At 39.1% G+C, this 109,692-nt stretch overlaps 2 protein-coding genes across 4 annotated transcripts; one reads left to right on the top strand and one right to left on the bottom strand.

The window, feature by feature from the left end:
* Positions 1 to 22,235: 22,235 nt before the first annotated feature.
* Positions 22,236 to 29,243, bottom strand: LOC133997585 (immunoglobulin superfamily member 1-like). Of its 2 annotated transcripts, XM_062437243.1 has the most exons (11): positions 29,175 to 29,243; positions 28,602 to 28,756; positions 28,354 to 28,510; positions 27,340 to 27,720; positions 26,865 to 27,146; positions 26,733 to 26,756; positions 26,490 to 26,591; positions 25,435 to 25,465; positions 24,962 to 24,999; positions 24,763 to 24,797; positions 22,236 to 22,611 (listed from the first exon to the last, which is right to left on the bottom strand). In XM_062437243.1, the coding sequence occupies exons 1-11, from the start codon at positions 29,209 to 29,211 to the stop codon at positions 22,534 to 22,536; spliced, it is 1,320 nt and encodes a 439-aa protein (XP_062293227.1). In that variant the 5' UTR covers positions 29,212 to 29,243; the 3' UTR covers positions 22,236 to 22,533. The 2 variants fall into 2 exon arrangements, with proteins under 2 accessions (XP_062293227.1, XP_062293234.1); XM_062437250.1 differs by lacking the exons at positions 22,236 to 22,611; positions 24,763 to 24,797 and having other exon boundaries at positions 24,972 to 24,999; positions 25,435 to 25,513.
* A 33,473-nt stretch (positions 29,244 to 62,716) lies between these two features.
* rab11fip4b (RAB11 family interacting protein 4 (class II) b) lies at positions 62,717 to 91,317 on the top strand. Of its 2 annotated transcripts, XM_062432421.1 has the most exons (14): positions 62,717 to 63,200; positions 74,862 to 75,112; positions 75,565 to 75,750; positions 77,436 to 77,570; positions 81,092 to 81,127; positions 82,431 to 82,530; positions 83,061 to 83,164; positions 83,279 to 83,419; positions 83,726 to 83,807; positions 84,383 to 84,520; positions 84,725 to 84,883; positions 87,450 to 87,530; positions 87,998 to 88,141; positions 88,673 to 91,317. In XM_062432421.1, exons 1-14 carry the CDS (start codon positions 63,123 to 63,125, stop codon positions 88,787 to 88,789), a joined length of 1,752 nt encoding a protein of 583 aa, XP_062288405.1. In that variant the 5' UTR covers positions 62,717 to 63,122; the 3' UTR covers positions 88,790 to 91,317. The 2 variants fall into 2 exon arrangements, with proteins under 2 accessions (XP_062288405.1, XP_062288412.1); XM_062432428.1 differs by lacking the exon at positions 87,450 to 87,530.
* The last annotated feature ends 18,375 nt before the right edge of the window (positions 91,318 to 109,692 follow it).

Genomic DNA, 109,692 nt, shown 5'->3' with positions numbered 1-109,692 from the left:
GATGTAAGTGGACAAAAAGCGTGCAGCAAAATAATCACCACCTTATCCCTCTGGTTCTTTCATTCACTTGCATGGTGTAATAATTAACGTGTAGCTCACTAATTGGATTAGTACTATACATTCTTTAATCCACAACAATAGGGTAAGCCTCTAGCACACGTGTTTGTGCATGCACACATGCTCATTCATGTGTATGTATTTATGAATGTTTGCTAGTTAGCTCAGCCGTGTGCTGAACGGTGTTAGTGTGCACAAGGGGGAGACGCAGGCAGCAAGGCAATAGAGCTGCGAGCAAAGAGGTTCCTCTAGTGACCTGAAACAAGAAAAGTGTATTCTCAGAAATGGGTATCTGGGATTTGGAGGGCATCAAAGCATTTTTTTAAACAGGTACGTGCAACTGTATATTCTTGTATTCTGTGAAGTGCTCTGTGTTTGTTGAACTTATACAAATGTTTTAATACATATAGAAATTACGTATCTAGTCAGGTAAATCCATACTACAGGAGAAAACAAGTGTTACAGAAAGTGTTCTAAACAGTCTTGCCTGTAGAGACCAGATTTTTCTGATACAACTTTTTGCCACAGTGACTAAAGCATATCAAAGTAAGTGACTGTAAAATGTGCAAAGAAGTATGTCAGCATCTATTAGATAGCAACAGAGCTTATTCTAATTAGGGATGAAGTTGACTGCATTTATTTAAATTAATTTGCATTTTTGTCAAATGCCCTCAGATCTCAAACTACCTTAGGACACTGCCCACCCCAAAAAGGAGGGCAAGTTTATTTGTAAGGCCCGTCGCAGATATATTTTTAATGATGATCATGATTTTGCTGTTCTTTTGATTAAGTGAGCCCCTTTGTAGATAACGAGCAAAACATGAGCATGTTATGTAACAGAGTTTTAGCCCGCAATCTCTTGCAACCTTACTCACCCAACCAGAGAGTTGGAGAAACTTTGGTTAAATTCTGCCAGCTATCTCTGTGCATGTTAGAAAATTAAACAAGATGCCATGTCATATTAGATATATAATACCATTAGTTTATTGAGGCAAACTAATGGCATTAGGGCATGCCAGAGTTTACATTCAGAGTAGCCAGATTGCATTACTACTATACTACAATACTGCATTGTAATATAAATTGGAGTTTTGTTTCACTGTAGTGCTGCAGGATCATTGTACTAATTGATTTAAGCATGTTTGTTTTCAGCAGGATTTTTGACAGACTCAGCAGGTGTGAGTGAATAAAACTGTTTAAGCAGAGATTTGCAATAGATTTCTTACCAGAGTTTTAACCATTACAACAATCGCCCTCTCACTGGGACAAAATGCTTCTTTTCATGGCCCATTTCACAGTGAAAACTTCATGTTGAGAACTTGCTCAATGATTGCTACCATTGTGAACTACATACGATTGACTGAGTCTGTCAAGATGTGATCTGGTTTGATTTATTGCTCAGCGGGGCTGACAGGCCTTTAATCCTCTCCAGATGTTTTTTGTGTCTGGAATATATAAAGGTGCAGTTTTCACAAACTCAGCCAATGAGCTAACCTGCAGTTTCATTTGTACACAGTGATAACTTTTTGGAAAGTATTACATTCTCTCTCCCACTCATTACCCATGAGAAAACGGCCAGTATGACAGCAGCCACAGTACATTTCATAATGGGCACTGAATTGAGTCAATGAAAAGTTTGGGGGTGCACTCTAAAAAGCTGTTTGTGGAACGGCTAAATTACTACGACTATTTATCTATTCTGTGTCTGACTGTCCATAGTTCCATCCATCCAAATTCATCAGAAAATAGTCATCCCCAGTGCTGTGATCTATAGTCCTCTTAATGATCTGTCAAAGTGTTGGATTCCAGCCTAGTCAGAGTAGCTTGGCAAGAATCATGTTGAATGGGAATAGGAGTTTGTCAGGGTGCAGGCTGATCAAAAAGCCCAGAGACTATTGAGAGTATGTGTGCATCAGATAAATGGAGAGTGCAACAATGGAGAAGTGTGTGTATCAAACAAAAAAAGAGATATTGGTGGAGCTGGACTCCCTTTTAGTCGGTATACCCTGCGGACAATCCTATTGTTATTTCAGATTATGTGTGTGTGTGTGTGTGTTTGTGTGTGTGTTTGTGTGTGTGTGTGTGTGTGTGTGTGTAATACTGAGCCATTCCCCAGCCTGTAAGCTGATTAAAGAAAGGTGTGTTCAGCAGAAAACCTTATACCTTGCACAGTGGAATAGAGTGGTGATACAGTATGTGTGGGTGCTACTTTACAGCTAACAACCACAATGGTACTAGAGGGTCTGTCATACAATAAGAATAGCACTCAGTGTCTGCCTTTAAATGATAGGACACAGATGCAGTAGTAGTCATCACAGATGACAACAGCATCTTTACTGCTCCAATCCAGCTACCATATACATCTTTGCATACATACATACACAGGTGGGTAACAAATTAAAGTAAAAGCCAATATTAAGTGTGTCAGTAAGGTGCTGGGCCACCTCATGCCTCCAGAACAACTCCAATACCCCTTAGTATTTTCCATGTCTCCACTGGAGGGATGAACAGTATTCCTCCAAAAGATATTCCATAATTTGTTGTTTTGTTGATGGTAGGGGAGAGCAATATTTGCCACATTGCTGCAAAATAACCCTTGGGCTCTCAATCTTGTTTGAGATCTGGTGAAGGCCATATCATATGAGTCACATTTTTAAGAAACCATGAAGCGAGCCATTTTTACTCTCATGTGTTGTTCATGAGATTTTTTTCTTCAGTATTTGGGTGATTCTAACGTTTGCAAATTAAAGGAAATTAAAGTTGAAATTATAATTCTAAAAACAAAAACAAAAATATTCCTGTCATTGGCTAATGCTACTTTGTCTTTTTAAATGTATTTTTCTTTCTTCTTACCATGGAACCTCGACACAAGTTAAATGAGTATGAAAACACAAATGAAAACATGTCAACAAAGCCCACATTTCAAAACTATTCCCCAAGTAAATGTCACAGTAAATACAGTCTGATGATTCATTCCCTTGGCAATGCTGTAACACATCATTTCATCTATGCTGAAATAATGATGTTTGTTGTTGAACTCTGTTAATCACTCTGTTATTCCTTTCTGCCCTCTGTGTCCATCTACTTTCACTCAGACTGACTGACTGGCTGGATGCCGAACATCCTGACTGCTCTGAACAGTATTACATCAGCAGACTCGTCACCATGGAAACAAAGCCTGTGGCCTGGCAGGAACAGGGTCCTGCCAACTTGCTTGATGAGTGGGTCAATGAGTCCAGGGTGCAGGGTGAAGTGAGTGCAAGCCATAATTCCCCTGTGCAAGAAAAAAAGGCTCCCAGAGCTGAACCTGAAGAGGACATAGACATCCTGGAGCCTGGAGCCCAAGATGAAACTGGAGAAATGGTGACAGAATTAGTTCCCCAACTATCAGAAACAACAAAGACTCATCAGGAGTCAGAAAATCTCATGAATCTAATAGGTGAAGATGCTTTGCCACCGCCGCCTCCCCTCAGTGCCTTATCAACAGAGGAATGCCTTGAGAAAGAGGGCTATTTCAGCCTAGAGGGGAAGGTTACTGAGTGGATCGATGATGTTGAGATAATATCTAATCCAACAGAAGTCCATATGTCTGCTGATAGTCGGACTAGTCAAGAATGGCCACAGAAACCTCAGTTCACTGAGCCGGTTGATAAAGAAGTAGATTCAACATCTGAGGAGATGACAGAGGACGAAATGACAACAGAGGAGAATAATGCAGAGCTAAACTCATCACTAGATGCTTTTAAAAATAGTGAACCTGAAAATAATACATCAGGTGCTGCTACTAGTGAAACAAATTCAACTGTTCATCATTTACCCCCTGACAGGAATAAGTCAGAAAATATATATACAGTTGGTTCTCCTCCTTTTGCTGATGAAAGTGAAGAGGAGGAGGAAATGAGCATTTATGTTACATCTTGCCAGCAGCAATGGGGTACAATAGATATCAGAAACAAGCCTTTCCAAACCTCATATTTCGCCAATGTCTCAGTTTCCACTGAACAAGACCAAACCTCAGCCCTGACTGCAGTAATCTCAGCCAAACAGCAGGAGGAGCTATTGTCCCAAGGCCGATGTGAACCTGCCCCCAAGGGAACAAACCAGGAAGCTGCACAACAGGTGTTCGGCCAGAGCTCTGCACCTTTGTCGACCGTTGCCATGGAGTCATCCAATGAGGGCAGGGCAGCTTCTCAAGGCTCTGGTTGTGTTGTCATTGTGAAAGAAAGGCACAGTAGGGCGGGGGAAAGGACAGAGGGAGAAAGCGAAACAGGTGGAGAGGAAGGGCAGAAAGAGAGTGGACTTGAAAGGAACAAGGCAGTTGGGCAACAACATGGTGGAGGACTGTTAAGATATTCAAAATCAGCCCAAATACGAGAGCAGAAGACAGAAAAATACAACTTTGGTGTGTCTTATAAACACATCAGGCACACCAGGATGGAGAGCGACTCCTGTGATGATAGCCAGAGTGACAGTGGAGTATCAGCGGACTTCTCCCCTTGCAGCACTATGGAGGGCAGCACCATTATCTCTACAGGATCCCCTGCAACTGTACCCAAAGAAACCCCCATTGAGAGGGAGATCAGACGGGCAATAGAGCGTGAACAAAGTCTGAGAAGGTCAAGAGGGCTTCCAAATACACCCACTTCCCCAGAATATGTAGACGTTCCTCTAAGTAAAACTGTTCTCAGCCACTCACTACCTGCCAAGTCCGAGAGGTGTCAAGGCAAAGACAGGGAGTTTGCAGGCAAAAAGATGCAGCATGAGATCCATGAGGAGGCCCAGAGGGAGCAGGATCTGGTCAAGCTGGGGAAAGTTCCAGGTTTCTATGACAAAGGTACGGTTCGCCAACTAAAAGAGAAGAAACAGCTTTTTGAGGCCTTTCAGAAACCCAATAACTCAACCATGACTATCTCAGGCAGGAGTAAGCCCACATCCTGGTCCTCGGCCAGTGACATTTTAACCCTGGGGAACCAGGAAGACATCTCATCGCAGGCATCCTCAATAGGAGGCTCAGATGTGGAGAGAAGATGGAGTGTAGACCTTCTGAGTCCCACGAAGAACCCTAACTCTGCCAAAAGAGGAGGTTCCACTTCTTTGTCTCCCCAAGGACCAGGCTTCTATGAGGGGACGAGCTGCCAGGTAATCATCCTAGAGAATTACCTGAGTGTCCCAGCACAGAGGCTCTACCGCACTAAACCAGAGGCAGAGACCGTCACAGATGTCGACTCTGGAGCTCCTTGTGTCCCATCTGGTGGGAACTTAGAGAGAGAACAGGAAAAGGAGGAGGATGAGGAGATGGCACCTAAGGAGAATCCTTTTTTCAAGTTGCGCTCCTCCATGAATCTAGTTAAAGTGGAGCAAGATATCCGGGAGGCTCAAGAGAGGGAGAAAGAGCTACGGAAGCAGAGGAGCAGCCTGTATGGGAGCACAGGGGGTGCAAAAGAAGGGTCGGGAGGAGGAGGAGGAGGAGGTAGTGGAAGGCCATCCAGCATAGACGCAAAGAGTCCAAGGTTGTCTTCCTCTTCTTTGAATGGACTGGCTGTTCCTGACTTACCTGGCTCATCATCCAGGGGGGGGACTGGATCCCCATCAGGTTAGTGTAGCACTGGTGCTTGGCCATGCTAAAAGTGTGTTTGTGTGCAGGGTGTAATTGATTCTGCTTGTGCTTATAAGCTCACACAGACAACGTGTCTGTGTGTGTGGATGCTTGTGGGAGTGTTTGTAATTGTTATATCAGCAGTGAGATGATGAAAACCCCCTGAAACAGCACAGCAAGCATTTCATTTTTCTCGTGGTCAGGAAAACCTAAGAACAGCTATCGAGACCAGTGTTAGCTATTGGCAACAATAATTTTGCACCGGAGAGCGCAGGCTGGCCAATGAGTAAATACATATCTGTAACTCCACAATAAATGTAGCATCTGGTCTGTCATATTAACTGCAAAAACCAAGGTGAAGGAGAGTCCTGAGTCATATCTCAACACTTTTTATTGTGTCAGCAAGAAAACAACACAATAGAAGAATCAATTTTGGCATGAAGTCCTAATCCAGCATTCAAAAAGTGCATACAACTTGTTTTCAGTTTTTATGATGATAAAGTGTTGGCCTAGAGACTGTTGACAACAAAATTAAATGTGACATAGAGTGCTGTCTATACAGCATGCTGAGGGGATGAGTTATTAAAATCAATCTCTGTGTGATTCAATTATGTTTGAGTATAAATGTTTGTTTTGTTGGCGGGTTTGTGTTTTTGTGCGTCTCCAAATGGATAAAAGTGTCACCAGTCATCGTAGTCTTAACAACTAGGTGACAAACTGACTGGGGTGTGCCAGTACAGGACTTGAATGACTGTGAATGACTCATTTATTGGTTTATAGACAATCAGTTTTATAATCTTTTTCATTCTTTCTTTCATTTCCATTGCCTTCCTTCTGTTTCTACTTCATCATGTTAATTCCCAATCAAACACATTTCCTACCTTTGATTCCATTTTCATTCCTCTCTGCCTACTCTCATGTCTATCTGCTGACTTACTACATTTACTCTTCATTTGATTCAAGAGGATTTATTGCTCACAGTGTGAAGCAAAAACAAAATACCGTTCCCACATTTCGCTTACTGTGCTGATCCACTTTCATTCTTTCTCTCTCTTTGTATTCCAGTACGTCAATCCATTGGCAAATTCAGCGTGTGGCCCCCAGCCCAGACTGAGGAAGAAAAAATTAACCAGTCAGAGGTGAGTCAGTGTTGCCAGTCGCTCCCCTACAAAGAAGTTTCAACATGACAGTTTCCTGCACACTGCTACTTGCCACAAGTTCTTGAATGTTTAACCATGTGGAATAATACTAGACCTCACAATGACAATCTGTTAAGAATATTTGGTTCTATAAATTATCACATCAACCCTACCTATCTGGCACACTTGGTATAGGACATGGAAATGTAGGCAAATCACCTCCCTGAGTCTCCCTCGATAGTTAAGAAGATATCAGGTTTCACCACCATCAAGCCTCTACAAGTTTATATAAACTGTAGTGTTGGTGGGGGGGTCTCAATCAGTCTCACAGTGGCATGAATATGAACGCATGTTTAAAACTGCAGTGGATTGTAAAGCGTCCAATGAAGAAAGTCTCTTGGGAGGATGTTAGTATCTCTTTTGCTCCAAATATGGGCCACAAACATCTGATAACATACTGAACAAGGAGCTTATCTTCATAGATAAAGGAAGGAGGCAAACAGCCCTGAGAGAGAGAGAGAGATAAGAGAGAGAGAGAGAGAGAGAGAGAGAGAGAGAGAGAGAGAGAATGTGTGTGTTTGTGTTTGTGTCTGTGTCTGTGTGTTTGCAGTCAATAGCAGAGAAAGAGGAAAGTCGATTGACAATCCCACTGATTTCCGTTACCTGCCTTGCATCTCTTTGAAACTGTGGTATCACTGATTAAAGTTGAGTGCTACCATAGCTCTTTAATTCAGTTTGAAATTGATATCCAAAGTTATATTTGCACAGTTTAGTTTGATGTTAGCATTAGCAACGTTTTGCCCCCCCCCCCCCCCGTCTCAGCTGGTTAATTATCTGCTTTCTGCACACTACCTGGTTCCTGATTACGGTTCAGGAGTAAATGAAGGATTGTGGGAGAAATTGGCCTCAGTTGTTGACTTAGTCATACTGAACATAGCCCTGGATCACAGTCGCATTAACCTCTCTCTGACTTACAGAGCTAATGATGCACATCTAAAGAGAAGTCCTCCGGAGGAAATAAATGTGTCCTTCTCTTTTTATCTTTTAGCTTCTTTTTCCTGTGTTGGCTTATTGGTCCCGTCTCTTGCTCCCACACATCTGACATTTCTACTTATTTATTCTCTTTTTTCCCCCTCTCTCCCTACACCCCCTTTGACATGCCTCCCTCCTCTTTTACTATGCTACATTATCACTACTCACTCTTACTGTCTTTTTTCACGTTTATTTTACCCAGGTCCCCCAGAGTCCCCGGACCCCCAGACAGAAGACTCCTCTTGTGCAGCGCTGGGAGTCAGGCCTGGTCAATACACACAAGGAGGACGACTACTGAGAAGTCACTGACAGAGCAAACTAAGGAAAACTAAGGAAGAAAGGTTTACCAAGACTCTCATTTTTGAAGCGGAGGGGGGCTGAGAGACTGTGAAATAAAATGGCGTGCAGTGTAAGAGAAAAAGGAGGGAGCATTGATGAAGAAGAGGAATGTGAAGTGAGAAAGAGGTCAGGTATTGAGGCTAGAAAGGGGGTCAGGTGTATTGGGAGAAAAGGGAAAAGACTGGCAGTGGACTGAAAACCCTGAAGAGTGCTTCAGCAAGGAAGAGAGAAAAAGGAGGAGGAGGAGGGGGGCACCCATTAGTGGATAAGCACTTGGCTTGCTTCTGGTGCTACTGGGTAACACAGGAAAAAAAACTCTGGGCCTAAGAAATGCAAAAAGGCAAATATAATAATAATACATTGCACTGGAGAAGAGACAAACATACATTTAGTAAAAATGGGATTTTCAGACCCAAATGCTCTTCTTTACTATTGGATTTAAACAATTTTTTTTTTTAAATAATGAGTTATATTTGTTGATGAGAATAGTTTCAGTGATATTTTATATTCTATCTCATACTGAAAAAAGTAGTCAACACCAGTTTTATGTTTTTACTAGTTTATTACACCTGTAAAAGCTTATGCAATCTGATACAATAGCCATGCAATAAATCCTACCTTTGTTTGATCATACTATTCAGTTTTTTATTAACATTGTGTCAAAGAGTTGCGATTCAGTGGTTGTAGCTGGTGGTGGGGTTGTATTTGACTGCATCAAAAACTAGAACTTTTGTCACTTTATTTACCTACATTATAACAGAGACTGTAGTGAAACATTCAACACTCACTACAGCCCCCAAAATGACCAGCTTCACAAACAACTGGTAATTCAATGTATATAGGCCACTAAATTATAGGACCCGTCTCAATCCATGAATAGATATTTCTTTTGGTTTGTTCATCACTAATAAGAGGTGGATTATAGTGCAACAGAGTACCTTCTTGAAATCTGGATTTCAGAACTGAATGATGATTAATAATACACACTTAACGTTCAATAAAAGGCGTTCTGTTTTAAGACTAAGATATTTTAATTGATGTAGTAGATGTTGTATTTTGGAATGAAACTTGATATGCATATTATCCCAATTATCCAATTGAATCAGACATGACATATTATAAAATATTCAGTATACTCAAGACCATATTGTCCTTATACTCTTATCCCGTAGTGCTTTGTTGACATGGCTTTAATTCATACTTATTTGGGGTCCCACAGACCAAAAAACATACAAATAAATAAAAATGACTGTAATTTAAAAAATGGCAACAAAAAAATGTAATATTTTTTTCTTGATTTTAAAAATCTTTTTTTAAAGCTATTGCAATGAAGTTGTAGTCCTTTCCTTTGTCACAGCTTGAGCACGTGCATATCCAAATCTTATGAAAGCATTGTTATTAAACCAAATAAGGAAATGTTTCATGTTCTATACATTATATTGTATTCATCAACAAATGTATACTTATATTGGTTTGACAAAATGGGCAGTATGTTATCCTATACAGTTACTTATGTTTGGGATCAGTGAGGTCTCTCTTAGTCCTCATAATAGGGAGTTAAGATTTTTTAAACTCCAATAACAGAAATCCAAATAAAGCTTTTTGGGAGTTCGGATGTGATGTGATTTGTAAAAAGTGCTGTCAACACTAATCATAGATATTAAATGCCAATGGTTCTCAAAGTGGGGGCAGAAGACCCTCAGTGGTCATTGATGTCCTCAGCAAAAAGGGCATTATTTATTTTCACTATAATTTCATCCATAAGTAACACAATGACAGAATATATGAGAATTCTATTCATGGATTTCATACATTATCTGCCATAACACATCTAAAAGTAAAAGTATTATCAGGTGGGGAACACTGGGGCAAAATGTTGGTGGTCCGTGGTCTAATATGTGTCAGTTTAAGGGTCTTAAGGTCAAGGAAATTCTATTTAGCCATGGTTTACAGCTGGCAACCCAAACAAAATAAATGAATATTTTTCATTATCAGTATAAAATCATGTTTATAAGTGATTCTCTATAGGAGTCATGAAATATCAAGCTAAGAAAGAAATGTTTCTTTTTTGAGCTGTTCAAGAGGGTCCATGCTTCTCCAGGACCCTAAACACAGCACTCAGGTTAAGCTGCATGTTTATCTCCCTTATTGCCTGACCTGACCTGTTAGAACTGACACTATTTATGTTTTGGCCACGATAATGATCTGTTTATGTGGTGTCCTTATATGGGCCTCTAGTTAGTGGTCAAAGAGAAATATGTCACCATGGACACAGCTTTTAAAGAACTGAGCACCATAAATGAATGTGTGTGTGTGTGTGTGTGTGTGTGTGTGTGTGTGTGTGTGTGTGTGTGTGTGTGTGTGTGTGTGTGTGTGTGTGTGTGTGTGTGTGTGTGTGTGTGTGTGTGTGGTGTGTGTGTGTGTGGTGTGTGTGTGTGTGTGTGCGTGCGTGTGTGTGTGAAGGGTGTAGGGTGAAGGCTTGGTTTAAAGTTAGGTAAGTTCAGGGTGATATTAACTTTAGGTTAGGGTAAGTCTCCGGGAAATGAATGTAAGTCAATGTAATGTCCGCTGAAGAGAAGAAGAAACACGATTGTGTGTGTGTTACTGTGTGTGTGTGTGTGTGTGTGTGTGTGTGTGTGTGTGTGTGTGTGTGTGTGTGTGTGTGTGTGTGTGTGTGTGGTGTGTGTGTGTGTGGTGTGTGTGTGCGTGTGTGCGTGCGTGTGTGTGTGTGTGTGTGTGTGTATAGTTGAGATCAGCAGACCACGCTTTAGTGACCTCCCAAACTTCTGTGAATAATTTATCACCTCACTCTGACTGTACGCAGCCCAGTGACATTGCCAGTACAATATCATGGTGGAGCCCCTGCAACTTAAGTCCTCAAAATTTGCTTTATTCTTCAGTAGACAACTTCACACGCATTGCCACATTGCCAGGTTTGATGGCATAAAACCAAAGGCCTCAATATAAAGCAAGTTATGTGTCAGTTGTTACCATATTTGAAGTGAAATATAGTAAATTAACTACTGTACACTATAACCTACACTAAAGCTTGGCACTGATAATATTTGTAGCCTCTGTTTTGTTATTTAGGAATAATGTCAGAGTCAAAGATTATTTTATAATGCACACACCATCAGACATGACAGTATGGCCCAGCTAGACAAGCAAACTGTGATCCCAAGTTATCTCTCACCCTGATATATAATCTAGCTAATTTCCATGATGATTTCATTATCACTGTCTTCTGAAGTCCTGCTGGCACAAAGTCATTGAGGCAGCGTGAGACAGTAAGTGGATTACCTGCTGCTTTTGTAATGGCTCTTTGTCAAGAGAACGGAAGTATAAGAGGATGTCAAGGGGATGTGGGTGTGTGAGTGTGTGTGTGTGTACGCATGTGTCGTACGTGTGTGTGCGTGCAGAAGTGCATGCATGTGTTTTTGTGTTTTAACTTTACTGTAATATAAGTGTGTGTGTGTTTGTGTTTGTGTGTGTGTGTGTGTGTGTGTGTGTGTGTGTGTGTGTGTGTGTGTGTGTGTGTATTCACTCTTAAGTAAAGTATAATTTGAGGGTACTTGTGTGTACTTGAGTACTTCCTTTTTATGCAACTTCAGCTTTTCATGGCTATATATTGGTTGAGCTTTATCTTATAGGCCTTTAAGTTTAATGTATTTACTAAGACATTTCCTGTAAATGAATAATCAATTTGGTACTCATTAGAAGATGAAAATGAATTTCCTTGAAAAGAAAAAGTCAAGTTACAATTATTAGGGCCCGAGCGGCGACTGCAAGTCGCCTGGCGAAAGCAAGTCGCCTGGCGAAAGCCCTATTGAAATTGTAATGTTTATTATTATTATTATTAGGGGCCGAGCGGCGACTGCAAGTCGCCTGGCGAAAGCCCTATTGAAATTCGTTCATGCCCCAACGTGCAAGTGACCCGAAAGTGCAAGTGACCCCAAAGTAATCAAGTAATCAAGTAATCATGTGGTATGGAAGACCCCCAGGGAAAAATGCTATATTGAAATTGTAATGTTTATTAGGGCCCGAGCGGCGACTGCAAGTCGCCTGGCGAAAGCCCTATTGAAATTGTAATGTTTATTAGGGCCCGAGCGGCGACTGCAAGTCGCCTGGCGAAAGCCCTATTGAAATTGTAATGTTTATTATTATTATTATTATTATTATTATTATTATTATTATTATTATTATTATTATTCTTCCGACATTTCGTGCCCCAATTTCGCCCCTTTCCCAAATGCGAAAATGCTTATACTTTTGCACGGACGTCCGGCCTCATCCGAAATTCGATATTTTTGGGTGGTCGCACATGGTCGACGCAGAATGGCGGAATAGCGCCCCCTACAAAGTCCAAAAATGCCCATAGGGAATTTTGCTAACTTTGTCCTATAATCACAAAATTCGGTACACATATGTATTATACCCACATATGCAAAAAAGCCTCTTGACCTCATGACCTCAACCCAACAGGAAGTCGACCATTTTGGTTTTGATTTTTCCCGCCTAAAATTAACTCCTCCCACAGCGTTCGCCCGATCAAGTTCAAATTAGGTAATGGCGTCCCTGTGGGGGCGTGGCTACCATCAATTCCTCGCCATGAAAATACTTTTGGCTTTTTGATGGCTTTATTGAACACGTATCATCATGAAAATTGATACACAGGTCCAGGGTGGAGACCTCTTCCATTTGATAGGGTTGTCGCTCATGTCGCCCCCTAGTAGAAACAGGAAGTGCCATTTTTTGCATCAACATTGTCCGATTTCCACGAAACTTCACATGTGTGATGAGGGACTGACCCTGAACACACCTGCATGCATCCCATTACTGCCCCCTGGTGGATGAACCATCAACTGCTCATAACTCCCTCATGCTTTGTCCCATTTCCACGAAACTTCACATGTGTGATGAGGGACTGACCCTGAACACACCTGCACACATCCCATTACTGCCCCCTGGTGGATGAACCATCAAATGCTCATAACTCCCTCTTGCTTTGTCCGATTCACTCCAAACTTCACATGAGTGATGAGGAGCCGCCCCTGACCGCACCACACCACATGTGCTGACTGCCCCCTGGTGGATGAACCATTAACTGCTCATAACTCCCTCATGCTTTGTCCAATTCACTCCAAACTTCACATGAGTGATGAGGGGCCGCCCCTGAACGCACCACACCACATTTGGTGACTGCCCCCTGGTGGATGAACCATTAACTGCTCATAACTCCTTAATGCTTTGTCCAATTCACTCCAAACTTCACATGACTGATGAGTGGCCGCCCTGAACACACCAGACCACACCAGACCATATGTGTAACTACCTGTGACTGCCCCCTACTGGATGAATGAAACATTGCATTTTTGGCCTCCTTCCAGGTTTTTTCTCACTTTCTGCTTCACGCCACAGCCCCGCCATGCCTCAGGCCCCGCGGTGGCATGGGTGAGTGAGGGCCCGCCATCGCCGCTTGCGGCTTTAATTATTATTATTATTATTATTATTATTATTATTATTATTATTATTATTATTATTATTATTCTTCCGACATTTCGTGCCCCAATTTCGCCCCTTTCCCAAATGCGAAAATGCTTATACTTTTGCACGGACGTCCGGCCTCATCCGAAATTCGATATTTTTGGGTGGTCGCACATGGTCGACGCAGAATGGCGGAATAGCGCCCCCTACAAAGTCCAAAAATGCCCGTAGGGAATTTTGCTAACTTTGTCCTATGCTCACAAAATTCGGTACACATATGTATTATACCCACATATGCAAAAAAGCCTCTTGACCTCATGACCTCAACCCAACAGGAAGTCGGCCATTTTGGTTTTGATTTTTCCCGCCTAAAATTAACTCCTCCCACAGAGTTCGCCCGATCAAGTTCAAATTAGGTACGCAACATCTCCAGACCTAGCTGAGCTTAAGTTGTGCTCTGCGCATCCGTAGGTCAAAGGGCGTGTCTGCCAGGGCTCAACTAACTTTGGCGTGCTCGCCATGTACATACGAGTGGCTCTCACGCCCACATACTTCATCCAATCAGCTTCAAACTTGCTGGACATGATGATGGCTCCGCCCTGAACGTCCCGATATATATAAACTTCCCACGTAACTCATAGCGCCCCCGGTGGTAACAGGAAGTGAACTTAAATTCATGAAAAATACATAGTTGACCCCATCAACTTCATTCCACTTCTAAAACATGCGGAACCAGTTGGTGAAGCTACATTATGAACACTGTGAAGCTACGAGTAATGGCGTCCCTGTGGGGGCGTGGCTACCATCAATTCCTCGCCATGAAAATACGTTTGGCTTTTTGATGGCTTTATTGAACACGTATCATCATGAAAATTGATACACAGGTCCAGGGTGGAGACCTCTTCCATCTGATAGGGGTGTCGCTCATGTCGCCCCCTAGTGGAAACAGGAAGTGCCATTTTTTGCATCAACATTGTCCGATTTCCACGAAACTTCACATGTGTGATGAGGGACTGACCCTGAACACACCTGCATGCATCCCATTACTGCCCCCTGGTGGATGAACCATCAACCTCTCATAACTCCTTCATGCTTTGTCCAATTCACTCCAAACTTCACATGACTGATGAGTGGCCGCCCTGAACACACCAGACCACACCAGACCATATGTGTAACTACCTGTGACTGCCCCCTACTGGATGAACGAAACATTGCATTTTTGACCTCCTTCCAGGTTTTTTCTCACTTTCCGCTTGCGGCTTTAATTATTATTATTATTTTATTTATTTTTTTATTTTTTATTTTTTAATTAAAAACGTTTCATATATTTTGGATTGTATGCCTGATCTGTATACTCTGACTGACAGACTCTTGGTTTCATTTGGAATAATTGGAATTGATTAATTGGAAGTGTACCAATTGAACATTGTCTCTAATTTTACAGATAATTAGCAATGAATTACATTTAAACATTCCAGTAAATTACACCCCCTTAAAATAAAACAGTAGAGATTATAGGCTTTTTTGTCACAGTTTTTTACAACGTGATCAGTTTATAAAAGACAGAACATTGTTATAGATAAAACCCAACCCGAAACAAAAAGATTTGAAATTAGCCCTGCCTCATGAAACCAACACTTTAAAAGCAGAACTTTAACTCGTACATTAGTATTTTTTTTTATTGCGGTATTGCTACACATCAGATGTGAATACTTATAGCAGTGCACTCATGACACTTGTACAGAAGTAGCTGATGGTTGAAGTCCTTTTGTAGGAAGTCATGGAAACTAGACTCTTAAGCTGCGTTCAGACCAAAAGCGTCTGACGCGAATTGAGCAGCAAGTCTACATAGAAAATGAATGTAAATGGTGCGATCACACGCGATTTTATATCAGGCAGCGCGAATGAAGCGTCTGAAGCGAATGAATGAATGAGTGAATGAATCAAGCGTCTGAAGCGGCGCGAATAAAGTTGGAAAATTTGAACTTTTCAGGCGGCATCGCGCCGCGACATCCAATCAGCGGCGAGTTTCTCCCGACGTCACAAGCGCGAATGAAGCGAATGAAGCGATGATCCAAAAATGTATATTTATGATCAAGCGGCGCGACTCAAGCGATTTTTTCGCGTCAGACGCTTTTGGTCTGAACGCAGCTTTATAAGTACGTGCCAATGGGCCAATTTTGCACCTAGCTACACTGTAGTATATGTTTGATGCTATCCACACAGACCTCTATACATGTCTGTACTGACAGCAGACAAAATATATTTTCTTTTGATTTAGTGACATATGGGCCTTATACATAGTATAATGCTTAGTGTGGGTGGAGCTTCTGCGGCTTTTGTGTTAAAGAGAAGGCGGAATAAAATGATGGCAGAGCTGAGTCACAGAGAATCAACATAAACTCATGACAGCAAATTTCATGCCATCACCTGTTTATTGTATAGAGAGGAGATTATAAAAAGATATTGTACTGCAAACACTCATCTCCATCTTAATTGTGTTTATTAATTAGTTTTTCTGCCAATATATGAGTCCTGGAATTATATTTTGGAAAAGATGTGATGGAGACTTTGTATAGGGAGAGTTTTCTTTTTAATCTTCTCCAGCTTTCTTTAAGACTCATGGAAATTATTGTCAGTATATTTAAATAAGATATATTATACCTAAAAGGTAAAGAAAAAATTTGCTTAATACCAATTGGGACAATTGGATTCACTATCTGACAAAATAATTTCTTGACATAGAGCTTGATGCAGAAACCATCATTGATTGCTTGTGTTTGAAACAGGAAACAGTCAAACGTTCACTGATGAGGTTGAGGACTGAGGTTCTCCCCATACTGTTACTGTCAGAAAATCTAAATGAATTTCGCTTTAAATTAAACTAAAGTACACATTGTGTTTGGTTCAGAAAGTTCTTGCAAGCCATTGGTTAATTAGACCATTTTAAAAAGTCACTCTAAAAATAAATTTCCAGTGGTCAGAAACCAGGCTACTTTTGTTTTTCCATATACAGTATGCCAGTGCTGCAGTTAGTGCAGATTGAAAGAAAGGTTAGAAGTAGTTTTTTTCTTTTTTTAAATGTTCTCACATTTCATATGTTGATTATGTAGGCCCAGCTGAAAATGATTAAACTCAATAATTTACATTTGCTCTTGCCCTTGTAATATGAATTATTCCACAAGGCTGCCTGATTCATATTATTGAGAGTTCCTGTGAAGCCACTGACAAAGAGGGCTGAATTGTCAGCGGACAAAAAGCCTTGAGCTATAATGTCTGAAGTAGTCAGAAAAATGGACACAACATCAGGATTTTACCTAAATCCTCACTTTAGTCACGCCATGTCGTGCCACGATGACTTTAATTAACTTACTAAATACATAATGTGAATTGCATCATATTAAATTAAATTGTGAAACCAAACCAGCTGCCAAAACGTCCAGGGTGTAGATGAAATGCCAACACCTCCCACAGTTTTAGATTTCAGCACACCTTCATGCTCGGTCTCTCCTTTAGCTAATACATGGGCAACACAGCATGGGGTGGCATTAAAAGAGCAATTATGAATATCAAGATTGCAAATGCCATTTGATATCAACCTGACTCATAATTCAGTGTGTCACATATGCACAAAAATATACGCGCAGGGTGAGGCTGCCACATGCCAGTGGGGCGTGGGTGCACATCAAACTCACATTGCTCAGGCTTCTTATCGTTATTCTGCCTCTTATTCAAACACATCTGCCTAATGTCATTATCTACCGCTAAATACCTCTGTGTGTGCATGGGCTTGTGTGTGACTACACAGGAAGAGAAATGACTCAGACATGAATATGAACAAGACAAATCATGCACTGTTGCAACACTTAAATCTATATAAGTTCCTCTTCTCTCAAATACCATTTTCCCCCTGTGTGTATGAAGAGATATTCATAAATACTTAACTGTGTATGTGTGTGGCTGCTAATGCACTTCTGTGGAGGACTGTAAAATGTAATAAAACCTGAGTAATAATACAGAGTTGGTTTTCTGCTGCTTCGTGAAGTACAATGACAGCCACTCTCTGCTGAGTTATTGTACACCATAAAAACCACATAAACAGGTGGGAGGTGTACCTCCCTCCTGAATCCTTTTACTTTCTTACTTTCACTAAGCACTGAAGTCTGAGCACACTCATTTATTATATAGTAAAAAATGTAGAAAGGGGGCTCAAACATAATTTCCTTACAGGTAATGCTTGTCCCGTCATCACACTGTACAAAGTAAGCTACAGTACTTTTCAGTTGCTTTAGTATTACTGTGGATACACCAGGACTGCTTGGTTTCATGCACATCAGAGCGACATTGTTCCACTGAACACAAAACCTGTTTTCTCATTATGAAGGACTTCAGCACGATAAAGAAACTCTTTATGTTGTCCTGTCCTGTGGTTGTTTTGACATCAATATGATATATAAATGGTGCCCTCTGCAGAATACTTAGCAAAACTACAGCAAACTAATTTCAGTATGTGCTGTGCCTTTTCATTTTTCTATCATTGTCCTATGTGTGTGCCAGACATAGCACTAAAATTTGTGAGAAATGTTATTATGTCCTTGCTTGGTTATTGTCCTTGTATTTTGTTTGCATGTCTGTATTCAAGTGTGTATGCAGGTTGATATAGTTACATTATGTTTGTAATACATACAGCACCACTCAATAATTTGGACACATCTACTCATTGAAGGGTTTTTCTTTATTTTTTTACCATTTCTACATTGTAGAACAATACTGAATACACCAAAACTATGAAATAACACATATGTAATAATAAAGTAAAATATGTTTCATTTTTTTTAGATTCCTCAAAGTAGACAATATTTTCAGCGATGACAGTTTTGCACACAATTGGCAATATCTTAACCTTCATAGGGTAGTCAACTGGATGTTTTTCAATAAAAAGGTGTGCCTTGTCAAAAGCTGACTGGTGGAATTTCTTGTCTTTTTTGGTAGTGTAATCTAATGGTAGTGTTGGTGTACAGCGAATCACCGTATTCCTCTATTGCAGCAATCCATATAATAGCAATAACCATTCAACTAAATAAAGAGAAACACGAGTCAACAATTACTTTCACAATTTTCAGTCAATCCGGAAAATTTCAAGAACTCTGAGAGTTTCTTAAAGAGCAGTTGAAAAAAACATCAAACGCTATAATGAATCTGGCTCTCAGGAGGACTGATTAGCGCCACCTCAGATCACAGCTCACAGTTCAAGAAACATCTCAACATCAACGCTGTTCGTCGAAAACTGTGTGAATTAGACTTTAATGGTCAAATTGCTTCAAAGAAACCACTATTGAGGGAGACCAGTAAGGAGAGGATAATTACTTGGGCCAAGAAACACAAGGAATGGACATTAGTGGCAATCTATACTTTTGTCCAATGAGTCCAAATTTGAGAGTTTTAGTTCCAACCACAATGCCTTTGTGAGATGCAGAGAAGGTGAACGGATGATATCTGCATGTATGGTTCCCAATGTGAAGTATGGAGGAGGAGATGTAATGTTCAAGAGAAAGAGGAATAAAATGATGGTAGAGTTGATTCACAGAGAATCAACAACATTAACGCATAACAGAACATATTTATGCTGTCTGTGTTTTTTGTGTAAAGGACAGAATCGTTGTAAAGAGTCATTCTGTCAATTTATGAGTCCTTAAAGGAGAAATATGTAAAACTGACAAGCAAGAGTTTAAAATGGGTACTGCAGTCCAAATTCAAAATATTGTTGAGAGTTTACACACTCGATCCAATGTGTTTGCTTGCTTCCATGAATGCAGCACGCTGTGTTTGTGTGCCAATATTTCATATCTGACAACCTGGGGTGTTAAAAAGGGTGTCAACCTGATCTTATAGAAATAAGAGAAATGACCACGACCTCTTAACACCACATTACGTGGTTGTGGCTCACTGTAGTATTATAGTCAGAGAAGCCAGTATTTCAACTTTGCACCTTTCTTTAATCTCAGAAAACATAGTATGGTCATTTTAAGAGAGAGTACAGTAAATATATTACATTATGGTCCTTTAAATTGTATTTTGAAAAACGTGGGAAAGACTTTGCATGGGTAGAGGGCTTTGTTTTGTTTTTTAACCTTTTCCAAATCAGCTTGCTTTAAGCTGCTGGAAATAAGTGTCAGTGTATTTACCTTTGCTGGTGAAACTGTTGGTGATTTATTCAGAATTCAAGGCACATTTGAATCTGCATGGCTACCACAATATACTGTAGCAACACAACATCCCATCTGGCTTGTGTTTCATGTTTCATCATTTGTTCTTCAATAGGACAGTGACCCAAAACACACCTCCAGGCTGTATAAGGACTATTTGACCATGAAGGAGAGCGATGGAGTGCTACATCAGATGACATGGCCTCCACAATCACTTGACCTTAACCCTTTTTTCTTTGGCATTTTTGCCTTCATTGGACACTGGGCAGCAATGAGGCAGACACGAAACAAGGGGAGAGAGAGACATTGGTATGACATGCAACAAAGGTACCTGGCTGGAATGGAACCATGGACGTTTTGATTATGCCGCATATGGCAAGAGCAGGAACATCACAGCAACCATTTGGCTACCCAAGTGCTTTCACCTAAATACAATTGATATGGTTTGGGATGAGTTGGACTGCAGAGTGAAGGAAAAGCAGCTGACAAGTGCTCAGCATATGTGGGAACTCCTCCAAGACAGTTGGAAAACCATTCCAGGTGACGAGAAAGCCAGTAGCCTAGTGTGCAAACCTGTCATCAAAACATGAAATGTTTTTTTTTGCTTACTACATAATTCTAGCCTGATTCATACTTTACCACTGCTTTAAGGATATACGGCTGGTTATTTTCTAGACTATATATTTCTTACTGTTAACAAATCACCATGTGCAGAATGCATCCTACTTACAAGTATTGCCCTTGTATCAAAAGCCTGATATAATGTATTTCACTGTGCCCTTGACCTCTGTTATTTTCCAAAACTTTTTAATAGCACGTCAGTGAGCCACACTGTTGCACTGGAAGACATGTTCCTTCACCACGAAGATTATTGACATCACTGTAGTTTGCCCCAAAGACTAACAGTGCGGCTAATTGTTGCCAATTAATTGTTTCATTGTTGGCTTGGCAGAGATTAGTTTTTTGGACTGCAGAGTGAAGGAAAAGCAGCTGACAAGTGCTCAGCATATGTGGGAACTCCTCCAAGACTGTTGGAAAACCATTCCAGGTGACGACCTCATGAAGATGTCTGAGAGAAAGCCAGTAGCCTAGTGTGCAAACCTGTCATCAAAACATGAAATGTTTTTTTTTGCTTACTACATAATTCTAGCCTGGCTAACACCAGACCCGACCTCAATCTCAATGTCATGTGAGATTTCAGAGCGAAGTAGAATCTCGCTCAAATGAGAACATATATTATATATATATATCATATGTTATATAATGCAGAAATTAGTAAAAAATAAACAACCTTCCTGGGTAGGTGTGTCCAGTCAGTTGACTGATGCTGTCAAATTCATTTAACAGCGTTAATATTTTTAAACGCGCGATTAACGTGCGCAGTTTGTGTTTGACCCTTGTCCCGGCCTGTAGTTTGGAAATAAGGGTGCGATGAAGCAGTAACATTTTGGATAAAAAGCAGAAATGGATAAAGAAAAGAGTATTGTAAACGGCAAAGATGTTCTGTCCACAAGACCAAACTTATTTGCATTAACGTTGAGTATGTCGAGTCTCAAATACCACTGGCCAAGTAGTTGATACAGAGAGACCTCCTCCTGCTCATCAAAGGTGTGTATGTGTGTGTGTGTGTGTGTGTGTGTGTGTGTGTGTGTGTGTGTGTGTGTGTGTGTGTGTGTGTGTGTGTGTGTGTGTGTGTGTGTGTGTGTGTGTGTATCCACTCCCATGTTATTAAGATTATTAAAAACTTGAAAAGTACATTTAGAAAAAATTTAAAATGTGCGATTAATTGAATAATAATAAACATTATTGCATGTTAACTTATGACAATCTTGCGATTAATCGCCATTAAATATTTTAATCAACTAACAGCCCTTATATGTATGAATTGATCAAATGTGTTCATGGTAACCATCACATTTTATGTATGATTTTGTACTGTATGTGTCTGTATGTTTCTTTGTTACTTTTTTTCCTGGTAACGAATTGTAACCTGCTTTGTGATAGTGCTATTGTAGATAAATTATTATAATTAGCATTAAAAAATAAGTTCATACAGTTAAAAAGTGTGTAATAGACTGTGTTTACATACAACATAATCAGAAAATCTGACAGTAACACTATGAAATAATTTGTAATATTAGTTAAGCTTAAACAGACATTATGTCAGGCATTATGTGACTAAACAATCTCACCTCAAGGTCCAATTTAGCAGCTGTTACTAAATTCCAACATCTGGGCAAACTGCTGTTGCCGATGCTCCAGAGCAGCTCAAAGGATGCTGAGGTGAGATTATTTTGTCAGCTGCTGTTTCTAAGGTCAAAAATAAACCTTACAGCAAGGTTAGTTATTAACAAAACACACCTCCCACACAAAAACTTCATTAAAAAAACAATCTGTATTTAGATTTGGTGGCTCAACAACATATAAGATCAAACAAACAGTACATCCTGTCAAATTGTACAATTGCAATTCTGCACATGAAATAGGAAATGAGGAAATAGCTTTCCCTGTCATGCTGTGCGACTCCAACTGATGCTACATTGCTATGCTAGAATAAAGTGTAAACACACGTACACACCTGCATAGAGAGCGGGAGAGAGAGAGAGAGAGAGAGAGACAGAGAGAGAGAGAGAGAGACAGAGAGAGAGAGAGAGACACAGAGAGAGAGACAGATACATTTCTAAGTGAATGTGGAGGGAGGGTTCTGTACAGGAAATCTGAAGGCTGTCTCAGTCGTTGTGTCCCTGCAGGCCCATTCCTACACACAATCACACACAAACACAAGTACAAGCTGTTAAAGCTCTCAGCGTGATATAATTGCCTGTACCATGATTCATACTTTACCACTGCTTTAAGGATATACGGCTGGTTATTTTCTAGACTACATATTTCTTACTGTTAACAAATCACCATGTGCAGAATGCATCCTACTTACAAGTATTGCCCTTGTATCAAAAGCCTGATATAATGTATTTCACTGTGCCCTTGACCTCTGTTATTTTCCAAAACTTTTTAATAGCACGTCAGTGAGCCACACTGTTGCACTGGAAGACATGTTCCTTCACCACGAAGATTATTGACATCACTGTAGTTTGCCCCAAAGACTAACATTGCGGCTAATTGTTGCCAATTAATTGTTTCATTGTTGGCTTGGCAGAGATTAGTTTCTCTGTGTCAGGGTACCTAAATCACTACCCATACATTTTCTGACACTCCCAGAATACACAAGTTTATTCTTCTTTCCACACAACCTGCAGAATGATGGTTTGTAAATTAAAATATGCTTCTGGTCTTTATAGTGATGTAGAATTACTAATAGTTTGTTGGATACATTTCCAAGATAATTAACAATCACCATATTAAAAATTGAGAAACTAAATGAAAACATCACATCTCCTTGCTGTGCAGCTGAAGTGCAATGTGTACTATGCAAAAACAAATTAAATTGTAAATTATTAAATTACTGCTCTTTAAGCAGAAGACAAGGACACTCCAGATCACTGCTGAGACTGAGACACACATCTAATATTAAATACACATCTGTTCTGCAGGCTCTCAGGTCCTGTTGAGGCTGTTGCATGAGAGCTTGCTTTGTGTCAGCTGGTGATGGCAGCCTCTCTGGCTGTTCAGTAGCAGCGCACAGCCTGGAGAGAGCCTTTAGTATAATGAGAGCCCTTCATCAAGGTAATTAATGAAAGTGATTACAGCTAATGAGAGGCAGGCCCAAACCCTGCGCAACAGCACTAATGAGGATTATGTGTGGGCTTGAGGTTCACAGTGTGTTTGTGATAGGGGGTGTATGTTTGGTGATTGGCAGCTTCAAAGGTGTGTGTGTGTGTGTGCATGTGTGTGCGTGTGTGTGTGTGCATGTGTGTGTGCGTGTGTGTGTGCGTGTGTGCGTGTGTGTGTGTGTGTGTGTGTGTGTGTGTGTGTGTGTGTGTGTGTGTGTGTGTGTGTGTGTGTGTGTGTGTGTACATATATACACTGTATATATGTGTGTGTGTTTGTTTATAGCAAGGGGATAAGCTAAGTTTACAGATGTTTGTCATAGTGAGTCAGCTGAAGAAACTCAAGGGCCCGGAAATACCAGAAGTACCAAAACAAAGAGGGAAACTGATGTCAGCGAGTTGCACATGATTAGCCCAATTTCTGTGTCAAAATGATAACTCACATAAAGTTTGATTTGTTAAGATGAAGATGCCTAAAATATAAATCTGTGTGGGTGAGTCTATTCAGTTTTTCTTATTGCCAACAAATCCTTTGAAAAGAGCAAACTGATCTGACTACAAGTGTTGTCTGTGGAGCCAAAGTCTGATTTCTCTGTGCCATAGACTTCCATTGTTGTCCAAACACCATAAATAATACATCTACATCAAGGAGGAACCACACTGTCACACTGGATGACATTTTATTTCACAATGATGAACAATGCTGTTTTTTTTTCAATCCAACACACACTATCCTGCTGACATAAATACCCAACTAATGAATTATTAACTCCTGTTTGAGTAACGTTTGCTTACTTGTTGCCCTCCACTGCCCAGCTGTTATTTAGAAATTATTTAGGCTTTAAGAAAAAAGAAACAAAGATTTATGTCTTCAGTAGGAACCAATTGGCTTGCAGACAGTCTGGGGAAGTACTGAGAAAGGGACCAGTACATATTTGGCTTTGATATATTTTTTTTTTTGGAGGGGGGGCTATTTGTAGAAAATAGCGGCATGTTAACTCTATGTTTAATTATTATTGTTAAGCTTTGATGTCCTTGTTCTGGCTGTATGTCCTCGTGTTTCTTCCTGAACACTATTGTTTCTAGAGTACATTGAGAGCCAAACATACTTGGCCAATAAATCTGATTCTGATTGACAATTTCTGTGAGCAACTAGATGCAGGTGATGTTTTTGTAATTACCTGAGAGTTGAAGCTGCTACGCCTGAGTGTAAAGTCTGAAAAAACAACAAGCAAGCACATTTTTACAAGTATAAATCTTTACTCAAAATATGTAATTTAACATTGCCTGGAAGAAATTTGAGAAAACTGAGTGAAAAGAAGATTAAGTAGCTCTAAATCCAGAGGAGGATGAGCTGTGATTCTGAAAAGAAATACTCACCAACAACATGGTCTTCAGCCCAGTAATGTGCATCCTGCCTGAAACAGTTCAACATGACAATGTAATAGCAAATACCCATGCTTCAATGCATTTTACATACCAGAAGTCTGAAAGTTAACCTGATAATGCAAAATCTGACTTGAATTGATATTGTATATATTGTATGGATTAATAAACTGCTCGTACTTCTCTCTACAGGCAATTGGACATTGTATACCCTTCATGTGGTGCAAATTTGCAAACACAACCATATCTTAATGAAATTTTGTTTTAAATAGTTTATTATACAGGGAACTTAAAGAAGACTGATTTGCAGTTAAGACTGCCTCTAAACACTGCTCATGTATATCAGTTACAGTGCTGCCTCAGAAAGCACACTAAATCACATGTAGTACAAAATCATTCTAGATAGAAAAACACAGCTATTATCTACTGGTCTAAACTATGCCAAATGAGCAAGTAAAAGACTATACCTTTTCTTCTTTTCTTTGGCTGCTGCTTTCACTTAACAAAAAGTGAGAGGAGAAGTCATATATGGAAGCTTATCTGCACCTTTATTCAAATGGCAATGCATTATGCAAAATAGCAATTCAAAGTGCAATTTTGTCATGCAATTTACAAAAAATAGTGTACACTATGTAATTCAATATGTAAAGTGGCAATGCTATCCTCAGTACAGTTTTAATTTTCTCAACGAAAATTATGAATTAAAATTTAATTAATTAAATTATATATTGCCATGGTATTTTTTTTGTGCAAAATGGCAATTCAATGTGCAATTTAGTCATGCAATTTGACAATTCAGCATGCAAAGTGGCAATGCAATCCTCACATACCTGACCTGTGCAATGCAGTACCTTCAGAGTTACCTGCTGAAGACAGAACGTAGGTTGTGTGTGAGAGCTGGATTTTCTTTTTTTCAGCGCACTCAGAAGGGATCGTTTTTGGATAGTGAAGAGATATTCAGTGATTTTGTCACAAAGGTGTATTGGATTATGATTGCTAACTATACCTTTAAAACCTTGTGTTCATTCACCTCTCATAACATATCTTGTTAATGTGAGTATCTCTATGGCTGGTAAACATGAAAGTGACGTTGTTAAGGAAGACCTGCCTTGATGATAGAAATGACAGATTGCATTCTCAATTGAATTTTGGTACAGATAAAGCGTGTGGCAAAATGCAATCTAATCAGCGGAGGCGCTATTGTACCTCATTGTATTTTTTAACAAAAATAAATAAAAAGTGATGTGAGGAACTTCATTGCCACTTTGCGTATTGAATTGTCAATTGCTAAATACATTTTCAAATTGCATGACTAAATTGAACATTGAATTGCCATTTTGCAGAATGCATTGCCATTTTGCAGAATGCATTGCCATTTTGCAGAATAAATTGCCATTTTAGTTAAGGTGCAGATATGTTCCCATAGAAATAGAGGAAATGATAAGTTTCACAAATGAAGTCAATCACAAAAGCATTAATGTATCTATAAAAAGCAGAGTTTCTTGGTTCGTGTGTGAAATACCTTTCCTGCATGCCAACATAACCACAAGTGCCGCTGAGCTGAGGAATAAGACTGCAGCAGAGAAAGAGCCCAGTGCAAGAGGCCAATCCACACCTGACAAGGCTGCAGACATCACACTGGCATTATTATGAGACTGAGAGACATCAAATTATTTTCCATTCAGATCAAGTGTTATTAGCTGCAGCCTACACAGCTAAGATTAACAATAGATAAAAAAACACATATGACATAATGGCATACTACCTGTTGATGTTGGAGGGGGAACCCCTGAGAGATAAAAAAAGAAAAAGAAAAAAGAAGAACAGTCACATTTTGGCTAAACAGTCTGACAGTGTGACCAAACCATGTAGATAAAGTTCAGGCATATATTGTTACCTCCGGTTAAAGCCAGAGGGTAACTGCGTTCAGAGTAGCTCCATTCCCCTCTTAGGAGGACACTGTACTGGCATTGGTACGAAGCCACTGAAGTGTCCTGGACAGGCACTGGGAACACAGCCTTATGGTGGAACCATTTAGCATAGTGTCTCGCAACAGGGAGGTCATTATCTGCCTGGTAAAGTGAAAACTCAGCACCGGGGTAAGCAGGGGACCCTACACAGAGCAAATGCCAAACTTCTGTGTGCTGCTGGAGAACAAGGGTGGGCGCTGGCAGCATGTCTGGCAACAGATACAATCGGAGGAGATATTAGAGCGAAAACTGCTGACATGTATAACTAAATAAACACACATTTCTAGATTTAATGAGGTGTTATGACTTCATGACTTTATTAGTTGTTGGACAGAAAATTAATTTGCAACAATTTTGATCATTTTTGCCCTGACAGCAAAAAGTAATATGAGAGAACCTTACCTATGATGGTGACTTGGACTGTGTTACTGACAGTTGAATTGACCAGTCCCCTTTTTTTGGTGATCTGGTAGATGCAGGTATACTCGCCACCCTCTCCTCCTGTCACTGGCCCAACATTGAAGACTCCTGGCTGTGGTTTGGTATTTGACACCAGGCTGGCCTGAGGCTGGTGGATGATGGATGTTGTCCCTGTTCCCTTAGTGGTTTTCAGCAAAAAGAAGGACACTTGTTTGTTCTTAGAGCTGGACTGAGATTGGGGTATGGGAGCAGGGACAGAGCAGCTGAAGGACAGCGTGTCTCCACGTTTTACCACACCAGCAGAAGGCTCCACAGACAGGCTTGGAGGGGGGAAAGAGGGTATGGAGCGAGTAGGGGTTGCAGCTGGAGAAGCACAGAGAGAAATAATTATGTTTTTTATTTTTGTGGGCTTATTGCTTTTACAGATATCATTATATGTACAGTAAAGCCTATTGTTGTAAAACCTTGGTTTGCCAAGGGTTGCCAAGTTTGTAACTGTCTATAGTTCATGGCAGGACACTGTGTGTTTGATCATTGGGTAAATCGTTGTCTCTGCATGGGTGTGTGTGGTTTCTATATGAGTTGCATGATGTTACTACCTCTGCATACCCACAATGAACAATAACAGTTCACAGCAGGCACCTGCATGCAGCAGTGTATTTTGGGGGATTAAGAGGAACGGATGAGAGTGTTTATTATTTTATACCATATGTAGAACCACTACTGGGAGCAGATTGAACAGATAAACTATTTTGTTCCGCTTTAAATGAAACGTAAAGCTAGAGCCTAGACCACATTTTCATCATCTCTGATACTGTGGAGTGCTTTGTTCTTGTTTGATCTTTTTTCAGGACAGTAATAAAATATGTGTAATAGTTTGAAACACAAGTAGAGTTAAAGCTGAAATGAAAGTCAAATCAGATTGTTTATGAAATTTTAACTTTGTCAAACGCAAAATTCCCATTGAAAAATACAATTTTACAAAGACAAACTAACCTTTTAGGATCTCGATCCGCAAATAGGGACTGAACATACTGTAACGGTTCTGCTGGTCCTTGTACAGACAGCAGAAAAGTTCATGTGGGTCCCCTTCTTTTACCCTGATGTTGAAGAGAGCATGCTGAGCACCAGACAGCAGCTCCTGGGAGTCCACCTCAACAAATGAGAGAAATAAAGACAAAGATGGAATCAAAGTAGCACAGGGGCAGCTCAAGACACTCCAGAAAATATACACACACTCTCACCTTGTCCTTGTATTGGAACAGCATGAACTGAACCCCAGTGTAGCCCCCTGGAACCTCGCAAATCAGGACCACAGAGTCCCCTGTTCTCAAATGGATGTCAAGTTTAGGTGCTGGAAGGGACGGAGAGGAAGTGGAAGTGGAAGCTGAAAGTCTTGCTAGGAAGGAGAGAAGAAGGTTACAGTTAGCACATATTTGTTCACAAGTTTCCCAAATTCCCCTTTAAGGTGGAGCAACAGTGCAGATGTGTAGCAACAATGTATAAAAACACTGCTGTGATTGCTAAATGTGGTCACGCTCACATTGTACTGGGGATTGCAGCTGAAAGTTAAACTTGAAATAGAGATAAAGCCTGTAACCTTAAATTCTTCTACATTTACAGTAGACAATTATTATACAGTTTATAGCAATTTCAATAATATTTACTTTGTCTCTATACCAAGAAATGTTAAGTGAATGGACTGGAAATATATTTTGAGCAGTTGAACAGTTTTTTTTAGTTAAAATAAACAATGATTCGGATGATGAGAATATCGTGAATATTTAGAAGAACCTTCAGTATAATATGATGCTTACCCCAAAGTTGTAGAGAAGTAAACAGCAGAGTGTACATCCAAAGTGAGCGCTCATCACTAATAACCTGCATCTTTGACACAAGAAGAAGAAGGGACTGACAGGGAAGGAGAAGAACCTACAAGCATGGGCTGTTCTCTCTCTTTCTCTTCTCTCTCTCTCTCTCTCTCTCTCTCTCTCTCTCTCTCTCTCTCTCTCTCTCTCTCTCTCTCTCTCTCTCTCTCTCTCTCTCTCTCTCTCTCTCTCTCTCTCTTCCTCTGTCTGTTTTTGTAATGCTTGACATCCTGTAAACACATGCTTCCTTTTTTGAGTCCACTGATCGGATGTGTGTTATGATGAGAATAAATAGCAAGCCTGAGCTCCACTAACATTATTAACATTGTGTTAGCGTCTTACTGGAAAATTAGCAGAAGTCTTCAAACGTGTCCACAATCATCTTTATTGATTAAAAGTTGTGCTGCAATTCAGTATGCCAGTGAGTAGATGATGATGTTTCTGTCTCAAACAAATCTGAAGCCCTACAGACAGAGATGGTCAGTATTTTTTCAGAAGAATGTAATGGAGATATCGTCATGATTAATTATTGTTTCATTACATTTTGCTTCTTTAATCATATTCATTTTTCTTTCTTTCTTTCTTTCTTTCTTTCTTTCTTTCTTTCTTTCTTTCTTTCTTTATTTCTTTCTTTCTTTCTAAAGAAAAATGGCCTGAAAACAACGTTGTTGTTCAAAACACAAAAGCTCATTCTTTGTGACTTATTTTAGTCTAAGGTTAAATGTGTGGGAAAGGTTCATAGAAACCACATCTGCAGATGAGAAAGACGAAAAAAATTTCCCAACAGTGACCAAGAAGTAGGTAATCGTTAAAAAAATATTTATAAATTGCTGTAGAGTTGAGGAGAAGTGGTTAAGTTTGCGTAATAGAGGGAGAGCTCAGCTCAGCTCAGCTCAGCAGGCAGCCTCAATGTGAAGTAGAGAGCACAGCATAAAGTGAATTCATATCAAAGTGACGGTAAAGTATTTGAGAGTAGATGATATACTGTAGGTAAGTTCAAATCAAAGTACCCTGCTAACTTCTACTGGTGTATTCATCAAAAGAAAGATTTGTTCTAACAGTATTTCGCTGACAGTGAAGCCACTTAAAAAGCAGTAGTAATTCTATTCATGAAATTTTTTTTCATATATGTATATATATATATATACATATATATGTATGTATGTATGTAAAACCGTATTTAAGGGAGACTTTTCACTTTTTCATTCTAGTATCCCTTTTAAGAATTAATATGCTTGTTTAAAGTGTGATCTCCACCGAATATACAAATGTACAGGGAAGCAAACAGTGGCAACTTAGTGATATATTTTTGAGGAAAAAGTTGACTTGCATCCTCTGAATCATTTTCTAAATAAAACCCAAAGTTCCCCCATTTAACTATGTGTGTGTTTGTATGTGGGTTTTAGAGAAGAGATGAGTTTCTATCTATTATTAAGTAAAATGGCAGACTAAACACTGCCTCAACAATCTATAATACAACAAGTCACCACAGACATTAATTACTGCTGTTCAAATCAGAACAATCTTCAGGATTAAAACTTGAAAAACTACAATTGCTTACAAAACAACATAATAATTCCTACTTTCCGTGGATATTACAAAAGAGGGAGAAATGTGGTTATTTGCCAGCAGTCGCACATCTCCTCATAAATCAGTGCTTCATACATCTGGTCCTTGCATGTGGTTTTCTGCTCCACCAGCTCATTAACAGCATTTACTGTCCAGCCTGTGAGCCTAGATGCATTCCTGATTAGATGCTGAAATGAAAGGATCTGACTTATAAGCATCCAGATTGAAAAATAATGTCATTTATGCACAAATAGCAAAAGCATGCACAAAGAGGAGGAGGGTCTACAATAACTGTCAGCTCCATAAAATGCATGCATGTCCACTTTTCATTAACCAGGTAAATGTTAACTGGTATTCACATATGAAAATCAGTCACCTGCAGCAGCTGTTTTACTTTCTTAACATCTCAATTTAATCTTGGCTTGTTGACATCATTGTGAAACTGTGAAGATATTTTAAACATATTGTAAAGACATTTTAATCAATCTGGCACCTGTCACATGTCTTTAGAGCTTATCATCGGAACAACTAAAGAGGTGGCTGTGAGTGTGTGAAAGGACAAGATTGATTTCCTTGTCTCCAACCAATTCTATAGTTTAAAGAATGAGCTTCCTTGGCAAAAAGTGTGAGGCATATTGATCCCAAGAGAGAATTCGCATTGTAAACCACTGTCAAAAACAAAAATCTGAATCAGGTTTACTGCCAAGTAAGTTTCCACAAACAATAAATGTCCTTGATGAAAATGTAAGGATTATTTAAATAATATATTATTTAAGTAGTCCTAAATAATATGAAAAAGAAAAGAAAGAAAGAAAGATTTAACATAAAAAAATATGTCAAATATATTCTTAGTGAGAAGCACTGCTACAGGTTTAAAACTTCCTCAGAAGTACATGCTCTGCTGAGCTCTCTTGGTGAAACTGCTGATGTTCTGCAACCTGTGTTAGTTAAGACACACTGATGACATTTTCTATTACAAAGCTGTGAGTCATAACTAAACGTGCATTTGTATTGCATCTTAGCTAGCCTATGTTAACAGGACAGTGTAGATCCAATTCCTGACCTTTGTCAATATTGATTTCACTGATGAAAATGTCTGGAAATATTGGTATTGAATATCATGCAGTGGAAAGTAATAAAGAACATGGGCTCAAGTACTGTACTTGAGTACAATTTTGAGGTACTTGTACTATTTTTTTAGTGTTACCATTTTATGCTTCTTTATACTCCCACTCCACTTCATTTCAGAAGGAAATGTTGTACTTTCTACTCCACTACATTTATTTGGCAGCTTTAGTTACTTTTCAGATGAAGATTTGACACAATGGATAATATAAAAAGCTTTTAAAATACAACACATTGTTAAAGATGAAACCAGTGGTTTCCAACCTTTTGGATCTTGACAACTTACAAAAAGCAGTGTGTTGTCAGGGTCACATTTCAGATGTCTATTAGTTTAACAGCTCCACCAAATAGTGATTTTTTCCCTCCAATATTTCACCAAAAATCAAAGATTAGAGAAGAGGTCTAAAAACAGAAAACAGATTTGTGCATCATCATCTCACCTCACAACCCCTTAGATTTATCGGATGACTGACCACTGACTGGACTGAACTAAACTACAGCCACTACTGTCAAACTAGCTCCACCTCCAGTAGCTACAACAGTAACATGCTGTTTACACACTGATGCTTCAGTATTAATAATCTAATTATGTCATAAATAATAGAATATCAGTAAGAGGGATCAAACACTACTTTAACTGCAAAACATTTTGCTGCTAATTCTGATCTTTTACTTTTTAATCCAGGACTTCTACTCGTATAGTTTTACACTATTGTTTTAGTACTTTTACTTAACTAAAAGATCTGAATATTTCCTCCACTACTGTTACCATGACAATTAGCTATTGATTGTGTTGTCAGTTAACACTTCACTGATGTTGAAAAGTGACCACAAACGAGTGGTTGCCTACATGAAGGAAAAGTGGACTCCCACACAAGCACTACTTTTCTCCCCCTCGCTTTCTGGTTGGGATTTTTCATGTCCATCAGCATCACTCTTCTTCCTCCTCCTCCTCCACCTCCTGTCGCGCGCGGTAGCACCAGTAGCATCTACGATCCCATTGTGACGCACGCGCGTGAAGCCTGAGCGGTGTCCAAACAACATGGTGCCAGAGTGTGTCACGTCGGGGTAATAACATCCCGAAAGAAACTTAATAAAGCGATAAAGACATGGATGAAGACTGTCTTCCTGAGTCGGAACATTTGCTGACATTTCTGAGGAAACTCAAAGAGGTGTTTGACGTGTGTGACGAGGACTCAGACGGGTTTATCCGTCCTGAACACCTGGTGCAGTTGGGTTCTCAGTTTGGACATGTGGAGCAGGTGAGAACACGTGTATTGGACCTTAAAGTTGACTTAATTGTATGTTGTGTTTCAGTTAATAGACTTCGTCTGTCTTTTAAAAAGAACTACAGTGAATTAAGTAGGCAACCGAATTACGCAACCTCATTATTTTCTCAGGATTTGCCTAATAGGCTTCTGTATCTTGTCTAATGAAATATATAATTACGGACTTTGTTCGTTACTATTAAGTTCCACTTCTATTTTTGACACGAGAGGCTAATTGGGTAGAGCCCAGCTGGACCTGGGGCGCATACTGTTGCAGTGGAAGTTCCTAATTAAGGTTTTCCAGACTAGAACCTAGCAGAATTATTTGTTCGTCCCTTAGCAGTATGGAGACAGAGGGAATAGTTATGACACTTCTCTCTGACCTGAAAGTGTTGTGTTGAATGAGGTAGTTAAGTTCTACTGCATGGAAGTTACTCACTGGCCAGATTGTTTGGTTAAAATGGACACCTTCAAGTTTCCTCTTCTTTTTTTATTTATTTATCTGTCCAATATTGGCCTCCATTGGTGTTCAACCCAAATGTTTACCTGTGCCCTATTTACAATGCTCAGGCTCTGATTTTTAAGTTCACTCATTTTCTGAAAGTGTCAATGTGAAAAGGCAAATGGCAAAATAATGTATCAATGGAGAGGTCAATATTTACATTGAATAAATTGAAAATTGAGTGGAAAGCAGTGAGTTGTGTTTACAGTTTTGCCAAAAGTGAGTTGTAAAAATGACAAACTAATTAAAGCAGACAGTCAGTTATATATGCATATGCATTGGCTACAAGTGCCAGTGGTTTCATAGATGGTGCCTCAAGAATCACAGTTGGTCTTTAAGCATTCAGATACATCTGTAAAGACACTTTAGGGTAAACAAGCTGACAAACACCTGAGGAATACGATTTTTGAGCATTGAATTGGTTGAGATATTAACAGTGCAAATTGGTCCAATAGGGGGCCTACATCCAGCTTAATAGCTTACTATGAGGATAATTAGACCAGGGGTTATAAATATCTTACCCAGTATTAGCTAGTTGCAGCCATATTTTATGCAAATGTTTGCCAATAAGTAACTTAAAATCCAGTAAAAATCCATTAATGAGTTATATGAAAATATCTAACATTTAGCATCTGTGGTGTATTTAAGCCTAGACTGGTAACTGAGGTCAGTGCACCATGGCTCTCACCTATTGTGCACTAAAGTAGCCTCCCACAACTCTGAACAAGATGAGAAATTTAGAAGGGCCGTAATAGTGTTGTAATGAGGAAATCCATGACAGATTCTTGTCTTTCTAAGTAATTGCTGCAGAGAGACTTGAGCAAGCTGCTGAACATCAAGCAGTCCAATTTACTATAGGGGCAAAACTGTGGGTGCATTGGGTTCCTGCCTTCAGTATTTGGAACTGATTGAGTGTGAAGCTTAGAAATGCAGAAAACTGTTGCAATCTGCATGTCATTATTGGGTTATGTAAGCTTAAAACCCCTTAAAGTCTAATCATTTTCTCACTTTAGTTTTTTTCTGTTAAGCTTTGATTAAGATGGCGTTTCATTTGAGGAGAGATTTATTCAGATCATAGTTAATTTATAAAAACGTCATTGCAAAAAAAACAAGAAGACATTGTGGCATATAACCTCAAAGAGCTTAGTTTGTGTTTGATAATCAAAATCACTGGCTGCATTATAGATGTTTTTCACCAGTGCGTGTGTCACAGTGAACATTTCTCATGCCTCTGTGTCTCACTGCATGTCAAGCTAATTGATCATTGTCGTTGATTGGCTCCCCAGTGTTGTGTTCATCATCAGCAGGAACATTGTGGAGGCACTGATTAGCTCCTACGGGACGTTTTTCACGGACCTGGGAAATGGGTTCATACAGTGGGATGAACAGTGTGTAACATAACTCACAGACTTGCATGCAAGAACAATACTGAGACTCTTACACTGAAAGTAATCCATAATTTACATAAAAACTAAATCTGTTCTATCTGTTGAAAATCTCATTATGTGACCCTAATATTGTACACAGGAAAAACAAACATATGCACTTTAAATCTACTCTTATTCAGTTTGTATTATTTAAACTGGTGAGCTGCTTGTGTGACCTCAAATGTCATTGTCCTATATGAACAAATCCCACCGGCTGCTTAGTGACAACCTGACCTACTATTGTACACACTGGGTAGGTGACACTCTCTCACTTGTGCAGTCACATGCAAATGTGCACACACTCACTTTATCCTCCAATTTTCCCCCTGCTCTCATATCATTTTTAACCTTCGCTCTGACTTTAAAAATACAAATTAAAAACAGTTATGTAGGCTGTTTTGAACAGGACCAGCTAACAGAATGTGAAAATCTGGTTGGATATAAACAGATAGGTAACCACTTTAAAATGCTTATACTGTGCTGGATAATGTTGACTTTGTGATCTAGCTTATCATTATTTTCCTATCTCTCGTGTAAACTGTAGTGGCACTCTCTCTACCTCTCTTAAGTAGAAGCATCATAGTCCATCCTAAGGTTCTTTAAAAAAAAAAAACCTGTTTCATTTTCAACCACAGACCTTTGCTAATATTAGCGTTGTTAAATTTGACATAGCTGAGGGTAGCTTGCAAAAAGAATGATGCATTATTCAACCAGGGTGCAGAGTGCTCAAAGGAAACGGTCCCCTTCAGTGGTGTGAATGTGGGAGGATCATGAGTGAGGGTAAGCATACACTTTCAGCAACTTTACAGCACACGTGTGGTAATGCAAATGAGGTATTTTAGTTCATTTGAACAAATAATCCCACTGCCTACAGTCTTTGTTTTAGGTTATTTGTTTGTTTTTATTGTCAGCAGTTTTGCCTCTGTGAAACTGCCTAATGAAAGTGATGTCATTTTGTCAGTCTGTTGATTTGTAAGCAGGTCTAGTTTTAGAATGTACCTCTTCAGATACTCCCTAATGTTAATCGTTTTTATTATTTCTTATCATTGTTCACAGAGAATATTTTGTATATTATTTGTGACCTCTTGGACTTTCATCTAGTAGTGCCATTATTAGAATTTCCGTTCACACTATCAAAATGTAACTGACAGATGTAATAGGTCTTTTACTGTGCACATTCACTCTCGCTAAAGGCTGATTCCTATCGGTTGTGGATTCACCATCCTCAGGTCAAAATATAATCTTTGTACACTTGAATTGCTTTGCCATGAGTTATCTGGGCACAAGCTCCCAGAGTGATACACCATATTGATTTTAATGACTTTGTCCTCAGTACTCTGAAAGCTTCAAGTATATAAAAATCATGTCCACTGGTTGTGGGGTTTTCAAAGCAACACTTTAGCATTGTAGCATGTACATTCATGTTAACATTACAGCCTCCAGTGGACACCAGCTGGCCTGCGATATTGTCTTGTATGATAAAGGCAATAATCTGTTGTCATTTGCAAATTAATTGCTGGGGTTATAATCTTACAGGGTTATCATATCTTAAGATTCACTTGTTTAAAAAAGAAAGAATCTGATAATAAACAGTAGATGCTGTATGTGTTCCTTGAAAGAAGAACACATTTTCTGTCTATCTGTCTGTCTGTCTGTCTGTCTGTCTGTCTGTCTGTCTGTCTGTCTGTCTGTCTGTCTGTCTGTCTGTCTGAGAAACATAAATTGTTGTAATTATACAGCATGGAATGGATATTTACTGTAACTATTGATTTGACTTCATGTCTGATGAAAAGGGAGGATTGATGCGGCATAAAGAAATACAGTTAAATTTCTACCATTTTTCTTCTCAAGGTATGAAAGCCTTTACATCACTTCACAAAATCTTGTTCTTTCCCACAGGTGAAGAAGCTGGCCAAATGTTTGGACCTTGACTGTCATGGGAGGATTGACTTCAAAGATTTCTGCTGTGGTGTTCTCACCATGAAAGGTCAGAATGAGCGTGAATATGGCACCTTATGAAATTAATTTTCTGTGTGTCAGACATGTGTGTGCATGTTTATTAATGCCTTTTCTGGTTGTGTGTGTTTGTACATGTGTGCATATTTATATAACATGCCACTATTACTATCAGGTTATATCAGGAACAAATCAACAGGGAAGAATCAAGTTGCAGTATCGCAGCTTACCTTTGGGAATGATTTAGTGTATATATATATATATATATAGTGTATATTTCTTTTTAAGCTACCAACTGTTAAGTGCTACAAGAAAAGATTTTTATCTTTGCTACACTGAATGAATGAATGAATGAAGGCTTTATTTCAAACATGTAGAAAAACAAAAACAAAGAAAAGATATAAATATATGTATCTTACATAACAGAAAACAACAGTCAAACGCACAAAACAAGGAAAACAACATTGATTAAACATGTTTGAAAAGGAGTAGGAAGAAGCATTCGCTTATTGAATCCTACCCCTTCTCCAATTTATAATTCAACTATTTATTATTTATTTCTTTCCTGTGTGTTTATATCTTATTTATGTATGTATTTTAATCCTAATTGTTATTTATATTTACTTATTACCATATCTAAATAATCAAACATATTTGTCTGATACAGACTCAAAAGAAATAAAATAAAATAAATTAAACAGATTTACATTTACATGACAAATTACAGATGAAAGTTAATGGCTTTGAAATCCCCTCAATGACTCTTTTTACAATATTCATGTCAATATTATCATAGTCAGTAGATGTTTTATGTTTACAACTTTTTACAATATCAATTATTTCCTTTTCTTCCACTGCTGTGAGGAACATTGAGTTTTGATTCCTATCTATAATACTGTCATTCCAATCCTGAGATGGGCATGGATCTGGGATTTTTTCTGCCAGGTTTGGTCCAACATTTACGAAGAACTTATTAAAACTATTTACAATGTCGTCCATGTTGTCTTTCTTAATGTTGTTATCTATAAAATACTGTGGGTAACATTGTCTAGAGCTATTTTTGATTATATTATTTAATAAATCCCATAATCCTTTAATATTGTTTATATTGTTAATTAATATTCCATGATAGTATTCCTTCCTGCTCGCTCTAATGATATTGGTTAGCTTATTTTTATACTTTTTATATTTAATCTCTGCCTCTATAGTTTTCTGTTTTATAAATTCTCTATACAGAGTATTTTTCTTTTTACAGGCATTTTGTAATCCCTTAGTGATCCACGGCCGATCTGTATATTTATGTTTCTTGCTGCTTATATATATCATCCCAGTTTTGCATTAATAAGTCATTTTTAAATGCATTATTTTTTACACTAAGCAGAACATTTTCAATACTGGCATCATTTTTTATTGTGTATTATGTGCTTTTATCCAGAGTGGTTTAACGTGGAGTCACTTCTGCATGTAAATTGCTACACAGCCAAATTGCTTAAATGGACAAGTTATTGATGTCTACCTGCATGCAGGAATGGTTTGTCACTTGAACCGCGCTCTCACTGGTAAAAAAAAAAGTCATATCAAACTAAATGTACTTTCATTGTATTGTAGTCTGCTAGATTGGCTAGATACCACACAGTGGTGAGAAAGCATGTGCCTGCCTGTAGGCATTTCTGGAGCACATTAACTGAACAGAAGTTTATGTACATACTGAAGGTTAGTATCTCACTTTTCAGCTATCAGATTACTGTAGTTTAATTGTTTGTCAATGTAATATTACAGTATGATGAATGTGTTCTGTATATGTGTGGCTGCAGTGAAGCCCTAATGCCTGCATGCTTAACCAAGTGGAATAAAGTAGTGTTTATGCCTACTCATCATATTTCGTTTGGCAGTTCTGTTTTCTTTGTATTCCGCCCAGACTGTGAGTCTCTGAAAAACCAGGTCAGCTTATCCACTACAGTGTACCAAGGCCAACCAGGACACAGGAGGGGACAGTGCCTGGTACTAACCCTGTGGGACAAATCAGGTTTTCTAGCTCTGCATTGAAGAGTGACATTGAGTTGACCTGACAGTAATAAGTAAGATGTTTAACATTTCAGTGGCAGTTAATGACCTGTTTCTAATAATAATTGTGTGGACTATTCATGTGACTTTCATTTGCGTTGAAATTTATTGGAAGGTGCACAAGGAATATGTTGCAACATCATATACACTGCAGCCAGAGTTATATGACTGCTGTCTACAACAGTAATCATATAATATGTAATTCATCTTTGACAGGCATGATGCAGTATTTTGTTATTTTTTCAGCACTTTTTTGGGGGGTTTTCACATACAAAGTACAGTATGCAAACCATCAAAGAATTTATGAAGTCAGGCCAAAAATGCCAACAAACATAGGCAAAAACACTCCACCAGTCAGTAATCCCTGATCAAAATTATAATAGAGAAGTTGTCATTCCGTTTATTGTGCATTTTGCCAGAGAAGGTCCTGTACCTTTTACATCATCTCAACTCTTAAAGTGACTCCATCATGTGCACCATTTTCCTCCCCTTAGTACGTCTTATGTTTGTCTGATGTTTCTCTCAACAGGTTTGAGGTATTTTTAATAATGTATTGGTTTGATGAACTACACCACATCTACTTTGTACAGTGTGTTGTAACACAGGGGTGTTTGTGTTTATGTCTAGATGTTGACCTACTGTTTTTCAAAGCTGTTTGGACAAAAAACTTTGTTCCAAACTACACACAAGCTGCCATGGATTTCAAAATGTCTGTAGTATGGTAAATGCACTGCATTTATATAGCAAAGCAATTTAAAATGTGCCTCTCATTGTGATGACAGCAAGTTACCATGCAAGATGCTTGGAGTAAAGTGCTGCTCAGTGTCCTGCCCAGGGACACCTGGACATTTTTACTATTAGCATTCATTCACAGTAATGTGTGGCATGTAAGGAAATAACATATATCTGGATTAAGTTACTTTTGAAGCAGTTCAGTAATATATGTGATCTTTTACCTGTAAAGTTAAATGAAGAACATTTGTTGATATTTACTGCAATAACTATCCTGCATTAGAACATTATGCAAATTACTGTACTGTAAGTGTAAGGGTAATTTATGAGGTAACTAATGCTCATCTGCAGAGCTAGTGAGACTGAAAGTGTCAAATCAAGAAGTCTCACATGTCAACATGCATTAGGTTGTGTGTGTCATTTTCACTTTTTTCTTTTAATTTGTCATTTAGGAGAATTGAAGGTGATTTTTAAAAAGATTTACAAAATAAAAAATAAAGTCACTTATCACTATGAAAACAAGTATGTCAGTGTATAGTGAACTTAGATTTATATGTAGCTACAATAGCAGCTTTGCTATATGCTACCATTTAGAGCACATGCAGTTTTAGTATCATAAATGGGAAGCAATTGCTTTTGCAGAACTTGAAACAGACAAAGATGAGTCATGCATGCTTTTTTTCTCTGCAGGTTATGTTGGGATCCTTACAAAGACAAGTGGGGCACAGTTCTTCACAGGGCCATATGAGTCAGCAAAGAGTTGCTATCAGGCAAGTTTTTAATGTGTAGTGAGTGTTTGTGGGTGTGTGGGTATATGTGTGTGTGTATCCTGTCCTTTTCCCAGTTTTGCTGGCTCACTGAAATGTGTCTCTAGCCACTCATTTCTCTCCACATAGGTCTTTGACACTCACATGATCTCCCCCTATCCTAAATTACGATCATAATCTGAATTAATAGCACTTGTCTCTGCCACTGCTGGATGAATCTGGGTTTATATCAGCACTGCAGCACACGAGTGAGCACCAGATTAACTGTGGTCCATCCAGAAACTACTGAACATATATGGTTGCCATCCTGTGACTTTTTCCAGTTATGCACACGGGGCAGTTGTAAAATAAATAATGGTTTGACATCAATCTCAAGTCCTGCAATAATGACAACAATATATATATATTTTTTGGCACAGATATGCTACACTCTTTAGTAAATAAAGTGCAAAATGGGAGAAGAAAATGTGCTATATGTTGATTGTGGCACTCAACATAAGACTAATTATATTGTCTTTAGGCACAACAGCAAAATGCTGCAGTAGTGGGGTGGCTTGTAGTAGTAATATGTTATCCACTAGATGGCAGTGTTAATCTACATAAATTCACTCAGGCAGACATGCAGCAATTTAGCAACTTTAACAAGAGGACATGTTTTAGGACCACTTGTGTTATCACACCTTAATACATCTAGAGACTTCTATGATTGGGAACTTTTTTAAGCTGTTAGATTTGTGCTTCTAGATATATGATTTTGGCTTTCAATACCTCGTGGTTAAATGATAAAACAGCTGAACTTAATGTTTTTACTAATTTGATTGTCTAACCTGAAACTACAAAAATGAATTGTTAAAAGGATTGATTTTCATAATTTATCTCTTTCAGAGCTTTTATTGATGTAGTAATTTGTTCTTATTGACACACAGTATTGCCCCACGTCTCCTGTTTGACTCAAAGTCCAAATGACGTCAAGCTACGCTGAGATAACTGGTTCATTACATCATAGTCTCACTGAGAGGAAATATCCCTAGGTGTTACATGTGACACATATTTCATAAATTCCTCTGGCTATCTCTTGGGAAATTTGAAACTTTGTATAACATCACTCCCTCTAGCGTAACCTTGTCCTCCCACATTAATAAGATGGGTTCTTTGCATAGCAGCACAGTCAGATAAATGGCAGCTCAGCCTCATAGTTAGGAAATAATTGTTGCAGAGTGTCCTGTGCAAGAGTTGGCATCAATATTTTTTTAGTTCCAAATCTCTTGAGAAATTTAAGGTATCCCTTTGAATCTTTTCTGTTGTTTATTTCTATTCTAGCTTTTCGGTGTTGATCTTTTAACTTTACAGGTCTAAGGAAGTCTTACCATTTCTACAGTATAACATTTCAGTGCACCAACGGAGAAGTGCTCTTGAAATATTCACACTGGTTGAAATGCAATACTAGTCCCTACCTACTGCGCCTTTGATGGGCAATACGAAGCACTTCTCTTTTTTGGAAATGCAGTCTCTTCTGAGCACATCCCCATGAACATGATTCAGAGATGGTTTTTTGCTAGCCGTTACTCATCTTATATACCCGAGAGAAGAGTTTGGTTCATCCAAGATTACTTTTGACTCATTACTTGATTACTTTGATCATTTTCTGCACACAGTGACGGGTAAGTGTGATTTGCAGTTGCAGGTATTGGCCAGTTGTGCGTTTTAAGTAAAATGCATTGTGTTTTAACATTGAAATGTCTTTGTGATGACTGGACGAACATCATCAAATCAACCAGTTGAATAATTGTGCAGGACAGTAATATGCATACTGGTACAGTGTAGGAAAAATGCATAAATGATGCATTATGTTGTTGCCACACTTCCTGTCAGCTGCTGAATAGATGTTTGTCCAAGTGGTAAAATACTGGAAATCAAGTAATCATTTTTGAAGCCGTTTATCTTTATTACACATTTATTACAATCACACTGATGGTCAAACGTAACGTTTTGTAATTGATGTGATGAAGATGACCAGGATGGTGCTGTTGCTTGTGATTGTGTTAAAGGTATTGATGATGTTTACATTGAGGATCAAGTCATTGTTTTAGGAGAACTAGGAGAGATACTGTATACACTGCATAGACATTTGACACACTTAACCTTGTTTCAGTGCTGTGATGGTAGTTCTGCTATCTTGTTTCAGTGCTGTGATGGTAGTTCTGCTTACAGCTGTTGATATGAGCTTCCTCCATCTGTATACATAATTGATCTGATAGGTGGTCTATAGAGACTAATTTACAGAACAAGCACTGATACAGCTAAATACAGATAAAAACAGATTTAAAAAATCTCTTCTCTCCACCTTGTATCCATGTTATATTAAATGTTTCTCATGGGGCAAAACATCCAAAGCTCTAAATTGCTGCATTGGAAATTAGCCACTGCATTTGGACTCACTGGTAGCTGCAGCCATTCAGTGTGTGTTGTTTTCCATTACAGGAACAGAGAGAAGGCAGAGAGGTATCTTCCTGTTTTAAGGAGTATCCTGTATGTGATGGAGAGAGATATCATGAAACTAATAACTGCTATTTAACCTTCTTACTGATAGCAACCACTTTATTGCAATCTATCTCCTCAGTCTACTCCAGGTATTTTGTAAACATCTCCTTATCTCATTTTCACATTAGAGAGGCTTCTTTATTTCTTTTATTAGATTAATATTAATATGTTATAAATTATGTCTATGACCCAATTCAAGGTCTTGGGTGTCCAATTGTGGGGAAAGTGTGTGTGTGTGTGTGTGTGTGTGTGTGTGTGTGTGTGTGTGTGTGTGTGTGTGTGTGTGTGTGTGTGTGTGTGTGTGTGTGAGAGAGAGAGAAAAGTGAGAGGGAGCAAAGGAGGGAGGGTGGAAAGGTGAGAAGTGTCTCATTATTGCAAGAGGTGTCGTAGGAGAGGATTTATTAGCTTGCTCTCTCTTGCTGCTTGGGTTCATACACTTGGACATACACACACACACACACACACACACTCTCTCATCAATATTAGTGAGAAACAGGGAAAGACTCAACATGGCCAAAGCAGGCGATGAAATGAATTTTTGCATGTAGAAAAGAAAAATTAAACAGGTGCACTAACCACCTGAGAGGATACATACTGTGTGTGTGTGTGTGTGTGTGTGTGTGTGTGTGTGTGTGTGTGTGTGTGTGTGTGTGTGTGTGTGTGTGTGTGTGTGTGTGTGTGTGTGTGTGTGTGTGTGCATCCTTATGTGTGTGAAATATTTGTCCTAGATGCCCAGCTAGTGGGGGAGCTGAAATTAATCAAACATAGTTACGGCAGCTAATTGTGGATATCCTGTGTTCCCTGCAGAAGACATGCACCCACATGTGTGTCACACAGAAAAAGAGAGCAAACAACTTAATGTATATTTAACCGTTTTTCCTTGGCTTTTCTTGGTAGTGCAATAAGCTGTAAACACAACATTGATGTATTATTCAATAAAGTTTTTATGGTGAACATGTTCTTTAAAAGTTGCTTATCCACCTAATTTACTTATCCAACAGATACATACAGAGCTGCAACGATTAGTCGATTAATCAATTAGCTGATCAACATAAAATTATCATAGTTATAGTTTTATAGTTAATTGCAGTTTTAACTGAAAGAATATTTTGATTATTAATTGTCTCTCAGCCCAGCTTCTCAATTATATTATTTAGTTTTCTATAATATTAAACTAAATATCTTTAGGTGAACTGTTGTGCTTGATATTTTTCACCATTTTCTGACATTTTAGAGGCCAAGAGACTAATCGATAATGAAAATAATCATCAATTGCATACAGAGCAACTCATTTTGCTACTCGTAATGATCTGGAACCAAACATACCAGTAAGTTGTCACTATTAAAAAGGAATTAAAACGTTGATCAAAGTGATCATGTTAGTAATTCACCTGCTTATACTAATTTCTCTCTCATGTTCAGGTCGATTAAACTTGATTAATTATTTTAGAGACAGTTTAAAAGTAAAGTCCCACAGAGATAAAAATGGAAGTGAAATTATACGAGCAACAACAACATGTCAGATTATAGTAATATCTTTCTGAAATGCTAATGACAACAGTGTGGTACAACATTTTTGAAAAATATCTCTCCCATTTTAGTTTCATATTTTCTCACATTTAATGGGAGGTTAATTATAAGCCTCACCAGTCTTCTTAACCAGCAGGGAACCTCACAGAACCTGATCATGAAAATATGTGGAAACTCTGTGGTGACCCAGATTTGCTTTACCACTGCAGAAAAATAATCAATAATTCACACCTCATTTGTCCTTGCATGGAGAGATGTTCATTTTTTTTCTCCTTGGGGTTTCTAGCAGATGAGAAGAATCATCTAAGCTCTCTTCCAATCTGCTTTCCTGTCAATGCTTGTCTGCTCTTTTACTATGTGTTTTCGTCATCTCCTGCTTGTTTCGTTTAATCTCTGTGCTCTCAGTGATCATCGTCCCTGGGTTATCATCAGAGTATTTTACGGCTGCACAAGTGGAGGATTTGCGGGTCAGACACAAGCACAAAAATGTGTTGATACTTCATCTTGTCACGTCATCTCTATCTCTATTTTATGCTCCCATCTATTTTTAGCCCCCATACCCTGTTTGATACATGCTCTTGTTTTGAGCACGTCTCCTGCTTTTATTTATTATCCATCACTCCCCCAGCAAACCCCTTTCTGTTTTGCTCTCATATCATTCTTCTCTCATCTCTTTCTAGAATTCTCTTTTATTCGTTGCTTGGTTTCTCTTGCCACTATCCACTCTTTTCCTCTCCTTCTCGCCCATGGCTCGTCTTCTCCCTTCCTTTGATTTTTCCATCTCTTCCTATACTGCCATCATCGCTTTTCTTCTCTCCTCCCTCCTTCCGCATTAGCACTTCAGATGAACAGCAAGGAGGAGATTGCTCTGCCAGTCTCTGCAGTCATTTCATGGTCTGATTAAAGAAGTGAGATGGAGGGGAAAGTGTGGCAGAGGGGCGGGAATTGAGACAAACATCAGGAGGGGAGTAATACAGGAGAAGGCTGAAACAAAGAAAAACAAAGGAGCATTTAAAGAAAAGGGTGCAAAGGGGATGTTTGTTTACCATTGTTTGTGCAGCAGCACGATAGGAAAATTACTCAGTCAAGCTGCTTTGTAGACTGTGTAGCAAACACAACCTCCCTGTCACCATCTGCCAACACTTCCCCATGACAGTTATCAAAAAGACTTTATCAGAGCCGTGTGTGTGGTATTTGTTTGGCTGTTTTTTTTAGTCAGAGTTAGCAGAAGTTTGTGAAAAGGTCAGCATCAGTTTATATTATATTTCAGGTCATGCATTGTCTTCTACAATCATCAGTGCATTGATGCAAATGGCTCATTGTTCACTTCATATACTCATCATTAAGTCATTTTATGCAAGAATAATCTAGCCCATAAAACACATTGAATAGCTAAAAGCCCCAACTCTCTCTCACAGGACTACATGATGAACTGTATACAGGATCACTTGATGCAAAATCAGATCTGTTTTCTACTTTAACCAAAAAAACAACAGTAATAGTCATTATTTCAAGTTTATGTTAACTTGTCAACGACTTCTTGTAGTCGTCAGGCAGAAGTAGCATGATATTATCATTAGCACCTCAAAACCTCCCAGGAAGGAGGTCGTGCTTGGTGTTTGACAACACTTTTGCTTGCAACCAACGGTCCACTTTGTTTTGTTTTTAACCATGACCATGATCATTCCCTAACCTTAACCAAGTCTTTTTGAGCTTAAATCTAATCAAACCACAGTGGATGCAAATCCGAAAACAGATTAACCTTATAAGTAACTGTGGAGGACGCCGACGGTGTTGTCTGGGCAATACGGGAACTAGATCAGATGACACTTGACTAATGGGATATTTTATTATAAGGGTTTGGAAGACTTCTTGTTTTACTTCATTTCAGTTTATTTAACTTTATAGACAGTGAAAGTATGACTGGAGGGCAGAATCAGGTCCATCCTAACAAGTAGTAATATTTATTAGATAATTAGGAGGCATGTAGTTTGTATTTTGAAGGGTTTCCATGCAGAACAGGGACGGATGTACACCCAGGAGGGATTCAGTCTCCCTGCAGGCTTGTTGGAAATGTTGGACATCTGGAGGATGTTGCTGTTCTCGTCATCTGCTGACCAGGAGACACAATCCAATTGAAAATTATATTAAGGATAATAAATGAATGTGTCTTACTGTATATGCTACTGTTTACTGTTTTCCTAGTTTTCCTGTTCAGCTGAATTATTGATCTGGCTGTACCTGGGACTGGTTACTTTTTGATCGATTATTTGGTCGATTATTTTCGTGATTAATCAATTAGTGTGTCTATGAAATATAAGAAAATAGTGAAAAATGTCAATTAGTGTTTTGCGACGCACAAGGCGACGTCTCCAAATGTCTTGTTTTGTGTTGACAGTCCACACCTGAAAGATATCTTTATTGTTGTTGTTTATTACCATAGAAGACAAATAAAACCAGAAAAAAAATTCACATTTGAGAAGTTGGATTCAGACTGTTTGGGCATTTTTTTAAATTCAATAATTATCAAAATAGTTGGTAATTAATGTAACAGTTGACAACTAATAAATTAACTAATCATTGCAGCTCTAGTCTATTGGGCCTAAGCACCGCACTTAAATAAAATGAAGTCAGACCTTTTGACTCCAATAAAAACAGATGAGTGCAAAGGCCGCCCGTATCTTTTGTAGACGTTGACATGGTTCAGTTGTGCGTGCTTTTTTATATGTTTTATGTTTCTGACACACATGTGGAGCAGCATTCATGTGAGTGCTTGTTATGTGTGAGAGCCTGCAGGCATGTGAGCCATCGGACAATCCAAAACCAAGACCAAAAACTTTCTGGCCACATTAAAAGCCTTGCAGTTGACTGATAGCTCTGCTGACAGCCATGGAAACCTTACGTGATGTGATGCCACGTTGTGAACCATCTGGTGTGATGTGATGTGATGGCACATTATGACAAGCTGTCTTTTAGATTTGCCTTTTCTTTTGCGAACAGAGAACATTGTTGGCAGTGTGGGCCATTTTTTATGCCTGCTAATGACCCAAACCTTTCTCAGCTGCCATGGTTGAATTCATTTTTAAAATTTAATTCAAGACAGCTGTCATCATCTGCCATATAGAATAATGAAGACTAAAGTCAGTGTTACATCCTCTGTAGATTTTAGTACATTACATATTACACTTCATTTGCAAAGTGCGATATTTTAGTCCAAATATTTCTGGTGATACTGAAGATTTGAAATGTTCGTCATCATCATCATCATCATCAACTTTTATTTATTTTCTCAGGGATACATTGATGGATGATGCTCATTTTCAGTGAGATTTTAAGATGTTAAAAATCAATTAATCAACTGAACCAAGTTTAATTTCCCATAATGTAATTGATTCCATCTCTCACCTTTGGAAGCTGTTGTTTTTGTAATATGATGGGTAAAACAAAACACACCATGTCAAAAGTTAAGCTATGATCATACTATGAAATGTTTGCAACCCACATAATGAAGCTTTTGTAAGTGTCAGTTAACTTAACCTGTGATCAAACTACTTCTCCAGCTTTCAAAACATTAATTTGGTTTCAAACTGTTCACATATTAGTGATCATTATTATTATTTATTTGTGTATGAATTGGATCACACACATTTTAAAGGAACAATATATTGTGCAATGTGATTACAATATGTATTTTATGGTACTAGTTGCACCACATAGAAGAAGAAATAGGCTACAGAGACCAGTGTGAAATTTATAGAATAGTGATACACAATATATCCCAAATATCTGGTAAGAGCAATATATAATAGCAATAGCAACCTGTATAGTGTTAATAATGTTGTATAGTTTATTACAGTCATATTATTACTACTACTGCTGCATGCATGTCATTTACTGTAGGAGGAGCCAGGCTTGTGGATTAACTAGCTGTAGCACATATAGCCACAGGCAAAAATCAATAAATTCCATTATGTTTATTGATAGTATATTGACTTTGAGTGCTTCTAAAGGAGGTTATGGAAAGTGAATGTGAATACTGACTATGCAGACTTGTGTGCCTGAGTGAGGACAAAATGATGGAGTTGTGGTGACAGTGGAAAGACAAAGAATGACACAGGAAGAAATTTAGCGAGAAAAAGACGAGGCAGTTAGAGGAGAGGACATATAATGATAATGATAATAGAGAGCAATGGGATGTGGTGTGTTGAGTGTTGAGTGTGAATTGATGGATGGAAGGGATTGGACAGAGATAAGAGCAGCAGATGAAATGCAGGGAGCCTGAAACGAAACAAAATGGGGGGAAAAAAGAAAGAGAACAAAGAAAAGATAAGAGGTGGACAAAGAGAAAGAACAGAAGAACAACAGAATCAGATAAACTAAACAACACCTTTATCTAATGTATTAATGCATAAGCCATTTTGGCCTGTTGTTGTGAGTGACAGAGCCCATTAGTACCGGTGACACTCATCAGGCCTCACTTCCAAATCAGTCACCGACCTTTCTGTGTCTGAAAAGAGGAATGGATGATACGGTCAAAACAACTAACAATGATGAGGGGTCTGCACTGTGGCTACTTTACTGTATTTAAAAAGATAAATATGACATCAAGGTCCTGAACAAATCTTTAATTAGATTAACTGAAGATCTTAAAAAAACCCTTGAATGCTGTTAAGCACTGCATTTTAATTGTTGTTTTTTTAATATTTACATAAATAGATGTAAATATGTAAGGTGATTTAACACATACACCTAATACAAGAAAATAGCAGTGAAAGGTTTCCTCACTGACAAAGTATACAAGAAGAAAAACAGATTATCTATCAATGAGTAACTTATATTAATTACTTAGAAAACAAGAATGCTTGGAAAAACTGAGATGAAAATATAAATAAGAACAATGGTTACTGTGATGCAGCTGTGTGGAAAATAGGCTCAATTTTTTATTGATTATAGTGCTGCACAAGTTTGTAAAATATCCTTCAGAAAATCAGCCAGTCAAACCAATATTGTGGAGTTGCAAAATCATTTTAATTCCGTTGAAGCAGTGAGCGATTAATGAAACGTGTCGATAAGGAATGCAGTGAGGCTTCCTAGTAAAAATGGGACAAGAGGGTATGTAGGTGCAACACTGCATCTGTTCAAAGATGATTTTCATGTTTCTCCCTTTTCCTCATATTTCATGGTGCATCATAGTGTCAGATATTAAAAATGGTTAAATGCCAGAGAGAAAATATTTTCTGCAGAATGCAGCACACACTGTTACTATTGTCTCATTATACATCAAATTCTCACAGGATTGGAAATGCTTACACTGTAGGCTGAATGGAAAAGAAGAGGATTATTTTTTTATTGATTCGGAAGAGGCCACACAATGCTGCCTCACAGTTTCTGGCATCAGTGTTTGTGGCTTAGTTGGTTAATTAAACTTTTGAAAGACTCTCATACACACACAACCACACACACACACACACACACACACACACACACACACACACACACTGGAATAGAGACAAGGCCCCACAGTCCCACCAATGACAATCAAGGACACACCACCACCAAGCAGACATGATTATCCTGTAACTATCCAGCTATAAGGGAGGACTGCTAATGAACAGAAACATCATTTGTTCACCCTAAGGCCCTCCCTCTCTCTTGCTCTCTTTGTCTTACCCATACACATTTACATATACAGTACACAATTGCCTTTCTCCCATGACCTCACTGACTAGCAATGGCTATAACTCCAACATGTTCTCACTCATAACTTGTCACATACAGAGGCTCGATCAGGACTGGCGTCAACATGAATTGTCATGGCAGTTTGTGTTAAAAACAACAAACTACCAGTCTTTGTCATCTATCTATCTAACCATCCACCAACTTGCCTCCTTCAAAAATAATAGTAATTTGTCACCTTATACGTTGGTCTCATAGCGTCAATTTCAGACGTTGTGGGAGTTCTTTAGAAGTCTATGAGACTATCCTGCATGTTGAAGAACGATGCTAAAGGGGTAGGAGTGCATTAAAAAGTGACGCCAACTGGTCCTAACCAAGTTTCCGGTATGTGACGAGCTGGGAGTTAGAACACGTTGTAAAATCTTATGCACAACTGGCTCTGACTCTGATTTCAGTTTTGCTGTCGTATTCACCAGTTTAATGTTTATGCATATACAGTATCTACTGTGCATATCCATTTACATACTCTTCATCAACCTTGTTTTTGTTTTTCATACATTCTCATATATATTGTTGACCGCCCCATATTTTCTCTTTCCCTCCCATCACCCTCATAATCTCTGATAAGAGAAGTAAACACAGAAACACACAAGTCATTTTCTTTTAACTTTCTGATAAATGATGCTTTTCACTGTCCTCAGCCAGTTCCCGCATGTTGATGATAGTGTCCCAGTGCTGTGGCTTATTTAACAAGTTACAATCTCCACTAGAGTTGATTAAAATCTTTTCATAGCAACATTCATAATGCTAATATGAGAATATTACATTATGTTACATTGCAAGCTGGAGGCAGTCTTTTGAGATGAATTAGCATTTGGGAGAGAACTGCAATGGTTGTGATGAGGAAGGCTGGAGACAGAGGAAGCAGAAAAAGGTGGTTTTGTGGTATAGTTGCCTCTGCCATTTCTGTTTAACTAGTTGTTCTTGAAGTTTACATGACCTTAGTCTGACTTTGAGCTGGCTTCAATTTCTCTTTCCCTCCCTGTGTCTGTATGAGTGTGTGTTTGTGTTGCCAAAGGTCCAGACCGTCTGTTAGAGGACAGAGGTCACCTCCTGCCAGGAGCATCTGGGTGGATAGCATGAAGCACAAGCTTTTGTACACACACAGACACACATACTTGGAAGATAAGCATATACCTCAATACGTTCATTTATTTAGTGTGCTTGTATATGGAGAATATAGTGAATTCTGTGATGAAATGTAATGTAAAAAACAAAAAGTACTATAGATAGTAGTAGATACATTCAGGTTTCACAGGCAGTAAAAGGGCAATTAACTTCCACTTTTAACGTATCTTTTTAGGGCCACGTTCTTTGTGTTTTGCCCTTTAGTCCTATAGGAAGTTTACATTTCTCTCTATTGTGTTTTGCCAGATTGAGACAATGGAGTTCTCTCAAAAAGGTATAGCAGCATTGTACCTTCTGTAATAACGCTTAAGTATGGTACCCTTTTTGTATCTCTGCCAGTTATACCTTCAATATTACTATTATTTATGCCAAGTGACCAAAATGTACCTTTTTAATAAATCATTTTACAATAAGCAGCAATGAGAAGCTCATGATATGAAGTGTTGCACAGATTGTAAAGCATTTCCAGGCAATTTGTGATTTTGGGATGTACAAACAAATGAACTTGACTTGCATTGATTTACAAACCAGAACAACTTTCTTGTCAATCCCTGTCCAGCTTCCTACCCTTGAACTCTGCCAAATATGTCTGGAAAAGGCCAAGCTGGAAGCAATGCTACTACGGATTGAATCTCAGTTTTTGCAGTGGTGGATGAGTGTTTTATCTCTGTGCATACTAGGCACCTCAGTATGTGTGTGACCTTGACTGCAAGTGTTTTCCCTGGATTTTTTTGAGACAAATGTAGCAAAGGCTGGAGAACATGCATGGTGCAGTGTACACAGTTTGTAGGCACAGTCACGCACCTTAAAATACACACTTTAAGTGTTGTTTACTTAAGTGATTTGACAGACACAAGTTTCCATATCGATTTATTTTTTATAAAAACATTCAACAAAAACGATACTTACACACTTACTTCACAATCAACCATCGATTCAAAGCTCATTTTCAAGTGAATTTATAGCAAAGGGGGGGAGCTATTATCAGTCTTTTGCCACTGCTGGCATGTCTTGAAGACATCAAAGCCTGGATGGCCTTGAACTTTTTAAATTTCAACGAGAAAAAAACAGAAGTGATGGTATTTGGTCCCAGTGGCTCTTGTGAACCCCCCCCCCCTGTTGATCTGGGCATTTTGGCAGATTATTTGAAGCCAACAGTCTCAAACTTGGGTTTTAAGATGGACAGTGATTTTAAATTGGATAGGCAAATTAGTGCTGTGGTGAAGTCCAGCTTTTTTATATTAGACAGCTGGCAAAGGTGAAGCCTTTCTTTGCACAACAGCACTTTGAAACAGTAATCCATGCCTTCATCACATGTCGGCTGGATTACTGTAATGCACTTTATTTTGGAGTCAGTCAGTCCTCCATCGCACATCTCCAGTTGGTGCAAAATGCAGCCGCTCGACTCTTAACTGGAGTACGTAAGAGAGATCACATTACTCCCATCCTAGCTTTCCTCCACTGGCTGCCTGTGCATTATAGAGTCCATTTTAAGATTCTTTTATTTGTTTTTTAAATCTTTAAATGGTCTGGCCCCGCTTTACCTCTCTGAGCTCCTTCACCCCCACGCTCCTGCTCGGTGCCTCAGGTCAGCTGATCTGCTGCTCCTGGAGGTCCGAGGTCAAAGCGGAAGCTCAGAGGGGACAGAGCATTTTCTGTTGCCGCTCCTAAATTGTGGAACGAGCTTCCTTTAAATATTAGACTAGCCTCCTCACTGTCCATTTTTAAAACTCGTCTTAAAACCCATTTTTATTCCTTGGCTTTCAACCATGCATGAGACTCTGCTCCTGTTTTAGTGTTTTATGGTTTGTTTTTAGTTATTGTTTTATTGTTTTTAATTAGTTTTAAAAACAATAAACAATTATTTTAGTATTTATTTCTTGTTAATTGTTTTATGTTCCTGTGTTATTTTATTTATTTGTGTACAGCACCTTGTTTCAGCTGTGGTTGTTTTAATGTGCTTTATAAATAAAGTTGAGTTGAGTTGAGTTGAGTATACTCTGTGCCAAAACATTCAGTTGTGTCCTTATTCCAGTGAAATACTATATAAAGCAGGATTAGGAAATAAGATAAATGGTCCACAGCCTTTTTTTTTTTTTTTTGCATTAATTAGTGAATTAAATAATTTGAAAGCATCTTACAGTCTCCTGCTTTCAGATAATAACAAACGGAGGTGCTCTGTTGTGTTGTTTTTAATGTTAATGTTAATGTTATGGCTCTGGCAGTGGAAAACAGCCTCTCTGCTGCACTGTCAGCTCCAGGGAAACACATCATTGTCCAACAGGTTGAGTGGGCGCAGGGTGTTTGGGGTGAAACTGACTGAGCACCAAGTTTGCTGTACCTCAGAGTTGGTTTAAGTTGTTTAATGCTGAAGGTGTGTGTTGATCAGTCTCCTTTGTTATAGCTGGAGTTCACTGTTCTGTTTTGCTAATGTTAGTCTCTGATTGATGGCATAGGAAGTTCACAATATACTTCACGTTTGTCAAGCAAAGGTTATTATGTAGTCATTCAATCAAAAAATGAGTTAGACTAGAGTTAGATGGTCTACCAGTTAGAGTAGACTGCCTGGGTGCTGCACCACCCTCACAGTTGTGTTCCGACTTTTTTGTTCTGTCAAAATCACCTGTCAAAATGTTTTAACAAAGTTTGCGGCCAATAATACAAAGGCTTCTTTTGAGTTAGATAGGCAGGGAACCCCCTGTGATTGACTCGAGTAGTTCAGGCTGTAGTGGTACAAACTTTATCTAAAATGTACATGCATTTGAAAGAGAGAAGGAGACTAAATACTATATTGTATGTGATTTTTCAGCCATTTTTCCTTGCCATGTCCTTCTCAGTATGTGTGTGGGAAATCTATCTATCAGACCTTCCTTTTATGATGACAGCCCTCTTACTGTAACAATTTACTTTACCAACACTTCTAGCTGTTAATTTCCAAGCAACTTCTCTTTCTGTCTGGGTGCTTCTTTCATCATCCCAAGCCAGACAGAACAGAGATCATGTGAACTCACACAGCTGGTAAGTGTAATTTCTCCAGTGAATTAAAAAGGAAGAGACACACTCGCATACATACTCAGCAGAGCACAGAAAAGTGCACGATGTGCATTGTTGAACATGGATCCAGAGGAACCTTGGAGACATTTCTTAATGAACATTTCTGTATAAATCACAAGCTCACATATGCAGTAGATACAGATTAATCCCATTGCCACAAGCACTCAATAACACACAAAGTTACCATCATCAAAGCTAAAATGAGAGATTCTATTTAGCAAACTAAAGGCATGTATTAAGAAGCCATTCCACTACAAAATGACCCTTAATAACCGGCTCAGTAATAACAGTTTTGACTGTATTATGTGCATACACTGCTCTTTACTGTTTGTCAAACTGGGTATAAATAATGCCTTAAGTTATGATGCCTTAAAATAAAGTGTCAGATAGCTGAATCAGTGTGACCAACAGGATATGTTCTCATTTCTACATGGTCATTTTGTCTGGCTTTGGTTTGTCGGTTTGTCTTTGTAAACATTCTTGGAATTTGCATTTTAGTCATTTTTAAAGAAATATGTCCAAACATTTAATGGTTCCAGCTTCTCAAATGTGGCACTCTCCTGCTTTTCTTTATACAGTTACTGTTGTTGCAGCCCCACTGCAGATATTACCTCTCCTACCCCAACCAATCCCTGAGTTACTGTGGAGGCACCCCGACCAGCTTAATAAGGCATCCCACCCATGAACACGACCAATTGTGTTCATTGGAGTGGATGACCAAGCTGCTAATGGACATTTAAAAACTATCCAGTATTTGCAGTGGTGTCCAAGAACTTTACCCCAGTGCCACCCGTGCACTCTGAGTCTGGTTAAATAAAATAGTTAACTTGCTACTTCCTGCCCCCCGACCACCACTCCTTTCATGTCTCTCTCCTCTGTTATCTCCCTGGACCAGTGCTGGAGATCTGGACTAAGCTCTGTTGTCTGTCCAGCTGTCTTACTATGCATAATTAGTGTCCAGACTCTGTCCTCTTCTTCTCAAAGTGGATAAACTGAATTGCTTGCAACAGCACTGTTTCCCAAAGCTCCCGCTCCCAGCCCCAAAACCTGAGCCAGCATTTTTTATGCTGCTCAAGGCCAGTGTGTAAAACCACTGCACCCCTCCTCACAAAGCCCATCTCCATCCCTCTTTCATTTTCTTTTTACTTTTTTTCCCCCTCTGCAGCTCATGTTTTATTTGGACCTTTCCTGGTTTACTCATTGGTTTTCTCCACTAGCTCTTTAGCTCCCCTCACTCTGTCTCTTTTTTCTACTTTGTTTTTCTCCCTTGTAATCAGTCCACCCATCCTTTAGTTTTCTGCAGCAGTACTTTCTTTTTCTTCCCTTCATCTTTCTCTATCATTTTCTCTTTCTTCCTCTTTTTCTGCCTCATTCTCTTTCTGTTTGTTTAATTAGGTCGCTGATTGTGTTGACTGAATAGAGAAGCTGTCACAGGAGCTCAGTTCTGGATCACTGCTTCTTCCTTTCTTCTCTCTCTCTCTCTCTCTCTCTCTCTCTCTCTCTTTCATAGAAACGCAGATACTCACACACACTCATAGTCAGGGTTATGGCAGTGTATCACGCACAAGTGTTGTTTCATCGAACCTAGTGGAAATGACAGCATGGGGGTCACACCAATTTTTGGAGGGATTTACTTACATTATAAAAATGTTCCCTCATTCTAAACATGCACTATTGACTAAAGAAGATAAGATAATAGACAAAATAAAACTTCAAAAACCTCAATGGCTGCAGCTGTGAAGATGGTAGCAAAGAGAAACTTTGTGATAAACAGTCTGTAGGAAGGTTTTAGACCAGTTTTACACATGCAAGTTGCCTCAACCTCAGCAAGTAGCTGTAAAGGAAGTTCCTGCTTGCTCAAACAGTTTCAACAGGTGTTTTTAGCAATATTGTGTCCTCAACAGTGTGTCTTAACGTGGTGACGCACAGATGCATTTAAGAACTGTTTGTGACAGAAAGGAGTCATCTTGCTATAAATGTTTACCAAGGCTAGCTTCCTGTTTCAGCACCCACGTGTGAATTACGACACTGCTGCTCTGCTTGAGGATTTATCTTTGTGCAAGTGGAATAAAACTGCAGTGGTTTGAGCTAATTTAACATTTACATCATCAGATGTTTAGCAGGGCACCTATGGATTACAAAAAACATCCCTATGTTCTGAGTTTAAGACAAATAAGCTACATGATGGTTGCCATTCTGCACGTTACATAGATATATATTTTGGTTGCTACATTGCATGCTAATCTTAGAGTGCATTGTGTCATTTGTGGAAAATAACTTTAAAGAAGCAGCTCAACAGTAACCTACCACAAGGATATGTGAATGTTAGCTGTCTTTATGTCATCCAGCAATATAAATTCACCTTCCTACAAATGTGTCTATTTAGAGTAGAAGATTAAAATGTTTTAAAAATGTCTTAAAATGTCTTCCTCAAACTTTCCATCGTCTCTCCTGTTTCTCTCTATTCCCTCTTCCTGTCTCAGCTTTTAATCAGACCTGTCTTTATCTTCCTCTTCCTCACTTCCTCATTGGTCCCACTGTCATTTGCAGCCCCAGTGGTCTGGTAGTGATTTGATAGATGGGTGGTCAGGTTGTGTATTGATCATCAGGCTTTGATCTGTTGTCAGTCAGCTGTTTGTCACAGCTGATAAGCAGTGTTTTGGTTCTCTATCTCTTTTTACCAACGATCTCTTTTTACCAACGATCTCTTTTTACCAATGAATCAATTTTAAAAGTGAGTGTGCAAAAGTCAGTCAGCATCAGAGACTGTATGGGCCAATAAGCTATGTTTGTTGTTGCTGCAATTTAGCAAAAGTATGATATATTATGTTTTAAACATCTAACACAGATCCCATTGTGCCTCGTCTTACTAGCCATTTTTCAGGAATGAAATAGGCCCACATGGAAAAAACTATAATTGTGAGTAGCATAACCTGTGTCAGTATCTATAACCTCATGACTGTTTAAAATTACACTAAACATTATAACGCGCAGCCAATGCGCTTAACTTCAAGCAATGTATTAAAACTGCAGTAAAAATGGGTTTTCAGTTGTTGAGTTGTATTGTGACAGCAGGACCAATTTAGTAACCCCTGTCAGAAAAAAAGGTTGTTGTCGGTCACAGATTGTAAAGTGTCAGGGAAATTGGGTGTTGTGCTAAAGAGAACTGGGAAAATATGAAAGTATGTGTTTCTGCTCCTAAAGTGAAAGATTCTAAAGTGCATGCCATCTTCTCTGAATAGAGTCTAAATCTTAGTGTATATTTGATACTTGTCTGTCATTCATAACTGTGTCACTGCACATTGAGTCCTTCCATAAACAGCTACATTCTGACCATGTGAACAGTAATCAATACCTCCGCAACTATGTGTGAGTTTTCCCTGCAGGCAACACTAACCCAGTAGCCTGGTTTCACTCATACTACAGTTGAATAGTCACCAACAGATATACTGTATGTGTAATACAGTAGGAAGTGATCCATTTTTTACACATTTGAGCCGCAAGTTCCCTTCAATATTCATGTATTCTCTATGAAACTGGATATGATGCATATTTAATGTACTTTTAACTATATTTCTGTAAAGTCTGAAGCAGAAGAAACAATACCCAGTTATTCACTTTTTCTATCCAGCCCAACAAACTCCTGATAGAAACAGAAATACTATACTGCAGATTTTAGCCGTTTCAATGTCTCTCACATGCTATCTGAACCCCTTCCCCCAGCCCACCCCAGCCCTTCACTACTTCCACCGCAATTATACACCATAAAAAAATTCAGTGTGGTCCAGTAGCCTGATTAGTCCATTAGTCTAGAGAGTGACCTGCAGGACACAGTACTGAATACCTGCAGCTGGTAGAATTGAGCAATTAAAGACACATTAACTGCTGGCCTAAAGGTCTGAAATGAAATTTACTGAATTACAACAACAACACTAGAAAACTTTAAGCACACATACAATCTGTGTCTAAGAACCTGGACGCGCATGTGAATCTGTGCATGTATGTGTAATTTTTTTCCACATATATCCACACCTCTGTGTGTATCTAGACCAAGTAACAGCAGAGTTATTGGCATTCACAGCACTTGGCCTGAATAAACAGCCTACCAACCCACTGCCCCCAATGAGTATCCCTGCCTCGTTTATGTCTTGTAAGCCTGTGCTCTCCTTTCCCTCTCTTAGTCTGTGGGGCCTCTCCCTCCCTCCCTGTCTCGCTCTATCCATCTCTACCCCCACCCTCTTCCTCTCTATCATTCGTCTTGCTGCATTGCAGCCGGTGGAGAGTCCCCACAGAGCTGTTTCAGCTGAACTCTGCAACATGCACATTTTTTAGGGTTTTTTTTTTTAAGTTAAAGGTATATACAGTATAGAGCCCTGTGCCCATTCATGTGTGAGGAGTATAATGCACTCTGAATAACTTCAATACAACACCTCCCTTCACTCTATTATACACCATCGCTGAAAGTGATTTAATGATGTCTTCCTGTGACTTCTCCTCTCTGAATAGCAGTAACAAAACTGTTTTAACACTCTCTGAAAGCATGTAGTGAAATCCAGACCCTTGGACCATAACTATGTGTTGCCATCTGAATGAGGCAGGTAGACATGAATAGAATTGTAAATGGTCTTTTTGAAAAGAGGGAAAGGGGCCAGCCCTCTAACAAATTGCACATAAATAAATAGCCACAGGCCATTGGTTGAGCCCTTGCCAACGTCTTTGAGGAGTGAAGGAGAAAGAGAGCGAGAAAGAGAAAGGAGACTGTAGGAAGGCATTTTATTTGGCTCCCTCAGTTTGGATATCTTTCCTCCTCTTCATCCTTCTCACCACCTCTCCTTCTTTTTCTCATCCCTCCATCAGCACAAGGACACTTGCACCAAGCATCAGGACTCAAGCAGCCACAGCTCTCTGACACATACTGTATGAAACACAGAGATTGGCCCACATAAAGACTATGAATCACTAAATTAACACTGGAACACTGAAAATATGTCAACAGGTGGAAGAAAGACAGATAGCAAGAAGGTATTAAGTTCACTAACGTTTCCTTGTAATTTTAGCAGGATTAGGTTTTGGCTCAGCTTCAATGAGTCTTTGCCAGCATTACTGTTTACTGTTCCACTTCCTGGAACAGGACATGAAGTGGTGAAACCTGAGCTAACACAATACAAACAAAAGCACAGAAACACAGATTGATATGGAATTACGAGACTTTATTATTATTAAATTAACTATATAATAAATATTCTTTGTGATGGAATGAAACACATTGTGGAGGATAGACAGTCAGGAGGTGAATTTAAAACAAAGACACGAAAACAATAAGTCAAAGAAAGATAGAGAAAAAATACAGAAGCTATGTCTTTATTTCAAGAGGCTGGGGGGATTTTTTGGGAGGGGATTTGTTGAGATTGCAATAGTGTGTGTGATTTATGTTTCCACAGCGCTGGGAACAGGTCTTTCAAATGTACAGAGTAAGTAGGACAGCAGCAATATGGCAGACAGCGAAGTTCTCGGATGAAAGTATTAACAGAGAGCTGATCATAATAGTAGCTTGTTCAGTCAGGCAAAATAATGCTGAAATATTGTGAATACTGTATATATATGAAATAATTTGTAGTGAAACATAATAATGTTCTATCGTTTACTTCTGAATCAAATATGCAAGCATAGGGGAGAGGTTTACAATGCTATTGGTGATATGAAACCAGGTCATTTCAATTTTTTTCATTGAAAAATATACAGTTGCACAGGAAAACAGCTGTGGGTTTTAACTTAATACTGTTGCATTCCTACTCATTACAAGCACAATGCATGGAGGCCCATACATGGTATAAAGTTATTAAATACAGTAATACATTTCATGTGATTTAGAGTTACTGTAAATCCTACACAGTAAACTCAAACTAATTAAAAGGGTAAATGCTGCTGTAAGGTACAGGCTAACAAGCTAAGCAGCCTTTAAAAGGTAGGTAAAAGTGTAGTTTAATTCTTAATGTGAAAATGCTCCACTGTTGGGATCGATGCCACCAAACAAAAGAAACAAACATGATAATCACAAGTCCAGGATCTGCATTGCTGACTCCAAGTTTTCTTCTGTATCCTGTCTCCGGTAAGAGATTCTGGTCAGCATCCAACCAGAAGAGGAGCAATTTAAAATATACAGTTGAGGAGTGAAGCATGGAGTGGGGGCTGAAAGAGCGATTGAAGTGCTCTGTGGGGCTGAGATAGGAGTTAAGATAATGGTAAATATTACGGACAGCCCACACATAGAAAACCATCTTTGTAGAGGAATAAATTATATGCTGAACAGCATATTTGTAAGAACAAAAATTGTGTTCAAATACGTGGTAATAAAGCAGAGATGGCATAGCACAAAAAGTTAGCAGTTATGAATTAGGTAAGAGCTTTCACAAAAAATGTTTGCCTTTTAGAAGTTGCAGCGCTAATTTTCCATTCATCCATTCTACCCATCAAATCATAATACATGGCATTTGTCTTAGTTATACTATTGTGTAAAGTAATAATCAACCTTTATATAACTTTAAAATATTTTTTGAAAGCTTTGGAATTAAATTGTTCATGGCTATTACAGCAGTGTCATTCACAGATTGATCACTGTTGACCACATTTTTTAAAGGATTTCATAAGGATTTTGAGGATTTTCTTTGGATCATATGATGCCACAAATTAAATGAAAACATGTAAGTCACTTACATGGGATTAACCACAGTTTCAGCCCACAGCAGCATACTGTATGTTCACTTGTTTGGGAGTTGCGAAGTAACTACAGTGTATTGATTTTATATGGGATACAGATTGTATAATTATATGAGATTGTGGTTATAGTGATGCTGATAGGGCTACAATGAAATATTATTTTGTGATGCATTGATTGATTATTTTAACTATTAATTGATTAATTGTCCAAAAAATGTCAGATAATGTAAAAAAAACTAAACAAAAAAACATAACCATTTACCAAAGCCCAAATTGTCATATTAAAATAGGTTGTTCTGTCTGAATAGTTGGAAGACTGAAGGTCTGCTCAGAAAGCAAAGTAGATTTTCACTTCGTTTTCATCTGCTTTTCCCCTCCAGTCTGTCTCCTTTTCCTTGTTGTCTCCCCTCATTTATGATTCAGATTTATAAATCACCAGGATACTTGCAAATGTGTAGCTCAAATTGAAACATAATCTAGTCTCTCCATTGATTTCGTATAAATTCACCATAACTTAACCGCATACAGTATATTCACATTGGATTGGGTGGAACCAGAATATATTTTTTAAATGTTTTGCTTTGTTGTTTCAGCTCCAAGATGTAATAATATGGCTTATGTGATGCCTTTTCCTCTTCTTGTGTTTAGGATTTAGTGGCAGCTAGCGGTGAGGTTGCAGATTATAACCTACATATGGTGGCTGTGAAACTTGAAAAACATGAAAGGCCCTCTCTGGAGCTAGTGTTTGGTTTGTTTGTTTTGGACTATTGTAGAAACATGGAGGTAAGATGATGGGCTCCATGGAAGAGGACCCCCTCTCCATGTAGATATAAAGGGTTCCTTCGGATGTAACCAAAACACAATAATTCTTATTTTCAGGTGATTATACACAAATAAAAACATACATATTAATGTTATATTCCATTTTTGCCAAGTCTGTTTAACTAAATTCTACACAATGCACCTTTAAGGGACAAATTCAGGTACAAGTCATTTTCTGAACTCATTTGAAAGTTTCATCTGGGTGACAAAACTGCCCCCCCCCCCCCCTTCCATTGTGACTAACCAGAATGTCTTTTCTTTTTGACCCATCACGTGGAATCTGCTGCATCACTGAAGACAAACAGTTTCACCTCCCTCCCCCTCTAAACAGCCCACACAGCCACTGGCCTCCTCTACAGCAGAGACAGAGGCAGGCAGGGCTTCATATGCAAATTTAGCCTGAGTAGGCGGCAGCTTAGAGCAGAGTGTGCAGCAATGTTAGGACTCTCACAAGCTCCGCCCACTGAAGCCAGTTGCTAGGCAACCACCTACAGGGGGGAGGAGGTGCCATGAATTCAACAACTGTTGCCTGATCTGAGCTCTCACTGTGTGAATGCGAGTCAGCCGGCGAACCAGCCAGTGAGGGAGGAAGTGTTAGGGTGTGAGTTGCAGAGTCTGTGCTTGTGTTTGTATGTGAGCGCGTGTGAATGTGTGTGTGTGTGTGAGTTGCAGTTTCTGTCGGTGCAAGACAATGCAGCCAGTGCTCCTCTGCCTCTCTTTGGACTATACCACTAACAGGGACTCACCCTTTGGACTATCCTGACGCTTCCTCCTCCTCTTGCCTTTGAAGGGAACACCTGTGTGTGTCGTGTGAGTGTGTGTGTGTGTGTGTGTGTGTGTGTGTGTGTGTGTGTGTGTGTGTGTGTGTGTGTGTGTGTGTGTGTGTGTGTGTGTGTGTGTGTGTGTGTGTGCGTTATAGCAGAGACAGTGGACTTAGCCCTGGTGAATAGGGCGAGTGGATGACTTCAGTGGATGAGGATTTGGCTGGTGGAAAGAGGGGGACTGCTGACCATGGACTCCCATCACTTGTGAACGGGGTAAGCGAACAGACTGCGACCAACTAGCTGGAAAATGGGGTGATGAAAGGCAACTTGACAGAAAGAGAACACCACAGAGAAAGGAGCCAATAGAGAGATGCAGGCGTTAGAAAGCGTTGATAGTTTATATGTTGGGGGAAGACTGATGAGTTAAAGAGGGGGCAGCACAATGGCAATGCAGAGTCCATTGCCACCCCCACACCCTCCCGGTTTGTGTTTGAGAGTGTGCGTGTGTCTGTGTATGTCTATCTGTGTGTTGTATGTAGCTGAACCTGCCTTGAAGCTTGCCTGTCTGTCCCGCTCAGCTGGTGGTGTCTGTGTCATCTCACTACACTGTCCTGTCTCTTCTATCTATCTTTCCTACATCCCGGGATGCTTTCCAGTGTCATTTTCAATTCTTCTCTCCATCTCTCTCGTTCAGTTTGTGTCTCTGTTCTGGTTCAACATGTGTCTCTGATGGTAATGGGATTCATTGGAAACCAGGGTTGCTGGAAGGACAGAGAATGACAGTGAGCGTGATTAAAATATGTGTGCAGGGAACTGGACAGAAAAGAAAGAGTAGCTAATAGTTTTGCTATATTTCTTCAAGACAATGTCGACAGTTCCGATTTAGATATGGAAATGTCAGTTGGTCATGTGTTTTTTGAAATGTTCTTTATGTAAATATTTTGTAATATTTATGCTTTACCGGTAACATTCAAGAAGAGAATTGTACCCTTCAACCATAACACTATTTGAACAACCACACTCACAATGCTGCAGAGGATCATAGGTATACTGTTACATAACTAATAACACATACATAATATGTTGTAGAATATTATTCATAAAGACTGATTTGATAAAATATTGATTTAATTTTTTTAAATTATTTAATTTAATAACTGGCAAACTGTAAATGTATCGATGTAAATCATGCTACATTACATTAACACATTACTTTGACACTGAGCTAAAAGTGTGTCTTAGATACTTCAAAAATGAGTTTATCAGTAATTTAGATCATATAGGGACATGTAGACGATGTTAAAAAGCAAATACAGTGTACTGTTGACAATACAACTGGTGCTTGTTGTACCTACCTTTTTAATATGCATTCATTACTCCAAAAAAAGAAAGGCAAGGTGAGTTCGATTTGTCCTGTAGGAATCTCAATAGCAACATGTGACATCAGACTCTATAGTCGTTTTGAATACTCCTGGTCTGTGACTGGACATTACATAATGAGATTAACTCTTCTTCAGCAGGAGCAGGACAATCTCTGTTATCTATCCCAAGCTCAATATATCCCTGGAAGACATTTGTTTTTCACTTAAAATGTTTAGTTTGTGGGTATTGTGTTGCAGAATTAAGCAGTTTACAGTAACTTTTTGTCTTGTTGCCCTCAACAAGACTGAAACACACAAGTGTTTGACACAGTACAGTGTGTACACCAGGACTAGAATAACTAGATTAACATGTGGTACAGTACTGAGCTGTACTGGTTGAATGGAGGCTAATCTGCAGCAGTTAAAACAGACACTCCTATTTTTATTATCTATATTATGCTTCCTAACACAAGAGCGGACAAACGGTATTCTCAAGACAAAACAAAGAATTATTCTTCATACATAAACATCCGCACATTTTTAGACATTGAGTTAATGTATTGTAGTTTTAAAGCTAAATATTGACGTTGAATTTCTCCTCCCCTGTTAGGAAATGCTTTTAAATGGTTTTTGAAAGCACAAAATATAAAACTTTAAATGACAAAATTCACATGCTGGCATTAGGCAGGGGCTTAAGCACCTGCTGAGCGTCTGCCACTAATGACACTGAAATGTCCCCATTTAGTGAACAGCAGCAAGAGGGCTGTCATGTAAAGAAAGACAATGTACTTTGTTGAAGACACACAGCGAGGTGATTTCTCTTCTTCTCATTGGAAATGCATTTGAGAACACAGAAGGACAATCACCACACCAGACACAACAAACTTAACACTTGACAGGCTTGAACAATGAATGAGACGGAGAGTTGATGAGTGTTTGTGCAGTTACACGTCAGTCAGGGTGCTAAAAACAAAACACTCTCATGATCTTGGTTTGACTTTTGGTTAATGTTGATTTCCTTGTTGCGCTCTGTAAGCAGTTGTCAAACATTTAAGAGTTAAAAACAGGTGGTTGACTCCTGGAGTGCAAATGCGCTTAGAAACACACACACACACACACACACACACACACACACACACACACACACACACACACACACACACACACACACACACACACACACACACTCACACACTTCCTTACTTGGCATGAACTTCACTTAATTACACTTCAATATGACACTAATACTGTTCAACCAATGTGAACACACACAGTTATTAAGCTTCCTTGTTTTTTCCCCCTGCAGTACATGCCACTCAACTGCACAGTTAGTAACACACAAGAAAGAAAGTCAAGATAAGAAAGTAAAACATTCCACTTAGTTTAATTTTGAATTGTGGCATTACACCATTTACCGTTTATTGTACACTAGCAGCAGTCAGCCGGATACCATGATTGCTTTGCAGCAGCTTTGTAATCTACAATTAATAAACTAGATTGTTATATCGTGATCTCAGGGATTGTATCTTTGTAATTAAAGATGAAGTTCACCCTCTCTCTCTCTCACACACACACCACAAATGTAACAGAAAATCACTCTTTGGGATGAATTACAAGTTGTCCTTGTTTTTAACAGCCCTATATTCACACACCCACACACTCAAACATTTGGATTGACACACTGCTGAGGATCCTTGGCAGCCACACTAATTCCCTAACCGCTAAACTTAAATGTCACCTCTGCCTTGCTGGTTTTAACCCTTTACTCAGGTCGTAAACCTAATCTTAATGTTAATTTATTCATTAAATCCAAATCATAACGCTTAACTAATCCCATGATGAAGTCAGGACATAAAGTCACTCTGTAGTTCTTTTTCTCTCATCTCTCTACATTTTCAAGGACATTTGCTTCAGAAATACAAGAGCAAACACATACACGAACACTATTTCACCTCTTAGGTTTTCCTGTGTGTATCTAAACTGGGTTTCATTGAGAATACCTCCACACAGCCTTCAGTGTGCTGCTCCAGTCCCTCCCTACATAGTCCTTTGTCCCAGACAACATTCTTGGTAATCCAAGCAGCTACCTGTTCCCCTTGGGATTCAGGTGGAAAAAATGTGTGTGTGATTAAAACCTGGGCAGATAGAGTAGTAGTGTTTAGATGTGTGTTTCAAACTGCTGTAAAAGGTCCCTGTGTTGATGTTTTACGCACAGTTTTGATGAAGATGAATGAGCTGTGAGCATAAAAGGATTTAATTAAAAGCTCTCATGAGCTTTTGGGTCTCAGGTGTTTTTGTGTGTTTTTTTTATTTGTCTTGGGTGTGTGCGTTTCTCATTCTCATAGCGCTAACTCAACAAAATGTTAGTGAATTATGAGTCAGTACTTCCTCTTGATGTAATGTGTCTGTGTGTCCATGCGTAGGAAGAGTTTTGCTAACCGTATGAGCTGAGTAATGCAGACACACAGGCAGATACATACACGTAAAATGGTGACTGTTTATACTTCTCCTTCATGGTATGTAGCAAAAGTGCTATCAAAAATAATTTATGTAAATTTAAATATTCAACAAATTAAGAATGTTTAAAGCTGCAACGATTTTCATTATTTATTATTTATTTTCTATTTGCCTATGAAATGTCAAAAAATAGCTAAAAATAACAAAACAAAAACGGACGTCTTCAACTTTTTTGTCCAAACAGTAGCTCAGAGCTCAAAAATCAACCAATGTTTATTATCTTTTTCTTGAAAATCGGAATTGTTGCTCATTATTTTTCCTTTAATTAACTATTGATCAAGTATTCATCAGTTTAAGCATACAGCCCTTTTCTATCCCCCTGTCCCAAAGCTTCTTGCACCAGCTGTGAGGATCTGATATGACAGCAGCCATTTTTAGTGAGTTAAATTGCTGAATATATAAGCAAAAGCATTCATTTAATAGGTGAATATTTTTGTGGTGGCAGCTCAGGAGTGACAGGAATGGAGGCAAGGGGAGAGAAATGGCGAAATGAACAAAGAGAAAGAGAGATGAAGAAAAAGCCTCTGCAGAGAAACGCCTCTTATCTCTGGAGCTCAGTCTGACAAAGATGAGCAGAGACTCTGCTGCTCTCCGTCTGCTATTTCAGTGCTGCCCTTCTGTCTCTCTCTCTCTCTCTCTCTCTCTCTCTCTCTCTCTCTCTCTCTCTCTCTCTCGCTCTCCTCCTTCCTCAATCCCCCTCTCTTTCTTTCTTTTTTCTCTCACCATCCATCCATCCCTTACCAATGTGTCTCTCTCTTCTGCTCATCCTCTAGTCCCTTTACTGCTGACTCACACTAAATCAAAGCTTCGTCAGTGTGGATCGATCCAGTCGATGTCTGCTCATCCAATCCCACCCACACACACTGGTGTAGCACTCTGTCTCTGTATTGTGTTCTCTAACACTTGTTTTGCTTAATTCTTTGGCGACTAGGTGATTACGTTCGAACTAGCCATACAACAAATATACAACAGCTTTTAAAACCTTATAAACTGCATAATTCTTTTAATCTAGCTGTGCTCAAATTAAACATCATAAAAATGTTCCCTGAATATTGTTGAGGGGTACCCCTCAAAAAAGATCTCAACTCATCTGAAAGCTTTGTAAGAGTGCCAAAGCACTTTTAAATGTGATTTCTTACATTTTTCTAAGGTAGATAAACATCAGTTTGTCTGAAATCTTGTGTCTTTATAAACACTACCATTACTTGATCTGCTGTATTCTTCCTTGAGAGAGTTTTTTATGCTTCTGTAAATATTTGAAAAACAGTTTGAAAACAAGTTCATGATAAATGTGTGAAACTCAATTTGGACACATGAGAATCTCACTCTACTGGCTCGTGTCCAGTCATAGTCTGGCAAGTTCAAAGCCCTCTTCTCCCTCCTTTTACATTCTGATCAATACAGCTTGAAATGCACGGTCATCCACATAATTCTCCACTCTGTCGCAAGGGCAGATTAATGATTTGTTCAGCACTAAAATAGTATTGACCCTCAGCAGCACTCAGCATAAACTAAGGGGATGTGAGGAGAGCTGGATTGAGAGTCTGTCTTTTTAATGACGGCTGCAGCAGTGTTGTTGTTCAACTTGATAGAGTTTGGACCTTTGATGGCTGAGAGATTGAATACTAACCGTAAGTTAATTGGCCTTTCAGTAATTAGTTCCTGTCACTCTCACGCTTGTCACTCTCGTGTGTATGCGTGTGTGTGTAAAGCTTTTATTGTGTAGAATAGTATAAGTTCTCGGCTCTGTGTCTAAGTACATTGATGGCTACTGAAAAGGATTATAAATATTTGGCCAGTAAAGCTGAGTCTGTATTTGTGAAAAGGGGGAAACTATCTGAGTGAAGACAGTGATGGGAAAGAAACTCTGAAAATGTTTATTTCATTTATGTTGTTAAACTTAAGATGATTAAGAGAGTCCTTTTTCACTGCAGACTAGTAAAAGCAAAGGTGTTACTACAGCGTATGTGGCCATCATTAATGTTATAATTTCCGCCTGAACTTTTACTGCTACTCTAATCTCTATTAGTCCATCTATTTTTAGTTTCCTATGAATATCAGGTCAGTTTGACTTGACTTCCTAAGAATACTGATTCACTTCTGCTATATTTACGTCCATGAGGAATTTGCATCAAGAATTTGAAAGGGTTCATGATTTGACTACAGGTCACACCAGAGGAAATAAAATAGCATTGAATTGGATATGGGTTGAGATAAACATTTCAGTTTCTCTCCCGCTCACCTGGTTTTCTCCAAGTTACACAAACCCACACTTAGTTATGCAATGGGAAAATATTGTCTGTTTGTCTCCGTAGCAACAAATATTGTAGCAGTAACTGCAATACGATGACATCATTTACATTTACACTTTTTGTACTGTAGCCTCACAGTGTTGCTCAACAACTGTTGTATGACAAATTTATTACTCAACGTTTTGCATCAACACGGTGGTAACAGTAGTTGTCATTTATATTATGTACATATTGATAATAAACTAACGTCACTTACTGCTCACCCTTTCCTCTGCTCTGCTCACATTCACTGTCACTTTTCTGCCACTTGCTCTCTCATTCAAACACTCGCTACGCACACATATGCCACATCTACACACTGCCCCATTCCTTAATAGAGCAACAATACCAAGAGTTTTCCAGGCAGTGACACAGAGACTCCCAAATACTATTGATTTCCAAATGAATGGATATTTGTTTTTTTATTTTGCCTGGCTAGACCTGTACAACTATAGTACAGCCTCTATTAGATTGTTCGAATTCAAAGTTGTGATAACAATAGCGATGTTTTGACAACACTCCTGTCTTCACAGGTAATCTGTCCCTCCCTCAACATGAAATAATGGACTAATCCTGGAAGGATATTGATGTAGCTCTTTTCTCCTTATGAAAGTAACACAATGGTTATTCTACCAATGAGAATTTGTTCAGAAGAGAGCATGACCAACTACTCAATCAGTCAACGAGGAGACCACAGGCCTAACAAGTGTACTCACACTTTTTCTCCTGTCCCGTTATCTCTTTATTCCTGACTTATTATGCCTCTGTTGCAGCTGCAGTGGATGTAAATAATATATACTACTCAATATACAGTGGGGAGAACAAGTATTTGATACACTGCCGAGCATGTAGAAGTCTGTAATTTTTATCATAGGTACTCTTCAACTGTGAATGACGGAATCTAAAACTCCAAAAATCCAGAAAATCACGTTGTATGATTTAATTGCATGACATAAGTATTTGATACATCAGAAAAACAGAACTTAATATTTGGTACAGAAACCTTTGTTTGCAATTACAGAGATCAGACGTTTCCTGTAGTTCTTGACCAGGTTTGCACACACTGCAGCAGGGATTTTGGCCCACTCCTCCATACGGATCTTCTCCAGATCCTTCAGGTTTCGGGGTTGTCGCTGGGCAATATGGACTTTCAGCTCCCTCCAAAGATTTCCTATTGGGTTCAGGTCTGGAGACTGGCTAGGCCACTCCAGGACCTTGAGATGCTTCTTACGGAGCCACTACTTAGTTGCCCTGGCTGTGTGTTTCGGGTCGTTGTCATGCTGGAAGACCCAGCCACGACCCATCTTCAATGCTCTTACTGAGGAAAGGAGGTTGTTGGCCAAGATCTCACGATACATGGCCCCATCCATCCTCCCCTCAATATGGTGCAGTCCACAAAGAATGATGTTTCCACCTCCATGCTTCACGGTTGGGATGGTGTTCTTGGGGTTGTACTCATCCTTCTTCTTCCCCCAACACGGCGAGTGGAGTTTAGACCAAATAGCTCTATTTTTGTCTCATCAGACCACATGACCTTCTCCCATTCCTCCTCTGGATCATCCAGATGGTCATTGGCAAACTTCAGACGGGCCTGGACATGTGCTGGCTTGAGTAGGGGGACCTTGTGTGCGCTGCAGGATTTTAATCCATGACGGCGTAGTGTGTTACTAATGGTTTTCTGTGGTCCCAGCTCTCTTCAGGTCATTGAACAGGTCCTGCCGTGTAGTTCTGGGCTGATCCCTCACCTTCCTCATGATCATTGATACCCCACGAGGTTAGATCTATAATGCAATAAAATGCAAATTAATTATTTAAAAATCATACAATGTGATTTTCTGGATTTTTGTTTTAGATTCCGTCTCTCACAGTTGAAGTGTACCTATGATAAAAATTACAGACCTCTACATGCTTTGTAAGCGGGAAAACCTGCAAAATCGGCAGTGTATGAAATACTTGTTCTCCCCACTGTATACTCTCATCCTCCTTCCCTGGGAGCCTGGCTGTGTTTATCTCATACTTAACCATTCATGCTGCATGTTGTATGTCTATTTTGTAGGTGTCTAACTTGTATTTTACCAGGGAAAGTTTGATTACTCAGCCACACATGATGTGATGAATGACATGGAATAAAGCCATGTGTTGGTAATTTAGCAATGATGTCTAGATAGATAGAGAAAATAGACAAAGATATTGCTAACAGTAATAGTCACATACTGTATATATGTGGATAAAAAAAACCATTACCAGACATGAACTAACCACAAACACACAGCATCCTGAATTTAGGGAAGGCTTTCTCTTTGTCTTCTTCATCTTTCTATCTGACAGTAGTCTTACCTGGGAGAGTGGGAAGAAGAACAGGATAGGAATGCCTGTATTTTAACTAGGTCAGACCCTGCAGCAACAGGCTCACAGAGAGATCAGAAAATATTTTTGCTATTTCATTTCAACTAAAATCTGGAATAAGTACGTACAACTGCATGCATGCTGTGTGAGCATTGATATTAAGTTGAATAGTTTTTTCGTCTTTTACATCCAAAAAAGGTGATCCATGAACATTATGTGTATCAAAGTACAAAACTGTATAGATGCTCTTTCATCAATATGTTATGTCCTGCATTGGGGCCCTTTAGTGTGTAACATATTTTATAAATATAGACATTTCTTATCATCTTGAGGTTTGGTATGAGTTATGGCTAGAAGGCATCATGAGTATTAAATGGTGTTCAAAGATTGAAAATGTTGGATTCTCAATTTGAGTATATGTTTGTTGGTGTTTTTATTGAAAAACTGGATCAAACATGATTTAATTGTATTTAAAAAAAATACTATGTAATACCAAAGATATGGGCATGCAAAGCTAGTACAGTATACAATTGTACATAAATAACATATGAAGAACGGTCTGTTGATACCATGAATCATCAAAAAAAGATTTGATTGGCTTGACCAAACATTTAATGGCCATAGTAAAATCCTGTGATCACAAGGAATGTGAGTGTGTGTCAGGCCTCAGGCTGCACTGCCGTGCTTACCAAAGACATGTTATGGGTTAATACTCAGTCTCAATAATATACAGTGCCCCTGACCACTAGCACTGGCAAAACTGGAGATGGTCCACTGGCACTGTACTGTGACTGTCCACTGCTCCCACTGTGTGTGTGCAGGATGGGCCAAATGCAGAAGATCAGTTTCCCCACCTGGATCAATAAAGTACTTCTTCATCTTGTAATTTGTATTCTTCTTTTTCTTTTTCCTCTTCTTCTTCTTCTTCTTCTTCTTCTTCTTCTTCTTCTTCTTCTTCTTCTTCTTCTTCTTCTTCTTCTTCTTCTTCTTCTTCTTAAAAGCATAGCAGATCTTGGTGTCCTCAGTTCAAGTAATTGGCAGGTTGGACGCTGTTTGGCATAGCATAGCTTTGTTTATGCTCTGGGGAATCAAGCAACTCAAAACACTCTGTAGGCTCATGTTTTGGCAGTTATACCCCCCAGGCAGACACACACACACACACACACACACACACACACACACACACACACACACACACACACACACACACACACATTTTACTATTCTCATCAGTGCAAAATTAGAGTGGCTGTTGGAGTCCAAAGCAATTCTGGTTCAAAACACACACTGCCACAAACACTGTGAGATGTTCATGTCCATTGTCTTGTCCGGAAATAAGAACTGTCAGAGAAGCTTTAATAGGCAGCCTAAATCAAACCTGAGAATGGGTGACTTCTCAACATGTACAGTTTTTTTTTTCTGTAAGAACACTTGAATGGGTCAAAGGACACCGACACATGTTCACCTGAACAGAGGAGAATAAAGCATTGTTAATGCTTTGAAATTGGCAGTGTGTTTGCTACAGCCTTTAGTGGGTATAATGTATTAGTGCAGCTTAGGTATAGTATAGTAATTAAAATAGGTATTGATAACTCAGGAAGTTTAACCTTAATGTTTACTCAGCTAGACAATGTGTTACCCTGCCAATGGCGAGGTCATTTCCAGTTAATGTAGCAATCTAATATAATCAATCGTATTATTAAGACATTTAATTGCAAAAGCAGGATTTCCCACATTTCAGTCCACATTAATGGGCCTACATTTCGACAAGTTCTAACAATAAGTGTCTACATTATGTGAACTAGCAGCAGCACATATCAAAACCATCCTCTTCCTTCCACATAACAAGCTCAACAGGTGTCAAGCTTTCCCGTTGTTAGCTTGTTCAGTGTTTTTTTTTTAACTATTGTGGTGGGGTACAGAGGGGGGCTGCCTATTTCCTTGCCTCACACTGTGTTTTTTTCTGCTGCAGGGAAATTAGGAGACTAGTCTAAGGAATGCAAAAGAGACCTTTATCCTTTGTTTTGTTCTCTAGCCACATGTTGGCTCTTTCTAACAGTGCAGAGTATCTGTGTCGAAAGGGTACTTTTGAATTAAGTTGTGTTTGTGTGTTCACGTATACAAGCCTGTATGTATCTGTGTGTGTGCTGCAGTCCAGCAGCTAAGATGAAACATTTTGTCAATTAACTGATTAGTCGGTTTAACTATTTTGAATCGATTAATCCGATTAAATTGATTGTCATTTTTAAACATCCAAATATTCTCTGGTTCCAGCTTTTCCAGTGTGAGCCTTTTCTTTGCCTTGTGTGAAAATAAACGGATAATCTTTGGGTTTTTTAGATTAATCAGACATAATCCTGGATTTATGGAAATTGTGATGGGCATTTTCACTACTTTTTGAAATGTTGAAATGTGTGCATGGTTGTTAAGGTATGAGCTTGAATATTAAGCTGTTTAAGTGTATCTTAGAAGCTTAGAGGGATGTAAGGTCAGAGTTGCGTGAGTGAGAGTCAGACAGAGAGCAGTCTGAATTTCTATTAGTCTGTATTGTTGTGTAACATCAACCTGAGAGTCCTCAAACACACAACCCTGTTATCTTTCTTCTTTCTGAACAGCTCTGATCTCACCCTCATACACAATATACTGCTGATTCCTTTTCATTCTTTATTAGCTCAGTTGCTTGTGCATTCTTTTCATCCTGTTTTCTCTAGCTGTGCTATTCTCTTATTTTACTTTTTCTTCCTCTGCATACCGTCTTCCATGACTAATGCGTTCCCTCTCCACTCTTTTTTCTTTTGTTGTGTTACCCACTATTATCCAACATATCACTCACGCTCCTCTCTCTCGCTCCCCTGCTCTCTTCCTTCAGACTGAAGTGTGTTTCAGCTGTTCAGTCATGCTGAGATAAGGCCTTTTTCTCTGTTGCATTAGACCATATTTGACCCATTGACGAGTACACCTAGATGGAGGGGGAGACATGACCTTTGACCAGTGGCCCTTTCACCCTTCTAACCCTTAGACCCTGTGTGTGTGAACTTTAGACAATTCCCACAGTGATGGAGTAATCCACCCTAGAACATAAGTTACAAGTGTTAACCACATTATTTAGAACAAGTCCAGGCTCCAAAGGACCTAAAATTATAATTTTGCAAGATATTTTAATGGATATTTTGGGGATATAAGGAATGCTCAACACAGAAGCATAATGTTTAAACCTTTGAACCCTGAAGCGTTAGTCATTCTCATTGTTTACTAGCTTATGAAATAGCGCATACACTGTATGTCTATATGTATAACATATAAACATAGTTATGAGGTAAGATGACGAGTGTCTGTAATTTGTTTGTAAACTCATCATATACTCTTTCTCTCTCTTCCTCATCTTTCTTTGTTTCTCATTCTCCTTCATCATTGTCCAGAGCGGTGAGGAGGAGCGGGTTTGTCCGGTCATCATGTGCACACGGGCCTATCCTGACCCCGTCCCTGAGTGCCAGCTGTTCCCCGGAGAGTTGGAGGAGCCTGAGGAGGAGGTGCCCAACGAGGGCAGGGAAAGAGAATCAGATAGAGACAGTGCTGTGGAGAGCACACAAGGATCAGACACCTCAGAGGGACTGACCAGACCAGGGGACAAGGAAGACGCAATGGGGGATCTCTTCTTTCCCGGGGAGAAGTAAGCACTGCTCCATCTTTTACTTCTGATTTTATGTCTTTCTCACTGTCTGTAAATCTCCAGTCCACATTCAGATGATGCCCCTGCTATGTACAGTAGAGAACTTCTCTCATAGGGACACATGTTTTTCACAACTGTTGCTCTATATAGTTTCTATTGAGCTTCATGGTCTTCACTTCTGTTTTCTCTGTCAGACTAATAATAAAGATAGCTTACTTCCAGTAAAGTCCTACAGCCACATTCAGCTGTCCTGTATCTATATGTGATATTTTGGAGCAAATGTATTCTCTAAAAATATATAATGGGGCTACTTTTATAATCATAATCATCATCATCAATCATTAAGTATCTTTGTTTCAGTTGACCACCCCAAAATGAACGTGATGATTACAGAATGATTGCTGCATAATAACTATTATACCAACCTCTACACATTTTCCTGGTATGGTCAGGTGCGGACAAACTAGCATCTCAGTGACCTCTGACCTATCAACACGTTCTTCGGCTTCTCTCAACGAGGAACAGTTTGAGGACTACGGAGAAGGGGAAGAACCAGACTACACTCCCAGCAGCCCTAGTCCCGACGACGAGACTCGAACCAACGGGTACTCTGACCTCGGTTCATCTGTTCCCTCTAGGTAAGAGAGCATTAAAGAGATGAACATTGTGAAACGTTGTTCCTTATGTTGGTACTCAGTATGGGGTATTTATAAATATAATTAAGCTAACAAACCTCAAAATTGTGTTGGATACACTATTAAACAATTTAAAATGTTACTCAGTTCTTGTTGCCCTTTGAGCCTAATAAATAAACCTCCATTACCCTACCTCCATTACTAGGTGACATAATGGATGACGAACTATCATAAAATAATTAATAGACATGTATGAAATAAAATAAATAAATAATATTTTTATCCAATATATTCCATATATTGAATGAATGGACTTGTGTTCAGACAATCATCCCCTAACTTTATTTTAACTAAATTTACCTAAGCTTGTTTCAGCAGTTATTGGAACAAAGCACATGCTAACTGAGGAGATGAGTGGGTGATGATGGACTGATTACCTTGTGTACTAATGACTTACCTCAAAATCCTGTTGTTTTTGGTGTGACAGGGAGTGGTGTGGAAAAAAGCAGTACAAACAGACCAAAAGGTCAATGTAATTACCACACAAATAACTTCCATTAACCTATGAATTTTATATACTGTATATAATTAAATGTATGTAACTAAATGTATGTAAATGTAACTTTCCTCCTAGATCAGTAGCGAGTATTCCACAGCCTGGGGTTGGGTACCATTGTGAAACTTCATGCATATAATTATACATTTCATTTTAGGTGTCTGTGCTCTTTCTCAAAGTCATGATGAAGCAAAATGTATGCGACACTGACCACTTTCAGTAGCTTCAACTCTCTTTCATTTAATGCACTTAAGGCTCCAATCTGCAAGCTTCAGAATCATTACCTGACTCATATTATTCTGAGTCTTGACTGTAGAAGTGTAGCTTAGGAGCTTTTGCCCTTAAGGCCACATTAATATTCATCAAAGGCCTGTGTTTAATGGGATTAAGTCTCCCGGCTGATAGACTGGCAGTACTGCTCCATGCTCCTTCCATGCATACCAAGCAGACAAAACTCACCAGATGGAGTTGGCATGGAGATTTAAATTCAAAATGAGGCCCGGATTTACAAGTCTTAAACAACTCAGCATGGGAAAGAAGTTTAACTACAGTAAAAAAGTAGGTTAAAGGTACATTCACTAGTTTTGATGTAGTTCCTCCAAACCAAACATTTTGCCGATTGTTGAGCTGTGAGGGAAGTTTTAAGGTTGGAGTTTAAAACTCATCTGTGTTAACTTTAAAAGCATAAACAGACATCCTAAAGAAAAACAACGAGATTTTGGGGAGTTATTGAAAACTGATGCAAAATCAGTGAAGTGTATCTTCAGGTCAAACCTTGAAAGTGATAATGCATTATGGCTTTTCTTTATTTTGGAAACTGTTTTGGTAATGGAACTATTGTTTTATTGTTTTATTGCCTTTCTTTAAGTGTAGTCTAATAGATAGTTCTAATTTTCTCTCTCCTTCTCACTCTTTGACATCTTTTTCTCTTCTGACATTTTCTATTTCAGTTTTTATTAGCATTTTTAACAGATCAATGCTCTACACGTCTTGGCACAGACAGCATGTTGTTATCAGCCTTACTTCTCTATACACTCTGTTCACACATGCACATGTGATCAAAGCCAGTTAATTTTTTGTATATTAGCAGATACCACCTTTATTTTTGTACTTTATATGTGTGTGTTTACAGTGCGGGCCAGACTCCTCGTAAGGTGCGTCAGCATTACACTGGTGAGCTGATGGATGTCTACTGTTCTCAGTGCAGCAAAAAGGTCAACCTGCTGAATGACCTGGAGGCTCGCCTTAAAAACCTCAAGGCTAACAGGTAGGACAAACATATGCATACAAACACACACAACACAATGTTAAGTAGGATTCCACCATCGCTCCCCAAATGCCAGTTACTAGTACAACTCTACAAGGCTTGCCGGTTCACCACAAGAAATATTTCTATTTTAAATAGCTGTTATCCCCTTTCTGACCTCAAACCTTGTTCCGCTGACCATCATACACTTGTTTTTTTCCTGCTATTCTTATTTAAATTGAACTTCATAGTACATCTACTGTACACGGTTAAATATAGTAGCCACACAATACCCAATTCCACAACCAAGAGCTTCTCATTTAAAACAAGTAGGCAGGTGATTTTAGATACAACCATGGCATCTTAAGACAGTACCATAATAATTATACATGACAAGAACTATACACCATGCTGTTCTGTTAAAGATAAATGCAAATACAGATACAGGCTTTGAAGTGTAATGATCCAATTACATTTGACTAGTGGCGCTGACTCACTGCGTCACTACTTGCTCTGTGGGCTGTGTTTTAGTAAAACTGATCAAGAGTGATGCAGTATTATAACAGAGGCGTTAAAAGGGTTCCTCCCCACTGTTTCGTGCATGAACAACCACATTATCATTCACATGCACACACACACACACACACACACACACACACACACAAACACACACACACACACACACACACACACACACAAACACTAATTGATTCTTACGTAAGGCAGTCACTCCATGCGCTTACCTCATCAAGCATTGTCATAGGGAACCTATTATTGGAAACATAATCCAGGATGACCATTAATAGCTGTGCAGTCTACCTGCAAACACAAACGCACACCTACACACATGCAGACACAGAAAACACTACATTTTGTCAAATAATGATCTTGAATATTGTGTTGATTGTGGAGTCATTTCCTCTTCTTTACCTGCTGACTGTGCAGGACTTCTCCCTGGAGGAGAATGGCTCTGTTATCCAATGTGGTTCTCCTAATTAGAGCCATTCTTTCCCTTCATGAATAATGTAGTAACAGTGGGTGGAAAGAAATAGTCATAGAGTGGAAAAGAGCAAAAATACTGAGTTAGGGAGATAGAAAATAAATGAGAGTGTTTCATTTTGAGAAATTACGCTGAGTGGAATGAACACATACAGTAGGAAGTGTGAATAGGATGGGGGTGGGAATTTAAATGAATAAGAAGGATAAACATGTGTAGCAGGTCACATGAACAGACGTGAAAATGTCTGAAAAGTCAAACAAGGCACCATACGGATCCAAAAAGTGAAGGATTTTTGGCATGACAAAATGGATAAAGAATGGTCAGAGGAAGGAGCTTTTCCCACTAAGCAGCATACAGTATTTAAAGGATTACTTGTGCATGTCAGGCTATTTTACACACAGTTAATTGAATTAAATTGGCCACATAGAAGCATGGGTGAAATTAGTGGGTGGAGTTTGGTTCATTTGAAAATGGGTCATAGATGAAGTGGACACACATAGATTCAGAAAATCAATGATCAATGTGGTATGTGGTATTCATGCCTAAAGTCCTATAGAGGAAATATTCCATTTTAAACCCATGTGGTTAGTCCTTCATGTTAAATATTTTGTGTCTACTATGCCCGACTGTGCTTTAACTCTTAGAAACTTCAGTGCGTTTCACTTTGCGAGAAAACAATGCTGCAAGGCTTAAACTTAAACAGCTCAATACAGAAGATGTAGAACTCTAACAGTGTAAAATAACAAAGAAATAGAAGAAAAATGATTCTTTAAAGGATTTACAGCAGATGGATGTAAACATTGTACAAATATAAAGTATAGAAAAAAGATACAAAGGAACACCAATCTAAAAAAAAAAACTAAAAAAAAGTGCTTAATAATTTTCCTTTTTTAAGTCTGAAGGTTAAATTTCAATTAGTTTATTGAAAGGCCCAATGAAATTGAACTAAGAGTGTCTTTAGCTTTTGCACTGTCACTGTGAATATTAGTGTACAGTTAGAAGACGGGTTTAAATCAAATCCTTTACATTTGAGAAACTGAGCTACAGAGGACTGTTAGCTCCACACACACACCTCCCTGAGCTGTTGTTAGATCACAAGGAGGACAAGGGAGAGATGAATGAATTAGACCTTGGCCAGATTGCGTTGGAAATGAAAACGTTTTTGCCTTCTTTCTCCTATCTCACGCCATATTGCTCTGTCAGCTACTACAGCCCACAAACAGTTAAGTGTGCTTATATGGCCGGTGTGGCTATTTACTCCCCCAAAGTCACATTTGATTGGATCAATTTTTGTAAGTGCACCTTGGTGGAGGATGAGTCATCAAACATTTGAAACTGTTTCACAGGAAGACAAAAGAAAGGGATGTTGATGTAAATATACTCTGATATTTTTTGACATATATTTGGCTTATAACAAGACATAAATGGGTCAGGGTCACAGGATGAAATCTGGGAAAATGTATTCTTAATTTAATTGGAACTTTAAGCATACTGGTAAATGAAAGACTAAAACAAGAGGACATGCACTTTCAGACAGAAATATTCAATAATACATGTGTACGTGATTAATTTTTGTTCAGATAAAAGTCAAAAGTTCATAGATGTAAAGTTTATTCTGCTGGAATAAATTCTGCTGTATAATTTGGCACTCTGGATCTCTTTAAAGAGGACGTTAGATTTAACTGCAGGGGAATAGTTTTATCTCTCAGGGTTATACAGTGCCTGTAAAACTTAAACTGTGCAGAGGATCCTCCTTGAAGATCAGCCCTTGTCTGTTTTCTTTATGAAGTCTCTTGTTAATGTACCACTATGTCACTTAAAAGTACTATTTCATTTCTTGATTGTCTGACCATCACTCTCTGCTCTGAATATAGTAAATCAATTTTGAGCTTCTTCACAGTTTGTACAACTATGTAAATGGTAACTGTTAATCAGTGTATTAAAGAAATTATTTTCAACATTGGACCTTCTTTAAGAAGTGAAAATAGTGAATGACACAATTGATTACAGCTTTCAAAATCTTTTAGGACTTAATAATATATTTGAATTGACAAAACACACACAGGACTGATCATTTTGTATTTGCACAGAATAGATTGTATAAAATGTGTGTTATTGCACTGTATAGCTCTGATTTTGTATATACTGCTATATTAATTTAGCCTTTTTTAGCCTTAAGTCTACATCAACTCTCATCTGCCTGACTCTAAAGTATGTTTGCTCTTTTTTGTTAATCCAATTGGATGCCCGGCACAGACAGACACATGAGATTGAGAGAGTCTTTCAGCTTTTGTCCCCATGAGACAGTTGCTGAGCTGACAGAAAACCCGCTCACTGGACCAGGACTGAAATCGTATTATCATTGACTCGTTCTTCAGCATTTCTTTCTCTTCCTCTTTTTCAGCATATCCGAAATACTGAATAGCCCAAATCTTAATTGCCATCAGCAGTTCGATGCAGTGCGTTGTTCAGCTACTAGTCTAGATATATCCGTGGCAATTCACTCGTTAAATTGTCTGTCATTTTGTTTTTCTCTTTTTAGCCCCAACAGAAAAATCTCCAGCACCGCTTTTGGAAGGTAGGCCATTCACCTTTATATGTGTGTCCAAGTGTGTGCTTGTCTTTCTATCTTTGTGAGAACCAGTTTCAGTTGAACACCATCTTAATGAGGACATTTTGGCTGGTTCTCAGTCCTGAAAAGGACTGGTTAAAGGTTAAGAGTTATTTTTTAAGGTTAATGTTTGAATGAAGTTTAGTTTACGATTAGAGTAAGGGTTGGGGTTAAGCACTTAGCTGTGGTGGTTGAGGTTAGGCAATAATGCATTCAGTCAAGTAGGGTCCTCACAAGCATGGAAAGACAAGTGTGTGTGTGTGTGTGTGTGTGTGTGTGTGTGTGTGTGTGTGTGTGTGTGTGTGTGTGTGTGTGTGTGTGTGTGTGTGTGTGTGTGTGTGTGTGTGTGTGTGTGTGTGTCCACGGGGAAGGTCACTCACTTGTACACTGTGTGTGTATGTATTATACAGCCTTTGTGGCACGTGTTTTCTCTATTTGTTGACATACACACACACACACAGTGAGATTAGTAGTTATTGCTTCCTTATCACTCAGCTGTCCTATCATTTAATCAGAGAAAATACAGGATGTCTGTAAACAAGCATGCTATTTTTATTGTTCCAGACTTGAGAAAAGTGAGTTTTCAGTGGCAGCCATGCATCCATCTACATGACCTGTTGGTCTGTACTGGGTGAACTGTTTTGTATCTAGGCCTTTGTCCTATTTTCACCCACAGTAACTGAGTTATAGTGACAGAGTGAAAATGGCCTGTCAAACCTGATCTATGTATCCAATATAAGGTTTGGCTCGCTCTCCTTTCCCCCAGTACTGTTCTCTCTGTCTGCTTTGATTACTTCTTCCACTTTATTGCTGTCTTTATCTGTTTCCTCTTGTTTTCATTTGTCTCCTCTTTTCTCTCAATTGCTACTCTCAGTAATGGATCAAAAACTCACTGTTCTCAAGTGACTCCATCAGCAAACGTGGAGGCAGCTATAGTCACATTATGGCATCACTATCACACTTGAGTGTGTGTCACATTTCACATACATAAATACATACACACACCTGTGTAAGTGTCTTTGTGAGGATGCTGTAAGAAAGTGTGTGTGCTTTTTAATTCTGTGAGTGCCAGCTTCTCTGCTTGGCACTGTCCTAGGGCTTTAGTCCTAAATCATCACCTTGCAGCAGTATCACCGCAGGACTGAGCACATTTTGTTCCACATATGCAAACACTCACTCAGAACCAGCTGGTTCTCACCTGGATCTATTCCCAGCAGATTCCTCCTCTTAAGTTTGTGTATCTGTGCTGTGTCTGTGTGTGTCTGAGCAGGCAGCTGCTCCACAACAGCAACTTGAGTAGCAGCAACGGCAGTACAGAGGACCTTTTCCGAGACAGCATCGACTCCTGTGACATCGATATCAATGAGAAGGTATGGCTGTGTTTATGTTGATTTGTGTGTCGTTTGTTTGTCCATACGTTGATCTGTGTCATCAGACCTTTTATTTTAACTCTTTTAAGCACTGAACAGATGCTCGTAGGAAGTAATAATGACTCAGGCAGTTGACACCACTGTAAAGATCTAAGATTTAAGATTGCTCACCTTCAGAATTGTTCGCATTCTTAGCATTAAATTCACAGAGAGAGTGAAGGGATGTTCCTGTTAGATGCACAATTTAAGTTAGACTGCTTGTCCTTCTTATGAGCCCTGTCAGGATTTCTCTCACTATATATGAATGTCATGAAATGCACCATGCACACCGCATAACCAGTTTTGCAAAATATGGAAAATGTTGTTGTTTAGTGTCAATACAGACATTACAAATCTGTTCAAATTATTATCATTAGGATATATCATAATTGTCATTTTCACCAGTATTTTCTAGTTAACATAATTTTAAACTCTTAATCTTTACGTTTAGTCAGGTTTACAGTGTTAAGTAAACTCTCTGTTTCAATCAGGTGAGTTTTCTGGAGAAGAAGGTGGCAGAACTGGAAAATGAGATTTTGTTGAATGGTGAACTCAAGTCCAAGCTGAAGCAGGACAACACACAACTAGTACACAGGTACAGTCAGAAAACTGCTTTTATTTTAGAACCAATCAATGAGCATCTCAATTAAAAAAAATAACACTTAGCTCACTTGTATTAAAAAAAACTGTGATTTGTTCACTGTGACAGGGTTAATGAGCTGGAGGAACAGCTGAAAGACCAGGAGACACGCGCAGAGCAAAATATGCAAGAGGAGCTAAGACGACACAGAGAGGCCTACAGCAAGATGGAGAGAGACAAAAACACACAGATTGAGCTTCTGACAAACCGGTGAGAAATACAAACAAACAAACAAACAGTTTCATTAGTTTTATATACTTCTTCATTTCTATCAAAATGATGGTGGTGATGTATTTTTAACATAAAAGAACTATACTGCATTGCTCTTAAATCCCCTGGTAATGGAACTGATATACCTGCCTGTTAAGAAAAAAATGCAGACTATAAAACTGTATGCTAAACAGTGCTCAAAGATTCCTGCTGAGGTTAGTCAGTTGCCTCTAGACCTGCATACATATACATATGGTGAATGCCTTAAACAGTGCCTAATAAAGTGACATGGTTTTATGTTTTTAGAGTCAAGCAGGTGGAGGATGACAACAGTCAGATGTCTGCTACCATGTGCCGGCTCAGGTCACAAACAGAGAAACTGGATGAGGTAAGATTTATTTACTTTTTGTTTTTCTTTGTATATTCGCTTCCTTTCATTTTTGCCCTTTCTTTATTCTGTCTTCATTTGTACATTTAACAATTATCTGTTTCTCTTTCTAACAAAACATTTCTTTGCATTTTCCATATGACATTTCATTTGTCACCACAGTCCTGCTATTTATTTCAAAAACAGCAGTTTCCTTAATAGTCAAATAATCATCAATGTGTGTACACAGACAAAAATGATGAGAAACTGTAATGTTATTTTCAAGATGAGGTGCTAGAAACGGTCTTTGGGTGTTAAACCACACTTCTATTTTGAGAATGTACCAATAATAAATGGTACCAAACCAGATAGTTGTCAACTCTAGCTCAAAAATGTGTGACCCAAGGCAACACAGACAATGAAAAACTTTATTCTATATGTTAATACTTGTATGTGGATTTTGTTTTTTTTTTGTTTTTTAAAACCTGTGTGTAGGTGGATAGAGTATGTGTGTCTCTATGGGGTTTCTTTGTCTGATTACTGAAACACAGTAATAAAACAAAACACTTTTAAACTGTGTGTCTGTTTATGCTCAGGAGAAGCAAAGGATGACAGACAAGCTGGAAGACACCAGTTTACGTCTGAAGGATGAAATGGATCTCTACAGGAAGATGATGGACAAACTGAGACAGAACAGACAGCAGTTCCAGAAAGAGAAGGAGGCCATGCAGGAGGTGGGAGGGATTCTTTTATGCAATCAGACACTTGTAAACAAAAACTTGTTTTTTTTGTTCTACTGCTCACTATGTTGCCCATTTCTCTTCACTCTCTTTCACTCTTCTTTCTTGCTGCAGTTAGGACAGCTGACACACTTACACCCACAAGATACTGCGCTTACCTTACATAACATTGTTCATCTGTCCTTTTTCTTTGTGTAGCTGATAGAGGACTTGCGTCGAGAGCTGGAACATTTGCAGCTCTTCAAGCTGGACGCAGAGAGGCCTGGCCGCAGCCGCAGCTCTTCCTCCAGCCTGTCAGACTTCAGCAACAGGACCAGGGAGGTGGAGCTGGAGCACGAGGTCAAGAGGCTCAAGCAGGTACTGATGAAAGGCTCTCTTACTTAATACTTTATTATGTGAGGTTAGCTCAGTAAATATCGTAGCTAGTGCTTTTTTAATGGATGCCTGTATACAGAGTGTGCTTTAAAACGTTATAGAATAAATGACAAGAAGGCTCTTTCATGTAAATGTCTGAGAATGGGATTTAAAATGATCTGATCTTATCTGATTATCAAAGTTTGTTTTGCCTTTGTCTTTACATGAGCTTTTTTAAATGTGTTTTTAACCAATTGTATTTGCTCATGTTTGAGTAACATTCTGCTTACTATAAGACTCACTCTCTCTCAGTCCCCCAGGAACTTGCAGTTTTGTAATCATCATAATAAATGCAAATTCAGTTAATCCCAGCATTATTTTTTAAGAATTATCATTTCACACACAATGGCCAAAAAATTATCATTTAATGATATTTCAGAAAAATGGCACACAATGCTTGTACATTTGTCTGTTTATGTTTTAATTAGATGTGAAGCTCTTGGGGGGGGGGGGGGGGTACTAAATGTACCTTGAGTTATTTTCATTAATGCTGAAGTCATTGCGCTTTACCTTGCTCTAAACAAGAAGCATTATAGGTGGATCCTGAGGATTTGGTTTATGTATTGTCAAAGGAATATTAATTATGATACTTTCATATGGTGCCACCACTGTCAGAGTGCTGATACAGTGTGGTTGCAGACGTTAGCACTTGGGGCACTCACTGAAAGCCAGCTGTGTACATCTCTGCCGTACATACACAAACTCTGAAAATCGTGTTTTTTAGTTTCATAAACATTTGGCTCCTGGTATCTAGCTGCCACAGTTAGATGTCTTGTTACTGTTTCCAGTCCCTGGAAATTGTGCAAACCTGTTGCAAAATAAACATTGTAGATAAGGGAGTAGATAAGTGTGTTTCAGATGTCCTCTATGATAAGACAAGTATAAGTGAAACACTCTTTGAAGTCTTTGAAGGCTGTGTCTTACTTATACTCGCGTCTTGCAGGACTTGTGACTCGGACTCGAGTTGCACTTAAGTCTCACTAAACTCTGACTTCAGACTCGACTTGGACTCGACCTCAAAAGACTTCAGACTTGACTTCGACTCGAGGCTCGAGACTTGCCCAAGACTCGTGAACAACCTTTATTTCATGTTATTATTATTATTCTCATTATTTATCTGTCATTCATCTTTTTGTACGATCTCTGGCTCTGAGCTAGATGTAAACACCAACGTCATGCCACGCGCATGCGCCATGTGTGAAACGCGCATCTTCAGTATCAGACATTGACAATGGCGAGTGCGACATGTTCAGCAGGAGTGCCTCAGATCATTACGTTTGGATACAATGCTTTCACACTCCTGTTTTTCCGTGGTTCTCCCATATTTCGAACCCATCTCCTGCAGCCCTCCTGTCATTTCTCCCGTAATTGACAAGCCCCAAATTTGTTTGTTAATAACAATAAGAAGCGCACAATAGCAAAGGTTTTATTTTGAAAGTTCAGACAGGAAACCACTGCGACGACTCCTCTTAGTTAGTGCCACTAACTTAGTGGCTCCGCTACTAATTACTAAAAAAACACAAAGTTGCGTTGACTATGGTCATTTTATATATATATTTTATAATATCCCCACACATTTCCTGCTGTGTTGTGTTAAGCAGCAGAAGGCAGCTTGGAGAAAGAAATAATGAACATGTGTTTGTACCACAGTGTTAAACTGCAGTGCAGTGTTTCTGTGTTGTTCATGTTTTGTTCATTTTGTTATATTTTAAAACATTGTTAAAATAATTATTTTTTGTTGAAGAAAATACAGTTATGGAATTGAAATAATTCTTATTGTATGTTTCTTCACATCACATTGCAGTAGATTCTCTATAGTGAACCTACAATTGTTCAATTTTCATACTGTCCTATATCAAGGTCTAGGTCAAGGTAACTTTATTAATACCCGAAGGTAGATTTGGTTACAGTTTCAGGAGAGGGCATCTCAACATACAAACATAGTGAAAGCAGACAGTTAAAACACCACAAAAACAGACATGGGCAGGTGCTCGCAAGGCTAACTGATCAGGATGAAGGATTGTACAGCTCTAAGGTCAGAATTTGAATTTGATTTAGTGTTGTCGAGAGACTTGAGACTTGACTTGGACTTGACCCTCAAAGACTTGAGACTTGACTTAGACTTTAGCTCAAAGACTTGAGACTTGACTTGGACTTGTAAAAAATGACTTGTGAACACCTCTGGCGTCTTGTAAGTGATATGCATCATACATTATACTTCCAGTACAGGCAAGCAAGAAGAGGGATCATAATTACGGTTTTATACCAACTTCAATCTGCAGATATGTACGTATTTCTTTATCTTAACTCAGTAACTTTCTGCAGTTTTAGATTATGAACAATTTAATTTAAATTGTTTGCGGGTTGGAGAATAATGTCGACTTACGTAGGAGAAAGCCTTGATCAAGAGAATACTTCCCTGTGGCAATCTTGACAAGGATAAACTCACTATCTCATGCCTACCTGTGCACCTCTGTAAATGTTTGTACGTGTGTGTGTGTGTGTCCAGCGATTTGTGTCCCAGGACTTTCTTCCCCCTGAATTCCAGCACCTGGTGTTGTCTGGGGCGCTGCTCCGTCCTGGTCTTATGGTAAAATTGCGTCTGTGACTTTGACCTCCTGATTAACCACTAATCACAATGGAGTAGAGTGAACTTGCCCAAGCTGATCTGGGGTCAGTGCTGCAATTCCCTTAATAATGGTAAAGTATAGAGCAAGGGAAGAGCAAACTCACCTCTTGTCAGCACGCAAGGGCAACTTCATCATGGAGCTTTCATAACACACCAGACAATGCAGGGGAGCAGTTTGTTCTGTAACAAGCATAACCCATGTTATGTCCTGTAGGTGTTGCCAGAATAGATTTGCATTGCTGTGTTTGGTTCTGGATGAGGCACCAAGTGCAGTGTTTTGTGGTATGGATTGAGTGAGGCTTGAGTAGTGGCCATTTAAAAAAAAAAAAAGCATTATCATTACTGATTCACTCGTGTGGTCCAGATGCTTATCTCTCTCTCTTCCCACAACTCTCTCCTCTACCTCCCACCCTGCTTCTGTATTTTAGGAGAACCAGCGGCTCAAGGAGCAGAATGATGAGCTGAATGGTCAGATCCTCAGCCTTAGCCTATATGAAGCAAAGAATCTGTTCGCCGCACAGACTAAGGCCCAGTCTCTTGCTGCTGAGATAGATAATGCCTCCAGAGATCAGGTAAAGTCACAATAATGTGCAGACTGTATGTATACAGAGAGAATGAGATGCCCAGTTAGTTATTCCTCGTCATCACACATCATGTCTTTTAATGAGACTAAGAGGCTTTTTAAATGGATTTCATCTGGACAAGTTACCTAGATTAGTTAAAGCATGACTGTATTTCTAGGACACATCACAGCATGACAGTGTTCTAGATATTACATTATTCTAGATTTGAATCTATTATGCATACTATGGAGGTCATCACCATGACTTATTTCACATGAGCGCTTACCATTACCATGGAAGTACATTGCCCAAACTGAATAACTAAGCACTATGAAACACCTATAGCAAAATGTCTGTTTATCAAACAATTCATTGTATAAGATTTTTGCAGGTGCACCCATATAAAAAGAATATTGTAGCTGTAATTTAAGTCCCAGAGTAAAACTAAGAAACTCGTTCATTATAACCCTTTACAACTGGTAAGATTTAAGAAATTGATAAACTGAAATAAAAATGTTTGACATACTACTATCTCTGCAGTTAATGGAAGCCCTAAAGGAGCAGGAGGAGATCAATTTACGCCTGCGACAGTACATGGACAAAATCATTTTGTCCATCCTGGACCACAACCCCTCCATCCTGGAGATCAAGAACTAGCAGTGACTCAACTGGAATGAGAGTCGCTCTTGACTTTAGGAGACTGAGGATCATTCCAGTTGTCTTACCAGAACTTGCGACCTGAGTCAGGAATCTGTACAGGAAAACAGAGGAAACCAGTGGCAGTCTTGAAAAGTGGAAGATTTTTAACTAGACACACATCTCCCCCTGCTGTTTGTTGGCTGAAAATAACTTATTTTGCAGAGACAGTAAAAAGAGGTACAATGGACTAAAGGGAGTTTTTTCAGCCAGTGATTGCTCACTGACTGATGGTCATACTACTGTGACTCTTCAACTTGATATACCCTGTTCTGTTTTTAATCTTTGTCTATGCTGTGAACTGAAATACTGTCACAACTTTGATCTCACAAGACAAACTGCTGATTTCTTCCTGGGATGCTTCGTGAAGTACACTGGACATTGGTATAATAACTGGAACAATGTAACAAACTGGACGTGTTTTTTCTATATCCTGGCGTAATATTATCCACAGACACACAGTTTGATATGGTGTACATTTTTAGAAAAGTACAGTAAGACAGATGTACAAGCTGGCAAGCAACTGTAAACCCAACTCTCTGAGGCATAACGGCAGACCAATCAAGTGTTGCCTGATCTGTAAACTGCCAGTCTTATCTGTCATGTACTGTAGATGTTCTCGGAAGAACGCATGTTGATGACGCATTTGGACAGGCACGTTTTAAGAGAAGATTGAGACAAGTGGCTAACGTGGTCAGAGAAAGAAAACAAGAAGAAGCCCTTAAGATTTTAAGGTAGAAAGAAAGAGTAACACACCTCTTCTCTAAAGAGGTGGGGGAGTCAGATAATGGACCGTGTATGCTGGTTAAGGAGGGTTTAAGTGACGTCGGTGAGTGTTCATTGAAAGTGATGACTTTTGTTGACCCTTGAGAACATGTCTTCCAGGAACCTTGCAACAGCACATGCCATGTCAATCAATTCAACGGTGAACATTTTTCACTGAGAAATGGCCCTTGTTTGGTTCAAATGAACAGTAGAGTGTCACTTTATGGAGCAGAAGCTGCAACCAAGGAGTGTCTTTAAACTGTAACTTCCGTGAATGCTGTTTGCTTGCAGAGCATTAGCTTGGAAAGGTACACTGTTGTTAGCAATAGACCCAATGATGTTGCACAGAAATGTTATGATATGAATGTACAGGATGTGTCGTGGATTAAGGTTGGTGTGACTGCACCGAGATTGTTTCAGTAGCCAGTGTAACTTGGTTTACTGAATCATCGCTCTATGTCTCAATGAAATCACCTCAGATACTGGACGTGAGCATACACAGGAGACTCACTTTTTGGTACAACATTCTACATTAGCAATCTCATTGAAGCCTGTAGGTTGCAGATTGTAATTGAAGCCCCAATGGCTCTCGGAAACTCTCTGATACTGTAAATATCATGAATGTACATCTTGATATTTTACTCTCTGTGTGGCCAAAAAAAAGGCTTTTTTGAATTTAAATCTCGGTAATTGGTTAAGATATGTTGTAACACATATGTACAGTATTCAGTACTGTAATGAAGAGAGCATTGCTTTGAAATGGGAAAACAATTACAATCTGCTGTATTATGTAATAAGTCTAAACTTGAGTTTTGCTTCATTGCACAAAAAATGTTTGGTTCCTTTTGCATGATTCACATTTTCTTCTGTCTGTGCCTTTTGAGAACATTTTTCAAGATGATGTTGCTATAGATTTACACAGTTTTTCAAGGTACATTCTATGTCTACGTCTGAAATATTTTCTTGACTTGTAAATGTTGTAATTATATAGTGATAATTTGTATTCATGTGCCACTCACCACTCTTTTTCAGATTGTTACTAAGATATCTATTTTATACAGTTTTATCAGAAAAGAACTTGTGATTGTGCCCTATTAGTATAACAGCATAGCACAAAGCATTATATGGTACGCAGGCAAGATTAGCATTTTGTCAATCTTATAATTGTATGAAGCTGTGGGCGAATGTTTTGTTGCATTTCTTAATTTTTTCACAGAAAGTCCATTGCTTTTCAATTTGCTTTAAACTGGATTTTTATATGGTTGTAAACTGTCTTCCTAACTTAAACTAAATGGTGAGCATTATGAGCAATATTAACTTATTTACCAGTACCTGCTGATTTGTGTCTTGTTTTGCTTCACAAATCATCTCACTCTACGGCCGCTTGTGCCACTCTAGATTTGAAAAAAATAAAAGGGTACATTGAGCTATAAAATTTGTCACAAACTCATTACTTGTAGCTCTTAAGTTATGAATTATTAGGGCTATCAAATATGTTGTAGTTACTATAAGCAGAACATGGCAATAAAAATGGCTTTGGCAGTGATGCTGTCTCGTGAAATTTCTATCATTTTGATCGACATTTATCTCTCCTCATTTCCATTTATACAGTATAATATAATTTCTATGACAATAAACCACTTATTTTTTGCCTACAGTGTACAATGCTGATGTCTTAGCTGTCATTGTAATGTACATACTGTGCTGTAAATAAAAACATTTGTCCTGGCATGAAAATAACCCATTACTATCTGGTTGCATGACTGATTTCAGACTGTGTATTCCACTGGTTTTCAGTGATGTTAGCAAATGTATAATATTCTTTTGAATGTTCTCTGTATTATGTGTCAGACATAATAATCTAGACCCTTGGGAAAAAAAGCATAATTCAAGCAAGGTCATATTTTTTCAGAGATACAATCTTAAAAGAGAAAAATACCTAGCATTGTTTTCCTTTGCTATATTTTTGCCATTTGCTGGGATGATGACGGATAGCAGTATGGAAGCATATCACTACAGTACAGAGATAGTGTAAAACGTGAAAATGTACTAGGGTTTTATCAGAGAGGGGGAAAGATATGAGGGAGGCATAGATCTTATATAGTTATGGTCAACTACTAAAATATGAACATGAGAATATTATGCATATCCTAACCTAACAGCCTCGATCCATCTGGGAGGGCTTCCACTGTATTTTGGAACTTGACAGCAGGGATATGTCATGCAATTCATCCATTGGTGTTAAATAGGTATGAAGTCAGGTTTCTGTGCAGGTCAGGTTAGTTTCCACAAGCCAGTAATCCACTGCATTATGGACCCGACTTTGCACACTTTGTTACATAGAAAAGAGCCTTCCCCAAACTGGAAGCACACTAGTCTTAAACAATATCATTGTATGCTGCTGTAGCATTAATAATTTCCCCTTATTTGAAGGTAGGGGCCTAACTCAATCTTTTTACTATGTCACTAGGCTATATCATTATTCGAATGAATGATTTCCTCGATGTATGATACACAGAACATAATATACTACAGTATAGGCTTTAAACCGGTTATAAAAGCATGCAATACAAACACATCAGTAGTTACATGTGTTGTGGCGCCATCTATCGGTCGCCGCCTGGTTCACACCCAGTGAATTAACGCCAGTGCTCTCGGAGGAGGCGTGCTTCATCCCACAACTCAGGTGAGATGTAGTTAAATTAAACAGAGGTTATTTTAGCATTAAGTGTGAATTAAACTATACAGGAGCTGTTGTTTGCCATCGGCTGTATCTGATATTTTGCTAGTTATGTGTTGGTCTGTCCACAGACTGTCAACTACTCAGCCATAGCTGTCAATCACCACGCTAGCCGAGGATGCTACAACAGGTGGCTAACCTAGCAGCTAACGTGGCACTGAGGTTTTTATGGGGGTGGGTGGGAAAGTTGTTCAGATGTGAAAGGCATTCACAGCTGCAATTTTTGATTAATGTCAACCCCTGTAGAGGTAAAAATACTGCTGTGAAAATTCAGGTAACTTATTAAATAAGCTAATTGCCTATGTAACATTAACATAAACACGTATTCTATGGGAACATGTTCGAGAATATAAAGTAAAATACAGGAAAACAATGAGTGCTTCACGTAGGTAAGGATTTCCTCCAAACAATAGATGGGAGTGTCAAGGATAATTTAATGATACCATAAGTTTATCTTAGGGCCATTCCTTTAAATTAAATCAGTCTAATTGATAAGAAATCATGTTTGGGTTAGCAAATGTTTTCAATACTACAATACCCATGATCCTCAGTCGCTGTTGCTATGGAGGAGAAGCCTAACAGGCACATGGATCAGACTGCACCATTGACCAACACTGAGTCAGGGTTCAAATTGATTTAAACTGCTGCATGTATGAACAGGTTTCTTCAAAGCCTACTTTTTATCTTCAAATCAACATTTTTGACTCCCTCTTTGGACTTTTCTTACAAAAATTGTCTTTTTTTTGTCAAGTAAAATAGCTCATCTTAGAGTTTCATGCCCATCTAAGCCTAGTAAGTGCTCTAGCTGCAAGTCACATTGTATTCATTCATGTCTATGCTGAAAAATAAAACTGAAACTTCTACTCCCCAACAGCTTTGCAAATGCAAATTGAACCATGTGTTATAATACATGGAAAGAAATAGAAATTGAAGTTTACTATTTTTAAAAAGATTCCAATGTGTAAGTTTGATTTACTGGTTTTATCAATTTCATCAAATCAATCAGATGTATTAAGTACAAAGGGGGTCTAAGCATGGGTGCAAAATTCACTTTTTTATTAAGATTCATCCCCTGGGGACCATGACCAAATTTCATGGTAACCAAGATATTTCACTACTAACAAAAGTGTTGGATAAGTCATTGCTTTAAAGTAAATATCATAAATTACAATATGAATTATACGTTTGTGCAAAAAAAGAAGTGGAACAGGAAAAGGTCATTTTAAATTTGAAGCTGTTTCGTTTATTTTAACTTTACATTATAGGTATCACAATGCCCCAGAATGGTATGAACTTCATGGGCAGAGGAAGAGAGACGCGTCGCAACACCTGTAGAGCCAATGGTCTGATGAACGGTCATGTCCCAGGCACAGGTTTGGTTAATGGAGCTGCTGTTCACAATGGTTTCCCAGCTGCTGCCAATGGATCCAGTGAGAGCATGCCAGCTCGCACACACACCAGTGCCAAACCACAATGCATGGTTAATGGTTATATTAACCATGTGGACAAGGGCAAGAGAACAAAAGCACCATCCCCAAAGACATTCTGGAAACAAAGAAGCACAACTGCGGCCGTCGCTCATACCTCAGCAGCTGACAGGGTCTGCAGTGGAGGCACTTCAGGCGGTATCTTGGTAAATGGGGCCACCAGTCTAGACACTTTGCCCAGTCCTGATCAAATGGCATCAGAACCCAGCCTATCTGCAGCAGCGAAGAACCAACAGAAGAGGAGGAAATTCAGACATAAGAAGAGACGTGCCCCCTACCTGACATCTGCTCTGAGTGCAGAGAATGCAAAGTCAGTCATAAGTACTCATCACTGTCAGTTAAATCTCTCCTATGTAACCAAAGGGTGAGCTGTTAAAAGGTAGACAACTGCATTGGTTAAACTGACTGACTGTCAGATGGCTGAAAAATGTGTTTAAAATGTTTCAGGTGTGGACAGGACATGACTTGTATAAGATGAAATACTACGTCTTTATGTTTTTACTGGGCCTGTTTCAACTAACAGGAGAGAATATCGAATGCTTAAATAATTTGTCTTTCTTGCTGAGAGTTAGATGAAAAGATTGATACCACTTTAATTTCTGTTAAATATAAGGCAGCAGCCAGTTAGCTTAGAATAAAGATTAGAAACAGCAAGGCCAGGACAAAATCCTGCACGTAACCACCAATAGTGTTTTTAAAAAATCTGTATATACAGATTTAGCAGTCCCTATGAAAAGGAGAAATTTGCCTCATTATGTATCACTGAATATTTGTAATAATCTGACTCCTTTCATAGAGACACTGATTTGGCACATCCTGAGAACTCTACACCCCTACTGATGCCACCACATGAGGAGGAGGACTGGGAAAAAGAGATCCAAGAGATCACCATCACCAACTGGGAAAAGATGTGTTTTGGGGTCCGACCGTATGGTAAATAAAATGTATTTAGCACTCTATTGATACTTCTATGCTGATGCTTGAAATATACTAGTTAGTGTATATATATTTATCAATATTCAGGTTGTATAAATTAAATTGAAGGATAGAGTATTTTCATGGAGGCTATTTTTGGGATTCAGGTCAAGCCAAGTACAGATGCTTTACTGGTTTTCTGCACCTCTTCCAGGTCCAGAAGACTTGCTCCATTTTGCTTTGCGAGATTTGACCCTGAAGCAAAGGGACTCAGTTGACCGACCGGTGACAGCCAATTACAGCCCTTCCGCTCACCACCCGCCCCCTCTCAAGTGGTCCTGCTACAGCATTCCCACTGAGCCAGACCAGTTTGCAGATGCTGACTCGTAAGCGATATAGCCACATATGCTCCTGTTTTAGAGAAATAGTGGAAATTCTGTGTTCATCAATATAAACTGAGGAATTCTGCTATGAATCTAGTTAGTTGTTAATAGCATTGGGAAGATTTTCTGATTGTTTGACCTAATTAGGGATCCTGGATCAATACAGGTGTTGAGAATATTTGTTTTAATAAGAGATCAGCATCTTTCTTTTTTTCCTCATCTAAAGCATTAGTGGAATAAATGACATTTAAAACTGACTCTAATCAAATCCATATCTGTTCATGCAATCATAGGTCAAAGATTCTAGGGAGGTGTCAGGTTGTTTTTTTATCTTAGGTTTTATTTTATATTTTAAATTCAGGTTTTATATTTGTTTTATATTACGATATATAAATTAGTTATATATATAATTAGTCTTGTGATCCGTTGGTACAGGAAATGGGACAGCAAAATCTCATGTCAACATAATTTTGCTAGTCTTTCAAGAATTGAAATAATAGTTTTAATCCAAAGGTTGTTTTAAAATGCCTCAGATGGGAATTCTGTTGAATATTGAATAATAAGTTTCTCTTTTGTGCTGAACGATCAGTTTTGTTGTTCACAACAAGTACACGAAGTAACTAGTTTAATTTCACTCTCATGAGACAGCCAGTCTAAACTAAGAAATTATGGTTTGATTATGTAACAAAAACAAATCGTTATCTGCCTGTTCAGAACCTCGTTTTCATTTGTACAATCACAATAAATGAAATGTTCTTCTAACTTGAGGTCAAACCTTGCATGTCTGTCTCTACCAGTCACTGCTCCAGTCAAAATGAGTTTCACATGTGTAGCAGCACAATCTCACTGCCATTTTACCACATTAACAAAGTGATTTTCTCATCTCTTACATCTTACTATCTGTTGTCATTGAAGAGAGATTTTCTAAGCAATGACAACTTTTGGCCACTAGATGGTAGAGTCTGTGTAACATTTTGTTTTCTCTGAGTTATTTCCACACACCTTTGGGAGTTCAAGGGGTTCATTCCCAAGGACTTGGGAGACAGAGGTACTTACTTGCATACCGTTTAACCCCATTTCTCCCAGTAGTTTTATTCAGAATGTAACAGAAGATGTAGTCGCAGGCAATTGTTCCTGCACCGATTAATGTCATCTAATAATACTAAATCATTCATGTACACAGACGCTGTCTGTGTCAATAATAGATTGAGGTTGTAATCTCTGGTATCCACAGCCAGTGAGACTTTGTGGTTGAATTTAAGCAGAGTTCTGTTTTCTTTTCTTTCTTTTTTTTCTTTCTTTTTTTTTTTCGAACAGAACTATGCATCATCAAATCCATCCCTACCAAAGAGATGAAGCTGCTTTTGAAGTTCCCTAGCCTTTCATTGTATTTCATTGTTAATGTTTTGGGCAAATGTGACTGGAGGAGTGGTGATGACACAGAGATGATGATTTTGTTGTGCCTCTCTGGTGCCGACAGATACTTAAGATGGGGATGGTCTCCTGCATTTTGGATAGAAATTGTTTTTTACAGGAGTTTCAGAGTTAAGGATAGAGTGCCAAAAAGAGAAACATGACATGAAGTTGTCTAACATATCATAGGAATGATTCTGTCAGGGTGGAGCATTGTCTCATTAGTTACCACGCTCGCATCAGAGCAGGAAGATTGGCGTGTCAGCGTGGGTTTCCTCGAGGTGCTGCGAGTGCCCCCCACAGTCTGCAGACATACACATTTTAGGAATGGAAAATATACAATGTGTGTGTGAATGTGGAGCATTTCTTTGTGTATCCATGTGAAAGCCTTTTGATAGATTGATGAAGTGTCAAGGGTTTACCCCGCCTCTCTGCCAATGCATGCTGGGATAGCCTCCAAGCTAAGTGGCTTATAAGATGCATTTATGGAAGGATGATTGTCTGAATGTTCATTTTACATTGTGTTGAGGGGTTAGTTTCCAGGAACCTGACCCATACCAAATGTCAGTGTTAATTTAGTGTACTCATGATCATTCTTGGCAAACTTGGCTTGCCCTAAAGTTAAAAATCCACTCAAAAGCAGAATTCACATATGTTATTTATTTGTTTGATCCTCGACAGTTTAATAAATATTTGTGAGCATGAAGAAGTCTCCCAAAATCCAGACACCAGAAATGTCACATGTCATCACGAAATCAAATTCTGTAGCTGCTTCTTTGACAGGAAGGTTTGCGCTGTCACGGTTTTCACATCCCTGCGACCAGTTTAATTTAGAAATGGCTGTAATTCACTAAAAAATGTGCCCATTCCCTCATTTCATGCACCCCACCCCCCCTCCCCAACCCCATCAATCTGTTCACAGAGCCCATCTGTTATTCATTGTCATTGGAGCAGCTCACATACTAGAGTCCTCTAACTTTTTTTTTTAAAAAGCATGTTTGGTTTAGGGTGGATTTCCTCTTGAATTGCTGCAGTAGCTGTAATCGTCTTGCAGTGCTGTTTTGTGGAGGTGGTATCAAAGTTAAATAGTTAAGAAACAGCATAAGTAACAGCATGTGTCAAACGTGTTGTAATGCTGGGGAGTGATTAATGTTCCATATATGTATGTCCCAGTGGATCCTTTCACCACATCCTGTGTTTGGACAAATAAGAAGATATTCTGGATGTCTCTACTGACCAGCCTTGCTCCTTTCTGTGCTTGTAGTTCCTTTTTTACAGTACATTTGCACAAATTGGAGTGACATTTGCACCATTTCTACTGGTTCTACACTAATCCACCCTCGTAATAAAGGCCCATCATGAGATGGGCATTGCAAATGAGCCCAAGCTATAAACGCATGTTATATACTTATACATATACCTAACCCTATACAAATACACATTAAATAAAGACTATCTCATTAACAACCACAGACCTTTAAGTTAAATTTCTCAGGCTTGAGATGACTTTAGGGAACAAGCTCCAGGCCTTCAGGGCCATATGTCTCAGATGTAAATCACCACCAGTTGGTTCATCTGGTCAGTAATTTAGCATTCAACATCTTTATTGATCTGCCAACATAATGGTTTGTTAGCCTGGCACAGGAAGAGACCCAGGAGGAGATGGGAAGGAGGATTGTGGTCAGCTCAGCCTCCTGCAGCTAAAAAAGCAAACACATTGCAGTAGTGGATAGACATTTGTCATGAAAATGACGGTTATTCTCTCTGTGCGGTCCTAAAACGTTAATCCCTCCTGTTGAGAGAGCAGTCAATTTGCCAGCCCAGTTGTAGGTATAAGTGGTAACTTTGGTCCACTTAAATCATAATTCTAATTATATTCTACTATTTTTCTTAATGTAAAAAAAAAACCCGACCAAAACCAACATTGAATTGATCCTTTTAACAAGTTATCGGTTGTCCAAAATGATTTAAAAAACTGCGGCTGTAAAAACTTTCTAGAGCAACAAACATGTATTTATCTGCCACATAAAATGCACTGTTTACACCTGTTAGAGAAATGTTTGTCAAAAACTAATGTGCCCAGCTGTTTTAGGAAATTAGCAGATTTTTTTGTTTGAATTCAAGCAATATTTTCCAGTATACAACTTATGAAGGAACCAGTGGGCATTGGGGCAAAGTCCACAGACAGATTGGTGTTAGTCTTTTTATGGAATTTGTTAACAGTAGAAAATAGGTATTTCTTAATGCTGGTTTTCTGTGATGGCAGTTCCAACAAGGTATCACATTTGAGCTAAAATGTTGCACTGATGCAATATTGACCTGTTGTGAGATTCACAAAGCATTTGATTGATTTCATACACTTGGTAAAGGTAAAATGATTTAATGTGGGATATATTAGATTTAACATGTAAATGAAGGAATGTTTTTTTTTCATGACATTTGACAAGACATTTTGTTCTTGTTCTACAAAGGATGATTTTTGCTGACTTTGGTGATTCTCTGACTTACCAGTAGCTTGACTTTTTTTTCTTTTAATGAAATATCTCAACTATCTAAATTTGGTACTCTCATTTATATCTCTCTGAGGATGAATTGCAATTCCCTCACTTTCCATAGTCAGATCAAATGTGTCCATTTCTTGGCTATGACTAAATACTTACATAACAAATTACATGTATTTGTGTTTGTGTTTGATGTTGATTATCCGTGTTAGCATGCTAACACACTAAACTAAGATGGTAAACATGATGCCTTGTTAAGAGCTTGTTAGATAAATAATATTGCTGGAGTCATGCATATGTCCTCCTAATCAAAAAAGCTTATTTTATGCAGTTTGGTTACCATTTGGCAGAGAAATTCCTATGTTCCTTCTCATTTTTCCATACAAACAGCTTATATTATGTGCTGCATCAATAGGAGCCTCTCCTCCTTCCTCCTTAAAATGACCTCCCGCAGTGCTTGATAAATTGCACACCCAATTCAGACAGGCGGCTAGCTCTCCCATTTCTCCTCTGTGACTCACCTACCAGTCGTGGCATTTTCATCTCTCTTCAGCATGTCCGGTCATTTTCTGAGCCTTGTCTTGATTGATCTTGTAATGGTATGTTGGCAAATAGAGGAAGACGCCTGTGGTTAGCTAACCGCAGCCAGAGCTAACCAGTACAGAAACATGAATAAATTGGCTGTTTTGGAGAGAAGGGATTCCGGTAAATTAGAACTATTATCTGCAGTCCACTAGTCAAAATTGGTAAAAGATGGAAACTACAAGGCCCTTGGAAAAATTGCCTCACTCAGGCAAGATCCCGCCAGTGTTATTTAATTTGGGATTTTTATTTTTTTTTTTACAGAAATTTGGCAGCATTAAATTTAATGACTCCTTGGCATCTGAAATTCTCTAAACTTTATGGAAATGGTGGTTAGTATTTAATGGCTTGTTTTAGGCTGTGAGGATGTGAACCCTTCAATTTCTTCTAGATTCTATAAAGCCATTTGTATCACTCCCAAGAAAAAGTTTACATGGTTTCCTGTCATTGTGACTTGACCCAGTCGGAAGACAGCCAGGGTGTAGAGATCTGGGTGACAGACCATCCTGTGGACATAGCTGGCTGGAGGCTACAGTTAAGGTTACGAGCCCTGATGACGATGCATACTGTTTCTTCACTCAGTAATAAATCAAAAACGTTTTGGCTGCATAATGCTCTTACAGTCCTTCCAACTAGGTTAGCTTGGTACATATCTAAATTCATATCTTAAACTTGGGGGGCTTATGTTAGTGCTTTGGGGTGGATTGTTCTGTAAGAAATCATTGCCACATCTGGTGAACAGGAAGGGCAACAGATTTTGCTGAGTCAGAGTGATTGGAATCAGGAGGCATTTGCCTGGAGTGAAATCTTCACCATATGGTGAAACTAGAGCGCTGTATCAGTGCTACAAGTGCTACAAGTCTGGTGAATTCACTTCCTGAGAGTCACTGCAATGCAATTCCAAGACATTCTTTCAGTAACATGATTAGCAGCACTCCTTTTTATTAGAGGAAATTCATGTTTTAACAGACATTCCTCCTGCAACATATCACAACTTTGCTAAATGTCAGCCCAGTTTGTATTAGAAAACACAACTGTCGGTAATATAATAAAATGCAATATAAGGTAGGAGATATAATGAGATTGGGCCATATTTAAATGTTTAACATCACACATTTCCACAGAGTGTTAATAGAAAAAGGAAAAATGACTGTCGGTGCCTAGTTTATTTTCCAAGGTTTATGTGTTATTAATGTGATATTTCAGAATTTGTGCAGATAGTTTGTCTCCTTTTACAAACAAACTACGCTTGGTTTGTACAGCTTGAGGTCAGCCTTGCTCTGGTTTAGACTTGTTTATGTTCTTGTCATGGCCTCCCCTGCAACATATGAGAGATAGTTTCTTTTGAATACATGCAGTTGGTTATAACTTAGTTTTTGAAGCTACTGGTGCTGTGTTCAGTCCATACTCGATTCAGTCTATTCTCAATGATATTACTTTTAGACTATAAACTACATTATTTTATAAGTGAAAGTTCATCTTGAATTATTAAATGTAATGCCTCACACTGAGCTGACTGCCAAGCCCCAGAAGACCTACATGTTTACTATGCTTCACTGAATTCTTCCAGTATCCTGATTAAACCCATATTACATTTTTCTAGATTCTTCTTTTAAGTCTTGGGCTGAACACCCAGTAATTAAAGGGTTATTTGTCTCTATGCAGGCATCATTTTATGCCTGCAGTACTGTGCCAGGCCCAGAAAGAGGCAGTGTTTATCAGCCATGCAGCTACTGACCCTCTGGCCTGTTGGGATGCTGAGCTTTTACGGCGGCTGCCTGCTACGCACTGGCCTGTGACGACCTGCTTGTCTGGCTGTTTTGCCTACCTGTCTACCTCCTACTTACCCACCTATATCTTTCCTCCTACCTGTTTTAGCAGTCTCTAACTGACGGCCTTTCTCTCTTCTCGTCCGGCTGTCTCAGTACTGCCTCTCTCAACTCTCTGCCGTCCACTTACATTTTTTTCCTTCCCTTACCCATCAGTCTTACTGCAGCAGCTGCCAGGCTGTCACCCTTCCTTCCTCTCTGGTCGTCTTCTGTCTATCTGTCAGCCCGCTTGCTGCCAGTGTGGGTGTCTGGCTTCCCAGCTGAGAGATGTCTGGATTGGTCCTGGTTAACAAGCAACCCCGCAAACCCACCACTCGCATACAAGGACGGAGACAGAGAGGGAGGAAGTTGTGATGGATGAAAGAAGAGATAGATTAAAAAAAGGAGGAAAGGAATAAATAGGGAGAATATACAGTAAAGAGAGGAAGAGGAAGGGAATGGATGAACACATGGAGATAGAAATGCGTTTGGGAGGAGCAGAGGGGGATGAGATGAAGGGAGGATGAAGCAGATGGATAGGTGGGAAAGCGGAGTGGAGTGAGTGAGTGAAAGAAGCAGTGAGAGAAGCAAGGCTCGCTGCTTATTAAAAGGCTTACACTCGGCTGCTGTTCCTTTTATTGAATTAACACACAGACAAACCGTTAGTCTGAGGTGCAAAACTGTAACTCTATAGGGACTCCATATGCACGAAAAAACCCAGACAGAGACAGTCACAGCACACAACCACCTGCACACTCTGTTTCTCTCACACCTTCTTGTATACATACACACCAACACAGGCAGTCATCTAGTGTTCAATTCCTGGCTCTCTGCATACAGTCACTATGATGAGACCTGCATCTGAATTACAGATGAGACTGTATTTGTAAAATACTGTAGAAGCAGAGCAGAGGTTTCTGACACAACTTCACCTACTTCCAAGGTACATGGAGAGGGGAAAAACAGGTTAAGAAACACTTATAGTACAGTATATAGAACAACTTTACTGTTAGACCAACATGTTTTGTCTTGTGGCCTCCATCAGCATCAACATCATCATGAAACACATTACAAACATTTGAATAAGGTAGGTGTGAAGTAAAAAATATATAAAAAAGACAGCTAGTAATATATATCCACACACATTGCAGCCAATGGGGCACCTACAAAGACGGATTGGGTATATGGACATGTGACCTCAGGCCAATTGTTGTCCCAGACTGGCAGAGAGGCAAGGGGAGTGTCCAATAAGGGACATAGCTCACACCATATTTGGTCCAGTGCAACTAAGGGATGGTACTTGAGTTTGTACAGCAGAGGCCTTAACCCAAAATGTGCCTTTTTGATGAAGCATACTTTAAAAAAAATACTTTTTTAAAACAAAAAAACAACAACTTTATGTAAAGTGCTATATATAAATTTGCAGACAAGCAAAAATCATCATAACAACATATATAAAACCACTACAAAAGAACATTAATAAGAGATATTTGAGAACCCCTACAAAAACTCTCAATTAATTGAGAAGTCCTCATTCATTCACCTTGGAAATAAACTTTTAAAATAGAATATCCAAAATGCTTCTTTGTCTTTACTGAGAAAACTGACATAACCTCCTCTTTAGCTGGACGTAATCACTTCTATGCCTATAAAAATAGAGATGAAATGTGATGTTGCTTTTTGTTAAAATGTCTTGCAACAGGCCTAGTTACATCATTCCTCTTAATGGAGCTCCTGTGTTCATATGTTGTAAAATACAAAACTTTGACTGTACAGTAGTTAAGCTCATCATGCAACATCGGCCTGTAGTCTCTCTTTCTGCATGACACTGTTGCCAAACACACTTCTCTGACCCCATTTAAAATGAATAGTTTGTCCTTTATGGGAATGCAGTAAAGCTACACAATTAATGTATTAATTGATCCTGTGCAGTCCAACGTGTAACATGAAACGTAGTGGTTCTGCAATGTGCCATAGCCTCGAAAAACTAGAAGCACATACAAAAACAGGTGGAACTCTTCATTAAAACTTTAAATGTCCAGCTCACATATTCAGCTACACTCCCACTGTCTTCTCATACAGTGTTGGGTGATTGCTCATAGCATTAGCGTACATGCTATTTGCTGAGCTTGTATTTCTTTGTGTGTGTGTGTGTGTGTGTGCGTGTGTGTGCGCATGAAAGAGTTCGAAAGAAAGAGGGCTGGATGGTGGGGGATTTTGTATCCGCCTTTCTGTGTGTCTTTGATCGGCAGGGCAGAACCTAGAATCCTCATTCTCCACATTGCTCTGTGTAGCGATAAGAGGAATTGCAGCTAACTAGCTTACACCTCCCACGCCCATTTCTGTAGTACACAAACACACACATACACACACCCTCTGCACACCATATATCACCCAGGAATCTGCCCTTTTAAAGATGAATTACATTCACTCTCCTGTCTCTGTCTGCCTCACCCTCTTTATCTCTCACACACAAACACACAATCTACAAACTAAACAGGCTAACATGTTACCAAATCCAAGTTTCTCAGACTCTCCTGCCATCCACCCTGCCTCGTCGGTCTCAGCCCATGTGTTGTCTTTCCATGCCTTTTGTAGCTGTGGTCAGCTGAGCCATCTTCGCAGCTGTATCCACATTCATAACTAACTTTCCGTAGGGGAAAGCCCATCGGACAGCACATAACAAAGGAATGTGACCTGACTGTCACAGCTGATAGAGATATCTGTGGCCTTGTGTGTTAATTTTCACTCTAGCAGTAGCTGGTGGAGAGTTCAGCTGTTTCTTCCCTTATTGCGGTATCGGGTCAAGCCTTTTAATATTACGGTGGTTCTCCCAGTCAGCCTCCCAGTGTTAGCTAAATTTATTTGTCTGCATTGGAAAACTCTTCCTGACACATGATCCAAAGTCATATCATGGTGGCAATTTGGGAAAGTGATGCTCCTAAAAGGTTTTGGAGATGAGAAGTTGCACCTTTCATTTAGCAATGACACGCAGAATGCTACATCGCAATATGTCATCTGCTGTGCTGGGATGCGGTTGGAATTTGGTGGTGGCACTTTCTCCTGAAGTAAAGCTGTCATGTCATTCATAAAAGTCAAAATCAGTGGCTGTTGACATACCACACATGCTAGTTTTACTAGGTTTGACTCTATTTTTAGGAATTACTTCCGTAAAGAACAAAGACAAGACAAATAGAACACTATTAATGTAGCTGAAACAATTAGTTAATCAACAGATAATACATTTTGTAATAAATTAATGGTTTTAGTCGTTTGTTAACCAAAAAAACAATAATATCCTGCTCATCACTCAGTGATTACAGCCTCTTATGTAAGGATTGGCTGCCTTTTTTTGTTTTATATTATTGTAAACAAAGTGTATGTGGAGTTTGTTGGCTGGACAAAAAAAGCCACCTTAGGCTCTCAGAACTCGTGATGAATTTTTTTTTTTTCTTTAGTTTTTAGAATGATTAAAGATCTCCTACAGAAATATATTAGGATGTATAAAATACTAAAAGTATAATAGCCACTTTAAAATCTGTAAAATGGCAACTCTTCCTTCTCCCTAATTAAAAGATCCTTAATCTATGAATATGTAAATTTAACTGCTGGACACTTGACTGTAAAATCAATTCTCAGTGTCTATGCGCTGGAGTTTTCAAGTTTTTTACATTCCACTTGTGCAAGTTGAATTTTATACCAGTATTGGTCCAAAACGAGTTGTGATGTCTCGAATCATGATTGTAGGCTTACCTCCTTAAAATCAGATTTTCAATGAGCACAGAGAAACATTCCACTTTGAGCAGATACATATGAAAACAGCTTGTAGTAGGGGTCGATCACCGATCGCTGAAATCATTATCGCCGATACCGATCACACAGCCTCTATTTGAATTTGAAGCTTGCTTTTTATACTGTAGCATTAATTATTCATTTATTTATTTAAGTTATTCTTGACACTGTATATTAAGCATTATTAAATTAAAGAGATTAGAGAGTATCATGAATTGACAACTCTTTTATTTGCAGGAATTGTCGCCGATCGATCGGAGCACCCCTAGCTTTTAGTGTTAAACAGTGAAGCTCCAACTGTAGGAACAAGAAGAGTGTAGAGGGGCTTTAATGGAAAAATAATAAAGCGATTAATATAAAAATAATTGATGTGATTGAATAAAGTGATTCTTTTGATTTAGTTGTTTCAGTAATATGATTCCTTCATGACTCACAGCACATGGATGTTGAGTTGATACATGGATTTTAATTGGTTATCAATTAGTGGCAGTGATTAGATGTGTAATTGACAGGATTTCCTAAATGATGTCCTCATGTAATGCATACACACACTAATTTATTCACAACTCTTTCAAGGACTGGCTCTAGCTCATTCATACTAATTCACTTTGGCAAATGTCCACTTTACCAAAAGCATTCATTCATAATCCAAATCGCTTTCCAGCAATACATCACTGTTGCGTATGAAAAGGAAAGATCTCCCAGATACTAATTAACCTGGACATATTTTGTCATAATCCCTGTCAAAAGACCTCTCTTAATGTGCTACACTGATGTAAAACAGAGCCGTCTGCGATTGAATTTTGGCACGGCACGGACAGAAAAATGGGCATCTGGTGGAACAGTACCTCTGTGCTCGTGGCGGTGTAACCTGGCACCGGCTGCATGAGAGATGGCTGCAGGATGGCAGCGTAGCAGGCAGACAAACAGAGGGAGCGGGCACTGTATCCAGGACGAGCAAGGTCGCCGGCAGGTTGATTGAGTGCTTGTAGGTGTGGGTGACCTCTTTCGCTTCTCCTCGGTGGCAGAGGAGAGAGGAGAATGAGGGGAGGATGGAGGAGTTAAGAGTGTCTATCGCTGCTGTCTGTCCTGGTTTCTCTCTCCCCCTTTCTCTCTCTATCTTTCTGCCTCTGTCCCTGTAGTCACAGACACATTTGTATTCCCATACAGTCACATATTTACATAGTGTGGTGCAGTATACTTCCACACACAGTTACATTCACCCTACCTCGCATTCCATTCTTACATAAAATGTACTTGTTGAGTGTACTTTAGTGTGCCTACACACCACATAAACACCTTGGACCTTGACTGTTATATAGCATCAAAGCAGCACCCTATGATTTAGAGCCTGCGTTAAGTTAATCAGTGACTTTCTCTTTGTCTCAGCCACTTAATTCGTCTCTGCCAGCCTGTTTTATGCAGGCCATATTATTGTACATTAGCACAGCCATGGTAGCTGCGCAGCATTGATCACACTTAATCACTGTGACAGACGAGCAGGTTGGTGAGTCAGCAGGCGTGCACGTGTGTCAAGGGGGTCTACCACTGAAATTTAACAGACAGACTTGCCATCATGTGCAAAGAGCAGGGCTGATCTATGGAGGTCAGAGAGGAGGAGGAAGAAGAGGAGGAGGAGGTAAGATTTAAAGTAGTCCTTCGACATGCTGTTCTCCTGGCTGCAGCTTCATATCGAGCACAGATAAACAATAGAACAAATAAGCATCTTGAACTTTTCCTTTAACAGTGCATCCATTGTTGGAGGTGCTTTTGTTTGATTCTTTCTTCCTTTCCATCCTTGTTCTTCAACCTTTCTCTCTGTCTCTCTCCTCGTGGATCTCTCTCTCTCTTTCCCTCTCTCCAGTCTCTCTACCTTCAGGCCTTGGAACAAGTCTTTAAACTCCCACAGCTCAACATTCAGCCTCCATTGCTGTGTGAGTTTGTTTTGCTTGTTTGTTTGTTTTTTAAAAAAATTATCTTCAAACATACAACCTCACAGTGCCGTTCAGTCACAAAGGAGTGTTCAGGGCTCCATCATCTGCAGTTTTTGGACTATCGCACATATACTAACACCTACCTTCAGGCTGGGTTTTTTAGTGCTACGAGAGGGATACATACTTTGTCTGGAATCTGGCCTTCCGGATGTTTCTAACAGGTGCCTTTAGACACCCTGTATCTATGTCTGCTGAGGTATGTAGCTGGGGTGATGTGTGTGTGTGTGTGTGTGTGTGTGTGTGTGTGTGTGTGTGTGTGTGTGTGTGTGTGTGTGTGTGTGTGTGTGTGTGTGTGTGTGTGTGTGTGTGTGTGTGTGTGTGTGTGTGTGTGCGTGCGTGCGTGCGTGCGTGCGTGCGTTGGCAGTGACTCCTGCATCCTCTGGGGGGTCATCAGGGGCACTCACTGTAAACAGATCTTCATGGGCATCAGCAAATCCTCTGACTGAAGCATGTGCTCTTTACCATTCTGTCATTTTCTCTCTCTATCACTCACTCACACTCACAGACACACACACACACATACACAAGCAAGGACATAAACAATCCAACTCATGCATTCACACATATTCCTTATCTGTCAACCAGAGGTTTTACTCTCTCTCTCTGCACACGCTCAGTCACACAGTCTGTCTCTCTCTTTACCCCTTTCCCTGAGAGCGGGGCCTCCTGCTTGCTTTACCGTTTCCAGGAAGCGGGTAAAACCAGTCTTGAGTTTCCCTCCCCTCCGCTCCAAGCTTCCAGGTGGAGAAAATAGACTCCGCTGTCACCCTTGTCCAAATCTGTCCCCACGTTGGAGTGGAAAACAAACAGTGGAGCCGCCTGACAGGTCCAGCGGGACATGAGAACCTACAGACTGTATGAACAGAGCCCAAATACGAGAAATGTAAAGGTTTTACATTCAAGGTTTTAAAGCTTCACTGCTGCGTTTCACCTGGCTCCCTTTCTCCTGCCGACGCCATTCATTTATTACTTCTTTCACCTTCTACCTATTGCCACACAAACACAGCAGTAACTCTGCCACAGTGACTCTGAGCTCCGTCTTACATCACAACCTACTATTATACATTATTTTGAACTTGCCTTCAGAAATAGTCCATTACGTGCTTGACCAATACAGAGATGCCAAGCTGTCAGATCATTATGCTTATTTCAAGGTGTCTACTTCAGTATATTCTGCAATAACCTCTCATGTTGATAATGATTCTAAATTAAGCTGTGTTGATTCCTAGAAGGAAAGAGATGTTCACTCACTTCTTAGAAATCTTCGTCAATCATGTCACTGCATTGTCTATCTTCTCTGCGAAGTAGCGCCGACTGCTGCCGAGTCCCGCCTTTTTCCACATCAGGCCACTGTGTCAGCACCGCGTAGTGAAGCTGGGATGCTGCCAGCATGTACAGGCTGCATGTTAATTATATGTTTTAGTATCATTATTATGCAGTTTAATGGCACTCAAGTGGTATCATATAACCACAAAGTCATTTAAAATGTGTCATTCGTGTACATAGAACCTGTTATGTTTGATTGATGATTTGCATTAATGACTGTAGATTGTCAACCACACAACTGCTCCTCCATGACTGCTACACTGAAGCAAAACAAGTATAATCTGTAAGAGAAATGCATTGATTCTTATAGGTTTCTCCTTTATTTTAGTCGCAAATGTTTCACAAGAGATTGCAGACCACACTTTCTCATAGAGTTTATTTTGTAACATTGTACGCAGAGTACTTTTTGTGAAGCTGCCAGGCAAAGAAAACAACAGATTCTACGAAAGTCCTCCTAAACTTCTCACACTACAGCATTCTACCATTTTGGCAGGCCTCTCAGTAAGCAGTGATTTGGCACACCTCCCTCATGTGTGTGTGATAGTTGTTTGCTGAGTTTCAGGAAGGCTCACTTTGCCAGCAGGCCTGAAACAATAGAGTATGGTTTTCTCAGCTTGTTGCTGTGCAGCGTAGGCCTTCGCCTGCAAGAGCGAGAGGGAAACTCCGGACTTGCCACCTCCTGCTTCTCCTCCTCCCCCTTCTTCTCTCTTTTCCACCTCCTCCTCTTCTTTCTCCTCCTCCCTCCACCCTCCAATCTGATGAGTCAGAGAAATGTGCTTGGCTGAGCTCCCACTGCCAAAGCGCAAACCAGAGTCTGATGAAAACAGTGAAATTGACAGAAGATTCCTTTTATAAGAATTTCGGCTGAATTATGACCTTAAGCTTTTTCAGATGTAGCATGTTCAATAAATGCAATAAAAGAGAAAGATGTGTTGAACATAGATCAAATAGGTTCCTGTTTATTAACTTATTCCTACATGTTTATGTGCTGTACTGTCGTGCTGGAGCCAGTCGAGGCAGCCAGTTGCTGCCAAGCACAGTTTCAAGGCTACGTGTTCTTGTTGATTTATGTTCTCTTTTGGAAATAATGGACATATCAATGCTTGAAATGAATGCCTTTTTGACACGGTGACGTCTGCTTTCAAGTGTCAATTCAGG

This window comes from Scomber scombrus, chromosome 2, assembly GCF_963691925.1.
Source record: "Scomber scombrus chromosome 2, fScoSco1.1, whole genome shotgun sequence".
Lineage (NCBI taxonomy): Eukaryota > Metazoa > Chordata > Actinopteri > Scombriformes > Scombridae > Scomber > Scomber scombrus.
Note: the sequence above shows the minus strand (reverse complement) of the source record. Positions and strands in the feature narration are given on the sequence as shown.

Excerpts from the sequence above, each read along its gene's own strand:
- LOC133997585 (XM_062437243.1), bottom strand. The coding sequence starts at position 29,211 with ATGTACACTCTGCTGTTTACTTCTCTACAACTTTGGG. Across the intron at positions 24,798-24,961 it reads GGCTGAAGACCATGTTGTTG|ACTTTACACTCAGGCGTAGC; the intron begins GTGAGTATTTCT and ends TTGTTTTTTCAG. Across the intron at positions 22,612-24,762 it reads GTAGCAGCTTCAACTCTCAG|GAATGGGCCTGCAGGGACAC; the intron begins GTAATTACAAAA and ends GATTGTGTGTAG.
- rab11fip4b (XM_062432421.1), top strand. The coding sequence starts at position 63,123 with ATGACTTCAGTGGATGAGGATTTGGCTGGTGGAAAGAGGGGGACTGCT. Across the intron at positions 77,571-81,091 it reads AAAAACCTCAAGGCTAACAG|CCCCAACAGAAAAATCTCCA; the intron begins GTAGGACAAACA and ends TTCTCTTTTTAG. Across the intron at positions 84,521-84,724 it reads AGAAGGAGGCCATGCAGGAG|CTGATAGAGGACTTGCGTCG; the intron begins GTGGGAGGGATT and ends TTCTTTGTGTAG.